Source organism: Triplophysa dalaica, chromosome 3 (genome assembly GCF_015846415.1).
Source record: "Triplophysa dalaica isolate WHDGS20190420 chromosome 3, ASM1584641v1, whole genome shotgun sequence".
Classification (NCBI taxonomy): domain Eukaryota; kingdom Metazoa; phylum Chordata; class Actinopteri; order Cypriniformes; family Nemacheilidae; genus Triplophysa; species Triplophysa dalaica.
Window position 1 is genome coordinate 22,777,968 of NC_079544.1, and position 127,726 is coordinate 22,905,693.

The 127,726-nt window shown below is 39.5% G+C and overlaps 4 protein-coding genes and 1 long non-coding RNA gene across 18 annotated transcripts in view; 2 read left to right on the forward strand and 3 right to left on the reverse strand.

The window, feature by feature from the left end:
• The first annotated feature begins 1,442 nt into the window (after positions 1-1,442).
• On the forward strand, positions 1,443-3,300 carry LOC130418208 (uncharacterized). The gene is made up of 3 exons (XR_008906305.1): positions 1,443-1,524; positions 2,270-2,356; positions 2,474-3,300. It is a non-coding gene; the product is annotated as an uncharacterized LOC130418208 (long non-coding RNA).
• Positions 3,301-18,781: 15,481 nt separating this feature from the next.
• On the reverse strand, positions 18,782-35,805 carry LOC130418425 (uncharacterized). Of its 6 annotated transcripts, XM_056744565.1 has the most exons (28): positions 35,610-35,802; positions 32,973-33,116; positions 32,818-32,838; positions 30,794-32,025; positions 30,336-30,691; positions 30,169-30,252; positions 29,013-29,180; positions 28,852-28,935; positions 28,453-28,629; positions 28,197-28,358; positions 27,968-28,048; positions 27,808-27,879; positions 27,559-27,711; positions 27,307-27,465; positions 26,725-26,793; positions 26,212-26,394; positions 25,971-26,129; positions 25,816-25,872; positions 25,684-25,734; positions 25,218-25,295; positions 24,975-25,088; positions 23,844-23,993; positions 23,562-23,720; positions 20,833-20,916; positions 20,599-20,745; positions 20,214-20,372; positions 20,015-20,113; positions 18,782-19,659 (listed from the first exon to the last, which is right to left on the reverse strand). In XM_056744565.1, the coding sequence occupies exons 1-28, from the start codon at positions 35,674-35,676 to the stop codon at positions 19,521-19,523; spliced, it is 4,608 nt and encodes a 1,535-aa protein (XP_056600543.1). In that variant the 5' UTR covers positions 35,677-35,802; the 3' UTR covers positions 18,782-19,520. The 6 variants fall into 6 exon arrangements, 5 of the variants coding, with proteins under 5 accessions (XP_056600543.1, XP_056600541.1, XP_056600542.1 ...); XM_056744563.1 differs by having other exon boundaries at positions 30,336-32,025; XM_056744564.1 differs by lacking the exon at positions 35,610-35,802 and adding an exon at positions 33,994-34,021 and having other exon boundaries at positions 30,336-32,025.
• Positions 35,806-43,924: 8,119 nt separating this feature from the next.
• LOC130415629 (macrophage mannose receptor 1-like) lies at positions 43,925-53,525 on the forward strand. 8 transcript variants are annotated; one of them, XM_056741462.1, is made up of 6 exons: positions 43,925-44,004; positions 49,819-49,900; positions 49,977-50,339; positions 50,697-51,026; positions 51,190-51,290; positions 52,231-53,525. In XM_056741462.1, exons 1-6 carry the CDS (start codon positions 43,987-43,989, stop codon positions 52,354-52,356), a joined length of 1,020 nt encoding a protein of 339 aa, XP_056597440.1. In that variant the 5' UTR covers positions 43,925-43,986; the 3' UTR covers positions 52,357-53,525. The 8 variants fall into 8 exon arrangements, with proteins under 8 accessions (XP_056597440.1, XP_056597454.1, XP_056597463.1 ...); XM_056741476.1 differs by having other exon boundaries at positions 50,742-51,026; XM_056741469.1 differs by lacking the exon at positions 43,925-44,004 and adding an exon at positions 45,756-49,474.
• Positions 53,526-65,898: 12,373 nt separating this feature from the next.
• On the reverse strand, positions 65,899-104,978 carry svilb (supervillin b). The gene is made up of 41 exons (XM_056742999.1): positions 104,921-104,978; positions 102,215-102,278; positions 99,117-99,196; positions 98,948-99,005; positions 98,707-98,870; positions 96,847-97,558; positions 94,652-94,735; positions 89,415-91,529; positions 88,762-88,932; positions 88,552-88,592; positions 88,411-88,475; positions 87,549-87,685; positions 87,176-87,271; positions 85,307-85,556; positions 84,932-85,018; positions 82,932-83,532; positions 80,143-80,680; positions 78,911-79,046; positions 78,241-78,288; positions 77,288-77,368; positions 76,629-76,776; positions 76,415-76,501; positions 76,228-76,308; positions 75,957-76,137; positions 75,707-75,879; positions 75,469-75,624; positions 74,447-74,583; positions 74,211-74,358; positions 73,968-74,113; positions 73,650-73,825; positions 73,184-73,331; positions 72,215-72,512; positions 71,962-72,116; positions 71,771-71,876; positions 70,854-71,061; positions 70,245-70,378; positions 69,992-70,147; positions 69,772-69,915; positions 68,845-68,966; positions 67,655-67,810; positions 65,899-66,761 (listed from the first exon to the last, which is right to left on the reverse strand). The coding sequence occupies exons 1-41, from the start codon at positions 104,976-104,978 to the stop codon at positions 66,675-66,677; spliced, it is 8,733 nt and encodes a 2,910-aa protein (XP_056598977.1). The 3' UTR covers positions 65,899-66,674.
• A 20,056-nt stretch (positions 104,979-125,034) lies between these two features.
• Positions 125,035-127,726, reverse strand: part of LOC130418189 (junctional cadherin 5-associated protein) — a 22,593-nt gene continuing 19,901 nt past the window's right edge. Inside the window, exon 4 of one of the 2 annotated variants that reach the window (XM_056744186.1) lies at positions 125,035-127,726. This exon is cut by the window's right edge and continues 1,705 nt beyond it. The gene's annotated coding sequence lies outside the window, so the exon portion shown is untranslated. The other variant, XM_056744187.1, reaches the window with a different exon arrangement.

Here is a 127,726-nt window from a genome sequence, read left to right on the forward strand (position 1 = left end):
AGTGTACACATTTTAATTTAAACGTGTTGTGTTACTTAAGAATCTAGGGTTTATACTGCCACACAGTGGTGGTTGTCTTTAATTAAATTAACATTTCATTCAATAAATATATTCACATTTATAACTCTTCTTCTTCAGACTAATTTTTATCTATCAGCACAACTGTTGAAAGTGTGTTCTTGCAGAAGGTGAGTTTGACTCTCTCATTGCAGGATGATGCACTGGATGTTACCATCCTCATGTGATTGCTCATATCTGAACCTTTACCCAACTTCACCCTTTAAACAGGGAAACAACAGTCAGTCAAACTGGACTATTCTGGAGCAAATCAATGAATAAGGTAAAGGTCTCTGCGGAACATGAAAGTGGTGTTTCTCAATTTTTGGGTGTTTCAAACAGTGACTAACCATCTAAAGAAAAAAGGGCATTTCTCTATTATTGAGCATTTCCAAATAGATTTTTTAACAATCCGACGGTAAAAATAAAGAATAACCCACTTGAGTTTTGCTTTTAATTAAAAAGATGCTTTTCCCAGTTTTTAAAATGCCCAATAATTGAGAAACACCACTTTTTATATTGCAAAGACCACCGTCTGAAATGAATGGTTAGATAAGATCATACAGACCCCATAATAATAATCAAGCAGTCTGAATCCATCTGAGATCTCTGCAGAATCCCCAGATTCTCCTCCAACACCAAAGCAGCACCTTCTATACAGTGACATCTGAAACATGAACACATTTCCATACGAAAACCACTTTATTGAATACGAAAAATACCATAACAGGCATACATCAGCTTACTTGATTTCCTGAAGATCAGGACAGACGGCCAGTGACAGGATCCTTCTCACCCAGGTCTCTGTTAGATTGCCAATGTTGCCAATGTTGAGCGTGACCCTCTGCAGACCAGGAACAGAGAGCAAGATGGACATCAAATCGCCCAAATACTTTGTGTTCTTCAAAGCTGGAGAACATGTTAAAATTAAGTGTCAACTGACAATTCTACAGTTAAAATTAAAATTGACTTCCAGTATCTGTCACCTTTATGCCTGTCATGTCTTGTTTTGGCCACTAGGAGCCCCCATAGTGTCTGTTTTTTGATACCTGTTTAATTTGAGTAGTTGTATACACCTGCGCCTTGTTTTCCTGTAGATTGCTTAAGCCTCAGTTTTAACAAAGTTCCTTGCACCATGTTTCAAGTTTCAAGACCCGAGCTCAAACTCAAGTCTCTGGTGTAAACAGGGCCAGATTAACACTTCGCTGTACCCTGCACTCTAAAAAATGCTGGGTTATTTGTTTAACCCAACAGCTGGGTTGAGCCTGTTGGGTCATTTTGTTGGGTTATTTTCGTAGTGTTGAGTCATTTTTTGAGTAACCCAAACGCTGGGTTAGCAGTCTGGTCCAATTGAGTGACAGTTGAGAGAGTAAACCCCTCCCACTCCTCGACGCATCAGACAAACTTTACCTTCGCGGGCATTTTGATCCACTTCATCTCGGAAAGTTGTTATTCGGAGAATAAAAGGTATGTTTACGAGTTTTTAATGTATAAAACTATTACTGTACAATAAAAATGCAAAAGTATGCAAAATTCGGCTGTTCGCATTAGGTTTGAAAGTAACGTTACAATCTAGCTTCGTTAGCTTTGTATAGCTAGTCTGTAACGTTATGCCCACGTTGTTCTAATTTACAGCTTTTTAATCATTTAAACTTCATTTTTGGTCAACATTTCCCTTTGAAATTTCTGACTCGTGTGAGTCATTTAGTTCAGTAACTTACGCATCTTGATATTAGTTTAAGGTCGACACGAGAGCGTCGTGTCAAAAGCAAACATCCAGCATTTTTTTTATTTTAAATACCGCTAATGTTCGGTGAGGGAACTTAGTTTTAATAGTCTTTTAGACGAGAATGTAGTTGTTAAGAACTTAAATACGTGATTTATATATAAACATAACGCCTCTTTGAGAATTTGTTAAGACGCTGTCGGAGGTGTGAGCATCAGGCTGTCAGCGGTCGTGGCTCCGTGGAGAGCAGCTCTATCTCGGCCATTGCCTCGGGAGTAGCCGCTCTTATAACGTTAGTGGTTAACCGTGAGATATAATTTATTTTGGGTATATGAGACGAACAATTGTTGCTCTTTTTAGACTTCTACTTATTCCCGAGTGTGTCGAATTAGTTAAGAGTTGTGTTAACGTTTATAATATTATTTTTTAAGACTGTATTTCACTTTCTGTACTAGAGCCCACTCTTCTTTTTTCCCCCACTGACAGGTTGCAGAATAACAGCTAATATAAATGGATCATTCTATTCAAGAGAAAGTCAACTGGAACGTGGATGTTTTCATAACAGTCTTAAAGGTAAACATTATTTAGGTAAAATGTTAATGTACTTCTTTATATGTTTATTATAATCCATTGTGCTCTGGGTAGGCCAGTTTCCTTACATTCTTCTCTTGTCTCTTTTTCTCTTTATAGATGAACAAATTGATAAAGAAACCCTCCTGCTGAACATCCACTTCCAAAAGTGCACGCCACACTGTTGTCTATAACTCCCAGGAAAAGAATCCTCTTTAGTAAGACTGCTCCGTGGATATGTCAGGTTAAGCAGTACTGGAACTGAAAGAACTAACACTCTTTAAAATGTTTTGTGAGTTTATATGAAGAGGAAAGTTCCGGTGTCCCTTTTTCACATCCATAACGCTTGTTTATTTCTTTTTTTATAGAAAACTTGTGCATAGACTGATATTTTATCATCTAAATTCGGTTCTATCAACAAGGGTTTAGTAAAATACTTTTTATAGTGTTTTTATGTCGCATCCATAACGCTGGAATTGCCCTAAAGCATTTTACTCGTGCCACTTTGTTAACTGTATATGAATTTTTGAAGTGTTAAGTTGTCTAACTATTTATATTTACTTTAATAACCTTGTTTAATGTATATGTTAAAATCTAAACTAATGTAATTTATTGATGTTAATTTTCCTTAAATATGTATAAACATACATTTCATCAAAGTGTTTTATATGCCATTTTATTGTTCATTGAGCATAACATATTGCATGTTTTTATGAATTCCTTTTGTCTTGCATTTTGATCCTTAATAAAACTTTTGATTCTTACTGATGCCTCGAGTATTTCTCTGTGATTTTGTTATTATTATTTTTAAACATTTCGGGTTTGTTTTAAACCAGCAATGTAATTTTTAAGCAAAAGTTGATTTAAATAAAACAACCCAGCATGTTGGGTCAAAGATATAACCCAACTGGCTGGGTTAAAATAACCCAACGCTGGGTTTGTCCATATTTGACCCAACGTTGGGTTACCAAAATAACCCAAATTGGGTTGTTTTAACCCAGCCTTTTTTTAGAGTGTGGGCAACAATATTCAAGTACCCCATCATCACGACCCCAGGATCACCATAATCTGGCAAAATACATAATAAATTACAGTAATACAGTAAATATACTCAATATTACAATAACTAACTGTCATCAAGTGCATTTTGATGTACAGATGTGTAAATGCTCATAGAACTACAAATGCACCACTATGTTCTCTTGTCAAGGCTACTCATTTATAATGTTATGAAAACAAAACGCATCGGCATCAGTATAATCTGGCAAAATTGACCCACTACATAGAGAGTGAAGGAAGGGTCCTCCATTTTCACAAAGAAATAAATAAATAAATAAGCAACCACTTTCAAAGAATCCAGTATTTATTTAACAACGCCTGCTCCCAGCACAAATGTATTGAATTGAAAGAGCCATCACAGAGGAAGTCAACAGACACAAACTAAAATCCATAATCTCCTAGAATCAAGTAGCATTTTGTTCCTCAGCTCCTTTTAAACAGAAATCACCCTGCCACCTCAGAATTCAACAGGACAATCTAGTTATAGTGCAATATAAACATTTTGAAATCTGCCGTTTTCTCTCAACAACAATAAACAATTTACAGCATTTTCATGGATCCACCACAAGGAAAAAATTAATAAAATGCAGTATCATCTGCTTCTAAACTCATTTTAACTTTTCTTTAAACAGAAAACAATCCGTCACATCACAGTTCATCAAGACAGGCAAGGGTTAAACATTTCAGTGTAAGATAAACATTTGGAAATCTGTAAATTTCTCTCAATTAGACAAGACAAAAACTACAAAATATTAATCCTAAATAATGGGGAAGAGCATGTTTAAACTTGAAATGCATGTTTTCATTTGGCAAACATATCACACTGGCATTTTTCTGGACTTTGAATGTGCAAACTGGTGTAAGAGAGAAAGTGCCAAGAGCGGTGTCTGTGGTGTGACGAGCGGTTCATATGGCGGTGACACTCGAGACCCATCACCGCTTCCCTCAACGATCACACTCGTAGCAGAATCCGGGCCGTCGGTTGAAGATGCTGCCGGAGGCTATTCGCTCTCGGGGCTGTGAACAGTAGCAAGCGCCGACAGTGAAGGAATGTCCTGGCTAGCAGAGCTGTTCTCGTTTACGGATGCTGCCTTAGCAGAAAACTTGCTAACGTTTACTAGTGAAAAGAAATTCACTCATAACTCATAACTCATAACTGCTTTACCTCATCTACTGCACTTTAACTTTCATAACTGCATTACCTCATCTACTGCACTGTAACTTCAATAACTGCACCAACTTCTCTACTGTACTATAACTCATTTATTGCATTACTGCATCTATTGCATAACTAACTGCATCTACTCATCTATTGCACTATAACTTCAATAACTGCATTAACTCATCTACTGCACTGTAAACTTAATAACCGCATTAACTCATCTACTGCACTGTAAACTTAATAACCGCATTAACGCATCTACTGCACTGTAAATTCAATAACTGCACTAACTCATCTACTGCACTGTAACCTTAATAACTGCACTAACGCATCTACTGCACTGTAACTTCAATAACTGCATTAACGCATCTACTGCACTGTAACTTCAATAACTGCACTAACTCATCTACTGCACTGTAACCTTAATAACCGCATTAACGCATCTACTGCACTGTAACTTCAATAACTGCATTAACGCATCTACTGCACTGTAACTTCAATGACTGCATTAACGCATCTACTGCACTGTAACTTCAATAACTGCATTAACTCATCCACTGCACTGTAACCTTAATAACCGCATTTACGCATCTACTGCACTGTAACTTCAATAACTGCATTAACGCATCTACTGCACTGTAACTTCAATAACTGCATTAACGCATCTACTGCACTGTAACCTTAATAACCGCATTAACGCATCTACTGCACTGTAACTTCAATAAATATAGTAGCTCATCTACTGCACTGTAACTGTATAACTGCATCTACTCATGTATTGCACTATAACTTCAATAACTGCATTAAATCATGTACTGCACCGTACCTTTAATAACCGCATCAACTCATCTACTGCACTGTAACTTTAATAGCTAATGTCTGTAACTAATGCACACTCAAGTCACCTGCACTATTGTATAGTCTATATTGTTATCTGTTCATCACCACCTGTACATTAATGTTCACAGTAGAGAGCCTTCGGTTTATATTGTTCATTGTACATACCGACTGTCATATTTTCATAGTACATGCCCATTGTATAGTATTTTCTGTCACGGTTCTCGTGGCAAGACAGGGCAGGAGAACCCAATAGCAGGCAGACACAGGCAGGAAGAGATGGTGAAGGTAACAAGGATTTATTATAACAAAGACTAAACGCAACAAAAAAGGCAAAACAAAACCCACAATGGGGAAAACGTCTTGGTTACGTATGTAACCTCAGTTCCCTGATGGAGGGAACGAGACGTTGTGTCGAGAACGACAGATGGGGTTCGCCCTTGAGAACCAATCAACTCTGACTACTATAGAAAAGGCCAATGAAATTTGGCGAATGCAATTTGCATGCCGGGCTACGCCCCCGGAGATCAGGTATAAAAGGAAGCCGGCGTGCAGCATTCACTTACCTTTTGTTCTGAAGAGCCTGAGACCTCTCAAACTGCAGCAGAATACGATACGTGTTCGTGGCATAAGGGACACAACGTCTCATTCCCTCCATCAGGGAACTGAGGTTACATACGTAACCAAGTCGTTCCCTTTCTGTCGGTCTCTCGACGTTGTGTCGAGAACGACAGATGGGGTTGCCTATGGAAAACGCCACAACGCTGTATCGCGTCACAATGTCAGCGCAGCGACGGTAACAAGCCTGGGCGTGTCATCTCGAAGCTTTCGTGAAACTGTAACCTTCCAGTGTGGTGGTCGGGGGGTTCCAGAGCTTTCCTGGAGAAAGATGGGTACAGCCCTGACTGGTAACCTTCACGGACGGGGCCTTAGCTCTCTATAGGCGAGAGGCCGTCCGGATCAGTTTACACCGGGTAAGCGCGACTCTTAATCAGAGAAGTGCCACTTAGGCCACCTCCTACCCGTGGGGAGGAATATGGTGGATAAAAGTATGGTCTCGTCCTTGGAGGAGAACGCATGGAATGTGCGGACTGAGTAGTTAACCGCGAGGTGGAGGTCCACCTGGGGAAGCTCATGGATTACCGTGTGTGGGAACCATAGTCATGAGGGTATAGCAGACGGAACAGCCCACGGTGGGGGTGTTACTGCGTTTGATAGCACCAGGCCGGTTAGAACTATCTGTGATAGGTCATATGGTATCCCAGCCTAAGGGAAAGGTTGCTCTGCCAAACCAATCCCCAGGGGGTGCTTTGCTTAGTGATGGATGGAATGCCTGTTTTTAACCAGAGTCTGGGTAAGAAGGAAGGCTGGTGAGGTACCAATTTTCTTAGCCATGTGATTGGGTAAGAAGAAAAAGGTATATAGCACACTGACCCAACCTGCTGGAGGGTGGGATGGTGCTTTCGCAGGCATACGCCCTCCCGGATGCCAGTCCTACATGTCGCCACGTAGGACGTGGGCTGACACCGGGTTTACGCGAAGGCTGTTAACCTTTGCGAAGGTGTTTGGGCGTAGCCCAACCCGCAGCTCTACAGATGTCTGCTAGAGAGGCGCTTCTGCAAGTGCCTAGGAGGTGGCTAAACTCCGTGTGGAGTGAGCCCTCACTGTCAAAGGGCATGGGAGATTCTGAGATCGGAATGACATCGTAACGGCATCTACGACCCAGTGCGCCAGCCTCTGCTTGGAGACAGCCTTCCCCTTCTGCTGTCCTCCAACACAAACAAGGAGCTGGTCAGAGCTATTGAAGCTCTGGGTGCGGTCCAGGACACAACACGGATGGGGTTGGGTCTTCCTCCCCGATGGGGAGCGCCTGCAAGTCCACCACTTGGACCCGAAGGGAGAAGTGGGAACTTTGGGCACGTATCCGGGCCTGGGTCTCAGGATAGCGTGAGAGTTACCAGGGCCGATTAAAGGCAATCCGGGGACACAAAGAATGCTTGGAGGTCCTCTACCCTCTTGAAGGAAGTGCCAACAGGGGGGCCGTCTTACTCAGGTGAGGAAGATCGGAGCCTCCGAGGGGCTCTTGGACCCACGTTAGGGTCCCAAGAGGGTATGGAGTGGAGGTGAGGCGGATTCCGCCCGCTCGCGCTCATTAGGAACCTGGTGATCAGGTCGTGTTGCCCTAGAAACTTTCCATCAACTGATTCGTGATGAGTGGCAATAGCGACTACATACACTTTCAGTGTGGAAGGGAGATGTTAGTCTCCAGTCTCGTGAGAAGGGGAACACAATCCTGATCAAGCACCTCAGTGGGTCTTTCTCGTTGAGAAAGACACCAGGACGAGAAGAGGCACCGTCTAGAGGCGTGTAACCGGCTAGTAGATGGGGCCCTAGCCTGGGTGATTGTCTCAGCCGTATAGGGGGAGTAGCCATCTTAGGATCTTCTCGTCTCGTCTAGAGACCAGACATGGGTGTTCCAAAGGTCTGATCTGGGATGCCAGAACGTGTCCTTCCCCTGAGAGAGCAGGTCCTCTGTCAGGGGAATGGTTCAGGGGGAGTCGCTGTCCAGAGCATCAGCTCTGAAGCCAACTGTGGTTAAACTAGTGCGGTGTAACCAATAACACTTGGTGCTCCTCTTCCCTGACCTTGCACAGTGTCTGCATGGGGGGGAAGGTGTGCTTCGCCCGTCCCGTGGTCAGCTGTGCGCCAGGGTATACGTGCCGAGGGGGCCTCGGTCAGGGAGTACCAAAGCAGACAATGGGTGGTGTCGTGGGAGGCAAAGAGGTCTATCTGTGCCTGACCGAACAGCACCCAAATGAGCTTGACCGGGGGTGGAGTCGCCACTCTCCGCAAGGCATATACTGACGAGAGAGCGCGTCGGCTGTCTGATTCAGTTTGCCTGGGATGTGTGTGGCCCACAGGGAGCGGATCACCTGCTAACTCTACAGGAGGAGGCGTCGGGCAAGTTGTGTTAGCTGCCGTGAGCGTACGCCACCCTGGCAATGTACGCTATGGCTGTCGTGCTGTCCCGGAGGACCAACACATGCTGTACCTGTACTAGAGGCCGGAGCCTTCTCAGTGCAAGCAGCACAGCCCACAACTCTAGGCAATTGTATGCCAGCGCAGACGGGGGCCCGTCCAGCGCTCCGCTACAGCGTGCCCGTTGCACACTGCACCCTACCCCTGCAGCAAGGCGTCCGTCGTCACCACGACGTGTCTCGTAACCTGCCCGAGGGGAACCCCCGCCCGGAGGAAGGTCATGGAAGACCATGGGGTTAGGGTGCGTCGGCAGCAGAGCGTCAACACCATGCGTCTGCTGCCGGTGTGCCACGCTATCCTCGGAACTCGACTCTGTAGCCAGTGTTGAAGGGGTGTCATGTGCATCAATCCGAGGGGTATTATCCCCGCGGAGGACGCCATGTGTCCCAGGAGCCTCTGAAATTGTTTCAGGGGGACAGCCGACTGCCTGAAGTGTTCCAGGCAGTTCAACACTGACTGGGCGTGCTGCGGACAGCTGCGCCGTCATGGTGACAGAGTTTAGTTCCATACCGAGGAAGAGGATGCGCTGCACTGGGGAGAGTTTGCTCTTTTCCTCGGTTGACCTGAAATCCCAATCGATCTAGATGCCGGAGCACCAGGTCCCTCTGTGTACACAACAGATCTCACGAGTGTGCCAGGATAAGCCAGTCGTCGAGATAGTTTAGTACCCGCGCACCTTTTTCCCGAAGGGGAGAAAGGGCGGTTTCCACAATCTTCGTGAAGTTGTGTGGAGACAGGGACAGACCGAGGGAAGGACTCTATACTGATATGCCCACCCCTCGAACGCGAACCGTGGGGACGGCCGGTGTCAAGGAAGTTGAGACATGAAAGTAAGCGTCCTTCAGGTCGATTGCCACGAACCAATCCTGACACCTGCTAGATGTCAGGATGTGCCTCTGCGTGAGCATCTGAACAGAAGCTTGTGAAGGTGCTTGTTCAGGGTACGCAGACTGATGGCAACCCGCGGTCTTTCTTGGAAATGATGAAGTGCGGGTGGTGACCCACTGAACATCTTGGTTTTGAGGGACGAACTCTATGCCTGTTTCGCCAGAAGGGTGGTGACCTCTACCCGAAGTACGGAGGCGTCCCTGCCTCTGACAGAGGGAGAGATGATGCCCTAACCACCTGTCGTAGGGGGTCCCCGGAGGGAAGGTTGGCTCCGTCCTTTTTACCTGCCTGGCGGGACAACGGCACGCACTGTCGGTTTGAGAGTGGTGACAGCTGTCGTGTGTGTATGACCTCACACCTCGCCAGGGTGTGAGGTTGGTTCGCCGAGCACAGTCCAGTGGAGTGTGCGATCGGCTGTAAGTAAACCCGGGGAGAACAGAAAAACTCTGTGAGTAAGTGGGCGCCAGGCCCTGACAAGGGCCCGGCTTTGGTGACGAGGCAGGAGTCGTCCCGTACCGACCGATCAGAGCCGTGGCAGTGAAGGTTCGGGCCCGATGTTGTCCACCCTGGGGTCTTCCCGTCAGTGTCCCTTCTCGCGAGAAGGTTGCTGACGGGGTGAAGGTTTCCCCCTCAACCTCTGCTACCGGGGTGCCGCCTGTGGGGGAACAGGAACCGGAGCCGATGTCGAAGGGGTCCTGGGTTGATCTCGGTCACGCGGGATCTCGGAGGCCTCTGGGCGGCCGAGTCGCGGCATGCAAAAAATGTGGCTAATTAACACTGTCTGCTTCACAGTCCAAAAACTGCTGGGCACAGTTCTCAACGGTGTTACCAACAACCCACCCTGCGAGATGGGTGCATCAAGAAAGCGGACTTCCTTGGTGTCATCCTTCTGCACAAGGTATAACCGGGGGTGTCTCTCCTGGACCACTACCATGGACATCGTCCGACCCAGGGCCCGTGCCACCGCCTTGGTCGCCCGTAGAGCGCTGCCAGCGGTGGCACGGAGATCCTGCATTATACCCAGGTCGGCCTTACCCTCGTGGAGCACTCTCAACGCCCTGGCCTGGCGGACCTGCAGGATGGCCATGGCGTATAGAGGAGGCAGCCTGGCCCACAGCATCGCAAGCTTTCGACATCAGTGATGCCTAAGTCTTACGTGCTTTGGACCATAGGGGTGGCCGATTCCCCCCAGGTGGTAGCCGTCCGCGGCACAGGTGCACCACCCGGGGGATCTCGACGCAATCCTTGGCTGCCCCACCAGCGAGGGAAGTAAGGGAGGCGGAGCTGGTTTTCACTGGAGCGATCCGTGAGTGGAGCGCTCCAAGTGTTACACAGCTCCTCATGCAGCTCCGGGAAAAAAATTGTACCCGGGGTGGGTACTCCGACCTCAGGAACCACATATCCCCGGGTTAGCATGAATGACATCACTTCTGCTTCCTCCTAACTCGACCGCTGGGGGTGGAGCTCGGATTCGTCAGAGTCGGATGCTAGCCTCCCTCCGATGCTGCGAGCAACATCTCATCTGCGTCACACATCGTACCCGATGTGTGTGCGTGAGAATCCGGACGGTATGCCACCGCCGGTTGGGGAACGTTCAGAGGAGCGAATCGGGGTGCGATCGGCCCGTGAGCACTTAGCTGGCGGGTTTACGTTCGCAGAGTTCCCCATATCACTAACGCTACTAACGTGGGTGGTCATCAGGGCCGTAGCCACAGATGTCACAGCCCGGGTAGCAGACGAAATGGTGGCTGTTTCCCGTAGGAAGACAGCCACCCGTGACCGCAACTTCTGAGTGACAATCCGCCCGCAATGCGGGCAGATGTGTCAACGAACGCTGCTTCAGCGTGCTGGACGCCCAGACGCCTAATGCAGCGATCGTGTCCATCCCCCTCCTCGATGAGAGTGCCGCACCCAAGAGAACAGCGGGACATGCCGCGCTGGAGAATGCTCAGTTAGTCCTGAAAAGGACTTTTTAGAAAAAATCTCTAACACCTCCGGAACCGCCGAGACGCCCAGGGGAAGGTCGCTGCAGGTAGGGACGATCTGCTACTACACGTCGTAGATCCAGCTATGTAGGAGAAGAAGAATTCATAGAATTCGTTCTGTTCGTAGTCATGAGCGAAGGCTCTGAAGAACAAAAGGTAAGTGAATGCTGCACGCCGGCTTCCTTTTATACCGGATTTCCGGGGGCGGAGCCCGGCATGCAAATTGCATTCGCCAAATTTCATTGGCCTTTTCTATAGTAGTCAGAGTTGATTGGTTCTCAAGGGCGAACCCCATCTGTCGTTCTCGACACAACGTCGAGAGACCGACAGAAAGGGAACTAAATACAGAAACAAGAACACGGATTAACTAAACTAAGAAAACAAACACTGGGAACAAACACTAAACTAAGATTTACTAGACACAGGGTAGATAATACGGGCAGCAAACAGCAAACAGCAAACAGCAAACAGCAAACAGCAAACAGCAAACAGCAAACAGCAAACAGCAAACAGCAAACAAGGAACAAGAATCATATACAATGAACGAGCACAGGACAATGAAACATGAGGACTCTTTATAGCGAGACGAACACAGGATAATTAAATAGGGACCAGGTGACACAGATCAAACACTAAGGGGAAGCAAATTAACACAAACTAGGAAACAGGAGGGTAGGAACCATGACGCTACTCGGGGAGAGTTTGGAAAGCCACAAGGTCAAAAACATCTCTCCCTCATGAAACAAAGGATTCTGTATGATTCCACCTCTAAACCAAGAAATACCTGACAAACTTCTGGAATTCAAAATAATTTGTTTGCGTTTCATATGATTTAGCTGATGTCATTTATTAGTGTATACAATACAATACATTTGTATTCCGTAATTTGTAATGCAGTGTTTGAATTGGAAATCATCACTATACCATGCTATGTGACAGGTGATTTTAGAAATGAAGTCATGATGTTTGGTTTGTCTTTCTGATTTACATTTACATAAGAGCTGCTGTCATAAAACAAAAGAGCAATCCAATGCGAAAAGCACAAATTGGCCAACAGATGGAGATCTTCACTTATGTCTAGTTCAGATTCTAAAACCGAAGATACAGTTTTATGAAGTTGTTTCTACACTATAATAATTCTCCAATTAATAATACCACAGTAAGTGGGGATTTTAATCTTTTACAAAAAAATTTTTTAGCTCTAAACTACAATATTGTTGGTTAAAAGGTATGACATTTCTTTGTACTTTTTCCTACTAACTTCAACGGTATTTTAAATTCATATGTTTACTTGAGAAACACTGTCCCCAAAACTGCTGTCGATCTGTAACATTAATTCTATTTAGTGGGGCCGTGTGAAACATTAAGTGTGAAGTATTTTTCACATTCACTTTGCAATGTGTGAGAAACTTAGTAAAGACAGACAGCCTTCATGACTTTATAGTTTAAGTAATAAAAGTAAACTGACAATGATATATTGTCTTTGCTTTATTTATTAATCTGTTATTATATATATATATATATATTACTATTATTATGTATAATGCATGTACAGCTGCTTTGCAACAATGCAGTGCTAAATACAATTTAGTTGAATAGTGCACGGCGCAGCTGAAGACAAACCCTTCGAACTTATTCTTATGTCAGGAGATTTTATTGCTATTATATTTTAATCCTGACCGGATAGGTGCAGTTAACCAGCGGTCTGGTGTTTGGTTATAAGTGTTGAAACGTCACAACATGAAACAGAATGTAGTGCTTCCTCTACTGTGACAAAAGGATAAAAATATAGTTTGTTTGGATGGCGTTGTGTCTGCTCCTGTCATATGCTCTGCTTCTATGCAACACAGGTACACATCAAAGATACTTTACTATGATATATATTCAATATATTCTGTGATTCCTATGCTAAATCATGCTACAAAATGTAAAGATCAAATCTTTAAAAAATATAATCGCTGTCAGTCCTACAGAACATGATTTAAAATGACACAATTTAAATAAAATACCTTAAACTTTTACGTACCTTAATGGATTTGTGTTTATATTAATTGTAATGATTTACCGGATATAATATGGATTAAATGAATAAGAAAAAAATCATAACAGTAAAGACGCAGCAACTCAATTTTAAATAACTATAATTTCTCTCTCTTCAGGGTCCAGTGCTGAGGACACTGTGTATGTGGAGACAGGAGCTCCTGTTCAACTGGATATACAGAGAGAGAAACTACCTGCTGAGTTTGATGAGTTCAACTGGATGAAGGAAATAAAAGATATTATAGTGAAATATACAAAGGCAACAAAATCAGTAGTTCTTCATCCTTCATATAAGCACAAAGTGGATTTCAATAGTGAAACCTTCTCTCTAAAACTAAAAGACGTGCAGAAAAAAGATAATGGACTTTATACAGCAAAAACAAGAACATTTTCAGAAACATGTATTGCTGAACACAGAGTGTCTATCATAGGTGAGTGTGATAAATGAATTACATTAAAATAAAGTATGTTTAGTTGCTTTTAATTAAAAACAGAGAATGTTTTCCATAAACCCAATACCTGGTCAGTGCCGGTGGTCCAGTAGACTGTGGGCCAACATGTTGTGTGAAAGTGCTGCAGGTGACACGAGTTCAGTCATGTGGTACTTTCCCAGCTACTGTACCTTCTCTCTCATCCCATCACCCATGTCCGTCAAGCAAAAAAAAAAGGAAGTGGAGAGAGAGAGAGAGAGGGGTTATGAAAGGACCTCAAGCTAGGAATCAAACTTTTAAATATCTTGACCTGTGTGTTTCAGATGCTGTGAAAGCTCCTGTCCTGACTTTAAACTCTAACTGGTCCATCACAGAACCCTGTAACTTTACATGTACAGCAGATAATCTCACAATCATCAACTATTACAGTACCAGCTGTTCTGATGAAGTGAAATCATCTGGAATCTACAATCTAAACCTGAAATGATGACTTCATCATTTGTAACTATAGCAACCCTGTCAGTTGGAAGAACGACACAAAGACTCTTCAGAAACTCTGTGCTTTTAACCCAGGTACAACAACGCCATCATTTCACACAGTAAAAATGTAAATGATTATGATGTGTTATTCTTTAGTCACACAAAATGTTGCTGAATTACCAAGCTGCGTGTCAGTTTAAACCACAGTGCAAAAACAACCTTCTGCTCTGTTCTTTTACATCTTCTTTTACACAGAGAAGAGAGCATCTGCTTTGGGACCTACATATCTCCGTTGGTTACTTCCCCCCATTTTTTGTATATTACTTTTGTGTCTAGTTGCTGGCATTTGTTTCAACAAGAAAATCAAAGGTAGAGGGCAGATTTGATCAAATCTATGTTAAACACATTCAATTACTATTCTTATACATCCCTGTTTGTTAGTTTTTTTTTTTACTGGAATCTAGCACGATCGTCTACAACAGTGTATTAGCAGCTTAGACAAAGAACCCTTGAAGCTCTGCTGTGGAATATCACATTTGAACCAAATAATATGTATCTGAATGAATGTCCAACTCTATAATCTGTAGCATCTGAAAAATAAGTGGTCCTGTATGTTCTCCATGTTCTTTAGTGTACAATTTGGAGTCCAAGTCAAGTCTCAGGTCTACAATGTTAGGAAATTTTGTAAAATGTAATTCTTTTCTGACCTCTTAGATGACCAGCAGAGCGAAAATTCGATCTATGCAGAAGTTAAGGTAGTGTCAAATTTGAATGTATGTCTTCTATTAAGGTCTGTAAACTGTATGTGCAGGAAAATTCTGTTGTGGACATGGACTGTATCTTACAGCTGTCATGGTTCCACCTCTCCTTGTCAGGTATTTCTTGGTTTAGAGGTGGAATCATACAGAATCCTCTGTTTCATGTGGAAGAGAGACGATTTCTTCTCTCTCCGTGTCTCGTCTCTGGCCCCGCCCCTCTCTCTTCTCGTCAGCTTTCCCTGAGTGCTAATCCCCAGCACCTGTTGCTCGTTACCATCCTCTGTTTGTTTCCCCTATAAAGAGTCCTCATGTTTCTTTGTCTCGTTGCTCGTGCATTGTATGTGATACCTGGTCGTTGTATTCAGTTCTTGTCCTTGTATTCAGTTCTTGTCCTTGTATCTGTTCTCTTGTGCCATTGCTGTTTTGCTTCGTCCTGTTCCTGTTCCCTGTTGTATTAGTAAGTGTCAGTTTAGTGTTTATTCCAGTGTTAGTTTAGTGTTTATTCCAGTGTTTGTTTTGTTAGTGATAGTCTAGTCAGTCAGTGTCATTGTTTATTGTCAAAGTTATATATATTCCTGTTCTGTTTTCCCCTCGTGGGTTTTTGTTTTGCCTTTTGTTATAGTGTTTCTTGTTTAATAAATTACCCCTACCACCTCGTCCCGTTGTACCTGCAATTGGGTTCTCCAGCCATGTCTTCTAAGAAGATCCCTGACAACAGCATCTTTCTGTGACTACTGTAACTAATTTGTCACATTGTAATGACTACAGCAAACCTCCAGTGGCGTAGCATCTGGGTATGCAGGTGCATATGTGTCCGGCAGACTGGGGGCCTGCATGCAAGTATTATTCATAGCTGTACAATTCTTTAGAATACGCCTAGATGACTGGTCTCAGATCTGGTCTACCTTAGCTGTCAAACAGTGCTCGTCAATTTCAATCTGATGGCCAATCAAATGTAGGAAGGTGAGGACTACTGTCCTATCAATTGAAAGGTGGATTTCCTATTGACAGATGCCGAGGTTGAGATCCGCTTTAACCGGGAAAGAGCCAGAGTGATGTAACTCCCTATAGGGGTCTGCCATTACGTATTAAAAGTGATTGACCCACATCAACATGTTAAAACAAACCTGAGTAAACAACAGATTCTATATTCTAATATCTAGTTAAAGGCGGTCACGAACAGACAACGGAGGAGGCCCGTTAACATTTTTGCATATGTGCCCAGATCTTGCTACGCCACTAAAACCCTCTCCTCTTAGTAGTAGACAGATACAGTACATCGCCACAAAGCAGCAGTTAGAGTTCTCATGCACAATTCAGAGACATAATGCACTTGCTGTTATCTAAAAAAATATATATTCCTTACACATTATATTGCATTTCTGTCAATAGATCCTCCAAAGAATTACACAACTTTAAAAATGAGTTTTCCAAATTTAAAATGAGAGATCGTTTTAGTCACGTGCCTAGCTGGACTTTTGTCCTGTGACAGTTGAATTTGGTAACAGGGTTTGACTGGTCACATGAGCTTGGACATCAATAACAACTGATTCCTCTTTGCTTCCTTGTTATCCTAACTAACCTGTGTTTTTACATCAGAATCCACCAGCAACCGAGAAGAGCAACAAAGATAATCCAGTCTCAATCTACAGCACCATTGAACAGCACCCAATACCACCAACATCTGAAAGTGAAAAGACCATTTATGCTAGGATAGATAAACACACAGCTGGGAATGAATCTGTGCAGTTACAATGATGTATACAGTATGTGAAGGGTTCAGTTTTGCTATGGTCTGTGCATTTAGGTAACAATTAATGTACCTGGTGCCATGTGGTTCCTTAAAGTTATCGTTCTCCCAACAATGAAAATTCTTTCATCCTTTAAGCACCCTCAGGCTGTTTCAAACCTATGTACATTTCTTTGTTCTGCTAAACATAATGGAAGATATTTGAAAGAATGTCAGTAACAGAGCAGATCTTGTCCCCCATTTACTGACATAGTATTTATTGTCCCTACTATGGAAGCAAATGGGGGACCAGATCTGCTTGGTTACTGACATTCTTCGGACTGTCCTCCTTTGTGTTTAGCAGGACAAATACAGGTTTGAAACAGCCCAAGGGTGAGTAAATAATGACAGCATTTAAATTTTTGGGAGAACTATCACTTTAAGGTCCTGTGTCCACCGGAGAATTTTTACACTTGTCTTTGAATAGTGGCTACGGGAGCTTAACAGAAACCAAAGCACCTTAGCTAAAAAGTGCTAAGATACGGTACATAACATCTGCTGAAGTAATGTGCTTTTAATATCTGATTACACAGAGAGTTTGTTTCTCATAATTTTAGTATATTTTTAATATTGTGCAAGTCCGAAGACATCATCTACTATTGAAATGTGAAATGTTTTAACTGTCAGGGCCCAGACAGAAATAATGTACGCTGATGCAGTGCAAGTACCACAGATTCCCCTAAAGTACTTTTGCCTTATAGTATCATTTTTTTTTTTGTATGTTCCTGGAAAGTTTCGATATGTATATTCATCTAAACTATAAAAGCATAAAAGTCTTTCCGTCTGCTTCTCTTTGTACTTCTCTTTTAACAAGCACAAGTAAATGCATTTAGATTCAGAACTGTTTGTGGCTCATAAAAGACACAAAATTGTATGCCCAGAAATAAAGTTAATTTGCATATACCGTGTCCTGTGTTTAAGATGACCTAGTCAGTCTCTGCCTCTTTAACAGATGCACAGACCTTTAGCAGGGGGAGACAATACTGCTCCTTAAATGTACAAAACGATGAGATTAAAAAAGGAACTTTTAGGTCATTCTTGATCGATTGCATTTATGTCCTCTAGGACTGGTTTCCTTTCTGTTCTTCTCTGATCTTTATATTGGAAAATGTTGCCACGATCCTAAATATGTGATCAGTTCAGTGAGAATGTTGATTCCAGTGTGCTAAATCATGCATCAAAGGGTGTGTTTGCATTCAACTCAAATAAACCTGTCAGTAAATTTGCAGACCTTGAAGGGGTCATATGACACGGCTACGGCGAACATTATCGATTGTTTTAGATGTAATGTAATGTGTATACTCGATTTAAGGTTAAAAACGCTGTACTTTCCACATACCGTGCATGTTCGAATCTCCTCTTTGCCCTGCCTATCTTAAACACTCAAAGTTCATCGCTCTGAAAAGCGAGGTGTGCTATGATTGGCCAATTAACCCGTGCGTAGTGATTGGTGGAATACTGCAATTGTGTTACAGAAATCTAATGTCTCTTATCATATTTGGAAAATCAGATTCCAAAGCAATTGTACTGACAGGTACGCCCACCTTATATGAGTATACATTTGGGCAAAACTGACAGATTTGTGGGTATGTGGTTACACGAGGCCTTTCAAGCGGGTCTGGGTGGGCATTTGCTTTTAGATAGAATGCATCTTTTGTTCCGACACTTTCATTTAGCAATTTTACATGTCTAATACATGTATGGGCAACTTAAAACACACCAAAGACACAGAACAATGCATTTTCACGCCATATGACCCTTTCAAGCTAAAGTTCAGGTGCATTTCATACAAGCTGAAGTAACTGAGAAATTAGAAACAGGAAGAACAGTTGAAGTGAGAACTTTGTGGTGTAACAATAGATGTGCTGTGATGAGTCAACTTTCTTCCTGTAAATGGAGTCATCAGTTCTGTCCACCAAATAAGGTTAACGTTTGCATTCATTTCATTAACAACATCCAATCTGTGCACATTTTTATTGCTCATACAATCAAAGTAAATAAAAATGTTGAAATACATTTTATCTGGTGCACTGGGAACGTACACTACTTAGAGTAGCTTGTGTTAGTGCACACTTCTTTTGACATCCATCCTGTCTCATGTTCTTGACATAACCTGCGGTAGATGAATCACCTGTCTATCATTGTGACTTAAAATCAAAGAAATAGTTTATATGTTTGTCTGTCCAACGTTGTTGTTTAGTAACGTATACTGAGTGTTGTTTGTAGCCGTTATTAACCTCTGAGCAACATAGTGCTCTATCTATTTAACCACACTATGTTCTTTTATTAACTTTATGCAGAAGTGTCAGGCAGATACATTGTGGTTTGGTAAACTAAATTCAGAGTCTTCTTTGCCCTTTAGGCTTTTTTTAAAACTAGGAAATGCTGACATTCTTTGTACCGAAAAGAGATCGAAGTTCATTAAGACATAACTGGGTTTTCATAGTGGATCTTATTTATGAAAATCTTAATAGACTGTTATATTTTATAAGTAATTTGGTCATCAGAAGTCAACAAGATTTAAAAGTATAATTACAGTTATATCCAGTGTCTATACATGAGTGTACACATTTTAATTTAAACATGTTGTGTTACTTAAGAATCTAGGGTTTATACTGCAACACAGTGGTGGTTGTCTTTAATTAAATTAACATTTCATTCAATAAATATATTCACATTTATAACTCTTCTTCTTCAGACTAATTTTTATCTATCAGCACAACTGTTGAAAGTGTGTTCTTGCAGAAGGTGAGTTTGACTCTCTCATTGCAGGATGATGCACTGGATGTTACCATCCTCATGTGATTGCTCATATCTGAACCTTTACCCAACTTCACCCTTTAAACAGGGAAACAACAGTCAGTCAAACTGGACTATTCTGGAGCAAATCAATGAATAAGGTAAAGGTCTCTGCGGAACATGAAAGTGGTGTTTCTCAATTAATAGGCATTACAAACCGTGACTAACCATCCAAATAAAAAAGGGCAGAGGCCCATTTCACTATTATTGGGCATTTCCAAATAGATTTTTTAACCATCCAAATGGAAAAATAAGAAATCACCCACTTGAGTTTTGCTTATAATTAAATAAACGGTTTCCCCAGTTTTTAAAATGCCCAATAATTGAGATACACCACTTATTATTCTGCAGAGACCGCCGTCTGAAATGAATGGTTAGATAAAATCATACAGACCCCGTAATAATAATCAAGCAGTCTGAATCCATCTGAGATCTCTGCAGAATCCCCACATTCTCCTCCAACACCAAACCAGCACCTTCTATACAGTGACATCTGAAACATGAACACATTTCCATTTGAAAACTCAAAACAGCAGGTTTTGTACCTCTTTATTAATTCTCAAAAATACACAAACAGGCATAAAACATCTTACTTGATTTCATGAAGATCAGGACAGACTTCGGCGAGTGACAGGATCCTTCTCACCCAGGTCTCTGTTAGATTGCCAATGTTGAGCGTGACCCTCTGCAGACCAGGAACAGAGAGCAAGATGGACATCAAATCGCCCAAATACTCTTCGTGCTCTTCACAGCTGGATAACATGTTAAAAATAAGTTAAAAACAACTGACAATTGACTTCTAGTATCATTAGTAAATGATCAAAATAACATTCTCTACATATCTTATCTCTAAATAAAGAGCAGAAGGGAAGAAATTATAAATAAAGCAACCAAAGTCCTTAAAAATATATATAAATTAGCAGATTTTGTGGGAAGTTACTTTTATCACAAAGACAATGATCAAAAACACATGCTTACTTTTCTTCTAAACCTTTAAGTAAATCCAAAGTTTCAAGAAGTTCATGTCCATCTATTTTGAGAATTGTTGAACAGGGTAATGTGAATGAAATGCATGATGGGATTGTTCTGATGGTTTTATGGGCTGCCTGAATATCAACTGTCACCCTTTAACAGATGTATAAAGTAATATGTTAGTTTGTGATATATGGATTCTGTGTGATTTCGTCAAGAAAAACTGATTGACAAACTTACATGGAGTCTTTGACTTTTTTGGTGATGTTGAGAGATGAACATACATTGAGGTCACTGTGTCTCCTGTCATTGTCCACACGCAAACTAAAAAGACAGAAAAATACGAAAACTGGTGCTTTTAGAAATGTACCTTGAAGGTGGTATATCAAACATCTACAGGACATTTCATGAACATGATGAACACAAAAGACATAATCTCAATATTGTTTTATTATTCATTAAGCAAAACAATCTAGAGGACTTCAAATACATGCTTTAAAAGAGAAAAAACGTTAGATCTTGTTGAAGTGCGCCCAGAGTTGGTTAAGGGGAGGTGGTAGAAAGGCTCAGAAGACACTGATTATAATCCCAAAATGTGTTTAATTGAGGGTAAAATTTAGATGAAACATGTACACCGGAGGACTAAATTACAAAAAAAGAAAATCTAACAACGAATTCACAAACTACTTTGTCGCAACCTGAAAATAGCTGCTTTAGTCAGCAAAACAATACACAAATCAAGGACAACTCTCCCTTAAATTACAACTACAGTTGTGTTCAAAATTATTCAACCCCCACTGAAATTGATTGTTTTGGTCGGTTTGACATTGATTATGATCATTCAGTCATCCTGCTTACAATTAAATCAAAGAGGCACGTGTAGGTCAGACAAATATAACATAACATTTATAATGAAATAACCACAAATGTCTTTTCTGAGCTCACATCATTATCAGTTTTATTCAACCCCCAAGTGACATTCAATCTTAGTACTTAGTGAAACATCCTTTCACAGTTTTAAGAGCTTTTAAACGTGAAGCATAGCTTGACACAAGTGTCTTGCAGCGATCTACGGGTATCTTCGCCCATTCATCATGGGCAAAAGCCTCCAGTTCAGTCACATTCTTAGGCTTGCGCACTGCAACTGCTTTCTTTAAGTCCCACCAGAGGTTCTCAATCGGATTTAAGTCTGGTGACTGCGATGGCCACTTCAAAATGTTCGAGCCTTTAATCTGCAACCATGCTCTAGTGGACTTGGAGGTATGCTTGGGATCATTCTCCTGTTGAAAGGTCCAACGTCTTCCAAGCCTCAGGTTTGTGACGGACTGCATCACATTGTCATCCAATATCTCCTGGTGCTGAAGAGAATTCATGGTACCTTGCACACGCTGAAGCTTCCCAGTACCTGCAGAAGCAAAACAGCCCCAAAGCATGATTGACCCCCCGCCATGCTTCACAGTAGGCAAGGTGTTATTTTCTTCATAGGCCTTGTTCTTCCTCCTCCAAACATAGCGTTGATCCATGGGCCCAAACAGTTCTAATTTTGTTTCATCAGTCCACAGAACACTATCCCAAAACTTCTGTGGTTTGTCCACATGACTTTTGGCATACTGCAGTCGACTCTTCTTATTCTTTGGGGACAGCAAGGGGGTGCGCCTGGGAGTTCTGGCATGGAGGCCTTCATTACGCAGGGTGCGCCGTATTGTCTGAGCAGAAACTTCAGTACCCACATCTGACAAATCGTTTCTCAGTTCCTCAGCAGTCACACGGGGACTTTCTCCCCTCTACGCTTCAGGTAGCGCACAGCAGTCGAAGTCAGCATCTTCTTTCTGCCACGACCAGGTAGCGTTTCAACAGTGCTCTTTGCCTTGAATTTGCGAATGATGCTTCCTATGGTGTCTCTTGGTATGTTTAACATCTTTGCAATCTTCTTATAGCCATTGCCCTTCCTGTGAAGAGTAATCACCTGTTCTCTTGTCTTCCTGGACCATTCTCTTGACCTCACCATGTTTGTAACCACACCAGTAAATGTCTAGAAGGAGCTGAGTATCACAGTCATTTTAAAGCTGCCTAATTGGTGCTTATTAGGCTTTATTGCTGTTCCCTGATATCCACAGGTGTTTTCAATACCTGATTGAAAACACTTCATTGAACCTCTGTTCTTCAGAGTGGTAGTCTTTAAGGGGTTGAATAATTATGTCAATGAAGAATTCACAAAAGAAACATTTACTACTGTATTACAAAACTAATTGATGTCATTTTAGTTGCATATGGTTCTTTAAGAAGTCCTTGTAGGATTTCATTCTGAATACAATTACAAATGTACACTAAATTCCCTAAAACCATTTACAGCATTGGGGGTTGAATAATTTTGAACACAACTGTATAATGCCCTAAATAACCTTGGCCAGCCTCCCTAATAGAAGATTCCTAACAACTTTGGGGGTGACAAAATCTCACAAAGAACATATACAACATATAACAATAACATCAATGCAGAATATTTGTCAAATGACATGTCTCATTATTGAGTATTCAACTCTTTAAACAGCTTTGACAACGCTTGGTCACAACCTTAAGCCTAAAGATATATTACTTGGCCCCACATACATGCAAAATGGTATTACCTACAAGAATAAATAAGGACAACTAGTGCCCCCCTCTCTTGACAGGAGGTACCAATCCAGGAATGGGTGAGAATGCCACATGGCATGTAAGATTCCTTATTAACCTATACAATATGCTACAAAATAAATCATTTATAATCTTCAACTGATCTCTCTGTGTTTGAATATTGCTAATAGGAACTTTTGATGAAAACATTGATCACTAACATGTGCACCTATCAGTGAACAACATACCCTAATGTTAGCAGATGTACAATGGCTAGATTCTCATTTAATATAACAACACAGTACACAAAACTTATAACCCAAATATAAAGGGGTGATGGAGGAGGTTTTTCTTACCAGATGTTCTGTAGACTGTAATATGCATAACACAGGGATAAGATCTTTGGTGCCCAGTTCTCAGTCAGACTGCCAGTGGACATATCCAGCTGAATCAAACCAGACAGTGAATAAAGTGAGAGCAGAAGAGCATCTATACACTCGTTGAACTGTGAGCCCCTGTAATGCAGAGAAAACAAAATAATTTCCCACATCTCACTGATTCATATTTATACAATATTCGTTAGGTTTATATTAAACAGACATCTCATTCTATAATGTGATGATGTGATGTTATTTTACCCTATATTTATGCCTTTGCATTGGTTATACGCTGCTAGGAAGGTCCTCCAGTCACTGCTGGTTCCTCCTGAGGTTTTAGACAGGGTGAGTGTCAGATACGTAAGAGGTGACATTGAATTTAGACTGGAAGCAATGCTTTTCAAAACAACCCTGAAAATCAGACAGAAATCAATTAAGTGTTTCAGCATGAGAATTCAAAGAGAGGATTTGACATGTGAGTTTTTAGACCTTGCACATCTCCAAGTGATCCCTAAGAGAAAAGATTGAATCAAAATGGACTTTCTCAGTATTTATAATTTACAATGTTCACATGAATCTCCTCTTTTGATAATTTTCTACAAATTCTACAAAAAGATGCAGCCTCTCCCAAACGTCATACATATGAAGAGTTTATTTGAAAAACTGATTTTTCTATATTAAAGAGTACATAACTAGGGATTTGAAGGACCTTCTTTGATTATGTAGTGTCCAACAACAGGTTTATGTACATAGAATGTATAAAAAAAACTATTATTTCATATTAATAGGCAGTTTTTCTTAACTTACCTCTTGACTGACTCACAAATTATTTGTTACACGATTCATCTGTCTAATCCCCTCCTTTCCGCTGGCCTAGTCTGATGTGATTGGCCAGATGGTCTAGTCTGCTATGATTAGTCTTCCGTGAATGAGGCTCACGAGCTAGTGTTTGGGGGAGAAGAGTGAAGTTTTCGCGGACAGTCCTCCTAGCAAAACGTATGCGGGGACTATATGCAGTGACATAAATCCGCGGTGGTTCGTGAATCAGATTATGGACGACTTGTTTGCGTGTTTCAAACACGACAACATAACTCCCTGCATGAAATGCAATTTTTATGATCTCATGTTATGTACTCTTTAAAAACAACTCCACTTTTAAAAATGTTCAAAAATCATGTTGTTTATTATGTTATCTATATAACTGCTAATGCAAATATGTTTCATTGTGTTATTTTAGTTATTATTACTCAATCAAAACAAGTTACTGCAGTTTGATTGATATTATTAAGAATGCGCAGTAAAAAACATGATTTCTAATATTTTTTGGTAAGGAAGAATTCTTCGAATATGACCGCAACAAACAAACAAATTAAATGAAATAAGATTTCTAACCTCCAATTTTCTGGTGCATTGTCACTATCACTGGTCATTCTGTGCACTCTGAGTTCACAGGAGAGAATCTCAGAGGAGCACAGATGTTCTGTGTTGTCCAATTTATCAGAATCCCTACAAAGACATCACGTGCATAAGCTTTTTAACAGTAGTTGTAAGTAACAGTAAAGTCAATAATCACACAGTTTGATGTCTATGAGTTTATCAGTGATGCTATCAGATACAAAATGAACATAGTCTCACCTGATGTCATTGATGTAGTCACTGAGGGAGGAAGACGAGCTCTCTTCATCACTATCCTCCTGTCCTGCAGGCTGAATCCTGTCAATGCGGACAATATTACTTCGATCTAGTTGCACGCACCCCAAAGCACCATGCATCGCATAAAAATAAAACAAATAGCTCCTATCTATTGTATTTATATGAGCTAATTGTTTTACCATGCAACAGTTCAAACAGAATTAATAACTTTTACTACACTTATGACATCATTCCTTAAATCTTAAGGGTTTCTCAGTCATTGCATTCTTCCATTCATCTTAAATTAAAGTGAATAGGGACTGAGGATCTCTATCAACCGAATTCTGTCTAACATCTCCAGGACAGAAGGAAAGACGTTATGGAAAACATGAGGTTAAGGATAACAGAATTTCAGGTGAACTGTCCTTTTAAAAATCTTAAATGTTAAAATTTAAAACTGACATCATACCCAAAGCGGTTTAGTCTTACTGAATCACTGTCCTCTTCACTTTCACTGGTCCTGTGAAAACAGCAAAATATCAACTGTTATTAATGTTTTTTCCAGATTTTTCACCTAACAACATGATGCTTCAGTTCTCACCTGAAGAGTGGAAATTTCAGGTCAGGCTTCATGTTTTGCAGCCTAATGGCCAAAAATCTACACAACAAAATGATGCAGTTTACAAAACTTTCTATGTGTGTGTTGACTTATGAGAGCTCTATATACATTCCATATTGTTTTGGCATAGTTCTCACTTCACTGATCTCAGACTGGAGTTCGTCTGAAGGAGGTCCAGGGCTCTGGAGGCTCCCTCAACGGTCAGGAATCTAAACGTGAGATTCAGATCCTTCAGACCAGACAGAGAGCGCAGTACAGACAGCAGGTCAGCCACACGTTCATCATACTCCAAACAACTATAGTGAAAAAAACAATCTGATCTCATGTTCTCTCTCACACACACAAATGTAAAAATATAGTGTTTAAATATGTTCTTACTATTCAGTCAAGACTTTCAGCTGGTTGTAGTTATGAAAGAATCTTGTCCAGTCTGTGTTTCTGTTCTCAGACTCGTCTGTTACTCTAATGGTGATGCAGGGAAGCACTTTGTGTACTGGAGTTTCAGATGAGCTGATGTCAAAGGCATCTATATAATTCACATGGTTACATCCAACAGACAATCTGCAAAAGATATTAAGCATACATTTTACTGTATGTGGTTCCTATAATCAAGCAAAGACAGTTGATAGACAGTCATTGATTAATAACTTACTATGATTACACATATACTCCAAAGATAAAATCAATCCCAGAATGCACTGTGACATGCTTAAAGATAAGTCATTCAGGATGGCAGACAATAGTTTTATAAACGATTTTTTCAATACAGAAACGCATAGATCACTGAAAATCTTTTGCTTATTCAATATATATTTGATTTGGTTCCTTAATAGGTTTCTGAAACAAACAACCAGTTACCGAAGTGACAGACAGAATAAGATGATTTCTTACCTCATTCCATCTTGTCTTACCATGCCTAGACTTTCTGAATCAACAACACGAGAAAAACTAGTTTTCAACCTGCCAAGAAGAGAGTGTGTTATTTTTGGTGTCTATAACAGAGAAACACAACATTTGTATTAAAGGTCCAGGTTATGGAATTTAGGAGCATCTCGGTGAGGTTGCAAATTCCAAGCACATCTAACTACGCCCCTCTCTTGCAAAGAACTAAAGTGGCTGACACAAATCTCACATGTCGTCACGTTTTCTCCTTTGCCAACGAAGATAAGGTATTTAGGTAGAGCAGTTTGTCCCTTAAGGGCTACTGTAGAAATACCATGTTGAATTTCATGTAAGGGGACCCTCGGCGTATGTAGATAGAAATAGCTCATTCTAATGTAATTAAAGCATTACACTTCATTATGTAAGGTCTTTATACACCACTGAACATATGGTTATGTATATTATATTGCATTTCTGTCAAAAGATCCTCCAAAAAATTACACACAGCACCTTAAACAAAAATGATTGTACATTGATGGATTTAGACGGTAATACTTCTTGAAACTACCAGACTCATATACCATAACTTACTGAAGATGAAGTAAATTGGAACAAGACATAAAGAGAGCGATCAGCCCAGCAGCCCAGATCTCATTCAGACTGTTTAACCACAGTTTGATTTCCTTAAGACCAGGAACAGAGTAAAGAAACACCAAAAGAGAATCTACACTCTCATCCAGGTCTGGTGATCTAATAAAATATAAAATAGTCAGGTTTGAACACAATTACTATTACTTAACACGACAAAACACCACGATAACGGTTCTAGTTTTCAAAACTCACTTTTCCTTCAACGGGATAAGTCGGTATATCGTCCTGAAAAGTTTCTCCCAATTGACACAAGAACCTTCCAGAGGAGTAACACCGAGGTTGAGCTTTACAAGAATTGGTTTATCACATGGGTGTGAACTGATCAGCTTTTCACTGCTACGGTTTCTACAGAAATGTTTGTATTTATAAATATATTTAAGTAACTCAGACAACTTTGATTCAGAAATCAAATCCTAACAGGGACACAGGATAAACTCTTACAGATGATAAGCCCAGCTGTCCATCGATAGAAGCAAAGAGGGATTATCTCTTTCACTGTCATGCATCTTGTACCTGCAACACACAATCATTTCACTGTACCAGAGTCTGCAGAACCCCATGGATGAACAAATGAATCAGATCAAAATAAAAGGTGGCTTACGGCACATATGGATTTCTAGAGGCAGAAAATGTTGAACAGACTCTTTCCACATCACTTATCATGAGGTTGCTCACATGAAACCTGCAGGAGACAAAAAAATCTCTGCTAGTAACATGTATAACTTGATTGACATTAAATATAGAAAAATTTTATGAATACCCTCACAGTCAATGTGATTAAAACACGAAAGATAAATTAATGCAAATATGCAAATAATATTTTCTCATACGTAATGTGAGAGATTTTAGGATTCAGTTGAAAAAATGAAAGAATCCTAGAGGTCCAAATCTCTGTCAGGTGTTCAGTGCGTAAGTCAACCTCAACTAAACCAGGAACAGATTTCAGGTATGACAGAAGTAAATCCACATTCTCATTAAATTCTTTGTCTTTTCTGAAAACAAATATAAATATACCAATGAAACTCTGATAAGAATATGGAAAATTAGCCAAGTAAAGGTGGTCTGAAGAAAGATTTGAGTACTCACACGTCCGAGAAGCATCTGAGGTGATGGCATATCTCAAGGAAATCCCTCCAATCAACTGCTGATATTGTGGAAAGATCCGAGAGAGCGAAGGATATTTTTGAAAGAGCCTGATAATAATGTGCACCATATTTTTTCAAGATATCAAAGCGACCCTCTTCTGTGTGCCCAACAGTCAGCCTGAAATATTGAAGACAAAAATGTTAGTAGTTTATTCAATAGAGAGGTCAGGAAGAGGAATCGGGACGGAGGGGATAAAGGCAATGAGATTTATCTTAAATGATGGAATATTTGAGTGACAAATCTTACATTCTGTTGTAAACCAGTAAAACATCTAACTGAAAGCATCTAACTGAAAGCTAAGTGTACGTGTGACTAGGAAAAGTGCAGGAAGTCCAGTACCAGAAGGAATTATTTTTGCTCTCCATTGTGAACTCCGAGCAAAGACTCTGCTCTCTGTCATCTGCATGACTGGCGATGCAAATGCTGTGAAGAGCAAACAAGAAGAAGTCTTAACTCTACATGTGTATTTGTGTCATATATTTGTGCACTTGATAGTTTACCTAAACTCTTTCCCCATCATGTTTTTAATGAGGAAGTTCATGGTTAAATCTGCATTGGTGTAGGTGATGTTCCTCGCTGAGAGGCGAATGTTACCCACGGATTGTTGCTCGTTGAGGCTTTTTAAGATCTTCAGCAAACTCTCATCTGATAGATCCCCATCCTCAATTCTGCAACACACACAAATCCATCACTTTATTTATAATCTAACAAAATGTAAAAAGCTGATTGTGTTGTCTTAATTTTCACAAACACCCAATGTAGATTTATGGTAATGAAAATAGCTAAATACATTATTATTGCATAACCAGTAATATCAGTATGAACATCTGTCATAAGATTGAAGAAGAAATGAAAATAAAGATTTTTTTAAACATCCACAGGTAAGCTTGCTTTGGTTAGATGGATAATGTTTAGTTAACCATAATCTTAGTAATGCAGTGTCTGGATCTCATGTGCGATGGTTATTTTACGATACACTGTTAAAAATAAAGGTGCTTAAAAGGTTCTTTACAGCGATGCCTTAGAAAAAAATGTTGTTCCACAAAGTACCATTGAGTCAAAGTAGTATCTCTTTCTTACTTTCTTATAATCTAAAGAACCTTTTTATGCCACAAACATTAATGATTAATTATTCATATACAAATGTTTTATTAAGGAGTTACAACTGCATGAATAAAAAGAGGGATTCTAACTAAATACCTGCCAAAGAGTGAGCCATTTTAAACACTGTAAAAACTCACATGTTATAATTGCTTATTAAATGTATTTATTCGTTATTTATTTGAATAGAAAGTAGATTTGTTATTTTTTTGAAGTTGTTTGCAATATAGGCTGTCAGACTGGACACTGTAGGGTTTTATGTTTTTTTTTATATACATTTTCACTATTTGGCAGGTATTTTGTTAGAATCGACTTTTTATACATGCAGTTGTAACTGCTTTATAATGCATTTGTAAATGATTTATAAGTCATAAATGAACGAATTTATAAATGCTGCATGATGGGTACCTTAATGTAAAGTGTTACCGTTTCTTCAGATGTTCTTTGTGGAACCAAAATGTCCTTCTATGGCATCTTCTATGCAAGAACCTTTTGAAACACCTTTTTTAAGAGTGTATCAGAATAACCTGTAAATCACAACAATGAGAACATTACATCAGATTGATGATGTTCTTCTTCCTCCCCAGCGCTGATATCAGGAGATCGACATCCGTGTCAGACATGTAGTTAAAATACAACCTTGAAAAAAATTCAAACAAGAAATGTTTCAATATAAATGAACGCTTAAAGACACTTCAGCACGAATTTTAAAAAGCTCTTACCTCAGTGTGTTACACCTGCAGAGTGCCGAATGAAGCGCTTTCAGATTTTCTGCACTGCACCTAAGTTCCATATTGCTAATGTATGTACTGTACTGAAGACAATACATGACAACCTGACAGTCGATCCCCTTCAAAGTCCAGTGTATCTGAATACCCAACCCTTCCCACAGCTTCATGACTTTCTTCAAAACGTCCCTGTCATGAAGCTCGTAAAGACAGTGAAGAATAAAATCGCTCATGTAAAACGTGTCCATGATGTTCTTGAGTAGCACTCTGATGATCCACTTCTCCAGCTGCGCCCGAATGACAGCAGACGTCGACCGCCGTTGTTCCCCCATGAAAAGACGGCTCACCTTCTTATTGGAGAGACCAAAGAGGAACCGGATTACAGGTAAGAGATGGTCGTTGCACCTCCCATTGCCAGCTGATTCGAGAAGTCTCTTAACTTTTGTTTTTACCTGTGATTTGTCGGTCAACATGTAGGAGAGAGCGCAGAAGAATTCCTGAAAGCTTAGGTGCATAAACCCAAACCTCTCATTGAGGAACGTTCTGTCCTGTTGGCGAAACGTGCACAAAAAAGGAACATTCGTAACATCTGAGATTGCTTTCGGAAGACTGCTTCTGTGAAACAGGATTTGACGTTTCGGCGTTCCAGTTTCCGCTAGCTGGCCCAGACTCTTGAGGAGGTCAAACTCTTTATAACCATCTAAATTACAATGATGTTTCAAGATTGTGAACATGAAGTCAACAAAAATAGAGGTGGTGGTGGTCAGCTCGCTCGTTCTGACGGCGTCTTTCCCTTTCTTCTTAAAAATCGTGCAGATGATCCAGCAGAAGACAGGAACGAAGCAAACGGTGTAGAGCATCTCGTGCACTTTCACCTGCTCGTACACTTGTTCGGAGAACTTTTCATCCTCAAAGAACTTTCGGAAGTACTCAATCACTCCTTTCTCTGAGAAACCCAAGATCTCCATGAAACTTTGGGGTTTTTTAAGAACACCCAGAAGATTATCCAGAGCTGCTGACCTTGTAGTGACCAGCAGACATGAATCTCTCATCATCCTTCCTTTAAGAAGAGAGGAGAGGATGGTCGACGGACGGCCTTTGATGTCTGGTTTTGGTGGAAGTGAGTATTTGGGCGCAGACAAAATGAGTTCGTCAAAGCCATCGATAATGAACAAAGTTCTCCGTGATGTGTCCTTTAAGATCCGAGCAATCTCATTTGGAGTTAAACTGCTGTCACAGATTTCAACCAGACTCATCTCATCGGAGAGATTATTGATCTCTTGGCATCTGAGATAAAACGCCACATCAAAGTGTGCAGCGTAAAGCTCTCCAGAGGCCCAGTCGAGAAAGATCTTCTGAGCTGTGATGGATTTCCCGCTTCCAGAGTCTCCCTGGAGAATGACAGCTCTCGGCACGTATTTGTGAGCCTCGCTTTCTGCACTAAAAAGTCGATCAAGGCTGATGGATTTGTTTCTCTGATTGGTTCTGAAGCTGAAGAACTTTTCCCCCCTTGAACGCATCTCCTGCTCTTTCTCTTCTCTTTCTTTGTGTCTCTGAACAATCATCGGGTCAATGTAACGATCATTCAGCAGCACCTGTTCACCAGCACGAGAGGTGTATTCTGTCAAGTATGCATACTCGGACAGTATAGACTTCTTGTATTCTGTGATCAATGTGGTCGTATCTGCAATAAAGAAGAGAAACGACAATCAGCTCAAAATTTGCGGAGTAAAAATAATACATTGTTTCAGTTTTAACACTAAATTACATTAACGTTTGAACAAAAGAAAACCAAGAGAACATTTAAACCCAAATCAACATGTTAAACTTACACTTAGAAGATTTAACTATATTTAATATTAAAAATAATAATTAGGCCTGTAATGGACCAAATTGCGAAGTCGTGTTTAGGCAACATAAACAATTATAATTTACACCGCTATCAAAGTAACAGCAGCCACAATAAACGAGCAAGAAATAATAAAAAAGTATCGCAATAATACGCGAAACAAAATTTGAAGTGACAGTGCATATTTATATATTTTTTTAATTATGGCTATTAAGAGTTTTATAACATAGGAGCTTATAAATGAGATAACACGTGTGACAACAGAAGAATGTTTATTTACAGAAACCGAAAGTGGGCGCGAGCGTTTCTGCTTCCTATTCACTGTCGACAAGGTATCCAACAGCAAGCTTGTGCGCATGAATACCTTTGTTGGCCAACACTGAGATCAATAAATGTGCCTCTTTGTCGCTCCTTAAATACTGTACATGTCCCTCCGCCATTCTGCAAAATCTGAGGTAAAAACTAACAACGCCCTACGGAGCGCTTCGCGTGACGTCATCACCAACCACGTCAGCAGTGCTACCATTATGATCAAAATAATATGAAAAAACTTTTCCAATTAGCAAATATAGTTCACAATGGAATGTTGGGTTAATTTACACCTGTAGAATAAATATGAATACATACCTGTGATTTCATCTGCAGATTCTACACAAAGAATCAGAAAATAATTATTTAGATTGTTTTAAACAGGGTCAAGTGATTTTCTGCACTATTATTATAACACGTAAGTCAAAGCCACAGCTTGGCTTTGCATTTCCTAATACAAACAAATTACACACCTGTAAAATAATTGGTTATGTTTATGTTTCCTGTCACCCTTAGGTTTGATAACACAGGCGCTGAAATGTTGCTGCCATTCTGTGCGGAAATACTGACGTTAGAATCCCCAGCAAAATGAGACTCCATTGAATCTGCCTTATTTTCTGAAAGCACATGAAACAGTAAATCAGAATCAACATGGTGCAGACAGTGCTTGAAAGGATTTGAGCATAAATACTATAAAGACAACTTTAAAGCGTTTTAATAGTTTAGTTAAGCGCAATTGTACCCTTCCGAATATTAGGCAATTTAATAACCACTATTTGTGGTAATATCGCATATTCAGCATGGTCTCAGAGTCATTACAGAAACCAGAGTTTGATGTTTAATTATAGTAAAACTATGGAAACACAAATAATAAATTAATAAAACCCTGGCAAATAAATAAGCTAAACGAAATTGAAAGTGCGTTTAGCCACGCAGCTCCCTCTGCTGGACATAAGGTGTATCATCACTTGCACTTACAACGTTTTAAGACGTCTCAGACGCGTAATGTGACTATATAATGTAAACTTAATGTAAACTTAAAGTTTAAACTCAGTACTTAACTTACAAATGTAAAAAGTAAAATAAAATAAAAACCTATAATCTATATAAACCTGACGAAACAACCTAAACTTGCAAATTGGCAAGTATGTCAGTCAAGATCTTGTGGAATGTTCACAAAATATTGATAACTAAACAAACAAATGTAATACCTAAACACATTAAGGTTTGATTGTCGATATGGACACTGGCTAAAAAATAGGCCAAAACAAAAAGTGACTTAGCCTACATGCAACTTTCACATCAATAGCCAACGTGTTAAACACCTTACGTGACTACTTTATGTTTAAACTCAATAAAGCTTATAAAAAAGAAACCTCACTATTACTAACCTGTTAAAGTTAACAAGCAATTATATACACTAAGAATAACTTTCCATCTGGACATTTCACAATTTTTATAAGTTTAAAAGAAGTAATCCTTTCGGCAACTTACACATCAAGGTAGGCTGGTCTTAGGTACGATCACAATAACGGAGGCTGTTTAAACACTTTCATTTTCATTTCAATGAAACAAATACAAGAAAATGAGACCAGCCTAACCTCATTATATGAACGCCTACGTTGAAACTGAGTCCGAAGTGACAAAAGTTATTAATTTTCATTCCCATCAGACAAACAAAATGACAAAACTATTCTTAAATATTCTTATTTATTTTATCACAAAGAAAGCCCTTGAAATGCAGTCTATGTGTGTGCGTGGAAACTGTACATAAAAGCAATGCACTATATACTGCACATTTAAGTTAATTATTTTCCAATTATCGTCCAATATTTCGTGCAGTCCGAATACAGACGTTCATCACAGCTCATAAAGAGATCTCAACCAGCAGCCATTCACACAAAATACAGAAAACCAACAGACACGGCGTGTAAACCGTCTTAAAAATAGGGACTAAGACATATGACAACATTACAATAATCTTTCCTTGATTTCCTACAAAATCTTTTATACAACTTCAAATTATTAGCAGACTGAGGTAAATGTAAAAACAGTCTCTGTGATATATTCTCTTTCCTCCCAGCATGGAAACTGTAGAGGTCAGGGGCTCCACTCCAGCATGGGTCAAAAAGAACATCTGATTATTCCTCTCATTGATCTCTGCAAAACCCAGAAAACTTTAAAACGGTCAGTTTCTGTCCTTGAGAGATAGACAGATGTTAAACGACTATATTGGAATGATTATTAGTATATAAGAGCCACTATGCTTTCCAGACACTGGCATCACTCATTTACTTGCCAAAAGTCCAACTTTGGAAAATTGACCTGTTCGCTTTTCATTCAACTAGATTATTATATACTGTCAAAAAAGTTATAAAAGCTGTCACTACTTGTTTCATTTGGAGTTAGATGACATAAGATGATGTAAACAACAAAATACAACCAGCAGAACATTTATAACCGAATGTTAAACAAATATCTTTAATATTTAATTACACATGTGAGATTAAAAATAATAAAATAAAAAACCTCAAACTGGAAGTGCTTTAGGACCAGTGTTTACATTTTGTAAAGTGGTCATTACATTAGGTACTGATATACACCCTAGTACCAATAATAAGTGCCTTTTTAATGTACTTAAATGCACGCTTTAGGTGAAAAAATTACTTTTAAAAACTGTATGATTATTTCACGTAAAAAACATAAGGCTAGTCACGTCTAGGCTTTATCTGACACAGGTGTGTCATTTTTGTTGTCGAGCGTGTGTGTTTGTTGTTGTCGAGCACATATGCTTGTTGTTTTGACAGTTCACAATGCACTCGTGTAAGATCTACCTGCACCCTTCTAAGCGAGCATAGAAAAGCGGTCAGTCCAGCACTGGAGTCGGGCGCTCTAACGAGGAGGCTAAAGACCGGAGTCTCTAGAGACTGTCGTTAGAGTGTCACTTGAAGTCAGGGAGTGAGGTTTACACACTGCAAAGCACTTTACCAGCAGGACTCTGTTACACTCACCCCCCTAAACCTCACTCCCATATCCAGGTCTGGGCACCAATGTAACTTGTTTCTACTCGCCCCGCTCTGCGCGGGCCTCGACATGCAAAAGTGACTCACGTGCTAACCCTCCTGACTGGGCGAGCTCACGATTGGGGTATCGCTGTTTGGGAGACTCAGGCTCCATGTTGTCTCTCCTTCAGGGCTTTCCGTGCAAGATGACAAGCCTGTTCGACAGGTCGGCTCAAGGGAATGAGGCGGCCACAGCTCTCCCGTATCACTCAGGGCAGAGGATCCATTGTAAACTATTCTGTCGGTTCCAGATGCTTGTGCCGCCTGTGAATGGAATGAGGCTGCATTGAGCGCACAGTATCGTCTTAGTTACCTGTGTAACCTCAGTTCCCTGATGGAGGGAACGAGACGTTGTGTCGAGAACGACAGATGGGGTTCGCCCTTGAGAACCAATCAACTCTGACTACTATAGAAAAGGCCATTGAAATTTGGCGAATGAAATTTGCATGCCGGGCTCCGCCCCCGGATATCCGGTATAAAAGGAAGCCGGCGTGCAGCATACATTTACCTCTTGTTCTGAAGAACTGGGAACATACCTAACCAAGACGTTCCTTTTCTGTCGGTCTCTCGACGTTGTGTCGAGAACGAAAGATGGGGTTGCCTATGTAAAATGCCACAACGCTGTATCGCGTCACAATCGCAGCGAAGCGACGGTAACAAGCCTGGGCGTGTCAGCTCGAAGCTTTGTGAAACTGTAACCTTCCAGTGTGGTGGTCGGGGGGTCCCAGAGCTTTCTTGGAGAAAGATGGGTACAGCCCTGACCGGTAACCTTTCACGGACAGGGCATTAGCTCTCTACTGGCGAGAGGCCGTCCGGCTCGGGTTTACACCGGGTGAGCGCAACTCTTAAACAGAGAAGCTATGCAGAGGCCACCTCCTACCCGTGGGGAGGAATATGGTGGAGATATATAAATGGTCTCGTCCTTGGAGGAGAACGCATGGAATGTGCGGACTGGGTAGTTAACCGCGAGGTGGAGGTCCACCTGGGGAAGCTCATGGGTTACCATGTGTGGGAACCATTGTCATGAGGTTATAGCAGACGGAACAGCCCACATGGGGGGGGTGTTACTGCGTCTGATAGCACCAGGCCAGTTAGAACTATCTGTGATAGGTCACATGGTATCCCGGCCTAAGGGGGAAGGCTGCTCTGCCCAGCCAACCCCCAGGGGGTGCATGCTTAGTGATGGATGGAATACCTGTTCTTAACCAGTGTCTGGGTAAGAAGGAAGGTTGGTGAGGTACCAATTTTCTTAGCCATGTGTTTGGGTAAGAAGAATAGGGTAGATAGCACACTGACCCAACCTCTTGGAGGGTGGGAAGGTGCTTTCGCAGGCATACACCCTCCCGGATGCCAGTCCTACATCTCGCCACGCAGGACGTGGGCTGACACCAGGTTTACGCGAAGGTTGTTAAGCCTTGCGAGGGTGTTTGGGCATAGCCCAACCCGCAGCTCTACAGATGTCTGCTAGAGAGGCGCTTCTCCCAGTGCCCAGGAGGTGGCTAAACTCCGTGGAGTGATCCCTCACTGCCAATGGACATGGGAGATTCTGAGATCGGAATGCCGTCGTAACGGCATCCACGAACCAGTGCGCCAGCCTCTGCTTGGAGACAGCCTTCCCCTTCTGCTGTCCTCCAACACAAACAAGGAGCTGGTCAGAGCTACTGAAGCTCTGCGTGCGGTCCAGGACACAGTGAGGAGTGGGGAGCGCCCAGTGGGGATCCTTTTAGCACGCATCCTGGCCTGGGTCTCAAGATAACGTGAGAGTTTGCCAGGGCCGAATTTAAGGCAATCCGGGGACACAGAGAATGCTTGGAGGTCCCCAATTGCAATTGCATGCCAGCGCAGACGTGGGCCCATCCAGCGCCCCGCTACTGCATGCCCGTTGCACCCCACCCCTGCAGGGAGGCGTCCGTCGTCACCACAACGTGCCTCGTAATCTGCCCGAGGAGAACGCCGCCCGGAGGAAGGTCATGGAAGACCAAGGGGTTAGGGTGCGTCGGCAGCAGGGCGACATCACCATGCGCCTGCTGTCGGTGTGCCACGCTGTCCTCGGAACTCAACTCTGTAACAGATCCCACGAGTGTGCCAGGATAAGCCAGTCGTCGAGATAGTTCAGGGACAGACCGAAAGGGAGGACTCTGTACTGATATGCCCACCCCTCGAACGCGAACCGTGGAACGGGCGGTGTCGAGAGGATCGAGACATTAGAGTAAGCGTCCTTCAGGTCGATTGCCACGAACCAATCCTGACACCTGATAGATGTCAGGATGCGCCTCTGCGTGAACATCTGAATGGCAGCTTGTGAAGGTGCTTGTTCAGGGTACGCAGACCGGTGGGGCGCAACCCGCTGTCTTTCTTGGGAATGATGAAGTGCGGGTCGTGACCCACTGAACATCTTGGTTTGAGGGACAAACTCAATGCCTGTTTCGCCAGAAGGGTGGTGACCTCTACCCGAAGTACTGAGGCGTCCCTGCCTCTGACAGAGAGAGAGATGATGCCCTGAAACTTGGGAGAGTCTCTGGCAAACTGGATCGAGTAACCAAGACGGACCGCCCGCATTAGCCAGCGAGACAGTGTGGGCAGCTCTCGAGCTCCCAGGGACTGTACAGGGTGACCAAGGGGGCAGTCTGCTTCATCATTCCCACGGGGGGTGGTTCGTCGGCTGGCGAAGCTAATCATCTGTCACGGGGGTCCCCGGAGGGAAGGTTGGCTCCGCCTTTTTACCTGCCTGGCGGGACAACGGTACGCACTGTCGGTTTGAGAGTGGTGACAGCTGTCGTATGTGTACGACCTCACACCTCGCCAGGGTGTGAGGTCGGTTCGCCGAGCACAGTCCAGTGGAGTGTGCGATCGGCTGCAAGTACACCCGGGGAGAACGGAAAAACTCTTTGAGTAAGTGGGCGCCAGGCCCTGAAAAGGACCCGGCTTTGACGACGAGGCAGGAGTCATCTCGTACCGACCGATCAGAGCCGTGGCTGTGAAGGTTCGGGCCCAATGTTGTTCTCCCTGGAGTCTTCCCGTCAGTGTCCCTTCTCGTGAGAAGTTTGCTGACGGGGTGGAGGTTTTCCCCCTCGACCTCTGCTTCCTGGGTGCCGCCTGTGCGGCACGGAGATCCTGCATTATACCCAGGTCGGCCTTACCCTCGTGGGGCTCTCTCAACGCCTGGCCTGGCGGACCTCCAGGCTGGCCATGGCGTAGAGAGAGGAGGCAGCCTGGCCCACGGCATCGCAAGCCGTCGACACCAGTGATGCCGAAGTCTTACATGCTTTGGACCGTAGGCGTGGCCGATTCCCCCCAGGTGGTAGCCGTCCGCAGCACAGGTGGACCGCGGGCGGACGTTCCACTCGGGGGATCTCGACGCAGTCCCTGGCTGCCCCACCATCGAGGGAAGTAACGGAGGTGGAGCTGGTTTTTACTGGAGCGATCCGTGAGTGGAGTGCTCCAAGTTTTACCCAGCTCCTCATGCACCTCCGGAAACCCGGGTTAGCATGAATGAAATCATTTCTGCTTCCTCCTAACTCGACCACTGGGGGTGGAGCTCGTATTCGTTAGAGTCGGATGTCAGTCTCCCTCTGATGCTGCGAGCGACATCTCATCTACGTCACACATCGTTCCCGATGTGTGTGCGTGAGAATCCGGACGGTATGCCACCGCCGGTTGGGGAACGTTCAGAAGAGCGAATCGGGGTGCGATCGCCCCTTGAGCACTTAGCTGGCGGGTTAACGTTCGCAGAGTTCCCCATATCACTAACGCTGCTAACGTGGGTGGTCATCGGGCCGTAGCCACAGATGTCAGAGCCTGGGTAGCAGACGAAATGGTGGCTGGTTCCCGTAGGAAGACAGCCACCCGTGACCGCAACTTCTAAATGACAATCTGCCCGCAGTGCGGGCAGATGTGTCAACGAACGCTGCTTCAGTGTGCTGGACGCCCACACACCTAATGCAGTGATCGTGTCCATTCCCTGCCGCAACAAAGAGAACAGCCGTGCTGGAGAATGCTCAGTCAGTCCTGAAAAGGACTTTTAGATAAAATCTCACACACCTCGGAACTGCCGAGACGCCCAGGGGAAGGTCGATGCAGGGGGACGATCCGCTGCTACACGTCGTAGATCCGGCAATGTAGAAGAAGAAGAATTCATAGAATTCGTTCTGTTCGTAGTCATGAGCGAAGGCTCTGAAGAACAAAAGGTAAATGAATTCTGATATCCGGGGGCGGAGCCCGGCATGCGAATTTCGTTCGCCAAATTTCATTGGCCTTTTCTATAGTAGTCAGAGTTGATTGGTTCTCAAGGGCGAACCCCATCTGTCGTTCTCGACACAACGTCGAGAGACCGACAGAAAGGGAACTATAAACTCTCAACAGTGCCCTTGGGGACGAGATTGCAGACCATGATCCTCCACGGGACCTGGAGGAACTCGCCAGTTTATGCCTTCGGGTAGAGAGCTTCCCCCACCTCCTAGCGTGTCCAAAACGTGGATGCCGTGGGTCCCCCCACCAGCTCCTAACACGTAATGACGATAAAAATTTGATCAATCTTATTTTTGAGCCATACTTTCTAAACTTATAAAAATACTCAATAGCCATGCTAACTCTGAAACATGGCATTAACTTACCATTCTTTGTGATGCCTTTGCAGGTGTCTTACAAAATTGGATGTTGTCCCACAGGTTTCGGGGAAAGTTTTGTTGCAAAAAGTTTCCTTTAAAGCGCACTGTTGATCAATTCTATATGGTTTGTAAAACCAAATTGTATTATGCCGCTGCTCGCTGACACCGTGGATGATGACTGATCCATGTTCTCTGGTTCATGCCGCGGACAAATCGTTCATTTGAGCCGGTTCTTTAGTTTTAGTTAACCGGTCGAACCAGTTCAGCTGAATCGTTCGCGTTTAGCGTCTCCGGTAAACACTTAATATTATCCACAAATTAATTCAGTTATTCACTTTCTGGCATGCATGACAGTCCCGCGGACTTGAGCCAATATACCGGAGTCATTTAGTTACACCAATAGCACACACTGATTGGAACTACAGTGTGAAGAGAGAATTTCTGAGCACGCGCGGCTCTCATTCTTGTGTCGAGAGTCCGCAACAATTTTCAGATCATTCGTTTTCGTTTTCGTATCACAAGAATATTAATCTATCAATGTTTTGTTTTGAAGAAGAAAATAAAACATAAATTGACTCGGACGAGACACCTAAAACATTTGTCGAGACCAATGACCAAGTCCGAAACAAGTCCGAGTGCAAATACCAACGAGTCCAAGACAAATCCGAGACCATTAAAAAAACTTTTGAGTCTGGACTCCAGTACTCCAGTACCCCATTTGAATGTTCTGGTGCACAGATTTATTGTGCCATGCCGCATCACCAAGATGATTAACCTGGTGGCTGTCTGGCTCAAACTTCCTTGTAGTCTCGGTTGAGTTCACCCTGTGTTCCATGTTCCCAGGGTTAAGCCTGTCTTCACATGCCGTCAACAGTCTGCGTCATTTTCCCCACCGAGAGTCTACCAGTCAGGCTTTTACCCTCACCAGCTTCTCATCATTCAGTCCCGGCCATCATTCAATTAATAATCTTTCGCCCTTCACCTGCCTCTCGTTATGTTTCCCTATTTAATCCCTCTTGACTTGAGTCAGACCGTTGCTTGTTTTACATTTATGCATTTGGCAGACGCTTTATTCAAAGCGACTTACATTGCTTTATCCTATACATTTACACATGGGTATTTGCAATCCCCTGGCATCGAACCCACAACCCTGCATTGTTAAAGCAATGCTCTTACCACTGAGCTACAGCTTAATGCTGGCTGCCGGAGACTAGCTTGTCTAGTTCTGTTTCCTTGCCACAGCCTTACCCACAGTACTTTTCTAGTCTAAGTCATTTATCTATTTCTGCTATTAGTTTTAATACCGTGACTCTCCCTGTCATTTTTTGCTCTGCCCCGCAGTTCCCGCTGGGGCTCCGGACCTCTACGTTTTTCTGCATCCAGGCATCTCACCTCTGGTGGAGCAAACACACCCTGACGGGGTTCTGCATTTCTCTCGTTGTGAGTTTAGTCGAGTCAAGATTACTCCCTGCACCCAGATCTCCACTACTGGTCAAGTTCTCCCAGAGTGGATCCAGCACTTCTCTCCTTGTGAGTTTCGTCGGGTCGAGGTCGCTCCATGCATCTAGATCTCTGTTACTGCTCAAGCTATCCCCGAGTGGGTTCCGGATCTCTTTTTTTCCACATGTCATTTTGTCACTGGTCACCTTAAGGATCTATACCATCAATTACCATGTTTCTAGGTATTAGGTTTAGGTATAATTTTTTCTTAAAACATTAAACATTACTGACCCATATTTTTTGCCCATATGTAAGATATAACACAACTTATGAAGCATAAGATTAAATGTATTTTAATAATGTGTTTCGGACATATCACATGGACCGACTGCTTTAAAAATTTTTTTTCAAAGACAGCATTTGTCACTTGTTTTGGCGGCACTTTTCCAAATGTGAAAATGAAAGGGACTGAGGAAAGTCTAGAAAAAGGCCATGGTTTTAATATGACCTATAGAAGCGAGCATGTTTTTTGAGGAATGTTATTTTGGTTGTTACAGATATTTTCAGGTTTCAGCTGTTGTTTTGAAACGTCAGGGATCTTGTTTTTCGTATTTAATTGGTTTGTATTAAATTTGTTAGTCAAACGAACACAGATGCTATCCTCCCCTCACTTTCTACATGTCATTGCAAGCAATATCACACACACCCTCTACATCTTATCCACTGTTGTCATAGCACATAGTTATAGTTTAAATAAACAAGCACATTTTGAGAGACAGATGAGAGCTGCATTTGTCATGTTTACTGTTGATTCTGTATACCCTTGTAAACTGAAAACATAAAAAGGTTGACTCTACTCCACTGTAAAATCCTTTCCTCAATTTATTTGAATAAAAACTGTTTTCATAACTAGATTCTTATGTAAATTGAATTGTGCCACCTTACCTTTGTAAAGTTACTTGACTGAATACTGATAGCAAACAACCATCGAATCAATATTGAAAATGGTTTATTTGTTAATTATATGAATGTCACTTTGGCACCAGCGGTCAATGTTGAAAAAGTTGAAATTCCATCAAACCAACATAATAGTGATCATTGTTTGATTTAATATTAAGAATATCATACCAGAGGATGCGCATTATCTGATTTTACCAGTAAGCGGATGTACAAAATGGAGATTGGGAAGAAACCTATAAGCATCATGAAAGCCTATATGTATATGGCAGCTGTTTAACGTCATCCTGATTTAAGATCCATAAATATCAAACAAGGTTTATCAACAGATTTTTCTTGGAGCAGATCGGGAGGCGTAAGATTCGATCTGTGAATCCCTCACATTACACAACAGTCTAGACCAAACATTGGACACGTTCAAAATCCTGGACACAATTTTTTCCCCGATTCTTGGGAGGGGAAATGGTAATTTGAAATGGTAGACACGGAGTGTGTGGAGAGAGAGAAAAAAGCTTCTCACAAAAAGTACTCTCGTTGCTTCATAAATTTAAAGTTGAAGCGGAAATGTTATGGGGACCAGATAGGGTCTTGTATCTCATGAAAACTTAATTTGTGTCTTATGGTTGTTGATCGACCATGATAATGAATCGATTATGACAGAATTGTCATTCAAAAGTGAACTTTCCCTTAAAAGGCCCTAGAGATTTTTTCGTATTTGATGTTGTTTGGTTCCAAATGATTGTTTTCTCATCGTTCAGGTGTTTTTGTTGCTTTGTTCAACATGGATCCTGCACATTATATGAGCTTTTAAGGAAATGGTACATATTTACATATTTAAGTTTTTCGTACCAAGATCCTCCCATCTAGAGAGAAAGTACCCAATGTCATCACCCACAATTCCCCTCATTTGTAAAATGTATTGGGATAGATGTCTCTGTGTTCAAATATTAAGGAGTGACAGAACAATAAATTATTTTGAGGTGAGAATTTTACTTTTCATGTTCCTCAATGTTAAATCATTTCCTATAGCTTTGCTGTAGCTGAGTGGTAAGAGCATTGCATTAACGTGGGTTCGATCCCAGGGGATTGCACATACATATGTATAAATGTATAGGATAATGCAATGTAAAAGCGTCTGCCACAGTGGCGGAGCCAGAGGGCTAGTTGGGGTGGCAATTGCCACCCCAGACGAAGTCCTTGCCACCCCTGTTGCCACCCCGCTGAAAACATTACACTGTTAGATTTTTACGAACATTTCCCAAATCTCCCAGCGGACGTGAATTCATCCTTACGCAGCACGCACAAGCGTGCAGCCGCAGCGTGCTGTCGCTGCTACACTTTTCATTGGTTAAGCTGACACGCAGCACTTTCGTGACGTGCTCCAAACGGCTCCAAAACAACGCCGACAGCTCACAGGATCAATGAAGAGCATGTTGCTGGTATGTACGGATTTTATTGGTATTAAATTAAACGAAGTAGTGTTTAAACGGGAAGTAAGGGAGACGTTGCACTTTAGTGCTTAGCATTAATACTTCATGAGCATTACTAGTCGTAAAACTGGCTGACTAATACTGTCACGCCTGCGTGAATATGCTTAAAACATGTCGTTAGCAAATGTTCAGCAACAATCACAGACATTAGGTAGGCTTATTCATATTGGCACGTGTAATGCAGCACTAATCTTAGTATAACAGACCGTTGTCATGAAAAACAGAGCGTTGCCATGGACGTTGGATTCTAACCGTAGAGACCGAACGGACTATTTTCTTTAGCGGAAGCAATATAAATAGTTTTTAAATCAATAAACTCCCTTTTAAATCAATATGTTGTGTCAAATTATTTATTTATTTGGTAGGTAGCCATTTAATAAGCGGGATAATGTATAGCGAGGTGGTTGTTATAGCGAATACATACAACCCCTTCAGGCTGATTTAAGATCCCTCCGCTTCACGCCGGGCTCCTAAACAGCCTGTCGGTGTTGTATTCGCTATGTCAACCGCCACGCTATACATTATCCCTTACTTAACATAACATGTCTAGATGTCTTTAAGCAATTTTCCTTGTGTTGTCAAATAGGCTAGACCTCAATATACTCAGATTTTGTCGTCATGTATTACTTTAGTATTTGTATTATTAGTAACGGTGTACTCATGGTAAATAATAACAAGCAAATTGTTCCAAATTATGGTTTCTTCATGAGGTGTGTAAAACATTTTGCTTCATCTCACCAGAACCGCAGAATTATGCTGTTCTGAATCTGAATGTTTGTATTTGTGAACTTGGTGGTGCCATACCATGGGTAGATGCAGGTTATACCTGGTACAACTATTGAAGTTTATCATTAGAGTCAGTGTTAAAGGGCTCTATGTTTTTTTTTGTATTGTTGTTCTACTATTATTCTTGTAGTACATGTTTGAATGTGTACAACTGCCTACTCCTTCCTTGTTTTGACAGGTCCAAGTTTACCTCAGTTTTTTCTCTTGGACTTGATTAGTCCAAGGAGCACTTTGAATACTTATTGTTCTATTTTTGCTGTATACTTAATACATATATAATTGTGTACATTTTGGAAAATAAACAACTTTAATTTAATCTATATACATTTTGTGGAAAATAATTAATTTTTACCTTGCCACCCCTTTGCCACCCCTGTTTTTAAAGTGTAGCTCCACCACTGGTCTGCCAGATTCGTAAATGTAAATGTAAAAGTCAAAAGTTGTATCATTTGAATAAAACTTTTCTTTTAAAAGTAATTAAGTAACAAATTCCTGTTTGCAGAGTAATAAAGTAACAATAATGAATGATGAGCCCAATACTAACTGATAGTGTTGTGTCGTATTTGTATTAAGCAACTTTAATGATTGCTTTTATAATTAACTGTTTGCAGATTCTAAGGTTATGTAAATATATCACATCAAAGTTATGATCAAGTCTTTAATAAGTTAAGGTTTTCATTATACTTTATGTGTGTTGAAAACCAATGACAAAATTATCTTCTGGAATTTTACTCTCATTTGAATCTGATGCATCTGACTCTCATTTTAATACAGTCAAAAACAGCCCTGAGAATTAAGAGAAACCTTTTATTTCTCATTTTGAATGGTTTTAAAAAGTAAGATTAGATCATGAAAATTACATTTTATGCAGTCTGTTATGTTGCCGTGTTTGAAAGTAAGCAGTCTGCGAAGTTGTAAGTCCGAAGGTTAATGAATAACAAAGTAATTGGCTTGATAAAAGGGAGTCGACTCTGAATCACGCAAACAAGATTTTAAGCCCTATTTGCACGGGAAAAGTATTAAATGGGGACCTCTTGTGATTTAAGAAATTACCTACCCATATCTATATTACCTACCCATATCTATGGATTGGTGGAGAAGTTCGCGTTGCATCGCTGCCGGCGGCTAGTTTGTATCCTCTGACACTTGCTTCACCTCACATTTGTTCCTTGTCTTAATATTAGTGTATTTTACTATAGTTACCTATCATTGTCGTTGCCGAATTATTTAGAACTTTATTTTCTAAATTTATATTAATTGAAGCGTAACGCCGCTAGCATATTAGCGTGTTAGCTTGCCTTCTGTTTACAGTTCGGAATATCATCTCCCCCTATTTGTCTTGTGTGCTAACTGTTTCTCTTTTTAAGCATATATACTAAGACTCATCAAGCAACCTTGGTAAGTTAGGATTGCACTTCATACCCGGTGAGTTATGGCTTCTATTCCTATTGTTGTTACTTGCACCTCATGTCATATGTTTAGTTTAGCCTTCTCTGTCAGCGGCGAGGGTTTTACATGTGATAAATGCAGGGAAGTAGTTAGGCTGACGGAGAAGATCTTAGAATTAGTCTCGCATCCAATCTATATTTGAGGATAGTAAGAGTGTTAGGACTGTAGAAAACACTTCGGATGCGAGCAATGTTAGCGCACACAGCTCGGTTCCGGTTGAAAATCCCTTGCAGCTGGGAAACTTTGTGACGGTGAGACGGCATAGTCGCAGGACAAAACATCACTCAACCGTTCCGATTAAAGTCTCGAACAGGTTTGCCCCGCTCAGTGACGCACCGACTGAGAAACCTGCTGAAAGTGCCCTAGTGATCGGTGATTCTATTGTCCGGAACGTTAACATAGAGACACCAGCCACCATAGTCAAATGTTTACCGGGAGCCAGAGCGCCTGACATCAAGTCAAATCTAATTGTGCTGGCTAAGGCTAATCGTAAATTCAGTAAGATTATTATTCACGTCGGCACAAATGATGTTAGACTCCGTCAATCGGAGATCACTAAAGATAATATTAAAGAGGTGTGTGAGCTCGCAAAAACGATGTCAGACACTGTAATATTCTCTGGCCCCCTTACTGCTTACCGTGGTGATGAGATTTATAGCAGATTATCATAACTAAATGGCTGGTTGTCTGAGTGGTGCCTGCAGAATAATATAGATTTTATAAATAACTGGAAGACTTTTGAGGGCAGACCTGACCTGTTGAAACGAGATGGTCTCCATCCCTTCTGGGATGGGGTTTCCCTCCTCTCTAGAAATTTGGCACACAGTCTTAATAATGCTAAAGTCTGACTACCTAGGGCCCAGGTCAGGAAGGAGACAGAATGGTTTAACCAACTGTCTGCTTGCCGTCCCGCGTTACAGAATACACAAAATATACATGGGATTTATGTTATCAAACGACCCCGTTGTTCATCAAAATATAGTAGGTAATTTGCAGGGGATTTTTTTCTTTACAAGTTATAGACATGGCCAATTCGCACAGGACTAAGATCACAGACAACCTCTGCAATTATTACAAATGACTAGAGGTCCCCAGGTAATACTAATCCCGTGCGAATAGGTATTTATTTAAACTTCCAAAGGAAGAACTTCTGAGGGAACAATGGTTACAATTCATTTTTCAAACGACACCAAAGGATTATAACCCCAGGATTTAACTGAGCGCACGTCATTTCACCAAAGATTGTAATCCAGTAATGATGGTAGGCGTTCCATTTGCGACACAAGATGAACGCGTTTGACCAATCACAGCAGACTCCCCTAATGATGACAGGCAGTCCATTTGCGGCACATGCTGAATGCGTTTGACCAATCACAGCAGACCACACCATCTGACCAATCACATGACACTAGGCTAGCGAATAGGAGGGGATTAGATGGATGAATGGCGGAACGAATCATTTGAGAGTCAGTCAAGAAGTAAGGTAAAAATAACTGCTTATTATAACAACATAACTGGTTTTCACACCTTCTATGTGCATAAACGTTTTGTTGGACACTCCATAAACCAAAGTAGGACCTTAAGAATCATAGGTTACTTACTCTTTTAATGTTTTGAATACCACTTAAAGATTTATAAACTGTTTTAAGTTAAGGCTAAAGAACAGTTTAGAAAAGTGATCCAGCTGCAAAATGTCTTCAACAAGACATTTAACATCAGACTTACATAAGTGCTCTTTTGAATACAATTAATTTCAGTGAACAAAACAAGAGACCTAAAGTGACCCTTGATGTTGGAATGTAATGTGAAAAAATCAAATGCGTAGCAGTTATTTGTTTCTGACTATGTGCAATCCCCTGCGATCGAACCCATGACCTTGGCATTGCTAGTGCCATGCTCTAACAACTGCTATACAGAATACTTTATTATTGTAATCAGTATAATGTGCAGAATTCAGAATGATATACTCAACTCATCTCAACTTTATTTATATAGCACTTTTTACAATTTCCATTGTTACAAAGCAGCTGTACATAAGACATATTGACTGTAATCAAAACAACTAAAGTCATATACCTGTAAAAACAAGAAAAAGGTGAAAACACAGAAGACAGACATTGTCACGGTCACCAGCTGGAGTGCCCTCTCAAATCCACTAGAGGGCACTCCCCTCATCACTCCCGGACCGTCTTTGCACACTACATTTCCCATAACCCTTTACCCAGACTCATTGAACACTGATCACTCTCACCTGTTTGCAATAACCTCTGTCTACAGAGCCTGGTTCATTCTCTCTGTCATGGCGAAGTCTTGTTTTTGTGTCAATTGCATTTCTGAGCATTCTCTCATTGTTTTGGATTACCCTGTGTTTTTGAACCTTGAACTGTACCTCTCGTTTTGGAACATCTGCTGCCTGCCTCTACCCATGCTTGTGACCTTGTTTATGCCTGTTTTCTGCCTGCCCTGACCATTGCCTGTTGTCTTTGTTTAATAAAGCTGCATTTAGATCCGAACCTGTCAGGTCTCGGAGCAGTTTGTGACAGACATACCCACATACAAACGCTCCACACACACAATATGCACACATATTTACACACATCGACATAGACACCTGGGCACTCACAGTGAAAGCACACATTTAAGGTAAAGGAGAGAGAAACACAGGTCAATTATTATACAGACTATAAATTCCTATATGCAATATTAGTTATGTAAAACTTCTGAATTGTAAAGCAGCCCCCCCCCCAAGGCAAATAGTGCAAAACAGTATGCAAACGGTAGCGAGGAACCCAAAACTCTAATCGAGAAAAAAAAACTCAGGAGAACCCAGGCCCAACCAGGGGATTCCAGTTCCCCTCTGGCAAAAGCTGCTGCCTCTGCACAAGCTCGACAGTGCTTGCACAGCAATGCTAAATAAAAGATAAAGAAACTTACTAATAAGGTAAATTATAGAATTAAGATTCACATTAATAATTTTATAGCATTTGCAATTTTGTAGTGAAGTCGTGTCAGGTCGGCGTGTCCTTTATCCAGCTCTATCATCTCAGCTCTTGTCAGGTCACCGTTTCCCATTCTCCGCTCTACCATCAGGTCTGGGCATGAACTGTATCCTGCGGTAGCCTTGGAACAAAGAGACAAGACTGGCTGAGAGTAGAGTACTGTTCTGCACTCTTTGATGCAACAAGTAAATCAGTTGTTCATAGTATATACAGTATGTCGTAGATTGATTGATTGATAGAGAGACAGACAGAATGGTGGATAGATTTAACTCAAAGACAGAAGAGTTGTTGGTGCTATGCTATATGTTTGCTATATGTTACTTAAATACTGTATCCGAGTAGTTGCTGATGCTGAAATAATATGTTTATTGCACTCAACTGAAAACTGGTTCACAGTAGGCATATAACTTACTTAAGCTGTATGGAGTTTTAAGGAAATCAGTGTCCTAAATGGGAGTAGTTTACTGTAATTTAACAGGAATTTTACAGTAAATATCGTAATGTCAGAATTTGTCCATTTTTTTGACAGTGTGCAGTGATGCAGAAACATCAGAGAGGAGCTATGAGAGCAGTGATGGACATGAGTCTGTTTGTGCTGCTTCTGCTGTCAGGTTGGTGTCGTCATTACAATCTGTTTTCACAGGTATACGTCCACATGCATTTATTTACACATGTTCATTTTATCAGGACTTATGTGCAGCACTTCTGGTCTTTGGCGACAGTATCACTATATAAATCGGAGCATATCATGGGCAGAAGCTCAGAGTTACTGTAGAGAGAGGTTCACTGATCTGGCTACTGTAGACTCTATAGATGATGTTAACAGGATGATGAATACAGTGAATGATGGATACAGTGGATCAGTGTGGATTGGACTGAAGAGGGCGACACAGAAACGTTTGGGATGGTCTATGGGAGATGACACTCTAACACAGTACAGTCCATGGCAGCTAGGATATCCTAAGGAGGGTGGAGAGTGTTTCATGTTTAGGGATAAAGTCTGGCGTGATTATCCATGTGCAGGCATATTGCACTTTGTGTGCTATGATAGTAAGTAGTTCTTGTTAAATGACAGTTATGCAGTCGTGAAAACATACAGACAGATGCTGATAGTTCATAGTCTTGTGAACCGCCAGCCAATCAGCTTGCAACGTTAGTGGAACTGAAACTGATCTCTGAAACTGGCTCTTATGTAATTAATAGTCATGACCCAATGATCACTATGCGTAACATTGCAGCAGTATCAATTGCATGCTTGGCAGCAGTGTAAACAGATGACCACCAAGACCAAATACATTGACATGACATGGTCAACCACGGACTAAAATTTAAGGCGAGAGTTATCATGACTGAACTGTGTTTCGCTGAAAAAAAGCTGATACATGACTAATTTGTTTCTCCCAATAGAAAATACTGGTTACGTCATAAATTCTATTTTTAAAACATGGACAGATGCTCAGAGTTACTGCAGACAGTATCACACTGATCTGGCCACCATCAGCAGCCCTGAGGAGCAGAACCAGATCTTTACTGCTGTAGGAAGTGTGCCGTGGCTCTGGATCGGTCTGTTCTCTGACTCTTGGCTGTGGTCTGATCAATGGAGTCTCTTCTTTAGAAACTGGGCAGCAGGACAACATTTCCAGAGTTTTGGTGACTGTGTTGCCATGTCAACAGCTGACTCTGGGAAATGGACTCAATACAGCTGTGACCAACAGCATCCATTTATTTGCTATGGAGGTGAGTTTACATTTACATTAGCCAGTTATTTACTAATTTCTACTTTGCTTAGAAGCATCCCAGTGCATAAATGTGAATTACTTCAAGCAAACAATAATTTTTAAAAACTGCAGTTACAAACAATTGTTTTCAAAACTATACAACTTTAACCATGATTCTCTAGAGGACAAGCAAGTTAACAAACAGATTGTCAGGTTGAAGTTGTCCCATGATTGGAAAAATTATTTGAGTGACCCTCGAATACAGACTACCATTCTGAATGAGGTATGACTCTGTCTTAAATTCTGTGATCAGTTTATTATCTCTTTCCGTCAAATGTTTTAAATAATAACACATTTTCGTTATGCTATTTTAACACATTATGGCCAGGTTTCACAGACATTTCTTAGTTTAGCTTAAGCCAAGACTGTGACTTAGTTCAGTGGTTCTCAACTCTGACCCGCGAGATCCATTTTCGTGCCGAGTTTAGTGCGAAATCTGATATAAAACACCCTGAACAAGTTAAGCAGCGTCTTTAGGAATAGACACGTTCAACTTAATGCGGCGCTGCGCAAATCTATCAGAGTATGAGATATAAGTACCGCTAGAGCGATTCAACTGCAGATTGCTTGGTACTGATTTGAATCGCTCTCGCGGTACTTTAATGCTATATGCCAAACAATTTGCGCAGCCCAACATTAAATTGAACGCGTCTGTTCCTGAAGTCACTGATCAAACATTCATTTTAGTCTGGGACTTGCCTTAAGCCTTGTCTGTGAAAAGAGGCCTATGTGTCATTATATACATTGTGAGGACTTGGTGTCAATAGACAGAAGGGACAACACAAGTCCTGTCCTTAGATTTTTTTTAAACACTAGTATATACTGCCTTTAACCTAACGTTGGGGTTAATCAATTAACAACGTTAATCAAAGATACTGTTTTATTTATTCAATGTTGTGCAGGTGTATATTAGGGCTTGACATAGCAGCAAAACACCTCAAATAAAATACAATACACACAGCTGGATGAGAATGAGAAACATCACCTGTAAAGAATCTGGATGAATGCTTGTGTTCTCTATGAATAAGACCTGTGCACAGAGTCACAGACTCAAAATTATTATTGCTTGCTAAGACAAACATTATTATTATCTTGGTCTTCCTCTGCACAAAGCTTTGAAGAACTCCATAGCATTGTCACAAAACTCTTTGCTGTTCTTGCAGATAAACAAAAAGCTGGAGTCCATGGGTATGGAAGACTGTAAGAGCATCAGCTGGAGAAAAGATGAAGGCCGAGAGATATTTCATCTGATGAATACCACTGTGAAGTCAAGTAAACCATGTGATTAGTATCCTGAAGATAAGATCAATGCCTTTAAACTTTGCAATGGAGTTCTTTCTTTCTGTTAATGCAACGATGTGAAATACGTTTCCAGTTTCTTTCCCATTTCATTCTTTATCATTACAATGTACAGATTTTGTGATGAAAGCAGTAAAACGTTCCTAAAATTTGGTGTAAATTTGAAATTACATGATTATGCTTTTTAATGTTTAAAGAAGATAAGAATCAACTAATAAGGCAGCAACCGTGGGTTTTTGGAAAGTCCTTAAAAATAGTTAAGGCACGTGAGATGATGCTTTAGTCACATTTGATTGGCTGATAACCCTGCCCAATGAAAAACCCACTTTTCATGCTCATGGTCGGTTTACAGAATGACTTGGTTTGGTGAAACCGATATTAGAATGCTTAACATTTTTCTTGAAAAAATGAAATTCACACTAAAAGAAGTAATACTTGCTCTATACTTAGCAAAAACTAGTTACTGTCTAAATTTGAGCAGTTATAAAACATAAAAGGAAAATTCATTAGATGTATAAGTTCATTTGTTTAAAAAAAGTTAGGTTGACATTTTTTGTGTGAACTCTATAACTGAAGTTTTAAGACCTTGTGTTAGTTTCCTGATTTAAGTAGCAATTAATTTCATCAAGTAACTTATGTCTGCGGTAAACAAAAAACTAATAGTAAATAAAAAGTATAAACTAATAAATCATATGCCGTTTCTTATTTTTTCCAAGAAATGGCTCTCGTGTAGCCTATAGGCCTCTGCACTTATATCTTTCATAACAAATGATAAAATATTATCCATAAACATGAAAACATTTATAAAGACAACTTTATTACTTTCTTTTTACTTTGTTTTCTTCATACACCAATGTTCTTTTTGAGAATTAACAGAGGTTTAGCTTTCTTATTAGTTCTGTTTGAAGTCAAGTTAAGGGTTTCCTTTTACTCGGCTTTTGAAGTGATAGTTTTCCTTTGGGCATAGTAAGGTGTTTTAAAACACATTGGGGAATATTAAACAGATTGTGTGGTGTACGGATAAGGGTGTCTTAGGCTAGAGATATACTATATGATATTATGAAATTAGTTCTATAATGTGGTTTTAATTCTTTTCCTTCCTCTTTCTTTAATGTGTTGTCTTTGTATACAAATACATAAAAAAAAATTGTAAACTGTATATATTGTATTGTATCCTTCCAAAACGTCTCGGTTACGACTGCAACCTCCGTTTCCTGATGCAGGGAAGGAATCGAATGTTGTGTTGAGAGACAGACTGGGGTTTGATCTTGAGAACCTATCATCTCCAAAAGGAATTAAAAAAAGTCAATAAATATGGTATAAAAGGAGATGGTTGCGTCCATTCATTCATCCTTTTGGGCAGAGGAACCTGAGAGACATCTCCCATTCCCTGCATTGGGCCGGCGAAGCGTTGTGGCAGGAAGACACAACGTCTCGTTCCCCCCATCAGGGAACATAGGTTCCCCATCGTTACCAAAACGTTCCTTTCAGTCGGTCTCTCAACATTGTGTTTAGAGACAGACTTGGGTTCTCTACGACACGCCACAGCACTGAGCCGTATCACAAACTCAAGCGGAGCGACACTGTATCTCTGTATCAACTGTTTCATGTTGTTCATTTAACATTTAGATCACTTCAGATGATATAAACAGCAAAATACAAGTAACAGAACATTTGTAACCGAATGTTAAACAAATATCTTTAATATTTACATTCATATTTACATTCATGCATTTGGCCGACGCTTTTATGCGTAGTGACTAACTTTGCATTGTATTATACATTTGTGCAATCATCTGGGATCGAACCGATGACCTTGGCATTGCTAGGACCATGCTCTAAGCACTGAGATGGAAAGCAATATTTAATTACATATGTGAGATTTAAAATAATAATTCAATAAAAAAACTAAAAACCGGAAGTACTTATGTGCATAAATGCACTGTTTAGGTGAAAAAAAAACTTTTAAAAGGGTATCATTCCAGTGTCAGCTGTGGCACCTTTTTTAAAACTGTATGATAATTTCACGTAAAAACATTTAAATCACAAAAGCTGGTTTATCACTTGCAGCGTCACAAATGGTAAAAAACGTTTTCAACGTCTCAATAATGAACCAGATCCCATTCTGTGCTGTTTTTAAATGCAAATTTTATTTAGATCTTTTATTTTGTTGCACCTCATTGTCACTGGTCACTGTAGGGATATATGCCAAGAACAAACATGTTTATAGCTATTTCAGGTTTAGGTGTGATTTATTTTCAAAACATTTATCATTATTGAGCAACATTTTTTGCAAATGCATTTATAACAATAGAGCCGGATCTTATGGAGCATAACATTAAATGTATTTTAATAATCTGTTTCTAATATCACATGGACAGACTGGTTTAAAGAAATTTTAATCTAAAGACAGCATTTGTCACTTTTGTTTTAGCTGCACATCTCCAAATGTGAAAATGACAGAGACTGAGGCAAGTCTAGCAAAAGGCCATGGTTTTACTATGACCTATAGAAGCAAGCATGTTTTTTGGTGGATTGTGATTTTGGATTAAACTGATATTACCAGGTTTCACAATTGTTTTCAAATGTCAGGGCTCTTGTTTTGTGTATTAAATGTTTTTGAATTACATTTGTTTCTAGTCAAACGGGCACAGAGGCTGTCCTCCCCTCACTTTCTCTTATATGCAAAATCACACACACCCTTGACATCTAATTCTCTGTTGTCATAGAACTGCTGATTTGAAAACGCATATTTTGATAGACAGATGAGAGCTACATTTGTCACGTTTATTATTTATGCAAGATTTGGTATACGCTTGTAGACTGAAAACAATATCTCCTCAATTTATTTGAGTAAAAAAAGTTTTCATTACTAGATTATGTAATTTATGTAATTATTATTTAAATTGAATCTGTGCCACTTTAGGTTTCTGAAGTTACTTGACTATTGAAAATGGTTACTTTGTTGATTTTGTGAATGTCACTTTAGCACCTGGCGTTACTGTTGGAAAATTTTAAAATTCCATCAAACCAAGATGGAATTTTAACAGTTAGCAGATGTAAATAATGGACCTTGCGAAGAAACCTATAGGGCGCATCATAAAAGCCAATTTCCTACATCTCCTCTATCTACACATGGCAGCCGTTCAATGTCATCCTGATTTAAAATCCTAAATATCAAACGAGTTTAATAAAATCAGGGTGGCCCGAGATCAGATCTGGAGGTGTTGATCTGTAAATGCCTCACATTACTCAATAGTCTAGACCAAACATTGGACAAAATGCTCCTCACAAAAGTACTCTCTTTTCTTCATAAATTTAAGGTTGACGCAGAAATTTTATCGGGGATCAGAGATCTTGGATCTCATGAAAACTTAATTTGTGTCTTATGGTTGTGGACCGATTTGGGGATAAATCATTTATGACAGAATCGTAATTTTATAGTGAACTTTCCCTTAAATGGTCATAGAGATTTTTATATGTGATATTATTGTTTTCTCATCGTTCAGGTGTTTTTGTTGCTTTGTTTAACATGGATCCTGCATATTATATGAGCTTTCAAGGAAATGGTCCATATTAACATATGACATCTGTTCTTACCAAGATCCTCCCATCCAGAGAAAAAGAGAAAGACCGCAATGTCATCACCCACAATTCCTCTGATTTGTGAAATAAATAGGACAGAGGTCTGGGTGTACAAATATTAAGGAGTGACAATTTGAGGTGAGAATTTACAATTTCATGTGGTTTTAATTTGAGATCATGTCGTAAATGTAAAATTTCAAAAGTTCTTGCATCGGAAAAAAAATTAAGAGTAACATAGTAAAAAGTTTCTTTATACAGAGAGTGATGTAACAATGATGAATGATGAGCCCAAAACTAACTGACAGTGTTGTGTCGTTTTTGTATTGAGCAACTTTAATTAAGATTGCATTTATTATTAATTGTTTGCAGATTCTAAGGTTTTGTAAATATATCACATCAATGTAATGACCTAATGCTTTTATTATATTTCACAACAGTTTGTTGAAAGTCAATGACAAACTGATTTTATTGGGAAAATTTAACTCTTATTTGAATCTTATGCGTCTGACTCTCATTTAAATAGTCAAATAACAGCCCTGAGAAAACAATGAGAAAACATTCTTTTTTCATATTTGAATGGATTTAAATGTTTGAGCACCGCTAAAAGAATTATACACTGTTTTAGGTTAAGGCAAAAGAACAGTTTAGAAAAGTGATCCAGGGGCAAAATGTTTGAAACAAGAAGTTCTTATCAATAAAATCAACTTCAATAATTAAAACAAGAGTCCTAAAGTAACCCTTGATGTGAGAATGAAATGTGAAAAAAATCTAATGCGAAGCAGGTCCATTATTCTAGATTATTGTTATCAGGTTAAGGTGCAGAATGCAGAATGATATACAGGTGCTGGTCATATAATTAGAATATCATCAAAAAGTTGATTTATTTCACTAATTCCATCAAAAAGTGAAACTTGTATAATGTATACATTCATTCCACACAGACTGATATATTTCAAGTGTTCATTTCTTTTAATTTGATGATTATAACTGACAACTAATGAAAACCCCAAATTCAGTATCTCAGAAAATTTGAATATTGTGAAAAGGTTGAATATTGAAGACACCTGGTGCCACACTTTAATGAGCTAATTAACTCAAAACACCTGCAAAGGCCTTTAAATGGTCTCTCAGTCTAGTTCTATAGGCTACACAATCATGGGGAAGACTGCTGACTTGACAGTTGTCCAAAAGACGACTATTGACACCTTGCACAAGGAGGGAAAGACACAAAAGGTCATTGCAAAAGAGGCTGGCTGTTCACAGAGCTCTGTGTCCAAGCACATTAATAGAGAGGCGAAGGGAATGAAAAGATGTGGTAGAAAAAGTGTACAAGCAATAGGGAAAACCGTGAAACAAAATCTATTCAAAAATGTGGGGGAGATTCACAAAGGGTGGACTGCAGCTGGAGTCAGTGCTTCAAATACCACTACGCACAGACGTATGCAAGACATGGTTTAAGCTGTCACATTACTTGTGTCAAACCACTCTTGAACAAAAGACAGCGTCATGAGCGTCTCGCCTGAGCTGAAGAGAAAAAGGACTGGACTGCTGCTGAGTAGTCCAAAGTTATGTTCTCTGAGTACATTTTGCATTTCCTTTGGAAATGAGGGTCCCAGAGTCTGGAGGAAGAGAGGAGAGGCAGAGAATCCACGTTGCTTGAGCTCCAGTGTAAAGTTTCCACAGTCAGTGATGGTTTGAGGTGCCATGTCATGGTGTTGGTCCACAGTGTTTTCTGGGGTCCAAGGTCAACACAGCCGTATACCAGGAAGTTTTAGAGCACTTCATGCTTCCTGCTGCTGACCAACTTTATGGAGATGCAAATTTCATTGTCTAACAGGACTTCGCACCTTCACACAGTGCCAAAGCTACCAGTACCTGGTTTAAGGACCATGGTATCCCTGTTCTGAATTGGCCAGCAAACTCGCCTGACCCTAACCCCATAGAAAATCTATGGGGTATTGTGAAGAGGAAGATGCGATATGCCAGACAAAACAATGCAGAAGAGCTGAAGGCCACTGTCAGAGCAACCTGGGCTCTCATAACACCTGAGCAGTGCCACAGAATGATCGACTCCATGCCACGCCGCATTGCTGCAGTAATTGAAGCAAAAGGAGCCCCAACTAAGTATTGAGTGCTGTTCATGCTCATACTTTTCATTTTCATACTTTTCAGTTGGCCCAGATTTCTAAAAATCCTTTCTTTGTATTGGTCTTAAGTAATATTCAAATTTTCTGAGATGGGGTTTTCATTAGTTGTCAGTTATAATCATCAAAATTAAAAGAATTAAACACTTGAAATATATCAGTCTGTGTGGAATGAATGTATACATTATACAAGTTTCACTTTTTGAATGGAATTAGTGAAATAAATCAACTTTTTGATGATATTCTAATTATATGACCAGCAACTGTATATCATATAGGCCTAAATATCTAGATCAGTGCCGTAATCGGGGCCATATACGCATGCATTACTTTTTCCAAAGCACTGTGTGCGTATAACGACTTAGATTTATAAAGATTATAAAGATTTATTTTAGCGTATACACACTTTTTGTCCTACTTAACGTCTCCACGCTGCCTTTGTGGTTGCTTTCCTTCAAAGGAGTAGTTCACTTTACTTTTTTTAAAAGTTAATGTGTTCACCCCAATGTCATCCAAGATCTTTTTTTTTGTTGAATAGTTGAGTTTTTTGATGAAAACATTCCAGGATTTTTTTTCCATATAGTGGACTTCAATGGACTCCAAACGTTTCAAGGTCAAAATGACAGTTTCAGTGCAGCTTTAAACGATACCAGACGATGAATAAGGGTCTGATCTAGCCAAAGGTTAGGTCATTTTCAAAAAAAACTTAAGATGATTTATAAACACAATTGCTCGCCTTGCTCTGTTTTGCGATGCGCGTTCATGACTTCACATAACACGAGCCGTAATTAACTAAAGCCGTCTGGTTATATTGATAAAATGCTCTCTTTTAGTCAGGTTTACTAGGTTTAAAAGCCGCTCATCAGTGGTGGCTCTTCTCATCTGTGCCGGACCTCCGGCTCGAGAGAGATTGACAGGGAATTCATGGGTTGATGACATGGGTTGAATGATATTGCAGTGCATCAAGAATCTTTGATAATTCTTATCCTAGATTTCTTTAAATGACATGCGATTAAATAAAACAAAGCACTTCCACAGCCCTACAAGTCAGAATCCTTCTGTAGCAATTAGGCACGATTTGACCTAAGAATACATAGCAACTATGCCGTCCTGAATGTTTTTATTAAAGTGAAACACCTTATTGAAATTCCAAAGAAGACTTAAATAAATAAAGAAAAAAAATATTCAACACAACAAAATGCAAGGTCGACAATCTACGTTGAACGACACTTCCGAGACCAAGAGACAGGAGCCGAGGCGTGACAGCATGGGATAAGGGCACAACACTCTACAGCACGTCACAATGGTTACAGCTGTGCAAACACACTCAAACGCATACACACTCACACAACACAGCACTCACTCATGTGAGAAACACCGCCACCGGAATCCCCCCTGCTTACGCACTCAGCTCCTGTAAATGAAAATGAGATGGAATTATGTTGTTTTAGTAGTCTCCACTGATAAGGCCATAGGCACTCTTTAGCTCACAAACAATGAAGTATAGCAACCAGGCGCTCTACTTACTCACAACCATACAGCTTCACATACGACACAACCAGATAAGATATTAAATAACTAATACAAACTAAAACCTAAACAAACAAACAAAAGAAAATCAAATAGGGAGTAGCGATAATAATCCCTTATCACACCACAATAATTAAAGAGCTGGACAACATGAAAAATAGAAAGAAAAGAAAAACAATATAATTGACGCACCACTCAAAGGCGTGTGGCTAATTACACCATACCACTTCGCCATTGGATGTATATATATATATATGTTGCCCCTGTCCAATGATAGGACAGGCAATGATCGGAACCACCAATCACCGGCGCTAAGAAGGAAGAACTGCGTTGGTCCTGTCACACTTACATGTTATATCCTCATTACCTTTACTTTCGTTTTAAACCTCCTCGTTATACGTTTATTTTACACGTTTACTTCATACATTAATATCTTCCCCTTAAATTTCATGTGTTTTTAAATAATCTTGAGACGATTCAAAAAGTTGCAATGCTTTGTAAAAAATAATGTATTGCTGTCACAGTACTGGCATAGACCCGTTTTTTCCAACCTTTTCCCACCAACTTATTTTTTTCCATTTCAATAACTTCATCTTCAAACCATAAGGGAATAATTATGCATAAATAGTCAACTGAAATAATTGTTATATGTTACTAGAAAAACAAACACACGGACGCCTGTCTTTTTGTGTTTTGGCCATTTGAGGACGGGGTTAAGGTTGGATAATATAGTACACCACACTTTTTGTTAGGACTACACCACTGATCTAGATAGATGGATAGATAGAGACTAGCAGACAGGTAAAAGATGGGCACAGAGGTGTTGGTGCTACACGATATGTTTGCAATGTTTTTACACAGGCCTAATAAACATTTATATACAGTAGCTGTGTAGTTCCTGATGCAGAAATAAAACTTACTAACACTATTTTTTTTAAGGCAATCATTTCCCAAAAGGGTTGCTGTAATGGTCATTTAAAAGTGATGTCACAGTATATGATAATGTCAGAATTTTTTGACAGTGTGCATTGATGCTGAAACATCATAGAGGAGCTGTAAGAGCAGTGATGGACAAGAGTGTGTTTGTGCTGCTTCTGCTGTCAGGTGGGTGTCGTCATTTCAATCTCTTTTCACAAGTATATGTTGTTATGGCTGGCCAACATCACAGAGGCTAATAAGTTTTTAAACAATAAACAAATTTATATAGTTTGACATAGACATAGAAACTATAAACAATCAAAAATATATAAATGTCCAAGGGAAACGTAAAAAAAGCCCGCGTGGGAATTTAATTTAATAAGGGAAAAAACAATCCTTGAGAGAGGGTAAAAAAATAAGCCAGAGAGCATGAGAGACAACTCAGACGGAGTCTTCAGAGCGAGCCCCCAACTCCAAGAAACGTTAGTCTTATTCCCATCCGCACTCTTGTGGGTGCTCAAGGCAATTCATTTCACCTGGTGTCAACTGTGTAGCCGGCAGGGGCGGACGTAACAACGTGCACATGCATTTATTTACACATGTTCATTTTAACAGGACTTATGTGCAGCGCTTCTGGTCTTTGGAGAGAGTATCACTACATAAATCAGACGATGACATGGCCACAAGCTCAGAGTTATTGTAGAGAGAATTTTACTGATCTGGCTACTGTAGACTCTATGAATGATGTGAACAGGATGATAAATACAGTGAATGATGGATACAGTGGATCAGTCTGGATTGGACTGAAGAGGGTGAATCAGAGTCGATGGGGATGGTCAATGGGAGATGACACTCTAACACAGTACGGTGTCTGGGATCAAGGATTTCCTAGCGGTACAATAAATTGTGGCTATTTTGTCTCTGGAACTTGGCACAACAATGCAGTTTGTTCGCATCAGTTGTTTTTTGCCTGTTACAATGGTAAGTTAATGATCTTAATATATGGTGAAAAGAAGCTCTGGTTGTATTGTACATCTCTCAATAGAAACTATCAAGAACATCATGATAATGCAATGGAAAAACTGGACAGATGCTCAGAGTTACTGCAGACAGCATTACACTGATCTGGCAATTGCCCGCAGCCCTGAGGAGCAACAACAGCTGTATGCGCATATTGGGGATGGTCCATGGGTCTGGATCGGTCTGTTCTCTGACTCTTGGCAGTGGTCAGATCAATGGAGTCTCCATTTTAGAAACTGGGCAGCAGGACAACATTTCCAGAGTTTTGGTGACTGTGTTGCCATGTCAACAACTGACTTTGGGAAATGGATTCAATACAGCTGTAGACTAAAGCATCCATTTATGTGTTAGGGAGGTGAGTTTAGATTTACATTACCCAATGATTTACTTAGTTGTGCAAATGTCATACCTCACTTTGCTTAGAAGCGTAACAATGCATAAATGTGAATTATTTCAATCAAACAATCGTTTTAAAAAAACTCTTGTATGAAAACAATTGTATTCAAAACTATTAAACCTGTTAACCACTTATTTCTCTAGAGTACAAGCTAGTTAACAAACAGATTGTCAGATTGAAGTTGTCCCATGATGGAAAAAACGATTTGACTGACCCTCGAATACAGACTGACATTCTGAATAAGGTATGACTCTATAATAATCTTATCATAGTATTTAAGGCTATGTGTAACGGAGGCAAGCTAGTGTAGAGCTGTGCAGTATGTAAACCTCACTCCTCTGCCTCAAGGACTCTCTAGCGACAGACGCTAGAGACTGCGGTCTTTAGCCTCCTCGCTAGAGCGCCCGACTCCCATGCCGAACCGACCCGGTTCGAAGCCCGCCTAGTGCAGGTGGGGTTCGTTCCGGTTACATATGCATATATGTTCAATTTCAAAATAATGTGTTTAAATCAGGGGTGTCCAATGTCGATCCTGGAGTTCCACAGTCCTGCAGAGTTTAGCTCCAACTTGGCTCAACACGCGTTTGGAAGTTTCTAGTCTGCTTTGTGAGACCTTGATAAGGTGTTCAGGTGTGTTTGATTGGGGTTGAAGCTAAACTTTGCAGGACACAGGCCCTCCACTTTGGACTTTGGACATCCCTGTGTTAAATAATAGCATGTTTTTGTTATGTTAGGGATAATGTACAGGCAGCCGATTGTAATTGCAGAAATAAGCTCTGACGGTGTGAAAAGTCTTATTTTAGCAAAATGCTTTACAAGGCATACATAGTCCTCACTTTAGATGAGCTCACAAAAAATAGTTATCTAACAACTAGTAAATGTTTAATAACTATCTTAATTAATCATGAATTACAGCAAGAATGTGTGTTAAAAAAGCATTTATTAACAAATTAAGTAACTGTTACTATATGTCAGAATAATAAGATGTATAAATGTGCATTCAAAGAGTTTATTAATCATTTACTTACACTTTTTAAATGATCTCATGAACCACTGACAACTCCTAACTAACTGGTTTGTATGTAATGTAATCCTTAATTTAGAAATGATGAATTCATCCTTAATAAAGTATGAAAATTTGATTATTAAGCATATTATATACATGCTTATCAATCAAGAACAAAGCATTTATAGCTGTATTTATAAACTGCTTACTAATGTCTATTAATGTGGGGCCAATGCTTCATAAATGATAAATTAACTATGTACTGATGCTTAACTAATGATTCATAGAGTGCAGTTATTATAAAGTGTTACCATAAATTCTTACATGGACATACATACCTGCAACACACAAAATAATTTAACTGAACCAGAGTTTGCAGAATCACACCCATTACCAAATGAATCAAGTTGGGTTGATTCTTTCACACTATTTATCATGAAGAAGCACACATAAAAACCTGCAGAAGTATACGTTTGTTAATATAACATTTAGAGAAACATTGATGAATATGCTGAAGGTCAATGAGATTAAAACATGAACGACACATCAACAATGTATGCAAACGATAATTTCTTGTACGAAATGTGAGAAATCCTAGAATTGATGTGAAAATAGGACAGAATACTGGAGGTCAAAATATAACAGGTGCTCGGCCACATCAAGGTTTATTTGAGGCACTAAACACCTTATTTGACTCATTTAAGTTTAAACAACACAAACATAAATCAATAAACAAAACCTGTTGATGAAACATCCAAGACAAAACTTAAAATGAACAAATATGGGACAACAAAACTAGTCTAGGGGTCAATTTTTCGAAATATGAATAAATAAGATTTATTTTAATCTATGAGTTGTTGGAAAAGGACAATGTCTGTCTGAGATACAACCGTTTAAAACTGAGGATGTGAGAGTGCAAAAAATTGAGAAAATTGCCTTTGAAGTTATTAATCGGGGACACCGTGACAGGCCATACACTCACAAAATTAAAATTGTAATATATTTGATGTACAAAATTTACAGAATATCTTCATGGAACATGATCTTTACTTAATATCCTAATGATATTTGGCATAAAAGAAATATCAATAATTTTGAACCATACAATGTATTTTTGTCTTTTACTACAAATGTTCCCGTGCCACTTTAAACTTGTTTTGTGATCCAGGGTCACATATGACATATAGTATTACACAGAAGTGATCCACCACTCACATTTTTGAAAATATTTTATTATATCTTTTCATGTGACAACACTAAAAAGAAATGAAAATTTCTACAATGTGAATTAATGAGTGTACAGCTTGCATTACAGTATAAATTTGCTGTCCCCTAAAAATAACTCAACACACAGCCATTAATGTCTAAATCACTGGCAACAAAATTAAGCAAATTGGGCCCAATTAGCCATTTTCCCTCTCCGGTGTCATGTGATTCTTTAGTGTTCCAAGGTCTCGGTGTGAATGGGAGCAGGTGTGTTAAAGTTGGTGTTATTGCGATCACTCTCTCATACTGGCCAATGGTATTTTAACATGGTACCTCATTGTGAAGAACTCTGAGGATCTGAAAAAATGAATTGTCGCTCTACATAAAGATGGCCTAGGCTATAAGAAGTTTGCCAAAACCCTAAAACTGTGCTGCAGCACAGTGGCCAAGACAATGCAGCGGTTTAACAGGACAGGTTCCACACAGAACAGAACTCGCCATGCTCGACCAAGAAAGTTGAGTGCACGTGCTCAGCATCATATCCAGAGGTTGTCTTTGGGAAATAGACGTATGAGTGCTGCCAGCATTGCTGCAGAGGTTGAAAAGGTGGGGGTTCAGTCTGTCAGTTCTCAGACCATACGCTGCACACTGCATCAAATTGGTCTGCGTGGCTGCCGTCCCAGAAGGAAACTTCTTCTAAAGATGATGCACAAGAAAGCAACCAACAGTTTGCTGAAGACAAGCAGACTAAGGACATGGATTACTGGAAACATATCCTGTGGTCTGATAAGACCAAAATTCATTTATTTGGTTCAGATGGTGTCAAGCGTGTGAGGCGGCAACCATGTGAAGTGTAAAAAGGAGCATGGTAGTGGGAGTGTCATGGTCTGGGGCTGCAGGAGTGCTGCCGGCACTGGGGAGCTAAAGTTCATTAAGGGAACCATGAATGCCAACATGGACTGTGTTCATACTGAAGCAGAGTATGATCCCCTCCCTTCAGTGACTGGGCCGCAGGGCAGTATTCCAACATAACAAACACTCAAACACCAAACAGACCTCCAAGACCATTGCCTTGCTAAAGAAGCTGAGGGTAAAAGTGAAGACATAAACCCTATTGAGTATCTGTGGGGCATCCTCAAATGGAAGACACAGGAGCGCAAGGTCTCTAACACCCCCAGTGGCAACCAGTGAAGTTCTGGTGAACTCCATGCCCAAGAAGGTTAAGGCAGTGCTGGAAAGTAACGGTGGCCACACAAAATGTTGATACTAAGCCCAATTTAGACATTTTCACTAAGGGGTGTACTCACTTTTGTTGACAGCGGTTTACACATTAATGGCTGTGTATTGAGTTATTTTGAGGAGACAGCAAATGTACACTGTTATACAACCTGTACACTCACTACTTTATATTGTAGCAAAGTGTCATTTCTTCAGTGTTGTCACACGAAAAGATATAAAATATTTATTAACATGTGAGGGGTGTACTCACTTAAAAGTGAATAACATACTTTCATATCCAGATGTAGTCTTGGGTACTGAAGCAACGATCACAATTACAGATGGTGTTAAAACGCTTTCATTTCAATGAAACACAAAAGAAAAAGAGACCAGCCTTCAATACTCATTATAAGAACACTTATATGTTGTAACTGAATCCGAAGTAATAGAAAGTTATTAAGTCATAAATGAAGACAATTTATTTTTAAATATTCTTTATTTATTCACTATTTCTTTTATCACAAAGAAAGTCCTTGAAATGCAGACTAGTGTGTGTCTGGTATAGAAACTGTACACAAAAGCAAGGCACTATACTGTACATTTAAATTAATTATTTTCTTTCGTTCGTCCAATATTTTGTGCCGTCCGAATACAGACGTGAAGCTCATCACAGCTCATAAAGAGATCTCAACCAGCAGCCATTCACTCAAAACACAGAAAAAACACAGACATGTAAACTCCTCTTGAAAAAAGGGACTAAGACATATGACAACATTACAAGAATCGTTTCATGGTTTCCTACAAAATCTTTTATACAATTTCAAAGTATTAGCAGACTTGTCAAACATAAATACACACTACAACATAACCCCACTGCACATCAGACCAAAGCGTGACAGATAGAGGTGCATGACTTTGGACATGATGAATGGGTTTGCTGTTTTTTAAACAAATCGAAATGAGTGAATAAACTTGTTTTAGACGTCATACTGCACAAAGATTGCGCGTGAAAAATCGCGACTGTCAAGTTGTAGCACATGGACATTTCGAGGAGTCAGGACACATACACATCATTTCCACAGACGTACAGTAATAAATACATCAAAAGCGGACGCCACAGCAGGTGCATCTGTAGATCCTAAAGTGACCTTTGACCTGACCCTTTACCCTGTTCTCAGTGCGCAATCGCCTCCCTTGACCAACGGAGAGGTCAAATAATCGGGGTGACCGCAGAACCGGTGGTCATCGAGGAAATAAACAGCGATCGTTTCTGTCGTCAGGTTTCTAAAAGAGTCCTTTGGCTTTTTTTAGGTTTACTTGCTTCCATCCCGGCAGAGCATCAAACTCTTCTCTCTTTATCTCCAACACACTCTGAGAAATCAAACAAAACAAAAAGAAAGAAAGAAAGAAAGAAAGGAGATACGCATTTATTTAAGCGTACATGTAACACGCATAGATTCAGTATAGTGAGTCAGAAGAGGTTTACGAGAATGTGACCTGACCAGGCGGGACGTGCTTCCAGTGCAATTTCTTTTTTGTTCATACTGAAAGTGAATTTAAAACAAATTCATGGCATATCAGAAAACAGCTAAGCAAGCAATATATGAAGTGCAGTATATAGATAAGATGGTTTTATCTCTGGGTGGGGAAAACATAAACCTAAGATAAGAGCTAAATGTGCAAAGACAAGTGTTGGAAATTAATTTACTTTATTGTCGCATTAAAGTCGATGGCTTTAGGTGTAAATGCGTGGAACAAATGTATGGCTTTACCACGTCACGCCTAGTTAGGATACACAATGAAAAGATCTCAGAACTGTGGTAAGTATTGCTGGAAAGGATAAAAGTAGATTGTCAGATATTTTGACATTCTGTGAGCGTGAGGTTTTTGCATGCATGCGTGTTTTCATGTCAATTTTAAAAGCTCTCCAGGATTTGGCTGAGGAAAGAGTGGACCGGAAGAGTTGCGTACAGGACGCAATGAGGAAGAGAAGGCAGGAAAGTGATGCCTTCAGTGAATAGTGAAGGAGGGGTTCCCATAGAAACCATCTAACTCTGTGACTTAAGTCCATGTCTGAATACAAACACTTACCTACCCAGAAATCCCTACAACCCAGCCTAGAGTCAGAAAGGTAAAACATCACATTCTTAGTACTGCATGTAGATGATTCGTATGAAAAGATTGTTCTGAATAAAGGGGCTGTAAACATTAATGAGCCGATTTACACAATCCCATAATGCATTTCAAGACACGTGTAGGCTCACCTCGAAGTCCTCATCCGTGAGGTACATCTCGATTCGCAAGGGGTCGACTCCCTGGGGAAGGGGGCGGGTCTGCAATGTTGAGAGCGGATAGATGCTCTGACAGAGTCTGGCCAAAACATCCTCGACCAGAATGATTTGATTATACACTTCTGCCTCCTGTACAACACAAACACACAACAAATGTATTTCGGTCTACAAACGTGATATGTAAACCAAAGACTATAGACACAGAGAGGCGAAACATAATAGAATGTTCCATTGCAATAAGAGAGATTTTCCATCCTTGTTTTTCTCCGAAACTCTTGCCATCACACCATAGGACAAACTTGCATATTAATCTGTCAAACACTCAAATTTTATAGGAAAAAGCTCATTGTTCATAATGGCATTTTAATGGAAACCATTAAAATTGGGGTTCTATAGTTTTTTCAGCAGAAATGCATCCTTGCAAAAAAAAACATAGAAACCCAATAGAAACCATAGAATGGTTACCATTAGTTTTTTCTAATGGTAAATTAAATTTTGTAGTGCGTTTTTTGTATTATTCAAATAGAATTTAACATTACAAATCCATTCAATCTTTATATTAAATTATCAGCATGGTTCTATAAGATCATCATGTTTGTTGTGTGTTCCAGGGGATTAAAACATACTATACATATTAAAGACCTAGTGGAGAAATAGAAACTAATAATGGTAATAGTTAATGTGTGAAGATGAATTAAATGGAAATATTCAATAAAGTAGACTAAATGGTTGATTTCCACAACTCATAACATAAAACATATACAGTATATGAAAATACAATAGCTGTCATACAATTTACTGATGACTTAATTTGAGAATTTTCTATTGCACTATTCTGTATGTCTGGCATTTTCACCCCAAAATTGCAGCCGCGCTACCAAAGCGCCACCTAGTGGCTGTTTCCCAAAAAGCTCCAGACTTTCTCTTGGTATTACATATTCTTTGCTTAAACCAGCTACTTTAATTTTGACTGAAGTGATTTTTAGATCTTCATTATCTATAATAAGGCACCAGCTCTTTATGCAAAACGACTTGGAGAGCTTTCTATACATTACTCCATACATTTCAGGAGCATGTGCATTCCCTGGGAATCAAACCCTTGAACTTGGTGTTGCTAGCACCATACTCTACCAGCTGAGCTCAAAATTTGAAACAGAACCAACCCTCTCCGTGATCTCAGCGATATCTTCTCTGTGCTCCCAAACGGGGAACATGTTTGTGAAGGTCAGAGGCTCCAGTCCAGCATGGATCAGGTAGGACTTCTGAGGTTTCTTCTCATTCTTCTCTGTTAGAGAAACAGAAGTGTCAGTCACAGACTCATTTAACTAGTTTTTGTCTTTAAGAGATAGAAACAAGCTTAACATTATTAATACAAACCATGTTTCCTAGACATTGGCATCACTCATTTAAAAATCCCATCTACAATGGTGGCCAAAAGGGATGTCCGTAAAATCGTAAAATTGTCATCTTTGCTCTTTATTTAATTATTTTATAAGATGCACTTAAGATGTTGTATGCTCCCTTGGAGTGTGCACCATAGCTCAGCTTTGAGAAAAAATCTTCAGCAAAAAAAGAAGACTTATATAGGCTTATGAGAATGGTTACAAAATATTACATTTATTCATATCTATTAACTATTAAAACTAGTCAATATGTGCTCTATTTCCATAAAGCATTTTGTATTTTATGCATTTTAAATAAATAAATAAAAACATAACCTGATGTGCTGTAATTGGTTTTCTAGCCAAATAATTTTGTCCACTAAATACCTTTAAAGTTTAGTTTTGTATCCATTTTGTACCCTACATCTCATATTTTGATCACTTAATCTAATCTAGTGGATATTAATGACAAATATTGTAAAATATGACTCTTGACATTACTTTTGGCGACTTTTATTGTAGGTCAAATATTAAGAGAAAAAACAATTATACGCTTTAATTAAATTATTACTGAAAGTTATTATCACTATCAGTAGCCAAAAAGATTTAGAAATTCTACCAAATATTGTCTAGAGGGCACAGATAAACTTTCCAGTTTCCTGGAGAATCCCAAACCAAAGATTATTGGCTGCTAAAGCTGTCAATCACCTCTGCAGTACTGCAGCACAGTTTCCATGGCGCACTTCCTGTCTGAGTCCCAGCGGATGCGGGCAGAGCCGGTGCTCTCTGTATCTTGCGGCCACCAGCCCTGCCACAGGTAAACTTCATGATAGTTATCCACTAGGAACAAAGCTAGAGAGAGAGAGAGAGAAGGTCAATGAGTGTCAAAGTTGTTCTTTTATTTATGTAAACATGCTATGTGGTTTACCTGGTTGAGGGGCGGAGTACAGGTCCTCCTGTAGAAAGGGCAGGGAGCAAACCAGATCTGCTGCTCTGGATGGATTGAAAAACTCCAGCGCTACAAACTCCCCGGAAGAACTACTGAGCTGGAAGAGTCGGGGTGTGAAGTTGAACTTGCCCGGGTCTACAAAAGAACACAAACCAAATCCGGTAATAAAGCAAGAAAAAAAATACCCGAGAAGCAAAACCGATTCTTTACTGATCAGAGAAGCGTGTTGTACCTTGCAGCATGCAGTCATAACCCTTGCGGTCTTTTCTTCCCAATGCTTCCCAGAATTCCAATGGCTCACCACCTTCCTCACATTCGTGAATGGTCACGTTGCAGCTACTATGAAGCCCCGCCTCCAGCGGACGCCTTGGAAAATTTACATTTAATCACAAGCAGACGACTTTATTCAAAGCGACTGGCAAATGAGCCAATAATAAGCTCTCTAATGTGATTGTTAAACCCAAATTAATGTTCTGTTATTGTTTATTCAGCCTCACGTCATTTATTGTCCCTTACGTCAAGACTGTAAGATTTTCTTACTTCTGCAGAACACAAAAGAAGATATTTGGAAGAATGTTGGTAACCGAACAACAGGTACCCACTGACTTCCATTGTAGACACATTTCTCAAAATATCTTCTTTTGTGTTCAACAGAATAAAACGTCACTAAACGTCAAGGTTTTAAACAACATGGGGTGAACTATCCCTTTAAAGAGCAGTTGAGTGTATACAAAAAAGTTGTTTTGTGTAAGGTTGTGGTGGTCTCAGCAGATCAGGTGGTAGTAACTGTATATATCGATGTTAGCAGATCTCTTCTGATCGTTGCATGTGTATGACTCACTGTTCTTTGATTTTCTCAGCAGATTTTCGAGCTACAGGTCGGGTGTGGATTTGAGTCTTGCACCCGTGCCACAGGTAGATCAGAGCTTTGTTGATGTTCAGAAGCACCATGGAGGTGCGTGATCGCAGGCTGCTGCAGTGACAGGCCACTTCCAGCAGGTGGCCCTCTACTGGCACTTCACCACGCACACAATACAGACGCCATTCATCTGAAACATAGCGGGTCAAGGTGAACTCAAAATGAGCACAGAGGGACACGGAAACCAGGACGATAAAGACAGAATTGTCACAGTCCATAAATCCAATACAAAAATGTAGAAATGACAAGCAAGAGAGACGTGATTTGAGAGGAATTGTAGCATTCTGCTAATTATTTTATACCGTGCACATGTGACAATGTAGCAGGCTTACAGACCAGTTATCATCTCTTAAAAATAGTCACTTGTTTCATTTGAACATAAATTACTATAATAGAACAAATTATAATCACACATATTTGGGACAATACTGACATTGATAATTTATTATGACTTTATTATGGTTTTATGACCAGAAGAAATTGGAAGTTTATTCTACACAGAATGTTGCGCAATAATTGTTTGACCTTGGTTATTTTGTTTTCATGATTGTCAGAAGCCTAAATTGAAAGAGAAAATCGATAACGATGAATTGCATAGCCCTCATTTTAAATGCAATGCTTAAAAACACACACACACACACACACACACACACACACACACACACACACACACTATTCAATGTCTGTGGATTTATCCACCAGGATGAAAATGGAAGGTCAGGTTGAGCACATTGCATTGTGCATATATACTTTACAAAGTAAATGTAATGCATACTGTTTCAAAATAATATGAAGTATAGAATTCAGACTTTCCTCAAGAACACATGAGAGTGACTCACTCTGTATGTTATCCTCCTCCTCTCCTCTTTTCCCACAATGCACGATCATCCCCCCACTGAAACACTGCAGAAAACAGGGCGGCTCCTTTCCCTGCTGGACTTGCATCTAAACTCCACAAAGAAAAAAAATATGAGCCAAATAAAGAAAGATTAGCCGCTTTGACTGTGTTCAGTCTGGAATCTCTTCTCACCTGAGCTCCCCGCTCCTCATCCAGTTCAACGGTCATGAGCGCAGACGTGCCTTTCTCACTGACCGTAGAGTTCCTGCCCTGCCAGAAAAAATAGCAGCACTTCTCTCGACCTGGACCAGCACTTCGTACCTGATCCGGTTTCTGTCTGCTTCCAACTACACATACACACAATGACACACACTTATAGCAGCACACATTTATAAGGGCCATATGTGAAAAGACACAGAAGTGAAGTTTTCATGCTGTTACCTACCTGCGGCGCTCACCATGTACTTCCATTTCACCACGTAAGCGTCTCCCTCGTGAAACTGGCCAATGCTCTGTTTGGGTAGGCGGCTGTAGTCGAACTCCTGAATGTGCCAGATGTCGACTGCTACGGTGCTGATCTCCAGAGACCTAAAGCTGTCCTCAGAGGTGCTCTCCACCGGACCGTGCCCTCGACCCACATCCTGACCGTCCAGAACTGTGCTAATGTTTGACTGCAGAACGGGCAGCATCAGAGAAGCGTTGTACGCCCGACATTCAGAACCAGACTCTGTCACCGGTGACTCCTGACAGATGGAGATTTTGATTTTTCAAAACAACATTATTATTATTATAATACACCAAACATACAGCCAACATATGAATTAAGCATCATTAATTAGGCCTGATATAAAATAACACAACAGACATTAATATTTGGAGCTGTGAAGACAGAGAAAGAGAAGGAGAAATAGACGGAGCAAGAGACACTTAGACAAAGAAAGAAAGAAAGAAAGAAAGAACTAGCGAAAGAAAGAGTGAGCGAAAGAAAGAAAGAACGACCGAGTGAAAAAAAAAGACAGAGTGAAAGAACGAGTGAGGGAAAGAGAAGAATAAAGAAAGGGAGAACAACATAAAGTAAAAAGAGATAGAGAGTGAGCAAGAAACACGTAGAAAAGGAAAGAAAGAATAAGTAGGAACAAGCAAAAGAAAGGATGAAGGAAAGAAAGAATGTCGAAATAAATAATGAACGAAAGAAAGAAAGAGCAAGCGAAAAGAAAGAAAGAGCAAGCGAAAGAAAGAATGAAAGAAATATAAACAAAACAAAAGCATGAATGGAAATTGCAAACAAAAACAGGGATGGAAAGAACAATGAATTGAGAGAAAAACTGAAACTGAAATTGAAAGAAAGAATCTAATCAGTTCATATAACATAAAACAGACTCTATGGAACTGACACAGAAGATCATCTGCTCACCTTCATCTGAACGGGCTGCTCCATGACTGTATTAGGTGACAGTCTAGAAGCATCTTTCCAGTCCAGGAACTTCTCTTTAAAGAGACTTGTTTCATTATGTTCAGTCAGACGACCAAATATGGCCCAGTCAGGACGTCCTTGACCTTTCCTACAAACCACCAATACATTACTGTAGTAGAGTAGGCGGGGCGAGACCGTGGTTCGAGTCCGGTGAGTAATTGTGAATTAGCGCCAGCTTTTACATTTGTATTTATATTTGTTGTTTATGTTATTTCGCCGGCGGTCGTCCGTGAGGGGCCGCCGGCTGTTATTATTTATATTAAAATTTTGTGTTTAATGTCTGCCGGTTCCCGTCTCCTTCCTTCCATTTTATTGAGCTTTGTTACAATTACCATTACTCGCCACAAAAAGGAGCCTTGTGCTTTATATTTTGAAATGAATCATCAAATGATCGCAAGTGACCCACCTTGGTATGAGAGTGTTGTGTCCTCCGGGGTCCAGCGGGTTGATGTCACAGTTGGTATAATCGAAGGTGCCGTTCCAAAGATGTTTGGCCAGCTGAAACGCCACCTTCCTCTGTGCCAGCGTCACCTCTTTACCGTGCCAGACGTAAACTTCACTACCAAAGTCAAACACAAGCACCTATAGAGAAGAGAATTTTTTTGTGAAGAGCACTTTACAGGGAAGGGAAAAGGGACAATGAGCAAATATATGAGCACAAATAAACTGTAGATGAACAGAAGAATCTGTTCATCTGTAGATGATGACTGTCTGTCTGTCTGACCTCTTTAGAGCCCAGCAGGGAAGTGCGAGGCACTTTTCCCCAGAAATCATCATCGGGAAGCAGTTTATCATCCACCAGACGAAAGATGCAGTTCGTCTCCACAACTGCGCTTTCAAACATCTCGTCCTCTTCTGGAGAGCCGGCCGCTGGAGACAGAGAGGAAAAACACTGACAAGTTTATCTAAACAACTTTGATATCCATCATCGATGATGTTTATGTGTCCATGTTGGTGTTGTACCCACGTTGGTAGCTGCCTGGTCCTCCAAGAATCCTCCAGAATTCAGCTGCTATGGGACATTGAGTGTTCACGCCTTCCTCAACGGTCTCCACCTGTGTTGCTCGGCAGCTGAGATCGTGGTTCAGCTGGATATAAGTGGCCAGTTCTGATGCCTGGAGGTTACGCAGAAAGACACAACAGTGATGTAGAAATCTTTACAATCAATAGTTAACTATAGTTGTGATGAATAACAGGCAGTACCTTTGCTCTTTCTATGACATTTGCAAACTCTCCAATCCAAACGAAACAATGTTCAGGTGTAACCAGCAGAAAACAGTCACCGCTGTTGAGAGAGGACACTCTGGGCTCTACTAGTCTGGTCTGCACATGCCGTCGGCCTGGGAAACATCGATTTATGGTCAGCATTATTAATACATCATAATAACATTTAATAACACAATGGCTGCAGTAAAATCAAAATATAACTACAGCATTTATTAGCATATTTTAGCTTTTAAAAAGTAAAATGCTGTGTGAATTCGGGTTGATGAATGTAAAAGTGTCCAGATCAGCCTTAATTCATTCTTTCTATAAACCATGTTTTATATGTATTTTATACGTTTTTCCTTATTTCTATATTTATATGTCTTTACTTTTTACCGTTTAAATGTATAAAATGTGTAAAATATAAAAAATATAAACAATATATAAACAATTAAAAGTAAATGAAAATAAAAAACAAAGCTGCTTTGCAACAATGCAAATAAATGATTCAATAAATGTGAATTTAATATTATTTATCATATTAGTGATAGATAGTCAGGTTTGGAAATAAATCTATATAAAAATACATAATATAGATAGATTTACATTATACCGTATGTATATAATTCCTCAGAATAATGTTGTTTTATCAATAAAAATACATACAAATTTAAAATAAATAAATAAAATAACATTTTAAAATGTTTTTGACAGCACAAGGTTTTTGAAACCAAATTTTTGAATACAAACACTTATTTAAAAAAAAAAATATATATACATATTGTGTGTATATTATTCCTCACATCAACATTATCTCATAAATAAAAATAAACTACATAAATAAACACATCATATATTGTAGATATACGCATATTATTATATGATGTATATTACTTTATTGTAAAAAACATAATATAGATTCATATAGATTGTGTATATAGATTTGACTGTGGATTGAGCTATTATTGGGTCTAACAATGACCAAAACATGTCTCATCATGCTAGAGTGAAAGACTGACCTTTGACCTGCATGAGCATCAGTTTTTTGTAAGGAGCTGCGCTGTTATTGCTCATCTGCTCTGAGATGCTCACGCTGCGCAGACTCACGCTGCTGTAGTTCTCTTTACTGGCCAAACCAGCCAAAGCCGCATCCGACAAACTTGTGCTCTTACTCACTGAAAACACAAACAATAATCCCGTTATACATATACAGACAAACAGCGGAAGCATCTTTCTGTCCGTCACGTATCCACTCACTCTTCTCCTGTTTCATTCTCTTGCTCTCTAGCTGGCCGACGTTCAGTCTCTGCTCGGTGTACTCATGACGGATGTCATCTCGCGCTGCCAGAATTTTTAAGGGATTCCTCGAGGCCTGGACGTTACGAGATGGACGAACGGCCCGCTTGTGCTGCACCATCGCTGACGTCAACCTGGGATCCGAGGAGATGCCAAATTTATAGGAACAGAACAAGACATCATGTGTAATACTTTCCGTTACAAATCTTACTTGGGTGTTTGTTTTCCAAAGATGGCATCAAAGTCTTCTTCCAAATGCATCCTGCTGCTCATGCTTCGGGGAATATCCGTCACATGGCGGTAAAACTTGGAGAAGATCTCATCGTCCAACCGCATCACTTCCTTCACTGCCTTCTCCGTCACAGTCAAAGTCGTCTCCTGCAAACCTGACACTGTAAACGAATGGAGTACAAAGGAGACATGAAACATATATATATTTTAAACAAGTATAAAGTGAGCAGATCATGCTTCAATAAACTCGCCTTTACTGTTCAAACGCCCCAAAAACGTCTCCAGCTTTTCCAGCTTCTTATCTGACTCCATTTCTGCTCTGGCCTCAATTTCTGCAACACATCATTTTCTTTTTTTTAACTTTGGGACTTTTCTAAAAAAAAAACTTTCCGTTTTCCACTTTTATCACGAGGCAAACTGTACGTGCGTTACTTTCACCTTCTTGTGGTTTGGCGACGCTGCTCTTCAGTTTAGCAGATACTGGGGAAAGAATCGGGCTGATAACAGCAGAGGACGCAGCCAGACCTGACACACAGAGAGAGAGATAGATAAAGTAATCAGACAGACAGATATAGAGGCAAGTGTTCAGTACAGACAGTAAGTACAGCAAGAGAGATGACTAACAGATTGTCATGTTTAGATTTTTTCTGACCTTTTTTCACCATCTTGGCAGCCACAGTGTATTGTGAAGAGTCATTGGCAACGCCCTTTCCTGTACTTTGCCACGCCTCCTCCCGAATAGAGATCATCTGTTTCCTCGCTTCAATAGAGACCTGCCCCTCCCTATCTTCTTCAAGTTTCTGATTGGAAAACGGGTAGAAATATTTACAATATTCAATATATTTAAAAATGAATAAAACAATTGGACAATAAATTATTGGATTCCACTACACTAATCTGAAATACTATTTTAGTACTTTTTAGAGCTGGTGTGTTTAAATCGATTTACTATGATAAAATGTATAAAAAATATTAATAGTTAAATGAAAAATACAATAGGCATAAATTCAACAGCAACAATTATTTTATAATAAACTAAATACATTTAACAGGTCCAAAACAAAACCAGCATTTTTCCTCAGCATGAAAGAAATGACTGTATTCTGTACATATAACTAGATAAACTGTATTGAGAGATTCTTGAAACAGTATAGCAATGTTTGTATCAAAGACAACCAAAAAAACAATGCAAAAAAAAACGGTGGAAGAACGGAATGGTGGACATAGGAATGTTTACAACTCAGAAGAACAATGCAGTTTTATGATTTATGAGAACAGGAGTGGCCTCAAAATGCACACTGTCTCTCTTACCTGCCCCTGATGCTCTAAATATTGGCATTTTGGGGAAGATGGAAGAGGAGGAGGAGAGTAGGTAGAAGAAAAGACAGGCTCCTATAGACAGAGATGGATGACAGCACAGGAAGTAGAAAACAGGAGTAAATGACAGGACAAAAATGACAAAAGTAGTTCATGAAAGAGTCGTGCTGTCCACTTAATTTATCATAATTCATCGATTCCAAAATAAAGGATTGTGGTTAAATATAATTTGTGTGCGTGCCTGTGTGTGTGTGGCATGTTTATTTATATGTTTTTATAAATACACAAACATTTGTAATATTGTATATACACATGTATATCTATACATAATAAATTATATTTAAATATACATGTACTGTATATAAACATGTATGCGTGCATGTACATAAATATATATATATATATATTTAACACAAACATTTATTTTTGGTTCAATTAATAAGGATTAATCAATTTGGTAGCAATAGAAAAATAAAAGAATAAGGCAGATGGAGAATGCTGGAGGAAAAATAAAAGCTAAAAGAACATAAAAGACAAGTCCTGAACATCAAGGTTTTTAATCCCAAAACATGTTAGATTGTGAACTAAAACATCTACAACAATTGCTTAGCTTCAGACAAACAAGAAAAGCTAATTTTTATAAAGTAAAATGTATATTTTCCATAAAAAGCAAAAAAAGGTGCTAGTATAACAACCTACAATTTTTTATAAATGAAACTGAAGCGGATTCTTTCTGAGCAGAAGAACAGGGTTACTTCAGAGATAGGCTACAGATAGAGAAAGCAGTGCATCACAGTCTTCGCAGCTTAAAGAAACAGCCAATCAAACTGCAGTTTGCACTAGCAGGTCAGCCAATCATCTTACAGCTAAAGATCAAAACATCAAGCCATTTGACTAGCAGCCTGTAGCAGAAATCAGTACACAGCGACTGATGTTTAATATCTTACCCAGAGCTGCTCGGATACTGCAAACTCACTGATAACAGTCTGCTCTTCCTACAACACACAGGGGGGTGTACGCATGCATGAGAAAATGACCAAAATTTAAAAGTACTACCTAAAAGATATTATGTATTTAGTCTTATTATAAGATACAATTTTTACACTTTTGCACTTAAATTAGGAAGGTGATAATTTATCACCATATGACAATAATTTAGGATGCTATGCATGTTACTTTGCCTTTACGCATTTATCAGTATTATAAGACTTGGTGTTTTGATTTTTCATTAAGCATGTTTCCTGGGTATTGAACCTTTGCACTTCTAACACAATGCTCAACCAAATGAGCTACAGGAACACTCTTTGCACCAGACGGCACTGAAGAATCCACACCAAGAGATACCGTCTTGAAAAATGCCTTCAAATTAACAGCTTTGACTACAAGCGCGTATCTGTTACTACTGGCGAGTCACACTTCTTAATCACACATCATGAGGAACAGCTAAATGAAAATTGTCAACATTTACTCACACTCATTTCAAACATGTAGGAAGTTTTTGTCGTTGGACAGAATTGTTGCCATTCTTTAAATTTAGTGTAGAGTAAATTTCAGTAGAACAAGTGTAGTCCAACTCAACTGTTCCTGATTTCATGTTGCTAGGTGACACGTTCTTACCTTTTTCTTAAAGCCTTGCTCCTCCCATATTTGGCTACTCTTCTCGCTTACGGACACCACTTCCTGAATGACTTCCTGTTTCTTGTTGATCCTGTTTTTCCAATCTTCCTCTCCACTCTTCTTCAACAGGGCCAACCTGAGAAACATTTCAAAGGCTTTACTCCATCTTGAATAAAATATTATTCAATATAGTATTCACTACGTTACATAGAAAAAGCAAAAAATTGTCAACTAAATCATGATTAAAAAGCAAAATTGAAGTGAAAACACAATGCGATTTAGAAATCTAAATCCCACAACATACGAAATGCGGGGGGGTGTTCGAGATTGACATAATAACTCCCTCTCGCTTTTCACTATTCAGGCTTCTTTCTCTCTGGCTCATTTCATCTTTCCCCGCAGAGGAACACTGGGAGTTCGAAAATAGCCGTCCGTCTTTGCAGCGTTCGCAGTGAGCAGTGGTGACCCACATTCATTCATCAGAGCAGACAGAAGGAGAACAGCTCCAGTCATCAGTCTGCTCAATGTGACTCTGTTTCTTCTACACTGCAGTACACCCCTAGGCCACACGTGCTCTTATTTTGCCATGAATATATTTTGCATATTGTATACAAAATCAAATTCCGTTATCACATTTTGTCACAACTTCTAGACGTTTGCAGTTAATGTTATTCTTAACTAATACAATACACTATAAATTGACTGTAACATTTTTAGAGTAACACCACAATATTTCATATTTAAATTGAGGAAGGCAAACAGATACTATTACCAAATCCTAGCTAGGTAGCCACAGTTAAAGGTCCATTGTTTCAGAAATGCAATATAATCATGTGTTCAGAGGTGTATAAACACTTTACATCATAAAGTGTTGTTTTTTCATGTTGTTTCTACAGTAGCCCTAAACGGACAAACTGCTCTACAGAATGCATTTCGTAAATGCGTTATCTCCAACAAGAAGCGTAAATGTGACGACATATTTGTGCCGAGTCAGCCAACGTAGTGCTTCAAAAGGGAGGGCTGAAGGTTAAGTGAGCCATTTGTTGCAATTTCAAATCAACAATAAATCAAGATCAATTTCCCACAGACCTTATTTTGGGCGCTTTAACAAAAACCCATTCAAAAAACCCAAAGACTTTGGAGCGATGGAACCTTAAGTCCTTAAATCACTTCCAGGTTATGCATTCGAAAATATGTCATCTCTGAGTCTCCTGTATATTCAGTATACTCACCTTTCTTTGATGGACATCGACGTCATGACTTCTTCAGGTTCTTCTAGGATCTCTGGCCTTTGGTCTTTCAAGACAACGGGTTCAGGTGGCCCGTGTTCGATCTCCTCCTGGGGTAGGATTTGAGGGGGTATGAAGCACTGGGGTTTGGGCTGGGTTTGAGGGCGTGTCTTTGGTTGCGGGGGTATGTATGCAGGTGACTGGGACGGAGGATAAGATTGTGGTTTCGGCTGCGTCTGTGGTGGTATTCTGGATTGTGTCTGACGCTGGGGTTCGAGATACACCTGATCAGGCCGTGAAGGAGCCTGAGGGTCTATGTAGGTGTGAGGGTTTGAAACCAGGTGCGTTTGCCCAGACGGACTATAGGCCTGAGGCTGAATGCGGACTTGAGTGTGTTGCGGTGGATTTCGTTGAGGTTGCGGAGGTGTTTCAGGCTGTGTTTGCTGGAGGTAAGGAAGAGTTTGAGAGGTGTGTGAAATACTTCTGGAGGAGACCACGGTGGCGCTCACGGCTCGCGTAGATATATTGAGATCGGGGACATCTGGTGAATTCAAACACAGAAATCCTGTATCAGTATTCATATGCTGTTTTTTAACACAAATCGCAGCATGATGTTGTTTTTTTAGATTAAAGGATGAAAATTCTGTCAATCATTTACTGTCTTTTTAAACCTGTATGACTTTCATCTCCTGAAGAACACAAAATAAGATATTTTGAGGAACGTTGGTAACCAAAACAACATTGGCCCCCATTGACTTCCATTACATTGAAAATACTAATGAGACATTTTTTTCCAAATGTCTTCTTTTGTGTTTTACAGAAGAAAGAGTCATTTTCAGATTTTGAATGACATGGTGGTGAATAACGGTGACAGATTTTTTTATTTGGCTAAACTAACGCTTCATTTACAATAATGAGAATCATCATTAAAATTAAACAAGTTAAAAATAAATAAGAAACAATTTAGATATTTATGCACAGGTTAAATGAACATGGAGGAAAAACAGGGTTTTTGCATCTTTACCAGACGCATTATATCATCAACATTTACTCGAATCAAAGACAGCTGCTCAAAAAAAATGAAAGGAACACTTTATTCAGAATATAGCATCAAATCAATAAAACCCATGGGATCTTGATCTGGTCAGTTAAGTAGAAGAGGGGGTTGTTATTCAGTTTCAGCTGCTATGATGTTCATGAAATTAAACTAGATGGGCAACACTGAGACGACCCCCAAAACAGGGATGGTTTTACATTTGACATTTATTTTCCTCTTCATCTTTTCGGACAGTTTCTTGCTAGTTTTGTATTTGGCTAGGGTCAGTGTCACAACTGACAGCATGAGGCGATACCTCGACACTACATCTTCCAGGATGGCATGTCAATACGTGCCATTGCCAGAAGGTTGGCTGTGTCTCCCAGCACAGTCTCAAGAGCATGTAGGAGATTTCAAGAGACGGGCAGTTCCTCTAGGAGAGCCGGACAGGGCTGTAGAAGGGCCTTAACCCATCAGCAGGACCGGTATCTAATCCATTCTGCAAGTAGGAACTGCCAGAACCCTACAAAAGGACCTCCAGCAGGCCACTGGTGTGAATGTCTCGGACCAAACAATCCAAAATCCGGGCCCTCTGCTCTCTGCGCGGCACTGTGGAGCTCGATTGGCCGGTTTGAGGTTGCACCTCCAGGAGCTCGGTGCTGCCCTGTTCCAGATCTAGGAAGGAAATACCCCAGGACACCATCTTTCGTCTCATTACAAGCCGTGGGGACCATACAAACTACTGAGTATCATTCTGAGTTGGAAAAAAATGGGCTAGCCGGCTGCATAATTTTTTTACTTTCATTTTCAGCCCTCTGTAGGTTGATCATTTTCCTTTCCATTAAACGATGTGATTTCCTTTCGTTCCGAATACATTACCCCGTCCATATCAGTCTAGATATCCCGCATGAAAATGTTCCTTGTTGAGATATGATGTTTTTTTTTTTAAGTGTTCCTTTAATTTTACTGAGCAGTGTACATCACACATGTTCCAAATGTTCACAACTGTCATGTTAATAATCCACAATCTGTGTGTAGCTGCAAGCATGTAACGGAGCAGGCGACACGCATGACTCGAAACCAAAAAGCGCCACACATGCTCACACACCCAATGAAAGCAGACACATTTATTATATGGCTCAATCAATATCTGACACACACAAAAAGACCCCAGACATACAACACTAACATTACACAAAAAACCTTATCTCAACAAAGACATTGTCACGTCCTGTCTTTTAAAATGTGTCAGATGTGAAATTCACCCTAATAAAGGTTCATCACTGTGTGTTTTTTCTACAAAGCAACAATATGTGTACATGTTGAGTAACAAGCATCAGTCTTACCACTCCCAGTCCTGTCATCCATTCATTGCTTCTTTACTACAAAATAATGAATGCGATCCCGTCTTTCACACATGCACACGCGCCTCTCGGATGCAGCGGGAGGAATAGTAACAGCTTTGAAGACGCCAAACAAAAGGCACGGAGGAGAGAATCACTCCACGCTGCCTTCTGCCCAATTCATTTCGGCATCATTAGTTTTGGGCGGCTCGGACAAAGACGGCCGGGTGTATGATGTATGATAAATTATGCTAATCGCATTCGACTCGAGCAGCCTGCAGGCTGGAAGCTGATCTCCGGTTAACCCAATCAGAGGGTGCACGTCTGCATGTGTATGTGTATGTGTGCACGGCTCAAACAATAGACACAGCTGATGGGTTGCACCCATCCAAACTCCTTTTCACGTCTCTTACCTGAGGTGACGGTCCTTGTACTGCTTCCTCTAACCGTCTGATGAGCATCTGGTGACAAGAAGCCTCCTTGGGAGACGGGCGAGCACTCTTTCTCTCTCTCCCGCGGGCCCCTCAGCTCTGTGTCTCCCCTGCCGTGAGGGGGTGTGTGTCTCAGCACATGTGTGCGTTGCGGCGAGGACTCGGACTCTCTCTCTTCTCTTCCCAAGTAACCAAGTCTGCCCCTCCACCCAGTTTCCTCTTGTTTCTTTCCACTTGCTGAAAAAGGCGAGGCTCCGCCCTTGCTGTAAGGCGACTGGCCGAGCTGCTCCACGGAAGGCGGAGACCGAATATCAGGTGTGCGATTTTCCCCACTCTCCGTGAGACTGAAGTATCGAACCCCTCTCTCATATGCCGGGAGCTGAGCGGAGCCCGTCTGATTGGGCGAACCCTGAACGGAAGGCGGAGTGTAAGTGGGTGCCGTGGACATCCCCATGCGAACATCTGCGGTCATTGACTGGGAAACGTTTGTCACCGTGGCAACAGAGGCCTGGGTGGTGGCTACAGCAGGGGAGTGGACCAGTAATGCAGAGAGGGGCTCCAATTTCATACTTCCACGTCGTAGCTACAGAGAGAGAGAGAGAGAGAGAGAGAGAGAGAGAGAGAGAGAGAGAGAGAGAGAAAGAGAGAGAGAGAGAGAGAGAGAGAGAGAGAGACGCATTATGATTTTTTTGATGTTTTTTGAAATCGTGTCCATAGCCCCTAGAGAGGTCAGAGGTCACATATAGACTACAAGGGCAGCTGGCAGAGATCGGATGCGCTTTGCATACATAACAAACAACCTCTCAGACACAAAGACATGCACAAAAATTGAAATGTTATGTAATTATCATTAATAGTAATTATTTATACCCAGCTGTTTAAAACAACTCCAATCCCAGTTATTTAAAGCAGTTAATTGGAAAAGTTTATCTTGCAAAAGCACTTTCTCACCCGTGTCAATTCTTCCCATATGACTCTCTTTGTGGAACAGAAACAAATAAGATTAAATAAGTAAATTCACCTTTAATTTTGATTATTTTGTAGAGTGTAGGGAGGCACGCAATTGTGGAAAATTTTATTTTGCCTTATAATTTACAATATTATCAAATCCAATGTAGTATTAACACAACATCAGTATTCATGGATTATGGGTGTATTATTACACCCATTTTTTCATGTTCCAAAGCAATCGTACTGACAGGTACGCCCACCTTATGTGTATACATTTGGTCTTGGTCAAATCACACCATGAACTGACATAGATTTGGGGGCGTGTGGTTACACAAGGTGTTTCAGGCAGGTCTGGGTGAACATCCGCTTGTCGATTGAATGCATCTTTTGTTCCGACACTTTCATTTTTGCAATTTAACGTGTCTAATTCATGCATCAGCAACTTAAAACACACCACAGACACAGCAAAACACATATTCACGCCATATGACCCCTTTCAACTTTTGTGGGGATAGTTCACTTAAAAATGGAAATTCTATCACCCTCGAGTTGTTCCAAATCTGTAAAAATGTATTTGTTCTGATGAACGCAGAGAAACATATTTGGAAGAATGTTAGCAATTAACATTTCTGGGACATCATTGACTACCATACTAACTGTCTGCTCTTACAAATTCTAAAAACACACACTTTTTTTTCACGAGAACAAAAAAGTTACACCATAATGTTCCTATTATGCTAGTCAGTGATGCCTCAGAATTGTCAGTTGCTAACATTCTTCCAAATATCTTTGAGTTCAACTAAAAGAAATGTATTCAGATTTGGAATAATTCAAGACATAATTTATAATGGAAAATCATCTAACTAATAATTAAAAGGCAAAAAATCTAAGCAAAGTTATAATGCACAAAATGCAAATGCAGCAAAATATTCAGCTTCAAAATTCAAAACTTGCTCGGACAAATCAGCTGCTGCGATAAAGGCAAGGCTCTAAATAATCAGCCAATCAAAAGCCTCTGTCCAAAGTCTTACTTGCTCGCTCTGAGGGGGACCAACAGAATCATTAGTCACAGCGGGTCGATCTGTGTGACTGGATGTGTCTACGTCATGTGTAAATTCCTGCAAATGGCACAACTTAACTTTCAGGAGAGCACTGCCTGGAGTTTACCGAATACCTCTAAAATATTCAGAACACAACGGCAATTCTAATTTCTGTTTTTGAAAAGTGTGCCGTTTCTGTCCCAAACTGAATTGTAAAAGAATTATTATGTCAAACAAAAAGAACCCATAAAATAATATTTTAAGTCACTTTACTTCTTTTCCTAAAAAGATTTTTAAATTGTCAAATAAATGACACACAAACTAAACAAAACTTTACATCTTTTAGAATATATGAAAAAAACAGACCTGTTCAACCTCGCCCTGGGTGATGGGTTGGGTCTGGAAACGAGGATTGGCCCTACGTTGACGGGTGTCAGGGCGCAGTACGTTTGCTGACGGGCCAGGGGCTTGTGATAAGCGGTTAAACAGTGCCATCTTCTCACCCAGACTTAATGTTGATAGGTCTGGCTCGTCATGACCCACCCCCTCCTCTTCTGGAATCGTCTCTTTTTCTTGCTCATGGTGACCCGAGCCATGCGCCGAAGACGCCTGCAGGCTGAATGGTACATTTGGAGCATGTTTACACCATAACAAGAAAATGATACATACAGATGTGCAGTAGACCAATGTGAGTGCAAAAGCAAAGAAAACATTGTGTAAATCTTGCAGCTCGCAACACCAACACAAATTTTATTCTGCAATGCAAGTCACCTTGGGTAAAAGTGACTGGCATATGCGTTAATCTTCTGTAATGGTGAGGAAAAGCATCAAGTTTCACCAGTGTAACTGTGTTATAAGTAGAAGGAATAAGTGAGTGATTTGTTTTTTTCAATCACATCATCTAACTTTTACCCAAGTAAACACATACAGAGGCTGATCTAGTGTCTGGCCATATAGAGACTTTATTGACTATATTTGAACTTCATAGTTTTTGTAATGCACTTTTTTCTTGTAAAAATGTTGATCGACGGGTGACATTTGGGTGTGAGTGCAAAACTGAGAATGTGTTTTGGCTGCTTGGCAAGTGATTTATTTACAGCTAATCTGGGCGACCATGCGCAAACGCAAACACCCAAAACATCTGGGCACACATATTAATATACTCCTGTGGTTCATTACACACAGTGACCTACACAATCTACACTAAAATTTTAAATCTTCTTCAAGATCTATGATTTTTTTTTAAGCACAGCTTGAACCAAATAAGGAAGTGCTGAAAGAAGAACTGCAATACTACTAAAAAAAGCAGCAGGGTAAACTTCAAGAAGCTAATTGATAAAATACACATTTAAAGTGTTTATTTGCAAAAATTATTTGGTTTTATTGCATTAGTTAGCATTATATTATTACTTAATCAAAACCCAACTAAAACTGGATTTCTTTAAAAGCCTGTTTTTGCAAATGAACTCTTCTTTTATACAAGTTGTAGGCAAAGGGTGGCTTCTTTTAAGAATGCTGAAACATAATATCATTGTGTATTATTTATTTTTAGTCACAACAATTCCCACAGTCTGGTGTGTTTACCATTATTCTCATTCTCTTGGATATAATAAATAAGGCTTAAGTGACCTTATATATATACTGATAGTATATACAGTATGTGTATACACCTATGCAATCATACACATGCAAGCATGTGATATCTAATTGGTAAAAAAGTGTTGTTTTTTATGCTACTATAGAAAACAATGTGTATTCTAAGCGTTCACCAGCAGAGGGCGCAATGCGTCAAACAGTGAGACAACGCTGGTTGATTAGCAGAGAAATCTCTACAGAACCTGCTACTGATCTCAATTATAAACTAAATTCTCTGTTTCTATGCTGAAATATGTAATTATATCAATGTAAAACACTTTCACACATAATACTCCGAGACAATATACTGGCAGATTTAATGATGTCCCCAAAAATTGTGTCTGAGCATCCTGACCAGCCTAACACAAGAGACACTGGCTTTTTCAATAAATAAAGTGTGTGAAGGGGTTATTTATTGAATAATGCTCAACAGAGCATAAGCAATCAATTCATTTGGCCAAACTAGATGCCCAAAGATGGCCTTTGACACAACGACATTTAATGGTTAATTGCTATTAAAGCAAGGTTATGAGTGCATGCAATTTGTATATTATGTCACACAAACACACAAAAGTAAACAACACCCAGGTCACATGATACCTGAAGCTAGTTGTGGAGGTGCTGACTACAGCAGGGATCGGGATTCTTGGAGCAGTTGTGTGAATAGTGATAACTTGGGTGGGGGGAGTGGGGGAACTTTAGAGAACAAAACAACGAGGAATAAAGTAAATGAAAATCAGTGATAAATGCGAGGCGTGCACAAAACGGTTGGGCAGTGAAAACTGTTCAAAGAAACATCAGAGGAGAAAGATGGCACCAAATATAGGATTACTAGAATGTGTAGAACTACAATGATGGATGCATTTGAAAAACATATTGAAAGAAAACATAGAAGAGGTTAAAAATGGACTCGGGGATGTGTGTGCATTGTAATGCGATTTAATAAAAAACCTTCAAGCAGGATATGACTTACGTCGCGGCTATGACCACTTCCTCTGGCGTCACAGGTTGTGTCCGTGAGCGATCCTGTGCTCGTCTGAGTCTCCGCTCGACCGCAGCATTGCGCGACCGGGGTTTGGGAACACCTCCATCTGAAGTTCTTTCCAACTCCTGTTAAACAACAGATATTTAAACGGATATTTCATTTTTCCCACAAAGTTCAATTATAAAAAGTTTACTCTGGTGCAAAAAAATTCTAACTATTGTAAGCATCTCATAACAACATGCCATCCTCTCTTTCACTCCTGATTTTTTTTATTGCTTCTGTCCCTTTAAGACTGTTGCAAGGTGCTCTCAGCTCCAATGTATTTTTTAACCATCATTTCCTTCAAAAACAGCTCTGATCTGAAATGTAGTGTACGTATTGTATTCTGGGAAAATTAAATTCCTCATGATGTGACCTCTAACATGTTTTTTGTAGCGAATTGTCTATGTATTACAGGTCCAGTGTATGAAATTTAGCAGCAACGAGTGGTGAGGTTGTGAATTGCAACCAACGGCTCACTCCACCTCTCCCCCTTTAGCAGCACTACTGTAGCTGACATAGAACGTTAGACGTCGTTACGTTTTGCTTCATTGCCGAAGTAGATAACACGTTCTGTAGAGCAGTTTGTCCGTTTAGGGCTACTGTAGAAACAACAGGGTAAATTCCATGTAAGGGGACCAGATAGAAAAAACCCATTCCAAGGTAATAAAAATATACCACTTCATTATGTACGGTCTTAATAATAAATCTGAATTTATGTATATTTTATTGCATTCCTCTCAATAGATCCTCCAGAAAATAACACACTTTAATTCATCCTGTACATGAACAGTAAATAAAAGTTTTATACCCTGAAGAGACATCTCTTGGCAGCCACACTCATTTTAGCTCGTTCATCCAATTTCTCTTCGTCCACTATAGAGAAAAAGAGTTTGGTGGATTAAAAGCAGCAAAAGAAAACATAATGGTTTACAAAGATGTATGAACTCACACTCATGCTCTGCACGTTCCATCTCTGGACTAAGGCGGGCCCTTTAAAAAAATAAAAAAATGAGGTATTGTTGCAAGAAATAAATAAACAAATTTCCTTTTACATAAACTGATTTAGAAAACAGAACAAAAAATAAAGAGCATTTCATTAGACATAAACATGCATATTTTAACAAGTTTATTCATTAAAGAACTTCCTATTACACTTTACCTATCAGATTCCAGTCTTTCAGCTGACGTGATTGGTTGGGTTCTGAACCTCTCAGAGGACTTCCTGTCATCCCCAGAAGAAATGTAACGCCGGGGCCGACGGGCACCTCTTTCCCGGTCACCACTCACAGCAGGATCAGCCTCCATAGGAACAATATCTCCTTTAGTTTCCCTTTATTAGAACAACAAAGATTGACAAAAGACAGAAAATTATATACTGCAAGCAGGGAAAGAAAAAAAAAAGTTACGTAGCACACTTGAACATATTAAAAAATCAACACAACACAAATCACAAAAACAGAAATGTTTTTCATGGTAGTCAAGCCTTGACAACAAATTAATTGACAACAGATTAGGGTAAGATTAAGAATTAAACATATCAACAAGCATTTTATACCAGACATATATTCTAGTCATGCACACTGGTTAGTTAACATCTAAAAATGATCAGTTTTCTACAGCCAAGACATATTCACACAAGCCGTTTATAATTGAAGCCGTTAGTGGTCCTTGATTAATCCTTCGTACGGCAACATTTCAGTAATTCATCATTTACATCAGCACTAATGCAAGAGTTAAGGATGTAAAGTTAGTGCTTCAATCAACACAAGTTAATGATCTTGACTCAGCGTGCAGACGAGCCTGTCCACATACAGTTCAGGCCTGCGTCCAGAAGCGTTCTCCAAGTAGGAATGTCTCAACTTCGCCACAGAAACTCGAGTGTCCAAAGAGCCCATTTCACCATTAGCCACGGGGCCCGCATCCCAAGAGTGAAGCCCCGCCCCCATTGCCATGGCAGTTTCTTGCCCAGCAGCACGCTCCATACTTCGCAATGCAGCAGACCTCCGAGTCACTCCAATGTCTGACATGGATCTGTTTCTGACTTTTGGCCTAAGGTCAACTGCATCCTGATTAACTCGATGTTGAGCTTGTGGGAGGGAAGAGCCTTTCTGCAAGTACCCTCCTGGTTCCCCCACCCTAGACTGCTGCTCATTGGTTAGCTGTGGCTGTGAGGTCATGAAGTCCGTACCTTCAGGTTGGTGTCCCTTTTCGCGTCCTTCCCAATGATCTGATTGACTGACCCTACAAACTCCCTGAACTTCCCATTCATCCAACTGGCAAATTTTGCGTACCCTACGTCCATCCCAACCATCTTCCGACTGGTTTATACCTCTTCTTCTGACATGCATGTCATCACTTTCAGACAGATTTCCCCGTCGTCTTCTACCATGTCCTTCTACCACAAATCTGTGGCTTTCTTGCTCCTCTATGTCCTTGATCCTTTTAGTATCACCGTGTACATGTGGTTCAACTGCATGTGCAGTTTGGCTTCTTCTATCAACTTGACTTTCACTTTCTTTGAAATCATCAATCTTCTTATAACTTTCCAAGTCGACCCCCACTAAGTTACTGCTCCAGTTACCTTTCCTCTCCTCTATTTTAATACTACTTCCTTGCTTTCTTCGTTCTGTTTGACCAATCTTTATGCCTTGCACTATATTTTCACCTCTCCAGCTGTTCTTTGAACCATCTTCTATATCTCTTATCTCAGACTGACTCATCTTTTTGACACCCAGACCTTCTCTGTCTTTTGGAATATCAATTACCTTTTTACTTGTTACTGTTCTTTCTTCCATATGAGATGTTCCTCTTCCATCATGTCCTTCTCCTTCCTCAAACTTCCTTTCACTTCTTCCCTCTGGGACGCCTGGCTCACTAATCCTTCTAATTCTGTAACTTTCCAAATCTTCATCATGTCCACGCATGGGATCATCAACACTCTTTTCCCTGCGGCGGATCTCTGAGGGTAGCACAGCCTTTCTGCTTCGAAGTAGCCCTCCTAAAGGCGCATCCACCCTGGATGTTGATCGTCCTTCTCTTTGAAGGGACTGAATCTGGTCGGCGCTATCTTTTCTTTTATCATCTACACCCTCTTTGGTTATAGATGTTGATGAAACCAAGTGTCTTTTGGCATCCAGCATCTCAGGAGGAGGTGCTGGCACATGGTGCATCACTGAAATCGAAGGTTGTGGTGGATTGCCATAAGGAGGAGTAGGAAGGACAGTTTGTCCGTAGGCTGGAGGTAGTTTTTGGACTGAACCATATTGCAAAGGGTGAACCAAAACAGGACCATATTGTGTTTGTTCATGTGATGGATGTGTACCTTCATCTTGAGGTTTCTTAGAAGGTGGATGAGCTTGAGTTGGTCGGTCCAAAGGCATCGGTTGAAGGATGGCCCGATATTTTTGAACAGGTGGATGGCCATCTCTACGACCAAGTAATGCCTGCTGGGGGTCTTTGTTTGCTCGGTGTGGTTGTTGGATAGCTCCCTGTGTTTGGGACAGTTGTTTAGCATCCAAACTACCTCGCCTTGGTAAAGACTGCTTGATTTGCCTGAACCCTGGCTGATGGCCCATGAAGCTTGGGTGTACTCCGGGCTCTTGCTCATAGCTTGGGGGATCTGCCCTTTGGGCACGCTGATTACTTGCTTGTTGACTTAAGGGTGTGTGCTGGTTAGCAGCCGAATCCATGCTGTGAGTTCGCTGGAACCGTGGTCTTTCCGCACTGTGCGCCCTTTGTTGACGTGTCTCACCACCCTGGTTTGGGGGTTCTGTGCTCCGGGTTCGTGGTTGGTTTGCAGATTGAGGTCGTGGAGCCAGATATGGTGGGGTCACTTTTGGATGTCGTTGTATCAAGGGTGCATCCGACCCTGAATCAGAACCTCTTACGGAGATTTCCTCTCTTGCCTGTCTCTCTCTTACTCGTATTCTTCATACAGGAAGGAAGGAGAGGAGTTAACAATGTATTTCACAATAAAAGGAGTCATGAATTAAGACATCAATTTTAACCCGAGCTTTTGTTACATAAGAGGGAATTGTATTCAAGCAAACATCCTGTAAGTGTCAGAACTGAAAAGGCCCTTGTTACTGAAATTACAACTGTTATGGACGCCAGGTCCTTGAATGCACCTATCTATCAGGTTGAACACCACCTGCACAGAAGAATATTAACGACTACTTCTCTAGCCCCGCCCACTGGTTCTCGCATGACAGTACTGAAATAACACAAGTTGCGCGAAACCAGATAGAGCGATTAAGCAATAAACATGCCGTTATGTCATTAAAGATCGCAAAATACTGTGCAGTCAGTGCCTGGTTGTGGAAAAATACAGTCGCTGCATAACCTTCCTACCTATTCCGACATTAGTAATGCGTGCTTGAAGCATATTTTTAAAGACTATTCGCACGTGATAAGTATTACCTGGGGACCTCTAGTCATTTGTAATAATTGTAGAGGTTGTCTGTGATCTTAATGCTGTGCAAATCGGCCATGTCTGTAATTTGTAAAGTAAAAATTCCCTTACAAATTCCCTAACATATTCCTGTGATAATATTAGTCCCGTGTGATTGTTCATTTCTGTGATTTGGCTGGCTCATATATCATAATTCAAGGTTTTATACACTGTTTGCGAATAATGGAGGCTGTATTGTAAGGTTTAGACATAACCACGGCGGGACCGTGGTTCGCACCGGCCTCGTATCACGTAGCAGATCGGGAGCATAAGAGAACGATCGACCGGACCGTCAAAGAGACAGGACCAGGATCCAACATGTTTATGTTTGTATTTATGTTTTATTCGCCTTTTTACACATGTCTGTTTACTTTTGATATTATGTGATTAAATGTTTAAATGTTTGTCAGTTCCCGACTCCTTTCTTCCTTATATTGAGCTTTTCTACAAACGTTAAGTTTCTAACCAAATTTACAGAAGGCTCCAATTAAGTTTAGTACGCAAACTGCTATCTGCGGAGCGTTAACTTCCAAGTCAATAGCACACCCATTAAAACCAAGCGTTTGTCGAGCCAGCCTCAAAACCCGGGTAGAAAATAGCCTATTACTTATTGATTTTGAAGTTTTTTTAATGTAAAAAACACACCGATGTCATTGGTAGACCTCATACAACAGTATAAAACTTTAAACAAAGCCAGTTCATGACACCTTTAAAATCGACAAGTCTCCAGAGAGAAATCAAGGGTCAGCAATGTTCTCCAAAAGATCACAGTTAGTTTTTGAAGGATCTGTAACTTTAGAAATTAACAACAAGCAGTTACTAAACAAGGACATGAAAAATAGAAATCTTCTTACATAACCCTCATTTGCAACAGTTAGGGTAAGAACTCTTCAAATCAGATTCATATTTGCAGCAGTCCTTACCTTTTCTTTAACTTCGACCCATGTAAAGTATGTAACAAAACCTGCAATGTTATGAAGAGGGATGGTGAGGGGCAAATGTTACAGACTGCAGATTTACCTCTGCTGCACAAACTTGCTCTTTGTCTCACAAAAGACCACAAAACGCTTTAACAACTGAAGGGTAAATGGATACTACATTTCTCTGAATTTAAAGAGTAGGAAATCATGTACAAGTCTGTAACTATGGTGTTTATTTAGACCAGAACTCGAGTGCATGAAAACAAGACAAACGCGCGATGAGTATGCGCGCAATTCTCTCTATACTCTCGCAACTGCTCAACACTTGCTCGCTCGTCGGGTTGACTTTGATACTTTGGAGGCGGGACAATGGCAATTGTCTCTGCTCATTTGATTGGTCACTTCTGGTCTTACCTAATGATTAGTGTATTGCCTTGCCTTAGCAATGTGTATGTTAGTATTATAACAAGTAACATCTTGATTTCTATGCTATAAAATATAGTTAAACTTACATTTCATGTATGTCCTATAAAAAATACTAAAATTATAGAATGAAATGTCTCCTTTTGTAATTTAATTTGAGTTATCTAATAAAACTGGTAATGCTTCTGGTATAACCCAGTTTAATATTTACAAATAAAGCAAAAGAAAAAAATATTTAAATTCAATTTTAGAGATTGCATCATATTTTAATTTATAATAACTTGTGCTTTAATTCATACTGATGTAGCCTTTTAGTGCATTAATGCAACAATTTCATGAAAATGATTAACAATACAAAAGCAATAATGAATACACACACCGAACCATTTAATTTTTAACTTCCTGTTAAGATGGTATATATGTATATCCATAAAGCCAAGGGCAAACATAACAATGTAACCCAAGATTAAAAACTGAATAAAGTATTGTGTTATGCCAAATGATGACGTTTCTGTAAAACTGGTAATGCTGCTTTCACATGCTCTAGAAAATTCGATAATTCCCACTTCAACCCGGAAGTAACGGCTGAATTTGGTAACACCATATGTAATTCATTATGGTTCATTTTGACCACAATCCGGTAACTTGGTAACTCTCCCTGTTGAAAAGTGTAGGTTTTGAAGCATGGTAGCAGGTTTGTGCTGGTTTAAAATGGTAATTTGCTTGTTTAAGCTGGTTACGTGCTGGTTTAAGATGGTAATGAGCTTGTCATGTGGTGGTTTAAGCTGGTCATGAGCTGGTTTAGGTCCAGCACGTAACCAGCTTAAACCAGCAAATGACCAGCTTAAACCACCATTAACCAGCAACCATGTTTCAAAACCTACCTAATCAGCATATATACCAGCATTTTTTTAAACAGGGCTGGTAACTGAACAAACTGTGACGGACACAAAAAGAAGCTCCAATATTACATTACAACTCTCCACTATTACATTTTAATATCTTTAATAATGGGATAACTTGAAAGACTACGGTATATTTAAGATTAGAAGAAGCTGGTCATATACGGGGGTCAGTAGGAACAAACAAAAACAAGTGACTGTTTATGGAATGGTCAGGGGGAATATGAAAAGCTCTGTACTGTACTGGTATTTCTGTACAGTAAATTATGAGCATGAGGGGTGGATGTGGAGAATTAATGCTGGAAAGGCAGTTTAGTGGGTCGACAAGGGAATGGGTCACAATGACTCTGATACCTGGATGGCCAGTTGATTTGTGAGTCTGTTTCATTGTCCACTTCTCTCCTGAGGGACCACTCGCTCTGAGACAGAGCTGCCAGACTAAAGAACACAGAGGCTTAGACTCGCATCACCACAGCAACATTACCATGACATTTGCAACTGTAACAAAAACACTCATGGCCTCATCAATCCTCAGTGACCTTCAGGAAAGACACCATTGTGAGGTACTTCTGACTTGCTTCTCACCTAACCAATGTAATTAGCTTTGAGGTTTCACAATTTATTTCTGACATCATACTGTCTCAGGGTGCTTATGTAAGGACTGATCTCATCAGTCTGGATCTCTTTCTCATCGAATACTTTTTAGAAAATCTGGTATTTTGGTATTGCAACTAAACCTATATGGGACATTGGGCCACAAAGACAGTAGTAAGGGAACATTTTTTGAAATTTATAATGAAAAGCTGCATAAATAAGCTCTAGATAAGGACAATATTAGGCCCAGATATTACAACTATTTGAAAATCTTGAATATAAGGATGCAAAGAAAATCGAAATGTTGAGAAAATCGCCGTCAATGTTGTTCATCAGAGGCGCTTTAGTAGGATGTTGCTAAGAAGAAACTGGTTTGTTTTAATGCTCTCTATCAGTTTACCGCTGTAATGATGAGGTGGAGATTAGATAAGCCCGAAAGCTGAAATTCTCAAATTTACATAGTGAGTAATTTCCAAGGAGCGGGCAGCAGCGAGTGAAGTTTGTAGGCGTGTTTCTGGACATTTTTGACGCGATTTTGCCAAATCCACTCAACAAAACAAGTGTTGATATATTTGCGTTAGGAAATGTAGTAAATATCTTGATGGAACATGATCTGTACTTAATATTCTAATGATTTTTGGCATTAAAAGAAAAATCAATAGTTCTGACCCATTCAAAGAATTGCGGGCTATTGCTACAAATACCTGTGCTACTTGCGACAGGTTGTCATACAACTTCTCTCAACTTAAAGAGAACAAATCTTCATTTTCCAGTATTTATATACAAACATTTTGGTGGGTTTTGAGATGGATAATATCGATCTGGGTTTGTCATGAAATAATTATGTTTGGGAACATCTGTTCTAAGATACTGTAAGCACCACAATAATGACCATAAACGTGAACAACTTATATCGTCAACCAGTTCGACTTATTTTATAAAAACAAAAGTGTTCCTGTGAATGCTGAGAATTTTTTATTCATTTTTTGTAAAACAAGCAGTTACTGTCATCTCTTGTCCCCCATTATATAGACAGTATTAAAACTAGCACCCATACAATATAAGTCAACAGCACTAAAGTAAAGTGACATTCTTGCTGACGCCCAGCGAGCACTTCTACATATTTTATCCCAGCAGCGCAGAAGCTCTTTGGCATGATTATGAACCTGACTAGACACAAAAGACTGTCTATTCAGCAAATTTCCCCGAGCATGTTTAAGAGCTTCAGCATTATCTGACTGAAGGAAAAAAACGGAAGCATTATTCTTAAAGGCCACCATTTTAAAGGGACAGACAGAAGAAAAGATGATGGAAACTCTTAACCAGGTTCTGAATATATTTTTATAAGCATTTCAAGCTCTCTTGTGTTCATTTTATAAAATCAATTTAGAAGTTAGAAACCTCATTTTCATCTTAAAGGAACTTGACCAAGTGCAGAAGCAGTGTTGGTCAAGTTACTTGTAAATAGTAACTAGTAATTAATGACTTTTTCAATGTTCAATAGTGGATTTAGATTATTGAACAAATTATTCTCTCCAAACAGTATTTATTACTTTTTACTAATCAATTTCTATATCCTATATTAACCTTGATTAGTTAAGGGATTCAAGGAAAGACATGAAACAGCTCTTAAGTCATTCAAATAAATAATATAAAACTACATAAAGAGGTATTAGCTGACCAAAGAATTACAATTGTGATTATTTAAATTGTGATTTTAAAGTTAGACTTTGAATTTTGAAGTCAATTCCCCTTTTGCACACATATATTATGCACATTATTTAGTTTAATTATATCATAAGTAACTGTTATTGAATTATAGAAAATATATAAGTAGTCCCTTACTTTATATTTTCAAGGAAAAAGTAATTAAATTACAGTATCTATTTACTTTTTTACTAGTTGCACCCAACACTGAGCAGAAGGAACGTCTGAAACTGTGCATGAATACATACCCCTGCCTGTTGAGGATGTTTTGAGCTTGTTGTTCGATAAACAGATCTCCAGGAGAGATACCGGCATGCCGCGCCAAAGGTAAAGAGGCTCGACGCGCTGTCCTAGGAGAACTTGGCACCGTAACAACAGCGACACCCCTCGTTGGTTGTGTGGGTGTAGTTTCCATGGGAACTTGTGCTTCCTGCGGCCGGGATTTGGGACTTCGGTCTGGTGCACGTCTACTATTTTCCAAGTTCATTGCCCTCTCTCGCTCGGCCTCAAAGCCTGATGGAGGAGCATGTTCAGAGTCAGAAGGCATAAAGACCCGACCCATCCCTGAACTGCTGTACTTGGATTTGCTGCTGTTTCGTTCCTGAATGTTATCCCGCTCTTGCAAAGTCCCATCCCTTGTCCGGCTATCACCCTGCCACCTGTCAGGTGGAGTTGCTTTGTCCGACAGGTCAGACTCTCTGCGGGCACGTGTGAAGCGTGGCGCATAATCCATATCCACTTCCTGGTCGAGCAGGATTCCGTAACGTTCTGATAACTGGCGGCGACGTTCGGCTTTGTAGCGCGCAATCCGATCGGCTTTGGAGCTGAGGCTGGCTGCATCTGACTCTTGTGGGGTCGGGGGCACTGTGTCAGGATGGGTCGGTTGCTGTGGATCAGGGCGCATCCGAGTTCGGGATTGCCTTTCCGGAGCTTCGATCTCATCATGACTGTAGCGTCGTACTGGGGCATGATAAAGAGAAAAATACATTGTAATATAATATTATAATATATTCATTTTAATTATTAAATGTCTAGAATGGGATTTATAGCGGCCACTAGCGGTAAGTTTGAGAATTGCAACCAAGAAACACTGAGAAAGTGTGTCTTCTCATGTTGATGCAGGGAAAAGATCATGCGGGCATTAGAAAGACTGTAGAAGGAGCATTGTTTTATTTATTACATAAAATACAGCGAACTCGCTGTGTTTAGTTTAAGCTGATTCAACGAACCAACTGCACAGCTTAATACATTACAGTGATGTACGTCATGTTAATTCAAGAAATATCAAAAAATTAAACTAACTTTGGATGCAAAACAAACACAGCTAGCTCTTGTTCAGCAACTCTTTTTTGTGTGCTGATAATGAAACAGAGCCTCTACTGTGGCTTAATGCCGCAACTGCAGTTACAAATGACAGTCTGTTAAAAGCACACAGCATTTCTTGTGAAGACATCGTTTTGGCGAGAGTCTGATGTGGCACGACATTTGATGGAGGCGGCCGCCTCAAATTTCTCTATGCAGGAAGAACCCTGTTTTGCTTTTGAAAATTGAAACAAAATGCTTCCTGACACATTGTCAAGGTTTTATATGCTCTACAGACAGAAATATTTAATCGATTCATTTACAGATATTTATATGGAAAGTTGCCTCAATGTTGCCACCTCTGTTTGAAACATACAATTGCTATTTCTGATATTTATCATTCATTTAAATATCAATTTAAATAATATCAATAATTATCTATTATAAATCATTAATATAAGTGTAACGTTGGGAACCCAGGTACACTCGCATGTTTAATCAATATTATTCAGTTTTATTGTTTCTTAAAATCTAAAGTATTTGTGATCTTAAATTATTTGCACTTTAAAGATAGGTCTTATTTCTCTCGGTCAATCATTTTACGTAAAGCACTTTGAATTGCCCTTGTGTATCAAATGTGCTATGTAAATAAACTTGCCTTGCCTTGAAGCCAATTCGATTCAAATTTACACATGAACATTTGTCTCTTTAATAAATGTTGCTCAAATGTTTCTCACATTTAGTAAAAAATGTAAACAAAGCTTAGTAAAAAAGAACAAATTCCATGAACTGTGTCATGTTCTTACCCACAATGCCGGTATCACTAGGATCTGAAGCACGGGTGTAACGTGGGGTGTCCTCCTCCAGTAGCCGATTGGTCACCAGTCCGCCTGTGTCCTGCACGCTTGTAGCAAGAGCGCTGGGAACGTCTGTTTCGATCCCCTCCAGCCTGCGCGCTATCCTCTCTTTTCTGAAAGATAAAAGAGCTTCAAAGCCTCAAGACATCAGTTGAACATAAACAGAGAACCGCTGGGGGAGAAAACATACCTGTTCATTTTTGGATTACTTTCGATTACGCTTTCAAATTGCTTCCTGAGATCTGAAACTGAAAAGAATTTCGGTAAAAACTAAAAATTTAGCTGAAATTTCAAGAATCATCTTACTATATCCTTATTTAAATGTACTATACAGTAAGAATGTTGCAATGTTATCTCACCTTTGGGAAGCACAGAAAGGATGTTAGCATCTATATCTGTGGTGCTTTTAACTTGTGGAGTCCTGTCATCAACGCCAAAGCTGTAAGCCAGAGATATACAATGTGTGAAATTGGAAACAACACTAATATCACATGCCCACTAACAACAGACTCAACATTTAATGGAGAATTATTTTTGTACTTTTGGAGAATTCTCCAAAAGTACTCGACTCCTCAGTGGTCAGCAACAACAGACCAATTTCACTCCTGCATTTCCTATCCAAGGCTTCTGAAAGAGCACAGCCTGCTGGAGAGTCAACAATCCGGCTTCAAGAAAGGACATTTTCTTGTCTGCCGTTGAAAACTTAGGGCAGGCAAGGGCTAAATCCTTGTGATCTGTCCTTATTCTACTTGATCGCTCTGCTGCATTCGACACTGTGAACCACCAGATCCTGCTGTCCACTCTCTCTGCTGCCCTGCTGGGCATCTCTGGAACTGTACTCAAATGGTTTGACTCTTATCTTACAGGCAGATCCTTTAAGGTATCCTGGAGAGGCTAGATATCCAGACCTTAACTGGAGTTCCTCTGGGATCAGTTCTCACTCCTCTCCTCTTTTCTATATATAAAACCTCCCTGGGTCCAATTATTAAAGCACATGGGTTCTAATGCATTTTTTTTGCAGATGATACGCAGTTTTATTTATCTTTTCAGCCAGACAACCCCCCCCCCATCTTTGCCTGTGTCTCTGCCTGCCTTCTCGACATCTCTTCTTGGATGAAAGAGCATCACCTACAACTTAACCTCTCCATGACAGAACTCCTGGTTATACCGGCCAACCCATCACTTGAGCACCACCTTACCATTCAGCTTGGATCCTCAGTTTTAACACCCACCAAGTCTACGTGGAACCTGGGGTTGACGTTCGACGACCAGCAGAAATTCACCTCCCGCATCGCAGCAACCACTCAAACTTGAAGGTATGTGCTCCACAATATCAGGCCGTTCCTATTGGATCATACCTCTCAGCTTCTAGTCCAAGCTCTGGTCATATTAAGACTGTACTTCTGCAATTCTCTGTTGGCTGACCTTCCAAGCAATGCAGTCAAGCCCTTGCAAATTATCCAGAATGCAGCTGCACATATAGTTTTCAATCAGCCTAAAAGAAACCTTGTAACACCCCTCCTGATTTCACTTCACTGGCTGCCAGTTGCTTATATGCTCTCCAACTCGCAAGTTGCTTTGGATAAAAGCGTCTGCCAAATGTATAAATGAAAAGGAAATGACAGTGAAAATGTATAGAAAATATATGATTGGGTGTTTCTTTTAAAGTGACCGGTTCAGACCCGTAGAGCAACTCAATTCTTCCTCCAACCAAATTCAATATGTTCAAACTCTGTAGACTGTGCACTCCATAAAACTAAATGAAGATTTGTCTTCATTTTTTTCAAGATGCCAGCGCAGTGAGCATGTGACAGGCCCTATACCGATGTGTCCCCGTGTTACAATTTTAGATGAATTAGCACGAGGTGTAGAGGATCTTGAACATTCTCTTTAATATGACCACAGGAATAGATTAGCTGCTAAGGTATTTATACATCTAGAGTTCCCCTTCATCATGGCATCAGCTCTGCAAGACCAAACAGCACACTCCAATTACTCCTGTTTACAGCAGACCCAGCGCGACACAACCTTCTCATAAAAACGGTAGAGATGTTGTGTGCAAAGAGCTAGATTGAGTTCAATTTCTAAAGAAACTTAGTGGAAGAACAACTGACCCAAAAAAACGAATTATTTTTGAGAATTACAGTTCCACTTAGATGCATTGACCTTTAAATGCATCAATAGTCCGAAATTCGTGATGTATCAGCTCAACAGATTGAACATGTTCTGTACCAGCTTAACTGGAACAAAAGATAAAACACAGACCCACGCACACTCTGGTTCTGTGGTGATAACAGCACACAATGTGTTTAAGCTATTGTAAGAATCCTTACCTCTTCTCTTAGGCCATTGTCTTCCTTTCAACAAAAGAATCTGTGTATTGTTCAGCGTTTTGATCAATGTCAATCCCATTCACGTAATCCAACCATCAGTGTGCATAAACGAAGCTATGTTTATATGCATTAAACAACAACCTAGCAAAAAGTACAAATGTGAACTTGGACAACAAAACCAGTCTAAAGTAGCACGGGAAAATATTTAGTAATACATTGTGGGGTCAAAATTACCGATTTTTCTTTTTGACCAAAATCATTAGGATATTAAGTGAAGATCATGTTCCATGAAGATATTTTATAAATTTACAACCGTAAATGTATAAACACTTTCGTTTTGTGAGTGGACGGCCTGCTACAGTGCCTCAGATTAACAAATTCAAAAGGCGATTTTCTTAATATTTTGCTTTTTGCACACTCAGATTCCAGCTTTGTAAACAGTTGTTGTTCCGCCAGACAGTGTCCTATCCTAACAAACAATATATCAATAGAAAGCTTATTTCTTCAGCTTTCAGATGATGTAAAAATTAAAATTTCGAAAAATGTACCCTTAAGACTGATTTTGTTGTCCAGGGTCACAAATACCAGTGGATGAGCCTTTAAATGTCTATGTAGTAGGGGTGTAACGATACACTGAGCTCATATACAATGCACAATACTGGATTTATGTTTACAATTGCATTACGAAATTTGTTAAAAAACAAAAATGACTCCTAATTGGCAGAATTTTTTCCCCGAAACATGAACCATTATTAGTAACATTTGTTGTTTTGTTAAAGAATTGACAACATTTAAGGTTTAAATCAACCATTTTTATGCACATTAATGAAAACTGAATAGATATGTCATTGAAAAATAAAACTGAATTTTTTTCAAAATATACTGCCATAGCACTACGATACAATTTTGTATTGCGATACATGATACGTGATATGCGATACTTTGATATATTGTTATACCCCTACTAGGTAGGCATCTGCGGAGCTAATGACTTCATTAATCTCAATCCATTTAGAGTTAAGTGGTAAAGAAGGCAAAGAGATTTCAGTCAGCTATGGATTAATAGAAGCTGGTTAAAAGTAGAAAAGAAAAGGGGACAAAACTAGTGACAGAGAGCATCTAACCTTACTGCACGTTTCTTCAGTAGTGTAGGGCTGCAGAACTTCGCAGGAGTTTCACCAACAAGACCTGCAAGAAGAAACAAGCAACCAATGCGGGTCAACTTCATATCAGGTTTCAGACTGCATTAAATAGTTTTGAAAGTAAAAAAGATTTATTTATATACAGATGATTAGAACATGAATTAAAATTCAGCATAACGCATATATTTTCTATATAGTCATTTATATAATAAATGAATAAACTAAATAAAGCAATACAAAAGAAGATGTTTCGAAAAATGTCTTGTCTCTGTGGTTTTGTGTGAAACCAAGGGATGTCAATTAGGTTCTATGTTGTTTGGCTACCAACATTCTTTAAAGTCCGAGTGAAATAAAATACATTCAATGCTTTTTTTTCAATAAATATTGCAGAGTTTATTGTAAATAGTTTCTCAATGTGGGTCGTTTTCTTTTTAAAATTCGTGAGCACTCATAAGCTTATTAGATGGATCGTCATTTACAATCCATTGAAAACAGAGTTGAGACACATTTTTCACGTGGTACAAGGATCGCTCAATAGTTCCAAACAAGTTCGTGCTGTCAACCTATTTAAATGGATTTTAGCGGAACAAGACATTCAAATGAATTGGCTCTAATTGCAGTGTTTGGAACTATTGTTCACTCCATGACACAAATTACTTCCGTATACCATTCTTCCAATGGACATCTATCTGAGTGTCTTAACTCTGTTTTTAAACGGCTATTGGGCAGAGCACGTTATTTTCACCCATTCAAACTGTCAATCTGCTGCCAGTTCTATTTCCAAATCCAACGGCTATGTGGGCATCCAATCAAATTGCAGAGAAAGACGAAAGCCACCCCCACTCTTTTTCTCATTCAAAATTCCATTTCACAAAATACGTATAAATACGAGGTTAAAACAATCGCAACTTCCAGTTCACAGGATTTAAAGATACAGTATCTACTTTTGTGGTCTAGGGTAGAAAGTCATACAGGTTTAAAACGTCATGATGGTGAATAAATGATGAGGACATTTTCACTTTTGTGTGAACTATCAGTTCAACTTTTTTTGCTAAGAAATTTAAGCAAATAAAGCTACACAACTATCTACCACAAACGTAGATGCTAATCATTTCAACAAATTCACACATTTACAATGACTTTCAATAATCCACAGCATACAGAAAACAGTTCAAGTTAATATCCCTCCAGCATGAGATAGGCCGTCTGATAAACTTAGACCACATAGTGTGTGTGTGTGTGTTCTAATGAACTTAAAGTCCGCAATAGATTTTCAGATACAGCGATGCCAGAGAATCACTTTAAGATGCTGACAGCCACAAATTAACCAAGAAGAGACGAGGAGAGAAGAACGAGGGATTTTCTAAAAATACTGGATGGGGAGATCAGGGTAAAAAATAGACCCTGCTCAAAGGTCCACCCTCACTCTTAAACACATGCATTTTGCAGATGAGAAAGACACCTTTTAAACCTCTTCACTATACAAAAGTGGCTTGTGTTATGGATTAGATAACATAATGTGGAGACAGCACAACAACAATTATCACATCCTGCCATTAGCACGTTAACAGATGAAGGGAACATCTATATATTCAGATTTATAAACAGACTGACAGCTGCATGCGAGCCTCAACATAGACTCATTTGGCACCTGTGAAATTGAAAATTGTGCCATCTGTAATGAAGAGATCAGGCTTTGCCAGAGGTCACAATATTAGGCACACAAACACTTTAGATGCACTCAGACACTAATTGATTTTTTATGTTCCACTTCATCGAGGCCTAATTTCATGTTTCATGTTACAAGTTTCAACGGCTGCTCTTCACATCAATCTCTAAAGATGCACAGTGGTTTATGGTTGATATATGGACCAAAAATGGCATTTCAATTATCATGTCTTATGTGCAAGCGGTTTTGTTCACAATATTGTTTGTTACCAACCAAAACCATACCAACAATACCAACAGAAAAAAATATTTTAAAAAAGGGAATATTGAGAAAATAAGCATTTATTTATTTTATTTAAATGTTTAGTGTACATTTCACTTGCTTTGACAATGACATTTTTGTTTAAGTTTTAATATAATATTCTATCAGTCAAGTGACAGTCATGCATCATACTTTGTTTGTTTCTAATAACCGTATATCTTTGGCCACTCATAATAAACAAATTCATGCAAAACTGACACTTCATCAACGGTTACATTTTTGTTGTGAAATTTTTGTTGTTTACATAAATATTCACATTATATCTGGTCCGTTTACTGGTGCTTAGCAAAAAAATGATTTTTCGATTAAAAAAAAATATATATATATATAAATATATATATGTCGCTATTAAGTTCACAACAGTCACCCCTACACATCATTGGGTTTCAGATCAATTCAACAATATTCTTCAACACAAGTAACCTTTAAAAACAAAGGAAACGTGATGAAAGAGATCATATACTTCGGTTTGGTATCGTTTAAAATATGAATTTAAAGTCCACACAACACCACACTAATTTAAACAAAGCTTTAACTCAAACCACAGTCCCGCCTCTGTAGTTGCGGTACACAATTTAATTACACAAATTCCCTGTATACCGTCTTACTTTGTTTAGAATTACAATCCCCTGAACTTTCCCAAATCAATCATTCACACTGCCTGGTAACAGTAACCGGGCACAGAGTCAAGCTCTTACCTTGACTACACTGTGTGACGTGGTTGAGATAGTTAGTAATCCACGGGTTACTGAACATGATGAAATAAAAACAGATAAAAAAGAGAGGAAAAGGATGAAAAGACTGAAAAGACCTGATAACGGACGAGAAGAAGAAAGAGAGAGAGAGAGCGAGAGAGAGAGAGAGAGAGAGAGAGAGAGAGACAGCCACGAACAGACTCGACAAGATGGAATTGCACAGAAGCAAAGCTGGAGAGCTAAAGTAAACACACGGGAGAAAGAAGAGTGGTGGGGAGAACCAGGGAGAGAGAGCGATCGAGAGAGCAAGAGAGAGAGAGGTGTTAAAACAGTTCACAGGCAGTAATCTGATTACATGCAGAAATTAGCCAAAAGTGGATTATTGGAGCACAGTGGATTCCGGGATTTATGACCAAACACATAGATACACAGCAAAGCAGGAGTAACAAAGACATGATGTTGAAGATACAATTGTCCTTTAAGGGCCGCAATCCCAGAAAATACTCTTTCAAATGTTTATCGACCAGAAATTGAGTCACCAGCATGTGTGCAGAAACACCCTGTAATTTTACCAATCCATCTATACTTCTTTTTGTAATCTTCATTAAGCCACAACAGTGACACAAAACAGGCTGTTGGCGATCCCCTAACAATCTGATCTCACATTGATTCACACCTGCCCATGACCGCTGACAGACTCCGCCTTATGAGCGCTTCGGTCCTCCTTCCGCCAGAAACACGCAGTCAGCCATTTTCAGGCAAGAGCAGATGAAGCCACTAGTCAGCAACAAAAATGTTTAAGAAACAACAAATGTGTGCTGTTGTTGGATGTAATATGTAATATAAAAGGTGGCGGGGAGAAGACCTTTCTAGCGAGCCTGGGTTCATCCCGCTGCGACCTCGTGGACCGGAGTTATGAACGATCGAAAGTCCCGGGCGGGACGATGATGACTTCGCGTTCGGGAAGAATTAACTTTTTTCGGATCGACAAACCAACATTCACCTGTCTGTATACCTCCGGTCCGAAATGACATAGGGAAACGAGATGGGACTCGTTCAAACGATGCTGACGCGAGTGGATGCGACCCCTAGGTCGGGAGCTAGAGCTCAACGTAGCCGGAAAGGTTGAAAAATATAAGCTTCGGGAACCGGTGGCCCCTGTTGCTGATCCTTACATACCTTTCTGTCATATACAAGTTCTCTGAATGCATGTTTTTGCCTATATCCGTGTTACTGTCTGTTAGTAATGTGAATGCACATGATTAATCATCAATGCCCAACAATCCATAAAGCAAATGGTCAGCATGTGTTGTTCTATCTGTGATTTTGTCTTTTTCAGTTAATTCGTATTCATGAACAAGGTATTAAGGTGATTTTTATTGCAGTGAGTGTATGGTTTTGGTTGGGCAAGGCTTAACAGACGTAATTGCGCTTTCCGCCATATTGTTTGTCTTGATGTCATCCAAAGCACATGTGTAAGCGCTCTACCTCATATTTTGCATACGGGGAGGGGAGCAGAAGCTAATTTGCATTTAAAGAGACACGCACAAAAAATACACGTTTTCCATTGCAGCCACAAATGGCCATGTTCAAAATATTGTAATGAAAGATATGTGGTGTATTTTGGGCTGAAACTTTACAGAGACATTCTAGGGATACCACTGACTATTTTTACTTTGCAGAAAACCCCTAGTTTTGGGGCCCTTTAAAGAAACTGTTCCCAAAAAGAAAATGAAGGATATAGGCTTTCTTCAGCTGAACAAAAAAGGATGTTTTTCTTGTATACAGCTAGAGAAAAAATCATTTCAACTAGGGATGCTCCGATATGTAAATTTCGGCTGATAACAATAACCAATGATTCTTTAACATTGGATACCGATACAGTCTCTAAATATTAATATAAAATCCCCTAAGACAGAAACAAAAGTCAAAAAGTGGAAAACTGCTTTTATTTGAAAACATTGACCACGGAAAACAAGGTAACCAAGAGTTCTCTTTTTTCCCAGAGAAAATTATTTAAGATTTTCTGCTTTAACATATCGGCGTACCTTTTTTATATCGGCCGATACAGATAACATAAAAAAATTACCATTTATCGACTGATACCGATATGGCCGATAATTTATCATGCATCCCTAATTTAAACTATTTCAAAATTTCAAAAACAACTTTAATATTTGTACATATATTTAGAAGTTCAAGAATTATTTTTGATGTTTGTCAGTCTTTTTGTGTAATGTCATGTGTCTTTTACATTGCTGTTGGATGACTTTATACACAATATACATCTAGAAATGCTGACAAAATGAAATTTTGGTCTCCATTTATTTCTGCGTCTGTACATATTCAAATAGGGCAACAAACTGAATCAAAATGTATTGGTTCTTGTGCATGTGCAATATTCTCTATTCTTATGCACATATTATGGTTTGAACATGACAGCTGTATTTAATATGTCAGAACATGTTTAGATGTGTGATTTTATGCAATGCCCATTTTATTAACGATACACACAGCAGCTACCATAAATAAGGTTCTCTAAACCTGAATTCACAATCATGATGTACACTCATTTAAGGCAGTTAAATGTGTTAACTCCTGAAAATTTCAGGGAGTGCAACTGCATGGACGCGGTGCCATAAAAAAGAAACAAGGATGTGTTATGTCTCTGATGTGTAATGTCTCTCTCAGCAGTTCTGCGGTGCAGGGGTAACCAGAACAAAACTAAACACAGCACCTCTACCGATAGCAGTTTTCTAAACACTCACTTACAGAATGATCAATTACAGGTGTCACTCCAAAACTTTGGAGTGTCACAAGAAAATATGGTCCTTAGTATCAACCAGTGTCCCAACCAGTGTCCCAACCAGTGCCACGGTCGCGGTTTTCCCGCACAATTGGGCTATTTTGATAATGCAGTTGCGGGAAAAATGATGGAGCCACGGGTTGCAGGTTTTTGGGCTGCTTTCCTAATACACTGCGACTGCCAAAATGTTTACATATATTCTAAGGATAAATGTTAATTGACGAGATTCTTAATGTGTATTTATACGATGAATACCTGTCAACTCCAGGACCGGCCCATTCTCAAAAGTATGGGGAAGAGCTCAGCTCAACCAAAGAGAAAAAATATAGAGGTGCTATTAGACAATGCATCCGAATTATGCTTTTACCAATGTTTCGTAAGGTGCAATGTCACGTTGCAAAATGAAAGAAATCAGGCGTGAGTGTACAACAGTTGATTCTTTCGGCTGCCAAATATCACGTTTGAGCAGCGCTATACGCAGTCTAGAACAACTAAAACATTGATGTGCTTGTACACATTACACATATGCAATAAATTGAACCATGCTTATTCCTTAAGCAAGTTTTTCATGTCATATGAACAGATAACAAGTTTCGCATCCATTTCCGTGCGTGGCCTCGACACACATGGGATCTTTTTTAAAGGGACACTCCACCCAAAAATGAAAAATTCTGTTATGGATTATTCATCCTCTAGTTGTTCCAAACCTGTATACATTTCTGTGTTCAGTTGAACACCTACAGTAGATATTTGGTAGAATGTTAGCAACTGCAAATTCTTTGGCATCATTGACTACAATAGCAGAAAAGATTATAACGGTAGTCAAAGGTGATCCAGAATGTTTGCTTTTCCTAAATCCCCAAAAGACCTTTTGAGTTCAACAGAACAAAAAAAATATACAAACAATGTGAACTAAAACTAAAATTCAGATAAGTAAATAAGAATAAAAACGTCTTTTGGCAGTTCTTAACTTTGATTTGACAGTGGAAAATAATTGGGCCAGTTTTCATTTGTTTTGGGCTGGTTTTGAGGGGTCATTGGGCTGCTTTCAGGAAGCTAGTAAGCAAGATCCCTGTGTCCAGCAGCAATGACAAGGTAAGCTAACGTTTACATGATTACTGGCTAGAATTCTATATAATCTAGTTCAGTGTTGGGATGGGGCTATTTTATATTTAAATACCTTTGAAAAAAAGAATTGTATTTTGTATTTAAACTTTTACTTTGACGGGTCTTTGGGAAGACGCTTGTTTGCAGATAGCTTCATTCAAACAGTAAAACTATCTTAAAATAAACTCTAAGCTAGTCTGGTGGTGAAGTTCATGTGTTCATATCCTCATACAATGCAGACGCAGATAAATCCTCGACCATCATTCATCATAACGTATGTTATAAACTGTACACGCAATTCACTCAGAAAAGCAGAACAGCCAGATGCCATTGATTATTGTCACACACAAACAATCACAACCACAACAAACACAAAGCTCTGTATAATGCACATATTCTTATTATTCTACATATATGTCGCACTGTTCGTTTTACAAGTTACTTGGCCTGTCGGGCAAGTAAAACGTTCTCTCACTTGCCCATACAAAACATTCACTTGGCCAGGACAAGCGGACATGAGATAATGTTGAGCCCTTGGTCATATGGCGCAAACACATGTTTTTCTGTGTCTTTGGTGTGTTATAAGTTGCACATGCATGTATTAGACGTAAACTTGCAAAAACAAAAGTGTGGGAACAAAAGATGCAGTCCATCTTAAAGCGAATGCTCACCCAGACCTAACTGAAACGCCTCGTGTAACAACACCCCCACAAATATACGTCAGTTCCTGGTGTGATTTGACTAAGACCGCCCTAATGTATACCCCATAATACTCATGTAAGGTGGGCGTGCCTGTTAGTACAATTGCTTTGGAACCTGATGTTCCAAATATGGTATGAGGCGTTACATTTCCCACACATGCTTGCAGTAATCACTTCGCACTGGTTAACTGGTCAATCATAGCACACCTCGCTTTTCAGAATGATGAGTTTTGTAAAAAATCTGCGCGTTTCAGAAAGGCGGGGCAAAGAACCTTAAATTGTGTATAAACATTGCATTACATCTAAAACAAACGAAAATATTAGTTTTAGCAGTGTCATTTGACCCCTTTAAATGCTGCTAGAAACATCACTTTAATAAAGAGTGAGAGACCAACCATGGTGAAAAAAGTGCAACGGACCTGAACATTTGACAACATGGCGAGAGTATCACAGTGTGCTCTAGAGTGCGCATTGAATGTCAAGGTCACAGTGAAATGTTATAGACCATGAGACGTTAGAATGATAAATCATATAATCTTAAAACCAGACACACAAAGGTAATAGTGGGTAACAGTTCAGAATAGACATATACATAGAACAGAGTCTACTCCATCATTATGTTTCTATGAAACCATGTTACTAAAGTTTTGCTTCAAGAAATTTTTACGGAGGATTTTATTTTTTCCTGTAGCTCAGTGGTAAAGAGCATGGCGTTAGCGACACCAAGCTCATGGCTACGATCCCAGGGATTGCACATATTTAGAAACAAATGTAGAGTATAATGCAATATAAGGCACTTTGGATAAAAGTGTCTGCCAAAATACATAAATGTTAATGTACCTGTACAAACAAAATACAAATTGTATATTATACTATGAAATTTTTGAAGTTATATACCAACGAATCCAAACTTTAAGTCAGTGTTCACAGAAGGTTATAAAATGACCACAAGCATGTGTAAACATGCATCTCTCACTGCCCTGTCTTGCTGGACCACTGCTGCCCTCAATAAGGCAATGTGTGATGTGATTGGCTGAGAGGCCGGTAAGGGGGAGCGGCAAGCTTATGTTTACCAGGCTCCGCTGTGCATGTGCTCTACTGTCTTACCACACTCCCTCACTCTATACTTTGTGTTTAATCTTTCTTTTTCTTCTTAAGAAGGCACATTCCGTTTCAGATGCTGTGAAAACAACTGCAACTATACAATCATATGCTTTTTATACAATTATGCAAAAGGAAACGCTTTCCTCCAACAGCATTTCCAAGAATTTCTACCCTAGTAGTCCAAGTTCATTAAATTAGGTCAATAAAAGATGTTATGCATCACTTGATTGCCCAATTCATCTTTAGAAAGTGATCCACAAACACACACTACCCTCTAAAAACAAATAACTAGACTTGATGCTTCCAGTAAGCCAAGGAGTTATGACTCCCGTCTATTCTGGTAATATCGAGGGGTTAGAAGCAGGTTAGATGCGTGTGTCTCAAGCAGGTTATATTGAGTTACATAAACACTCAAACAAACTTCCATTTAAAAGTTTAGGGTCACTTGACTAAATTGTTGCTCATGATCTCAAAACTCGGAAGAGCTCGGAATAGATAACTTTAAAAAGCATCTCTGGATGTGCTGCTTGTTAAATTGAAAATAGAAATTTGTTTTCAAATTTTAGGCAAAGGTGACTAACTAGACGGAAGATGCTAAAATAGATTTACTAATCTTCAAATTGTTCCAAAAATGTATAAATGTCTTTGTTCTGATGAACACAGAGAAAGATATTTGAAAGAATGCTTATAACCAACATTTATACTCTCCGATCCCTATGCCTGTACCTTTACACAACACAATGAGACTAATAAAAATAGAATAGCTTCATAATTACAAACAAATCCACCTTAAAGACATGATGATTTTTTTTTACAATTTAATGTGCTTTTCACAAACTTTCAATGCAAATTTCAAAAACAAATTTCAGTCAGTTCTGTCACATGAGGTTTCGGTCTTTGGTATCGGTGCATTTTTACTAGTACGATTACGTGTACATAAGTTTAGTATGGGGGCCGATACCAATACTGGTGTATCCCTAATAAATATTATTCTTATACTTGTTTGCAGTAATATTTATAAGAATTAGTAACATTCATTAGTGTAAGTCTATGACTACAAACGGAAGACACAGATTTTAAATCAGTGATTGATTTCATACTTGACATTCACAGAAGAAAAACAGAGCGATGTTACCAAGCAACAATCATGTTTATATGAGTCAAAAGCAGAGCGGTGGACCACATCAAAGCATTGTTGGATGACTCCATTAGAACTGACATCATCACATAAAGACAAAGTCCAGGCGAAACATTTCAACTTAAGCTACTAATACACACAAGCACTCACACGACTGTTTGCCAACATGAACCCCTTCTGATCACTGTAAAGCTGTTGGGTGTGAGGGTATGCAACAAAACCATGTGTGAACTATGAAGATTACAACAATAATACCTTAATACAAAGTGGCAGAGTAAAGATGCCAACAATGGCAGATTAAATAGAGAGCAAATGAGAATTGCTTAAGCCTTTTTAAAACTTCTGATTCTTCTCCTGAAAAAAGACCTCATTCATCTTTGGTGTCTGGTAAATCCAAACACTGAGACAAAGATTATAAAAAATTCTCATTCACTTCTCTTTAAATATGTCTAAAAAAAAATTGTATTCTGAATTATATAAGTGTTAAAAAAAACTAATTAGTTGAACTTGACATACAGTAAAGAACATATATGTATCAAATGAATGTGTCATTTGATACATTTATATTCTTTACTGTATGTCAACAATTGTTTGATTTTATTTAGGGATAAGAAATGAGGAAAATCAGAAGAGATCAAGTGATTCTTAAGTAAAACATTACTACTCTATGAAAAGCAACATTTTCTATTGGTCATATCATATGGTCATTTTATTAGTTTGAAATCATTTAGAAAATCATTTTAAATGTCTAGATATGTGGAGTACGTCTATCAAGAAGTTGTGTCAATTCCCCATTTGGATTTGATTGTAAAAGTCATCCCTCAATTCAACCAAGGTTTTATCATTCATAAAACAAAAATCTAAATGCGCACAATGTCAGATACCGGGGTAACAGGCAGAACTGTCGAATCACTAGAGGTATTTTGGGAAAACTGCAAAAGATTTCTGACCTTTAACCTGCAACCAGTTGTAGAGAGCATGAAGGAGGCATCTGGTCTGAAACATTCTCTAGTTCTCCAGCTCTCTGCCTTTATTAGGAATCAAAAGGTGCACTGGCTCAAAGTGGTTTATATAAACTACTGCGGACTACACTGCGTGCATAACATAAGAGTCAGTCAGGTTTAGAATACAAAGATTAAGACCTGTCCTCGTAGACCATGCTTTATGGGGACTCCATTACCTTGAGCAGATCTGAACCATTACAATCTGTCTCATTGCCTTGGGGGTGCAAAAATGCATACCGCCTTACTTTCTTATACTACACAACAGTACATATAAAAGATGAATACTGTAAGCTTGGCGTGCAATTTTTGTATACATGTGGGATGTTTAAAATTTTAGCTTTTTAGATTTCACATGGTGCCTGTAATACTGCAGTTCCCTGGCAACCATGCAGCCTACATTTACATTTACTCATTTGAAAGAGACTTTTGTCCAAAATGAGTGCATTCAAGCTATATATTTTATCAATATTTGCGTTACCTCGGAGTGGAAGCCATGGCATTTGAACTGCCAATGAACTGCTTTGACCATTGAGCTACAGAAATATGGTGCAGAGAAGATCCAAAAAAGAAATCTGTTCTTAATAAGTAAAAAATTGCATGCAGGACAAAATAGTATACTAGGCCGCATACTGTAGAAGTGTATAGATCATTTCATCTGACCCAGAACCTGTTTGTGTTCCTAAATTCTTCAAAATATCTCATTTTGTGTTCAACAGAACAACAAAATTTGTTGTCCTACTATGGTAGTGTGGATAATGTCATAGAACTGAAAATTGTTGACATTCTTACAAATATCTGTCTTTGTGTTTAATAGAACAAAGAAATATATAGTTTTAAATCAACCTGAGTAAATGATGACTAAACATTTTTTTGGGGTGAACTTTATCCTCCGGTCTATGTTTGGCTAGTGTCTAATAATATAACTATTTAATTTAATTCAGGGTAATATTAATTTATATATTATTTTTGTGTAATAATTGAATTAAATATGCAATTTGTTGAATTTTGTTGCACGTTCATTTTATTAAATAAACAATTTGTTGAACAGGTCCTACAGTTTTGTCGCATATAAATAAAACGTGTGATACACTGACATCTAGCAGTTCAGCCAAGTAAAGCAGTCTAAATTCAAAATATTGGAAAGACAAGTTTAGCCGTCTGACGGTTCTTCTCGGTTTCTTTTGCTTATTATCAGAAATAATCTACAAGTACTCTATTGTTTGTTTATGTGTACCGGAAGAACGCGCACATGTTTATGTTGTCCCTTTGAAACTGTATGTGCATGAAGCACAACGCTTATATTCCATTCTGAACACAGCCCATCACTCCCTCACATCTAAAAAACTCACATTCTCTGCTCATATATGGCCGTGAAGAACGGGAACGACATCAGCTTCATATCTCCATGAAATACATTTCAACGAGATGCTTTATTTAAAAAACATTATTTAAAAAAAATTCAGATCAGCACAGCTAAAAACAGACAGGAGCTATATTTACATAGGACGTGGTCGGGCATTCTCACAAAACAGCTTGTAAGCAATGCAGTGCAGGCGTGAGTGGTAAAGCCTCTGTAAACCTCCATCTGGGGGATTTAATGATAGATGTCATCAATCACCGCACCTTTACTTGTGCCTGACCAAAACTCTGACTCCACCCACCACACCAGAAACAAAATCAGCTTCCATATAGAGAGATGTCTGTTTCTTGACTTAAACCTTAGCAGAGCCTCAAAGGACAACAACTGAGTGCTGTAAGCTGCAAACAATATCAGTTGAAATGGAAGATTTATAGTTGAATTGTAAAGATTCTATCGAGGCTAAATAAAGCAGAGACACATTGCAGAGCAAATGTACTAGACAGAACGCACTTTAACACAAATACAGAGAAAACGTATAGCTTTATAGTAGAAATCAGTTACAATTTAAAGGGATTGTCTCAAAAAAAGGGATTGTGTGTTATTGGAACTAACTGTGTTCCACAGAATAAAGTCATAGAAGATAACCTTTGATTGACATGAGGGTGAATAAATGACGGGATTTTCCTTTTTGGGTGAACTATCCCTTCAAATCAATATATTACACACTAGTCATGAGCCGGTATGATATTTTGATGGTATGGTAGCCTTGAGCCAAACTATCATGGTTTCACTGTATGACGGTATTGCGAATGCAGCTTTAAAATACACACTCAGGCCATAATGAAATTGGTGAAATTTTGTCTTGAGTAGAACCACAAAGAAGATTGGTTGGTAAATCCGCACCCCACTCTGCTTCTTATAATGGGAGTCTATGGGGTCCACCCTAAATTGAAGACAATATATTTTATTTTTAAGAAACACAAATATTTGGAACAGTAGTAATCAAACAGTATGTCGGGTCAGTGCTTCCCCAACATTTTGAAGCATGGCACCACTTTCTAGTCTTCTTTCACATGCATTTCCAGTAATAAAACTTGCATCCATTCATCCATTCATCCATCCATACGTACGTCCGTACATACATACATACATATATATAATTAGATAAATTAAGTGCAGATGAGCAAACAACTAATTAAAAACAAATGGCAAAGAACCTGATGGGTTCCTGGCCTTTCCGTCTATGATAAAAAAACAGCTCATGCCTTTGGAACGGTATAACAGAAACTTTAGTGGTTTTAAAACCGTGACTTTTCCAAACCGTGGTGTCCCTTTAAACCATTATTCATTCCTTGCCTATTGCACACTATCCTACTTGTATACTAATACATCTCTCAAACAATTAACCTATTTTCTTATATAAATTCTAAAATATTTTATAAAAAAACTAAGACATTCAAACTGAAGAAATGTATAGTATACAATTGTGTTCAAAATTATTCAACCCCCACTGAAATTGATTGTTTTGGTCGGTTTGACATTGATTATGATCATTCAGTCATCCTGCTTACAATTAAATCAAAGAGGCACGTGTAGGTCAGACAAATATAACATAACATTTATAATGAAATAACCACAAATGTCTTTTCTGAGCTCACATCATTATCAGTTTTATTCAACGCCCAAGTGACATTCAATCTTAGTACTTAGTACAACATCCTTTTACAGTTATAACAGCTTTTAAACGTGAAGCATAGCTTGACACAAGTGTCTTGCAGCGATCTACGGGTATCTTCGCCCATTCATCATGGGCAAAAGCCTCCAGTTCAGTCACATTTTTAGGCTTGCGCACTGCAACTGCTTTCTTTAAGTCCCACCAGAGGTTCTCAATCGGATTTAAGTCTGGTGACTGCGATGGCCACTTCAAAATGTTCCAGCCTTCAATCTGTAACCATGCTCTAGTGCAGTGGTTCCCAAAGTGGGGGTCGCGACCCCCCGGGGGGTCGCGTAGTGGGGTCGGGGGGTCGCGAGATGATTTACAGAAACTTAATAAAAAAAAAAAAATTGTATATGTTAAAAGAGGTAGTAATGATGCGAGTATAAATTTAGGATAATTAAAATAAACTGGAAATAAAACTTCCCGACCAATATGACTGGATAAAGTCACCATTTAATGTAACCACGGAAAATAATCTGGCGTCAGATATGGAAGATGCGCTGATAGAACTGTTCGAGTTCTGGGTTTCTGTTGCGCTGGAATATCCACAGTCGTCGAAAGCCGCGTTGGATGTACTCATGCAATTTGGCTCAACGTATTTATGCGAAAAGACATTCTCCGCGCTGACATTAACAATAAACACAGTTCACGGTTTAACGTGGAATATGAGGGGGGGGTCGCGGGTCGTCAGCAGTCTAATATTGGGGGTCGTGGTCTGAAAAATTTGGGAACCCCTGCTCTAGTGGACTTGGAGGTATGCTTGGGATCATTGTCCTGTTGAAAGGTCCAACGTCTTCCAAGCCTCAGGTTTGTGACGGACTGCATCACATTGTCATCCAATATCTCCTGGTACTGAAGAGAATTCATGGTACCTTTAACCATGGTATGTTTAACATCTTTGTAATCTTCTTATAGCCATTGCCCTTCCTGTGAAGAGTAATCACCTGTTCTCTTGTCTTCCTTGACCATTCTCTTGACCTCACCATGTTTGTAACCACACCAGTAAATGTCTAGAAGGAGCTGAGTATCACAGTCATTTTAAAGCTGCCTAATTGGTGCTTATTAGGCTTTATTGCTGCTCCCTGATATCCACAGGTGTTTTCAATTCCTGATTGAAAACACTTCATTGAACATCTGTTCTTCAGAGTGGTAGTCTTTAAGGGGTTGAATAATTATGTCAATGAAGAATTCACAAAAGAAACATTTACTACTGTATTACAAAACTAATTGATGTCATTGTAGTTGCATATGGTTCTTTAAGAAGTCCTTGTAGGATTTCATTCTGAATACAATTACAAATGTACACTAAATTCCCTAAAACCATTTACAGCATTGGGGGTTGAATAATTTTGAACACAACTGTAGTAACTCAATGTATAGCCAAATGCAGAGACAACAATAATAAATATTTTTTAGAAACCACATAAACTTCTGAAGCTTCATGGGACATTCCGTTTTTCCTTTAAAAGGTATACGTCACTCAAATTTGAAAATTCTGTCACCATTTACTCACTCTTAAGATGTTCCAAACCAGTATAAATTACTTTATCCTGCTGAACAGACAGATATTTGGAAGAATGTCAGCTATTTTCAGTTCTGGGATATCATGGGACGTCATTGACTACCAAAGCAGAAAAAAATTGTAGTATCATTTTTTTGTTCTGTTGAACATTCAATTTTATATTTTTAAGAATTTAGTAAAGCACACAGTTCTAGGGCACATTTGACTACAATTTAAAATGTGTTCCCACCATGGTACTCAACGACATCCCAAAACTGTCAGTTCCTAACATTCTTCCGAATATTTTCCTTTTAGTCCACCAGAACAAAGTCATTTCTTCAAGTATGGCATAACTTGAGAGGAAGTAAATCATGATAGAATTTCTTTTTTTGGGGGGTGGTTTGTCCCTTTAATCCAGTAACAATGATAATTCAGGTTTAGCATTAAAACAGCTAAAAAATTTTGAAATTAAAAAAGTTTCAGAATGCATATGTAGTTTGGAAAGAGAATCAAGAGATTATTCATGGGGTTTGTGTCAACTGTAAATGTGAGTGTTTATTTTGACAGATAGGGCAGGTGTAGCGAACTCAACAGCTGCAATATCACAGTCTGGCCTCAGACCCTCTCTCCCCCACACACAAAAAACAAAAGGGGCTGTGAACACACTGCAGACTTCTGAAATAATCCCCAGCCTCATAAATCCATGCGACTGTGTGGACCCTCATTCAACTATTCAACGGATCACCATATGCTCTGTACTTCAGAATTCAGACAAAATTTAATCGTTTCGAGACAGACACACACATGCTAAAACACAACGTTTCAATGACAATTAAATCACATGACCTGAAAACATGTAAACAACGTTCAAGAGTTCCTAAATTCGGTCTGGACTCGAGCATAGTTTTTCCACATGGAGATCATCTTCAGGCTATGATGATGCCGTTTCAGACACGAGGTCGTAGGGTTCGAGTCGGTCTCGTATTTAAGGGTGAGATCTGCTAGACTATCCCTTAGGAACAGTAACATGTGATATGAAATCTTATATCAAAATCTGATGTGTGCAAACCCAACCACAGAACAACAAACAAAAAGCAAGACTAAAATGAGATTTACTTGATTCCTTTAGTTCAGGTAACTGCTGACAAGACCAAAGTCACCGGTTTGATCCCCAAGTGAATGAATGAACTGCATAAAAGCATACAGTGGATGTAATGCAAGTTGCATTAGGAGATTTATCGCATCCAGAATAACAGTTTGTGTTGACATAATATAAGTCTTTGTAGAGTGTACTGTGCATATACATTTTCTATTTATAAACAAACAAAAAAATCAAAATATTTCCTAAATATATATATACACACATTTGTACCAATAATTGAAATGATATACAAACGTTTATTTTTTAACTTTTTTAAACGTATAAATGTATGACAAAAAATCAGAGATTAATTCATGGGATCTCACTAAGAACATTTATCATGAAAGAAATCTGATCGACCACAAGAGATGATGAGTCTTCTGTTGTGGTTGATGCTCCTCCAGACATCACTAACATAAACACACAGCGAGCTGCCAAGCTTACACATACCGGCAAACTCTGGCACGACTGTCAGACACACTCCGGTTACACATCCACTGTTAACAGCAGATGAGATCAGACGTCTTGAAGGCACAGACTTCATATATACCAGCAAAACAACACGCAGTGATCTCAATGTATCATGACAAGCATCAGTTTCAAATAAAAGGTCTATCTGACTATATAAAAGTTTAATTTGCGTCCAAAACCAATTAAGAATATTTTATGTTCACCTCATTTAGAAAAATGAGAGGGTTGCTTAAACGTTGTTATATGGTTGTCAAAGGGATAGTTCAGCCAAAAACTCAAATTACCGTTTGTTTACTCACACTCAGGCCATACCAGATGTTGGCGAAATTTTGTCTTGAGTTGAACCCTAAAGAATATGGTTTGATAAATCCGCACCCCTCTCTGCTTCTTATAATGGGAGTCTATGGGGTCCACCCTAGAGCACTTAACTCCAAAAAGCGGCTCCTGGAGACATGTTGACGTTTCGTGAAGCAAATTATTTGATATTTTCATAAAACTGAACGTCATGTTTAATAATATTAGCCATAATGTGCAGCCTCTGCACACAACCACAATCTTCTTCTTGTACTATTTGGTGGTGGATGGCATACCAGCGTCTGGTACGTATAGCACCACCTGCAGAAAGAGAGTGTTGAGGCTGTGAAGTATGGCTAATATTATTAAAATGACGTTCAAATTTAAGAAAATATCGAGCGAGTCACTTCATGAAACGTCAAGATGTCGCCAGGAGCCGCTTTTTGGAATTATGTGCCTTAGGAACTCTTAGAACGGTTGACCCCATAGACTCCCATTATATGAAGCAGAAAGGGCTGCGTATTTATCAAACAATCTTCTTTATGGTTCTACAAATTTTTTATAAAGAAAAAATGTCACCAACATAAGTAAATAAACGGCAAATTGGAGTTTTTGGCTGAACTATCCCTTTAATATGAAGCACATTTTTAGCACATTGCTATGATGTTCCTAGGAAGTTCTGAGTGGATTCTTACTGTAATATAATTAAAAAGTGTTCAAGACTGGTCCAAGGTTAATAGATCCATTCCCAAACAAATAGGTTGAATGGGGAGGTATCATTAATGTCTATCAGACAGAAGATAGAGATTTAAACAAATCCCACCACCAAGCGTCACCAAACACATCTAACTTCATGTGTTCTTGAATACGTATGCGATTACCCAAGACGTTTTCTTTGTGACCAACTGTAATCCAATAGCCTACATGACACAGCATGTGTACTACCAAATGCACATCACACTAAATTCATTTCTCTAAGAAACCATACACGTCATCTTTATCAGATGAACATACCTGTGGCTATTTGTAAGAGGACGTAGCAAGTAAGATAATGCACACAGACACACAATCTCCTTCCTGCTCATTGTCCGGCATGGAGCGGATAAGCATGGGTAACAGTCAAGGGGGAGATTACACCATCATGGGGCTTAAAGCCGGCTCAACCAGAGAGCTTACAACTGCAGTAAAGAAAGAGGGACGACCAAAGAGAACAGCTAAAAAATAAATGAGTACTTACTGTTACTTCTTTATCGTGATTCCCAGCAAAAGTTTAGATCCTTTCTAGGTTCCTCACGTTAATGGCAGATCTTAAATTTAGGATTTAGGATTTTTTTTAAGTGCGAGTCAGTTTGTAAATCATGTGGATTGAAGAGATGGTGGCAGTCCATCATATTCCACCCTAAAAATTGTAGGATGCTGGTCCATATGAATGGAACATGGGAAAACCGTGTCAATGATCGAGAGGAAAAGGGGAAAGGGGAAAAGGGAAGGGGAAAAAGGGAGAGGACGGGTTAAAAAGAGAAAAAGAATATTAAGATAAAGCAAGAAGGCAAGAAAACACAAAACAGATTTATAAAAAAGTGGGAAATTCCAAGGGCGTCCTATTCCAAAAATATTCCAGGGAATCCCAAAGATTCTATGGAGATAATTTTTTGCCAGTCACTGAAAATCCACAGGCGGGAATCTTTGAACTTCCTGTTCAGCTAACAACTCCGGAGTGTCAGATCAGTGGCACATGCTCTCTAAGACACACACGCGCAGGCAGAGGTAACCTTAACCAATGGACTCCATGTATGGCCTGAGAACTGAGTCGTGCTAAAGGGGAATTTGCCATAAATAGCCTGAGACAGAGAAGGGGAGGGTAATAAGACCCAGGGATTGAATCAGCTGTTAGATCAACAATCCCAGAGTTACACACACGGATCAGAGTAAATACACAGAATAAAGACTGCTCAAGTGACCAGATTTTTGTCCAATACGTTAACTAAATGTCCATAGATTCTCTCTCTGGACTCGGGTGCCTTTGTATGCTGCACCACCACAGGATCAGATCAGGCTGCAGGTGGACAGAAAGTTCTGCTGGGTGAACTGAGTTTACAACGTGACTGAACTTCTGTGACCACCAGTGTGGATACCTACCATCACATGATCGCCTTTCTGATGTGTCATGTTCATAAACACACTCACCCAAACGTTTATCAAATACGTGTGCAACCATGTTTTTCTAGCCAAACATGGCAAATGAACAGGAAAAAGTGCTTAAATGTGGTACCGTACATCTGGTACACCCAGCATGGGAAACAGAATTAACTGATGTCAACATTTGCAGTTGACATCATAATCTAAAGCCAAAAACAACATTAAAAAAAGTTGTTTAATTGAATTCCCCACAAATAATACATTTATCAAAATAATGAAATCTGTATTTCTGCAAAATATCATGTGATTTACATCATTTCATTTAGTGATGCACAGAAATTTCGGCTGCTGAAAATGGCATTCTCGGTTTTGGACGAAAGACAGAAATAGGCAGAAATAAAAGCCGAAATATCTTTGCACGCGCATTCACTCGTGCATGTTTTAAAGCCGAACTTTAAACTTAAACTCGTCATGTCATGTGAAAGGTCGGCGGAACGATCTGTCAGTTAGTGATGATGTAGCTCACATGGACCGTCATCCTGCAGGTGCTGATTTCACTGAAGCTCATTTTAATCAAGTGCACATGAATTGACTCACTGCCCCTCTGTGTTCTGCATGTTGTTTTCATTTAAATGATTGTGCACAATATATAAACGTGTGTTCTCAAGAGCTGTTTTTTTATTACGTTATATTATATTTGTGTTGCAATGACCAAGGAAAAATATTATGTTTTCTAATGTTTTAAAATATGTTCTCTTTAATTTTTGTGGTTTTAGTCTTCGTTAATAAAATTAAATATAAACAATTTCAAAGAGTTTTTAGAGGTAATTTTTTGTATCGGTTTTCGGACAAGTGCATCCTAAATTTTCGGTATCGATTTCGGCCCACAATTTTAATTTCGGTGCATCACTAATATCATTACATCATATATGATTTAAATCAACAAAAACATGTGATATCTGTACATGGACTCACTACAGCGGAATAGAGAAGCATTTGAGGATGAATAAAAGCTATGACCCCACACACCTACCTAAAGGGACATTTTCTCACTTTCTTACCCACACATCATGCCAAATCTGTATAACGTTCTATCCACAGAACAAAGAAAGAAGATACTTTAAAGATCGTTGGTAACCAAGCAACACTGGCCCACTTCGGCTTGCATCGTATTGGCGTGACACCTCTGACACATTTCTCAAAATATCTTAAAGAAAAGGCAAAGGTTTAGAATGACAAGAGGGAAGTTGCAGACTTTTATTATATTTTAGGCCTATCTCTCTCTGTAAACTATCACTTAAAAGAGATAAACAAAGGAATAGAGACTCACGTTGTGCCTACTAACATAAAATTGCATTTATGGTGTCACTCACGTGAGGTCGCGTGAAAGGAGGTGGAGGGGCTAGGCTCAGGATGAAAGAAGACCAAAATAATGTCATGTGATGGTATAACTCCAAACAACACAGAGTACACTACACAGAAATAAGTCAGGGCCATCTACTGGATCTGTTCTGCCATGACAATGAATAAAGGTGTGCATGTTATTGACACATATTTCTGAGTAATATTGCAGATCAAGATGTTCAGGTGGGTTTGCACGTATTGGCCACAAAAATGCTACTACCTGGTGTTAAAAACTGTAACACTTTAAGTTTATACTACACCACCCTGTACCAAGAGGTCTTAGGTCATGAAGCGTGAAATGATACAACATGATCCAGGCCTCAGTCACAGGGTCAGGTTGTTAGTCTTCTAAAGCCCACACATGATGCATGAGACCAGACTGACCAAATCTGATTACTGCCCTATACACAATGTAAAACTATATGATCCTTTTCATGAACAACTTTTGCACAACATAGCCAACAAGACACAACTCACAATCCCATATGAGAAAATGACAAGAACATGCATCTTAACCCAAAACATATATTAATAAAAATGTACATGCAATGGCTGTAGAAGTAATGCTCTTGATTTAAGATTATATAAAGAGCTTTCACAAGCAGAAATGTGAGGACTGCTTTGTTTAAGTTAAGCTGCCGTACCTAAATAGCATTTATATAAGTCTAAATCCTTAGGGAACTTACAGTAATGCAAGCAAATAAAGATTAAAGTACCATGGTACTAATAGGTTTTGTTTAAATGGGCTGAACATCAACTGTGTTTGCGTTAACTCTGCAACTTTACACTGGGTGAAATCTAACAAGCTCTCCATGAAACATAACAGACAGAGCAATAATATACAACAACATCACTTGTTAAACAGCTCAAAAGTATAAAATGTGTTTTTAAAGCAACTGAATATATCTTTCAGATGCTTTATTATCTTTCACTTTTTCAATATGACTTGCGTATTCTACATTAATCCAACAAACATAAAACACGTTTAAAATAACAGAATTTTGAGATTTGTATGTCGCCGGATGCCATAAGTAGCACAGTTTAGAGGTGAATGTTATGTATTTTAACAACGTGACAAGCGGCAATAACAGAAACATTGTTTCAATGCGCATTCAAGTGAAGACACATAATCGATAAACGTACGTGCGACGAAATGTGCACCGTCCTTACCTTCACGTTCACTTGGTGAATGAAATGGAAAATTGTCAACTCAAACTTTGTCGCTTGAATTTTTTTGTACTTTATATCAGGTGTTTCGTTCATACTGTCGCGACCGACACGAGTTCACTCCCGTTTGGCCGCGTTAACGCGAATTAACACCAGACACCATCTGGATTTCCGGTAGTATAAACCAATGAGAAAACGCCACCGTCACCACGATTTAAAGTAAATACAATACATTCACTACATGTTTCGTATTGTTTTAGTCAGTGGTTTGATGTATTGATTTTTTTTTCAAAAGATACTACGATAAGTTCTGTCTAAAAAAAACTTTTTGTAACTTGCCTAAATGTCAGAGTAGGGCAAGATGTCAGTTTATATTTGTTTGCACCTCATTACATGATTGTGGTCTCATTCATTGTTTCGTTTATATTCGTTTGCCTGTACAATATGGCATTTTTTAACAGTTTCAGTTTGACTTCTTTCTCATTTAATGTCTTGAAAATAAAAAAATAAACATTTATTCTATTGAGAGGTGGACATCAGAATTTACTCGTTAAAAATAATCCGAGAGTGAGTCAAATGTTTTCGTTAGCACTTTTCTCCAGCCAGACTGCCACACTAAAAGCTGCCAGTTGGACTCAAATGTTGGCAAAATCAATTATCAATGGATCATAATGTTGCACGCTATTTTATGAAAACCATTAGTTTTATGAATGAAATCTAAAATCATCCCAGCATGGTTTAAAATATGTATTTTTAACTCATACATGCACACACTTTATATTTACACTCATTATTGATGTATTGAATTAAAATAATATAATTACCAGCTTTGCCTTTAGGCAAAATACATTATGAAAATACATTATTTTCATTCATAATATGGAACCGTTGTGCAAAAGTAACAGACACAGTGAATGAAGGTATGCGTTCCTTTTTATCATAATTTCATACAAGTTTTATTTCATTAAAATGTAATCTCATTTAAAAACAAGATTCGCTAGAAGGTTCAACAGATGCAAAATCGATGAACTTCAGCAAAGAAAATAAAGCAATCCCAAAACATATCTACTGCAGATATATAACCACAGCATTAAATTGTAGAAAATGTTTATTAAATTTGTTTTTTTTCATCCTTATATGTCACATATTTACATTTTAAATGCCTAAAACATTTACAAACATGGAACCAAAAACCGTATGTATGCAAATGCAAACCATGATATCTAGAAATGTCAGATGATAAAAAATGATCATTAAAATTTTAAGTTATGACACTCTTGGCATGAGAACGCAACAAGCAGCTTGGGTTTCAGAAACAGACAGTGTTATCGTCACGACTCCTGATATAAATGAAAATAAAAGTTGTATGATTCAGTGGCTATTTCACATTTGAATGCTACAATGGCAAAAATGCTACATAGTTTATGGAAACAGCTTGAAATCATAACAGTTATGGCCTTTTCAGTGAAAGAGGGAACAGGTCCTGCGAGTGTGCTACAAATCATCCTGTTCATCCAGTCGTCAGCATATCGTATTTGCAAAGAAATAAATATTTGGCTGAGATCTAAAGACTATTTATTGGTTTCATTTTATTTCTTTGTAGAAATATGTTGGCTCGAGCTTGTGATGATACGTGATTCTGAATGGAAGACGTACAAATGCTCAAATAAATTAAGGCCACATTTAGCTTTGAAGAACGTAATTAAGTCCCAACAAAGTCACATTTTCGGTTTTATGCACTTTGCTGTAACGGAAACCGTATGATAGGCAGCTGGGACCACTAGATGTCCGATTTGTTGTGTAAATGCAATTAAACATTACAGCTATACAGAGTCTGAAATATTAACTGTGTGCCTTTTTTACTTTACTGAAGCATTTACTACAAACTAAAAAAAAATCGCTTTCTATGTTTACAATGATGACCCCCTATCAATCCAAGTTTCGAGAGCCGAGACATACCGCAGGTCTCTGTAAACATTCAAGTTAAATTTAACCAACCTTTTTTTCTCGTTTTATTATTTTCTTGAGCGCTACAAAATTATATAATTATCTTTTCATTCTATACAGCAACATAACACTGCCAACTTGATCCAAGAGCGAATAAATTAATCATTATGGTTAAATACAAAATATCTTTTAAAATATTTAAAATATACTTTTATTTTATACATTATGCAGACTGGTTAACAATTTCAATGATAACAAAAATAAGTATTCAGTGAAATGCCTTTTTTTTAAATCACATGAACGGCACTATATGACAGAAATAAGCAAGCGAACAAACGCGCGCGCACACTCTCACAAGCACCTGCACATGACTTGAAACGCTTTTTGTGAGTGACATTTGGATGAATGACTTTTTAACACGAGTACATCCCGTCTTCGAGACTTTCTACAGCCAATGAGCGGTTGCGTTGGACAATATTGCTCAAGCTTTCATGCATTATGATGTCATAAAGTAGGCTATCACACCGCTCCAATCCATAACATATGGTATTTTAAACTGTTCGTTTTTCCTAAAATGAGCAAAATTGTTCCGTACATATCACACATGATCATATAGTATCTTTCACCTAAACTAATCCAAGTCATAACATATCTAGCCCTGACCTCTACTTCGCAACCATCTACGTTTAACCGAACTATCTGTACACATTTAGCTTTTTCATTAAATCATTCGTGAGCATTTATTGCTTCCAGAAAGTTACCTGGGGGGGGGGTTGTTTAGGGCGTAGACACGCAACTTTACAGTGTCATTGTGTTCTTTTTTGGACCCTGTTTTCTTAAAGTCTACATCGCTTGAAAATAATCCCTACATTTAACATCACGCCTGGGTGAAACCTGGGTCACACTACATCACTTAAGGTATTTGATATATCAGACAAACATTCAAAACATGATGCACATTTGGACACGTAAGATATCAAACATTTTGGTGGTGTTTGTAATTCGTTTAGGCTTATCGTTACTGGTGTTTCAAAAAGGCCACTCGATAGCTAAAAATTCACTTCGAATCCAATCGCGATAAAAATGTTAACAAGGTGCTTTTCAAGTCGATACATCAAATACTGAACCGTTCCTCCAAGCCAGGTCTCCGTTTGACCTGCGACACATCTCTGATTTGAATCAATGCTGTACAAAGCTCTCTGCGCGCAGGGGTGTAATGTTACAGGGTGCTGAACAGTTCGGGCACTATGGGTTCATAACCAAGAGCGATACGGGTTCTTTGATCGATTCATTGGAAAATGAAAACAGTTCAGAGCCAATGAGCGTCTTCTCCTGTCACCTCACGTGGAACTCATGGTTTGGAGCAAAACAGCTCAGGTGACACATAAACATGGTAAAAAATACTTAATTAAAAAAATGTAACAGTTCTCGTAAGTCGACGGTTTTGGTAAAGTCAAAATAAATATATACCAAAATTTTAAAAGCGTTTACAAAACATTCTTGTCTGCTCAAACAGTAACACATTAGACAGAAGGGTGACCGCACCCCCGAAAGAACTCCATAAGCGGACCACGCGTTCCAACACACGACAAGAGATTTCCATGATGTTGACATAGGAAAGGGATATGGGACGTTAGGGGTATAGGCTGCCACCGCAAACTGATGAAGTTATGACGTTCTAGTGGATGGATTCAATGGGTTAAGGTACTGCGTGTATAAAAGAAACGAAATTTCACTGTGTTCTAACCAGGTAACGCGGCAAGCTCTTCTAAGGTTTCAAGACTTGAAAAGCCATTCGTGTGAAGAAA

Bases quoted from the DNA above. Each gene is read 5' to 3' on its own strand.
- LOC130418425 (XM_056744563.1), bottom strand. From the start codon at position 35,676: ATGGAGCCTGAGTCTCCCAAACAGCGATACCCCAATCGTGAGCTCGCC. The intron at 27,880-27,967 runs GTAAGCCACCTT...TGTGTGTTGCAG, and splicing joins TCTAGAAATCCATATGTGCC to GTACAAGATGCATGACAGTG. The intron at 20,373-20,598 runs GTAAGCATGTGT...CATGTTATCCAG, and splicing joins CTTAAAGGTTTAGAAGAAAA to CTGTGAAGAGCACGAAGAGT.
- LOC130415629 (XM_056741462.1), top strand. The intron at 49,901-49,976 runs GTTGGTGTCGTC...TCATTTTATCAG, and splicing joins TGTGCTGCTTCTGCTGTCAG to GACTTATGTGCAGCACTTCT. The intron at 51,291-52,230 runs GTATGACTCTGT...CTGTTCTTGCAG, and splicing joins AGACTACCATTCTGAATGAG to ATAAACAAAAAGCTGGAGTC.
- svilb (XM_056742999.1), bottom strand. From the start codon at position 104,978: ATGTTCAGTAACCCGTGGATTACTAACTATCTCAACCACGTCACACAG. The intron at 83,533-84,931 runs GTAAGACTTTGG...CTCTCTCTGTAG, and splicing joins GTCCCCCTCAGAGCGAGCAA to CTACGACGTGGAAGTATGAA. The intron at 77,369-78,240 runs GTAAGATATTAA...CTCTGTCTATAG, and splicing joins CAGTATCCGAGCAGCTCTGG to GAGCCTGTCTTTTCTTCTAC.